Raw genomic sequence first — 144,179 nt, 5'->3', positions numbered from 1 at the left:
ACTATGAATGTTTCTGGCAGAATGAAACTATTAGTATTCTTTGTTTTTTCTTCTATATTTGTACTTACTATTTTCATAAATTAAAAACAAAAATCATTTTCAAAAATAAAAGTGAATTTCAAAATTGGTACGGTTAAATTATGGCTTACTTGATACTAAAAGAAGAACAAAATCATCCCTTAGTATCAGAAACCTAGTTTCTTTGAAAATTCAGCTTCAGTAGCAATACCGTATTCTTTCAGACAAGAAGTCATGATATTTACATTCACCAGAGCCTATTTTGTGACTCAGGGAAAAAAAGAGGAATAAAAAACAGAAAAAAATGGGCGTGCAAGCACCAAAACCAGAAACTTCTTAACAAATGTAAGCTTTTATTTAGGTTAGTTTTATGAAAGGCATCTATCTACTGGGGTCTTTCTGAATTCATTACATTATTTCATAAGTAAGTAAGAATAGCTCTTTACAATCTATCACAAAAGGCACATTTTCGAGTGAGCTCCTTTAACTCAAAATGGCAAGGGTTCTCTAAGTCTCCTGTCAACTACAGTCACTTCTATCTACCCATTCCAAGACACAATCATAAAGGATTCCTGACATGGATCTCCATCAACTTTGCCACTTATTCAGTAAATATTTATTAAGCTCCTACTATGTACCAAGACCCAGTTCTAGGCCCTGGAAACTCAACAGTAATTAAAATATCCAAAGTCCCAACTCCTGAAACCTACATTCCAGGAGCTGCTTGAGCAAATTTCCTAATGTAGCTGTGATAGATAAGAGGCCCTGAAGGAGTAAGGAAGAATAATGAAGACTAGAACTGAGGAAAAAATGTGGAACTTCCAAATGTGGCCTTGTAGTTTTCTTAGGAAAACAGAATGTTTCTACCTATACACTTAGGAATTTCTAATTTGGAGGTGAGGCAGTTCTAAACTGAACTGCCTTCTCTACACACCTGAGGATTTCTATTAATAAGTCTTCAATGGATCCAACAAATTTTTATTGTCTCACCTCAGGAGTGGCTCTAAGATAAATGATTCCATCTAGTTCAAGGCTTTGGCCAAACTGGTTATTCATCCAGTCATGCCAGTCTTGATAAATGGTCCACTCTGTTTCATTCATGCAGTCAGATTCATACAAATTAGATGCAAAAATATACCTGAAAGAGAATCTGTATTAACACAAATTCTTTCCAAAAAGCACAAAGAGAAAATTGATCTACTAAATGGACATGAAACATTCTCCAAAATCCTACAGCAGATAATGCCTTGGTTAGCAAAAAAAAAAAAAACAAAAACAGGAGTATTTTGAACTATAGAAAGTATGTTCTTGCCAGTGGTTCCCAAAAGTGTGGTATGAGAACCCCTGGTAGTCCCCAAGACCCTTCCAGGGGTTCTGTGAGAGGCCAGATTACTTTATATACTGTACTTCAAGCAAAAGCTTAAATAGCTTAAAAACAGAAGCACAAATGAGACTCTATCTGACTCTTCAAGTTAGATACTAAAGAGATTTGCATGCTGCTCTTCTCAATTTTAAAAAAAAAATCTAATTTCACAATTATCTTTTTCATGTTCATATGTAATGGATTTACTATTACTAATTTAAAATAAATTAATAAATGTTTCTATATTTCTCAATCTTAATTTCTAATAACATAAATATCAATAGGACACTAAGCTTTTTGGGCTCCTTAATAATTATTAAGAACGGGAAGGGGTCCTAAAGTTTGAGAACCTCAGTTCTGAGCTAACTCTAGTAAAAGAATCCTTACATAATAAGCAGGGTAATTCTGATGCTGTTAAGTCGCTTCAGTCATATCCGACTCTGTGCGACCCCAGAGACGGCAGCCCACCAGGCTCCCCCATCCCTGGGGTTCTCCAGGCAAGAACACTGGAGTGGGTTGCCATTTCCTTCTCCAATGCGTGAAAGTGAAGTTGCTCAGTCGTGTCTGATTCCTAGTGACCCCATGGACTGCAGCCTACCAGGCTCCTCCGTCCATGGGATTTGCCAGGCAAGAGTACTGGAGTGGGTTAATTCTAAGCCCCCCTCAGAGATATATGACCTCCTAGTTCCAGGTGCAAGTCTAGAATAGGGATCCAGATTTAACCAGAGCTGGTAAGAATTTTAAGAGGATTGGAAGAAATAAAAACTGCAAATTTGAAAGAGATGAGATGGCCAGCACACCCCACCAGTTTCCATGGCAGCTAGAAATTACTCTGTTGTTGTTGCTGTTTAGTCAATAAGTCATTTCCAACTCTTTGCAACGCCACGGACCACAGTCTGCCAGATTCCTCAATCCATGGGATTTCCTAGGCAAGAATACTGGAGTGGGTTGCCATTCCCTTCTCCAGGGGATCGTCCCAACCCAAAGATCGAACTCACGTTTCCTGCACTGGCAGGCAGATTCTTTACCACTAAGTTACCAGGGAAGCCCAGAAATTATTCTAGAACTTCCTAAATGCCATTAGTATCAAACTGCTGAAGGTATTAAATGTCATTTTCCATCTCAAATCTCTATTACTCTGAGTCTGTTGCTCCTTTGATCCCCAGGAAACAGGGGAAAAAGTCCAGTTCTAAACCAAGATTCCAAATTGACAAGTAAGGTAATTTTTATATACCTGTCACTATACACAGATCGTTCAAAAAATAATACTGGTTTCTCTGCATCTTTGAGTTTTCCATTGAGAGCAGCAAGCTGAGCTCGTATTCGACTGAGGCAGGCATATGACTGGAAGGTAAAAGACCATCGTTCAGGTTTCTCATACATCATCTGAAGAACATTCCCGCCACTTTTCTGAGATGTTGTCAGTTCCTATTTTGAATTTGAAAAAAGAGACAAAAAGCAAAGTAATGATCAATAGGGCTATTTTATTATTTCTAAGTTAAAAAAATAGTTGGGAAAAAAAAAAAAACACAACCCAATCAAAAAATGGGTAGAAGACCTGAATCTACATTCTTACAAAGAAGATATACAGATGGGTAATAGTCACATGAAAATATGCTCAAAGTGGCTAATTTGGAAAAATGCAAATCAAAACAATGATATTAACATCTACCTCTGGAAACAGTGAAATCATTTATTGTTCTTACAAAACATCACAAAAGTTTACTAGTAACATGTTTCACAGATTTGTTCAGATTTCTAGCCTAGCACCTCCTCTGGACAGAGTACTATGTGTTTAAGTAACTAAATAGGAGAGGTCATCTTAGGTCCCTTCCAGTATTTCTTTCACATTGAAAAACTCCTGTGATACCTACGCAGTATCTATTTGCTAATCTCTCTTCAACCACAGCATCCACTTGACTACTCTATATGGCTAATTTCTTGTATTAGATTTTTATATAGTCTGAATTAAAGTAGTTTATGCTAGGGAACATCTGATTTAATCCATTATTTATTTTTTTTAAAAGAGGCTTAGCACCCTAGTTCAGTTCAGTTGCTCAGTCATGTCCGACTCTTTGCAACCCCATGAACCGCAGCACACCAGGCCTCCCTGTCCATCACCATCTCCTGAAGTCCACCCAAATCCATGCCCACTGAGTTGGTGATGCCATCCAACCATCTCATCCTCTGTCGTCCCCTTCTCCTCTGCCTTCAATCTTTCCCAGCATCAGGGTCTTTTCCAGTGAATCAGCTCTTCACATCAGCTGGCCAGAGTACTGGAGTTTCAGCTTCAACATCAGCCCTTCCAATGAACACCCAGGACTGATCTCCTTTAGGATGGACTGGTTGGATCTCCTTGCAGTCCAAGGGACTCTCAAGAGTCTTCTCCAACACCATAGTTCAAAAGCATCAATTCTTTGGCACTCAGCTTTCTTTATAGTCCAACTCTCACATCCATACATGACCACTGGAAAAACCACAGCCTTGACTAGATGGACCTTTGTTGACAAAGTGATTTCTCTGCTTTTTAATATGCTGTCTAGGTTGGTCATAACTTTCCTTCCAAGGAGTAAGCGTCTTTTCATTTCATGGCTGCAATCATCATCTGCAGTGATTTTGGAGCCCAGAAAAATAAAGTCAGCCACTGTTTCTACTGTTTCCCCATCTATTCCCCATGAAGTGATGGGACCAGATGCCATGATCTTCGTTTTCTGAATGTTGAGCTTTAAGCCAACTTTTTCACTTTCCTCTTTCACTTCCATCAAGAGGCCCTTTAGTTCTTCACTTTCTGCCATAAGGGTGGTGTCATCTGCATATCTGAGGTTATTGATATTTCTCTCAGCAATCTTGATTCCAGCTTGTGCTTCCTCCAGCCCAGCACTTCTCATGATGTACTCTGCATATAAGTCAAATAAGCAGGGTGACAATATACACCCTAAACGGTACACTAAACGAATCTCTAATTTGCAAAAGATACAGAAAGTAATTTTGACCATCTATCCACTGCCATTTTACTACTACAGGTCAAAGTCAGCAAATGCTAACATTTCAGGCTTACAAATCAAAACAAAGGGGGGTAAACAGAAAAAAGCCACTGAAATTTCTTCCTCAGAGTGACAGATCTATTAAACAAATTAAATTTATTAAAGTAGATTAAAATCGATCAAAATAGATTGCATGGTAACAATATATTAGAAAACTTTTGATATTAGAGTTGTCAGACTAAGAAAGAAAAAACAAAACTGAGGACCCAGGGTTAAAGGTTCTCCCCAAAGCTGTACAGCCTTAAACTTGTTTACTAACTTTTAAGGAATAAAATATGACTGCTTAATCCCTATTCTCAATCCTAGGTCAAATAAATGCCCCTGAACACTTTCTGAAAGTTCATGCTCAAAGTAGGTGTTTTTCCTCTGAGGGAGGAAAAAAAAAAAATTTAGAAGTGTAAATACTACAACGGATCTCAAAGTTTCAGTTAAGAACTAAAAACCACACAAACACATGGCACTCTGAGGCAGAATTTACATTTCATACCACAAACCACATAATTAAGTGAAACTTCTTCTCAAAATTGGAAGGAAAAGAAAAACATAAAATGGCAAGAGGCCAACCGTCAACAATAGGTCTGTTTAGAAACACTGAGCAGATGATGAACTGAAATAAGGGTGTAACAGTTGCCTTCTCAAGCTGCTTAAAGAATAAATGTAATTTTATTAGAGTTTCAAGGACTTATGTTAATTTAGTTATGAATGGATTGTCTACTAATTCACCATCCTCCAGGGAGAAAATGTTTCATACAAGCGAATGTTTCCAGCTAAATGAAGTTTATCAACTCAACCAAAACATTTCTTTAGTTGGTTTTATAAAAAGGACACTAGTGTATATTTTATTTTCCTTCCTTGGTAAACATGGTATTTTGAAAACAACTCTCAGTAACAGAGACAACTTTATGAACACTGCTGGTGGATTTATGAGAGAAGTTAGCTAAACACAAGCTGCCATTAACACACATGAAAATATCCAGAACAATAAATAAATAAGTATCAGGCACAAGAACACCAATATGAAATAGTTGTTATGGGGAGGGAGGTGGGAGGGGGGTTCATGTTTGGGAATGCATGTAAGAATTAAAGATTTTAAAATTTAAAAAATAAAAAACTAAAATTAAAATTAAAAAAGAAAAAAGAGAAGAAAAAAAAAAAAAAAAGAAAAGATACATGTACTCTATGCTCATTGCAGCATTATTTACAATAGCCAAAATATGCAACAACCTAAGTGTCTGTCCATGGAAGAATGGATAAAGATACAGTATATCCATACAATGGACTACAACTTGGCCATGACAGAAAACAAAATCTTGCCATTTGTAACATTAATGGACCTTGAGGGTATTATGCTAAGTGAAACCAGTCAGACAAAAACAAATACCATATGATTTCATTTACGGGAGGAATCAAACAAAGCAAAACAAAAACCCAGACTCACAGATACAGAGGACAAATAGGTGAAAGGGAGGTAGTGGGTAGCAGTTGAAATGGGAAAAAGGATCAACAGGTGCACACTTTCAGTTATAAAATAAATAAGTCATGGGGACGAAAGGAATGGAGAAAGGAGAATAAAGGCAATGACAGGGTATTAACTTTGTACGGTAACAGGTAACTAGACTTAACCGTGATCATCTCACCATGTATACAAATGTTGAATCACTATATATTGAACATATGAAACTAACACAATATTATGTGAATTACATCTGAAAAATATACTTAAATATTAAATACACAAATGTTAAATTATTAATTTTCAAATAATAAAAAATATAGGTTCAACAGGTTTTTCACTTCGTTAAAGGATTAGATGTATTTGATACTAAAAAAGAGGGACAGAATAGTAGTGGTATTCATGTATTATGAAATTCTCTGCAGTACAAATGTTCATTCAAAACATAAAATTTAAGTCTTTATTTAGTCTGCTCTGTTCCTGGTTGCATTATCTTGGCTTTCATGGCATATTTTTTAGAAAGAATATGCTTAGAAATGTGAACACAAAGGGCATATCTAAGTTTTCCTAAAAGTTTATTTTTTTATTGTGTTAAATTAGAAAATAGACACTATCTATTGAAGAACTAATAAGTTCATTACTCAAAATATCCCCTCATAAGAAAATACACTTCAATTTTAATGATAATTACAATAATAACTACCATTTATTATCTATTTTATACCAGAGACTATATAAAAAGATTATATACATTATCTCAACTCTATGAAATAGTCATTACTGACACTATTTTATAGGTTTAAGAAATGGGGTTCAAAAAGGTTGAATAACTGATTAATATCAATAAATCTAGTAAGCAGCAAAAATAGGATTCAAGCCTAAGACTGATTCTAAAGCCATATTTTTTCCAAAACGTTGCTCTGCTGTTACATACTGAAGTTACATCTATAAACACAGTGTTCGATGCTCAGTCGTGTCCTACTCTTTGCAACCGCATGGGCTGTAGCCTGCCAGGCTCCTCTATCCATGGAATTTTCCAAGCAAGAATACTAGAGTGTATTGCCATTACCTTCTCCAGGGGATTTTCCAGACCCAGGGATCAAACCCAGGTCTCCCGCACTGCGGGCAGAATCTTTACCTCTAAGCCACCAGGAAAGCCTATATCCTTATCTATAAACAATACTTACATTTGATTTCTTGAAGGGAGATATTCAGATACTATATGGGTAATTTAACTGGTGCTGGTGTTCTGTATTTTAATAATTTTATCTCAGACATGGATAGCTTTACATAGTTAAACAAGAGAGAATTCACCAAAGACAAAAACACAAAGTTATCAGTGAAAATACATGTGAGTTATTTTTATAAATAAAACTAACCATGAAAGACAATTTTTTGTCTTTATCACTGTCTAGGCTATTTCAAGTTATCTTCGGTGCACAAATACCTATTACCAAAATAACCATTAACTTTATTCTGTTTTTTCACCAGATCACATGGCTTGTGGGATCTTAGTTCCCTGACCGGGATTTCCCTGCAATGGAAGCCTAGTCCTAACACTTCACCACCAGGGAATTTCCTAAAATAACCATTAACTTTAAAGTAAACTTCAACAACTTCCACATAATTTAACTAAACACGGCACATTTGAGTTTAAGTTACATTAACAAATAAATTTAAGGTATTTCTATTTAGAAACTATGGTGGCAGAGACTACTACGTGTTCCATAAAACCAGGCTGTTTTCCTCCTGGACACACAGCTAGGCTTTATTCCCCAGTCTTCCTTGTAACTAACTGTAGCCTTGAGACTCAGCTCCAGTCAGTACAAATAGGGCAGAAGCAATGTATATCATGTCCAGGCAAGGCCCATAAAAACCTCTCAAAGGCGATGATTCTTTGTTTATTCTTTGTTCATCAACTGGAAGCAAAGGACATCAAGGCTCTAGAGCAGAGGTTTTCAACTTCAACTCCAGGGCAGGGGTATCAAAGCATGGTCCCTACTACATCAGCATCAACATCACTTCTGAACTTTCAAGAAATGCAAATTTTCAGCACCCCTGCCAGACCTATTAAACCAGAAACTGGGGATGAAGCCCAAATCTTCGCTTTACCAAGTCCTCCAGGTGACTCTAATGAACACTAAGGTGGAAGCACTGTCTGAGGGGTTAGATGAGCCACACTCACGGGTCTCTGAGTCACAGCATGGTATGCCATTCACTCAATATCATCTTTCTAGTAGTCATGCATGGATGTAGGAGTTGGACCATAAAGAAGGCTGAGTGCTGAAGAACCGATGCTTTCAAATTGTGACGCTGGAGAAGACTCTGCAAAGTCCCTTGGACAGCAAGGAGATCAAACCAGTTAGTCCTAAAGAAAATCAACCCTGAATACTCACTGGAAAGACTGATGCTGAAGCTGAAGCACCAGTACTTTGGCCTGCTGATGCAAAGAGCCAACTCATTGGAAAAGACCCTGATGCTGGGAAAGACTGAAGGCAGGAGGAAAAGCAGGCCACAGAGGATGAGATGGTTGGAAGGTATCACTGACTCAATGGACATGAGTCTGAGAAAACTTCAGGAGACAATGAAGGACAGGAAGCCTGATGCTTCACTTCATGGGGTTGCAAAGAGTCGGACACAACTTCGCAACTGAATAACAATAACACAGCAGCAAGTGTTACCTTAAATTTATCTGATATATTTAATAAAATCTATCAGAAGTGAGCTTGGTTCATTTGAAAAACAGGATCAATTTGCTAGGCACTGTGAATAATAGTGAGATAAAATAGGGTATAGATGCAAAATTAAGTAGGTTTGTTACAAAACAGATAGTGAACAGAAGTTTGAAGACTTTTCTGAAGAGACTTGAGGACAATATGCTGGGTGAAATAAGCCAGTCACAAAATGGCAAATACTGCATGATTCACTTACATGAGGTCTCTAAAGTAATCAGATTCACAGACACAGAAAGTAGAATGGTGGTTACCAGGAGCTGGGGGAAGGGCGCAAAGAGTTGTTTAATGAGTATAGAGTTTCAGTTCTGCAAGATGAAAATTTCTAGAGACCTGTTCCATAGCAATGTAAATATTCTTACTACTACTACTACTGAGCTGTATGTTTAAAAATCGTTAAGATGGTAAAATTTATATGTATTTTTTACCACAAAAAAACAAAAATCACACAAAGACTACAGGTCTTCTTTTATTTGGATTTCCTAATAAATGTCATCTCTCTTGCCCAAAGCAAGTCCAAAATCTGCTACATGAAAATAATTTAGAGGATCAATCTTTACTCATCACCTAATCAAAAAATAATAATCAGCTGGTTGTTCTAAAAATGCACATGCTTAAATTAAAAATAAATAAAAAACCTGTAACACAATTTTACAGCTTTGAAGATGCTACTTTTTGGCTTAGTTTAACATTGCACCGAATTAGAAGATTAACAGTAAGCCAGGATACCATTTTCTAGTTCTTCTGATCTTACGCATGAAAGTTTTGAAACTGCTGGTTTTCTGAATGCAATTAAGAATAAAATATTAGAAATTCTATCAAAAAATACTGTGTATCATCTTTGCCAAACAGTGTAATTTTAGTGTTTTTTCTCTCCAAAAAGTATTTAGATAAGAAAATATGAATGCCTCAGGGTCAAACTACATTAAATAGAAACTAATAGAACATCTCTAGAAAGCAGTTTAGCTACATTCACTTTAAAAATTCTGTATCCGCCGGCCAACTTAATTACTTTTGAAAATTTGTCTTAAAGAAATAATCCAAAACACAGATTTAACCACAAAGATGGTTATCACAGTGCTAAGGAAATAGGCTATCATTCTACTATTTATTAGGCACTTAATTAAGTAAGTAATGGTACATGCACACAATAAATTAGGCTGACTTTATAAATCATTTATAGTAAACTTTTAATAACTTTTTTGTTATGCTATAACATTTTCAATTTCCTTTGACATAAACATTATAAGGAAGAAAAGCAAAGTAAAAAATTATGTATTGTTGGTTCAAGTAAGATCTAAGTTAAGTTTTACTTCCCTCCTTGGTAGTCCATGATATCATCTTAATTTTGAACAATAAGTACATACTACTTCATATTCTTTAAAATTATGTATCTCCACTCACCTGCCAAAGTTGGATATAATAAATTATCATCTCAACTATATAAAAGTTACATATGGGGTGGTGGTATTACGGGTAACTTTAATCTGTTTTTGTATTTATATCTATAATTCACTTCATGACAGAATACTCCATGACTTTACAGAAAGCACAGATTATTGCCAAGATGAGTAAAAATGATAGTTATCAAGTAGAGATACAAAGTCATTTATCTTTTACTTCTAGTCTAACCTTTGAGACATTGCAAGTTCAAATCAAGTTAAGTTTGGAAAAGAACCAGAGTCTACTAAACAAGATAATCATAAAAGGATTGACAAAAGTTAGGTGATTTCAAAGGGTATGAGTGGTATTTTATCAAGCATTCTTAATTAATTTTCAAGAATGATTTATCAAAAAATATTCTATTATTTCACAGATAAGTATATTTTATCCTTTCTTTCTCAGAGTTACTAATTTTTCAGTGACTTCTCAGTGGTAAGAAGTGTTAGATGACAGTAAAATAGCATTTCACAATAAATAACAAAGATCTCTCAAAAGAATTCAGCTCACTAAGAAAAACAGTAAAAACATCTTTCTAACCATCTGTGTATCTCAAAAATAAGCTAAAAGAAAGCAACTCAATCAAAGTTTTTGGGCCTAAATAGTGACATAAATCACCAAATAAACCACACTGCTATTTGAAATAAACCTTTAACACAAAGACTGATAGTCATCTGGGTCATATGATTTAAAGATAATTTACCATAGGAGGGGGAAGGTGGGGAAGTTACATAATCTTTTTAGGTACTTTTTGACTCTCTATTTTCCTAAAATTGGTGGCAGCACATCGGTAGTACAGCAACACTTCAGCCACTAGGTGGCAGGTGAAAAAACAAAACCAGCTAAACATGCAGGTGCAAATTAAAACTACTGACTAGGGGAAGAGATGAGAGGCACTGATAACCCAACATTTCCCATGCTACAGCTACTGCCAAGAAGTGTGATTAAAAGGAGAACATCCAAAGTGGGACTGGCCTTACCAGAGTCATGTCTGAAGACAGACTACTTCTCACCACTGGCAGCATGCTAAGGAAGCTGCAATGTGGACAGTGGTTCATATCAAAATCCCAAGGAAGAGGTCAGGGATAGGTCTCGGAAAAAAGGGCCCCAGGATGAAGGAAGAAACTCCATTTCTTGAGGTGCAGGAAAAAATAAGATACTGGGAACACATCCACCCATTACTACCCTCATATTCCACCACCTTATCCCCAAAATACTACCCTCCAGTCTGAAACTTCATCTAGAAATACACAGGATTAACAATATAATAGCCTTAAGTACACACACACACACACACACACACACACACACACACACACAAATAACATTATCCTCCAAGAATGTACACCAAAATCCAATGTAGATAATCAAATCGTAACATAGTAGACACATGACTGGATTACAGGAAACTAATGAATGTATTTAAAAAGGCCTATGTTAACATTAACTGTGTTGGATCGTCTATATGGTAGTTAAAAAGAAAGTTTGAAATTTTGACTGTGCTACACAAGAAGAAAATGCTCCGGCCCATAAACATGAATATTAGATCCATGAAACCAATGTGAATGGAGACAGATGCATCAATGCACCATAGTCTGATGATGTCAGTCACTAAGATAAATATAACTAATTCCCCTGAGCACTGATTCTAAGCTTAAGAGACAACCTTATTATAAATTGTCTCCCCATGTACATTAATGCAAAATTTTCAACCTCTCCTCTCCAACACAACTAAAGGGTTCAATACACTCCTAACACTAACAGTGATTTACTAGGGTTCTCACTATTAACCAGGAGGCATCTCACATATTAAAATTCTCAAAGGATTGTTTGCTGTTTGAAAAAGAACCCCAAGTCTTCGAGATCCAGAGTTCATTCTACTGGGCGTATATAGAAAATGAACTGACCTACTTCAATGAATCTAATAATTACATTTCTCTCTGCAAATCAAAATTTTTGACATTTTGGTTTTTGTATATGCTCCTATGTGCTTGGTTAACATTCGGTATACTGGGAATTCACTGGTGCTCAGGACTCTGTACTTCCATTGCAGTGGGCATGGGTTCAATTCTTGGTAATTGGTTGGGGAACTAAGATCCTGCAAGCTGCGAGGCACAGCCCCCACCCTCCCCCAAAAAGTAAGGTACGCTGAAAGGCAGAAACATTTAGTATGCCAACAAACCAGTTACATGTATTTAGTATGAGTTAGAAGCTATGATATTAAAATTAGAAGTGGAAGTGTTAGTCACTCAGTCATGTCCACCTCTTTGTGACCTCATGGACTGTAGCCCACCAGGCTCCTCTGTCCATGGAATTCTCCAGGCAAGAACACTGGAGTGGGTTGCCTTTCCCTTCTCCAGGGGATGTTCCCAACCCAGGGATCAAACCCGGGTCCAGCACTGCAGGCGGATTCTTTACTGTCTGAGCCACCAGGGAACGGAACTTCAATGAAGGTCACCTAATCCAATCTAGTCTAACATTCTCCCAATAAAAGAATGCTTTCTGTATTTCTTACACTGGTTTAATTTGGCTACTTTCTACCTAACCCCTGAGAATTAACTGCACTGATAGTTGACCCCAGAAATGAGGAGGAGAAAGAGTATTTTTAGAACACAGGTCTCTCACTCCTGAATAAAAGCACATTTGAGTAGGGCACTATCAAAGAGGCAACAAGACATACTTTAGGAGGTAAAAATGTAGAGTGAGCGAAGACCAAATATCCAAAACAAAACGGGCAAAAGGATCTGAAAAGGGACTTCACAAAAGAAATCCAAGTGCAAATAAATTAATTACAGGAGCACAATTTCATTAGCAATCAGGGAAATACAAATTAAAACATAAAAGATATTAAATGTTCATCAGAATGACAAAATTTAGGAAGCTGGACAACACTAAATATTGGCAAAGGAATGGACTAATGACATCTTGTGTACACTGTGGGGAATGTAAAGCAGTAAAACCACTTCAGAAAATAGGCATCATACACATACCCCACCACAGAGTAATTTAACTTCTTATTCCAACAGAAACTCTTGCATGTGTAGGCCAGGATTCATATTCATAACATGGCTGTTTTCACAGCAACTAAACTAGGAATCACTTAAAAACCAATCAAAGGTATAGAATGGACAAAAAATAATAATATATGAATACAACTGAATACCATACGGCAATGCAAATGAACAAGCTATAGCTGCATGCAACAATACAGACAAATTTCACAAACTTATTAAGCAAAAGAAGCAAGAAGAAAAGGAATGCAAATGGATGTCTTTATATAAAATTAAAAAACAAAACTAATTGTATTTCTTAGAGATATGTTCATGTACTTTAAATTCTTTTTAGAAAGCAGAAAAATTATCACAAGAATAACAAGTTATTTTATGTGAATGATTACCCCTAGGAGTTATTATCCTTGGGAAGGAGATAATGGGACCTGAGAAGAACAGGGACTTTTTGAACAAGAAGGTAATGGTCTATTTCTTGACCTGAATGACGGTTACAAAGATGTTAGCCTTCAAACTGTTCTTCAAACTGTACATAGGTTTCATATACTTTTCTATTAGTTGTATCGTATGTCAAAAAAAAATGCTGAAAGAAGCAAATAAATTTACCCATTTAAAACTCTGCTACTGCTGCTGCTAAGTTGCTTCAGTCGTGTCCGACTCTGCGACCCCACAGACGGCAGCCCACCAGGCTCCCCTGTCCCTGGGATTCTCCAGGCAAATACACTGGAGTGGGTTGCCATTTCCTTCTCCAATGCATGAAAGTGAAAAGTGAAAGTGAAGTCGCTCAGTCGTGAAGTGAAAGTGAAGTCGCTCAGTCGTGTCCGACTTAAAACTCTACTTAAGGCTAATTCTGCCTTTCCTGAAAGACCAGACTGAAAGATCATTTCTTAAGAACATGAAGTCCATATAGAAAGGAAATCCTTTCAGGATTTAGTCCTGGATTATTCAATGAATTACAATGTAGTGAGCTGCTAACCACGCTTAGTAAACATGTGAGAAAACACTTTCAGTTATACAAAATCAGTATCCTCAAAGTCTGCACAGTTATCTTGGTTAGTGATTCCTCCCTATATATATGATTTACATTTTAAACATTCAATTATTATTCCTAGAGTTCTCATAACAGCAGCTACACTTTTAAACTAAACTTTTTTTCCCAATACCTCTGTCCTCCTCAGACTAACAAAGTAAGTTTCTAGCACACATTTCCATTTTTCCATTTCTCCATTTCTGCTATGCTGCTTTCAATTCTCATTTCTGCAGAAATGAAAATCTTAATAATCAGATCTCATTGCTTCTTCATATATATATATATACACATGTATGTGTACACACACACACATATATGTATACAATAATAAAAAGTTTTCTGTAAAAAATGGAATGTAACTATTATTTCCTCTTCCTCATTTGCAATGTAGGATGGCTAGTGCTGGGAAACTGAAACTTGTGTCCAGGTAAAAGTCTGACAAGAATGAAAGTACAAAAATAAATGGCTGTCTAAGATAAAAGTCTTAATATAAACTAACAAAATTCAGCTATGGAGTAGCTGCTTTTGCTTTTCTTGTTTATAAACAAAATGTAAAAAGACACTCAAGCAATTTACATTTTTTTAAACATTTTAATTAATTTTTAAACTTTAAAAATTCTACTCAGCTGCAATGCAGTGCATAATCTTAAGCACATAGTTCAATGAATGTCTAGACATATATATATGAAAGTGAAAGTCGCTTAGTCATGTACGGCTCTTTGGGACCCCACAGACTACATAGTCCATTGAATTCTCTAGGCCAGAATACTGGAGTGGGTAGCCTTTCCCTTCTCCAGGGGATCTTCCCAATCCAGGGATTGAAACCAGGTCTCCCGCACTGCAGGTGGATTCTTTACCAGCTGAGCCACAAGGGAAGCCCTTGTGTCTTGAAGATACAGACTTAAAGCTATATTTATAAGCTTTATTGGAAAAGGAAAAACCAAATAACAAAAAAACCCCCAAGGTTATAATTGTCTGAACCAAAATTCTTTATTAACTAAAGTTTATTTTCATACCTCAAATTCATTCTGAGTACTCTGAACATTGCACCACCTGGCAACAGGTTCAGGCACCACTTCCCAGTCCTCACAGACTTGTTTCAGAATATTCACAAACGTTGACTTCCCAGCAGCTGTTGTGAGAGGAAAAGTGAAATTGAGGAAGGAAACAAAAATGCCAAGATAGTCATCAGCTTTTACAAAATTTATAATAGCAAACAATACAAAAAAGAAAAACATTCAATTTTCTAAACTCACTCAGATTTTTTTTTAATGAAAAGTTAGAGTCCCTGACCACCTGTATTAATAAGCACATCTGTTTGTTAATGTTTTAAGTTTACCAAAGCCATGGAACAGAATTTTAGAAATCCAAGACCTAGATTTACTTTCCTTAAAAAAAAAACAATTAGAAATAACTTTGTGGGAAGTAATTAAGGGTATTCTCCCACTTAATCAAGTTTGCAATTTGGGACCAAGTCATTGAATCTCTAAGAGCCTGTTTCCTCGTAATATAATGGAGACTATAATAACAACACCCTCCTCATAGAAACTGTTGTGATAAATAAACTATCACTACAGTGACAGTCATTCCAGTCTCCAGCATTTTCAAAATTCTCCTCTTTATTGGCTCTATTCATTCAACTTACAAACAAACTTGGGTCTTTCTGATCTAAAACTAATCTAGAAACAACCAAGTAAACCAAAAAATTAATATAAAGATGCATCTAATCCATAGAGTTTCAGGATGGGAAATAATATGATTACTATTATATGATACTAATTATCATATGACACTCTGGCTAACAGAAATTATAAAAATATTTTTGCAAAGTACTTCCTACAAGCAACAGCCATGTTTCTGCTGTTTCCCTTTCACAGTCCTGTGCACTCTATCCAACTCCTTAAAAAAAAAAAGTTGTTATGTAGTTTATTTCTCCCTGATCATTCACTAGTTTCTGAAATATCTAGGAGGAAAAAAAGAAAACAGTTCAGATGTAACCAAGACATATATTCTCTATTTTAAAATTATCTGGGAATTCATTCAGTTTAACAGTAAGGAGATTCTTGACCAAGAATTTGACAGAGTGTAGCAATACTCTTAATGACACCACACCCTTCCTATCTGAAGTCACCAAATATGATTATATTAGTCATCTTAGTCAGCATGTTTTCTCTCTTTCCATATATATGACAAAGGCACACACACATAGATAAATCTATTTTTAAAAAAGCAACAGCAGCAAAGCTTCCTCTTCCTTATAAACTGGATGCAAAAAGGCAAGAACTTACTTTTGAATTGGAGAACTATAATCAAACTTAAAATATTACACAGGTCAATAAAAAAAAACAAACAGCTGAAAGAATTTTAAAGGATCACTCAGAGAAAAAAAAAGGGGATGGTCAATCAGAAACTAACACTGAGAATAGTTGAGATGCAAAACATGAAAGTCATATTATCACCACAGAATAGACAGAAAATCTTTAAAGGATAAACTAGATGATCATCAGGTTTAATCATAGGAAAAATAATGGGGACCACAGATTTCACGTGAAGAGGGTAAACACAGAAACTCTTAAGGCATTTAGAAGAATGGTGAATGGAAGCATGTAAAACGCTCACCATTCATTCATTGAGTTAGATGGAGGAAAGGAAGAAAATTTGAGTGGGTAGCCATTTCCTCCTCCAGGGGATCTTTCCAACCCACAAACTGAATTAAGTCTCCTGCATTGGCAGGCAGATTCTTTACCACTTACTTACAGCTTACTTGGGTCTAGCAAATAAGGCAGAGAGGCACATGAACAACAGTACAAGAGCATTAATAAATAGGAACTGACAAAGCCACAGTATCAGGGAAAACTGTTAAGTGGTGAGGGACATATACCATCCAAATAGCAAAATAGCAAACGGTTGTTTTACAGAAATGCAGTGTTACCAGATCTTCAGATTTTTCAAGAGAAGCCAAAAATCTAGATGTTAATGGGAAATCTCAACATTTGTAAATGCCAGTAACTAATTAAAAAATTATTTTTTCAAATTTGGGCAGGCTGATATTGTGTAAATGCAGGCCATGAGTTTGCAACTCCTTCCAGTGTTAAGTATCAGGGAGGTGAGAGATTCAAGCGGGGGTTAACACAATCATATTTGTATATAGAAGGGAAACTCTGGGAGAGTTTAAAGAAACTAGAGATGGGGTGACAAATTAGGAAATTATTTCAGGTGCTGAGAAGATTAAAAGATGCTCGGAAGGAAGTAAATTTCTAGGTATGATACATTGCTTAACTGGATTTAGGAAAGGGAAAGAATTGTGGTATAGATGTGAGAGGCTGTTCATTCAAATTTACTTTTGAAATGGTTTTGTTCAACTACTTCCTCCTTTTTTAATATATGGTATTCTATACCAATAAGTAGCTGTGTAAAATCACACTAGTAAACATTTATCTTCAAAGAATGTATCCTTCCTAGCTAAGAAGAAATGAGAGTCTGTTACATGGATTTTTCCAACTGTGGTCTCAACAATGGAGCAAAGAAACAAAATGCCCTCCTTGAGGCTGTATTCGGCTTTTTTTTATTACTTGCAATGCTGCTAAAGCACCTGTCTCCCTTGCCTTTTTAAAGTACAAGTTCTTTGAACATGGTAAGAATTTTTAAAACTTGCTGTATGCATGAATGGCCAGTACCTAACTTGGAACCAAAAAAAAAAAAAAATCCTATCAAAACAGGAAGCATCAGGCATAGGTTTCCGGAGGTAAGAAACAGAGAAAAATCGGAAGTTCTCTTGTAAAATGACATCTGGATTAAGAACAGAAATAGCTGTGGTCTTTGAATCATAACCCAATGTTCACTTGGATGTTGGCTGGGGAGTGAGTGATCCATGTTGCCAAGATCATTTAAAAACTCTTTCCTTGTACTTGAATGTTTACAGCAACTTTATTCATAACCTAAACACTGGAAAAAAATCCAAATGTCCACAAGTGGGAGAGATAAACTGTGGTATACCCATGCAATGGAATATTAGCAATAAACAAACAAAAACACAAACGCACAGATACAAGCAGCATGAATAAATCTAAAAGCATTTGCTAAATTACAGAAGCAAGACACAAAAGGCTACACATTATGATTTCATTTACATGACATTCTGAAAAAGGCAAAACTGTCAGAAATCACATCAGTGCTTGTCAGGTGATAGAAATGGAGAGAGGGATGACCACAAAGAAGTACCAGGAAACTTCTTGCAGCGATGGAGATGTTCTGAATTGTGATTCTGGTGGAGGTAAATTATTATTGTGTTTGTCAAACCTCATAGAGCTCTAGACCTAAAAAAAGGATCATTTAGCCTATGTAAATTGCACCTCAAGCACTGACATACAGACACATCATTAAAAACAAACAGAACAAAACCATTCCCTTTGCACTATCCCAACGAAGAGGCTGAAAAGGACTCCAAGCGCGTCTCACAAGGCCCGGAGGCCTAGGCCCGCGGCCAGACGCCCAGGGGCTGAGACCACCCTCGGGGCATGGGAGGGAAGCTGGGGAGGGCAGAGAGGGCTGCTTCCGGCGTCAATTTAGGAATTCGGGGTCGCGTCCACAAGCGCAGGAGCAGACTGGGAAAAATCCACCCAGATGAGTAGCAGGGATGTGGCAACGGGGCGCTTCAGCCCCCGCAGCAGCGACTACCCCTGCTTTGGGTCCAACATCTCCCGAGGCCCCTTACCGATGTTCCCTTCGATGGAAATTTTCTTGATGCGGGTCCCCTCAGAGCTGGCTGCGGGAGACGGGCAGCTCCTCTTGGGTGGGGTGGCCATGCCTTGTCCCGTTGGCAGCCCCGAGCGCTTCAGTCAGGGAGGGCTTGGAAGTGGTCGCAGGTGCGCGCGCCGGGGTTCACGCCACCGCGGAACTCGCCTAGACTGCAGGCTGAACTCTCTCCCGTCCCAGACTCTCCGGCCGGCGGATCGGCGGGTTTGATTTTGGCGCGCGGAGGCAGCACCCGATGGGGGAGGGACCGCGGGTGGCCGCCCGCCCAGTGGGGAAGCCACGCCCCCGCCCTCCCCTAAATCCGCGATTCCACCAAGGGCCCCTCGGCCTGCACCCGCCATAGGAGGGACTCTTGCGAGCGCACCCGGGACGTCGGGTCAAGGGGAAACGGGGCGGGGCCGCGCGCGCGCAGGCGCGTCTCTTCCTAGACGGCGGGCGGGGGTGGGGGGGGGGGGGGGGGGGGGGGGGCGTTCCCTGAATGTTCCGAGAACTTAGGGCGGGTGCCCAGGGTGGAAGGGCTCTCCAGGTTGAAGGGCTGCGCTTTCCCTCGTTATCGAGGGCGGCCGGACTTTGGGGAACTCGCTTTTCCCGTGGGGCTTGTGGTTTATGAACCTCTGGACCGAACTGGTTGAGCTTGAATCTTTGAACACTTCAGGGGCGAGGTGGAGCATAGTGCAAAAATCTAACGTATTATCCTTGTTCTCAGCCTTCGAGCGGGAAGACTGTCATCAGGCCAGGTGGCGCTGGGTGATCCAGTCCTCAGGGAATGTATTGCAGTCTTATTGCATGCGAGACGTTATTTCGAAGGTTTTTCGTGGATTAACTTACATCAAGTGCCAGAGGTCCTACTATTTATCAGCGGGTAAACAGTGTTCTTGCCTGGAGAATTCCAAGGACGGGGGAGGCTGGTGGGCTGCCGTCTATGGGGTCACACACAGTCGGACACGACTGACGTGACTTATAAGCAGCAGCAGCAAACAGGCACTGAGGGGCTACTTGTTGAAAATCTCAAGAGTCAGTGAGTGGAACTGGGATGGGAATTTAGGTATTTAGATGCCACACCAGAAGCAGCCTTTCTTTAGCTCTCATATCTTGGTTTGGATGCCCCGTTTATGCTGAAGAGGAGCAGATATGCCACCCCCAAGTTGGCCACATTGGCATATTATTTTGAATTAAGGACACTCTGACTGTCCTTTGTTCCTCCTGGAAGCAGGAGCTAAACCCCTGGTGTACAGTACCCTCCGTATACCAGGAGGGTAGAAAGCACACTTTTCCCCAGAGATTGGGAATTTAGGGCAGAGAAGGCTGGATAAATAAAACTTCTTACTGCTTCATCAACTTATTACACAAGGCCAACACCCCTTCATCTTGAGAATTCATCACAAATTTATTGTTTGAAGATTCTGAAAGAGATGGGAATACAGACCACCTGACCTGCCTCTTGAGAAACCTATATGCAGGTCAGGAAGCAACAGTTAGAACTGGACATGGAACAACAGACTGGTTCCAAATAGGAAAAAGAGTACATCAAGGCTGTATATTGTCACCCTGCTTATTTAACTTATATGAAAAGTACATCATGGGCTGGATGAAGCACAAGCTTGAATCAAGAATGCCAGGAGAAATATCAATAACCTCAGATATGCAGATGACACCACCTTATGGCAGAAAGTGAAGAGGACTAAAAAGCCTCTTGATGAAAGTGAAAGAGAGTGAAAAAGCTGGCCTAACGCTCAACATTCAGAAAACGAAGATCATGGCATCCGGTCCCATCACTTCATGGCAAATAGATGGGGAAACAGTGGAAACAGTGTCAGACTTTCTTTTTCTGGGCTCCAAAATCACTCCAGATGGTGATTACAGCCATAAAATTAAAAGACGCTTACTCCTTGGAAGAAAAGTTATGACCAACCTAGATAGCATATTCAAAAGCAGAGACGTTACTTTGCCAACAAAGGTCTGATGTATGGATGTGAGAGTTGGACTGTGAAGAAAGCTGAGCAACAAAGAATTGATGCTTTTGAACTGTGGTGTTGGAGAAGACTCTTGAGAGTCCCTTGGACTGCAAGGAGATCACTCCTTGGTATTCATTAGAAGGACTGATGCTAAAGCTGAAACTCTAATACTTTGGCCACTTCATGCGAAGAGTTGACTCATTGGAGAAGACTCTGATGCTGGGAGGGATTGGGGGCAGGAGGAGAAGGGGACGACAGAGGATGAGATGGCTGGATGGCATCACCGACTCAATGGACCTGAGTTTGAGTGAACTCAGGGAGTTGGTGATGGACAGGGAGGCCTGGCAGGCTGCGATTCATGGGGCTGCAAAGAGTAGGACACGACTGAGCAACTGAACTGAACAAGGTATTAAAGCTTCTTGCTTTAGTTATTTCATTTACTGATGTTTTTATGGGGCATGCATGCATACATGCTAAGTCGCTTCAGTCATGTCTGACTCTGCAACCCGTTAGACGGCAGCCCACCAGGCTCCTCTGTCCACAGGATTCTCTAGGCAAGAATACTGGAGTGGATTGCCAGTTCCTTCTCTGCTTATGGGCTCCCCTACATAATTGTTTTTCTCCTGTTAATCTGTCTAATGTCAATTTATTAGGCTAATCACAGAAAACTAGCCAATCTGATCACACAGACCACAGCCTTGTCTAACTCAATGAATCTAAGCCATGCTGTGTGGGGTCACCCAAGACGGACGGGTCATGGTAGAGAGGTCTGACAGAATGTGGTCCACTGGAGAAGGGAATGGCAAATCACTTCAGTATTCTTGCCTTGAGAACCCCATGAACAGTATGAAAAGACAAAATGATAGGATACTGAAAGAGGAACTCCCCAGGTCGGTAGGTGCCCAAATTGCTACTGGAGATCAGTGGAGAAATAACTCCAGAAAGAATGAAGGCATGGAGCCAAAGCAAAAGCAATCCCCAGTTGTGGATGTGACTGGTGACAGAAGCAAGGTCCGAAGCTGTAAAGAGCAATATTGCATAGGAACCTGGAATGTTAGGTCCATGAATCAAGGCAATTTGGAAGTCATCAAACAGGAGATGGCAAGAGTGAACATCGACATTCTACGAGTCAGCAAACTAAAATGGACTGGAATGGGTGAATTTAACTCAGATGACCATTATATCTACTACTGTGGGCAAGAATCCCTTAGAAGAAATGGAGTAGCCATCATGGTTAACAAGAGTCCGAAATGCAGTACTTGGATGCAACCTCAAATATGACAGAATGATCTCTTTTCGTTTCCAAGGCAAACCATTCAATATCATGGTAATCCAAGCCTATGCCCCAACCAGTAACGTGGAAGAAGCTGAAGTGAAACAGTTCTATGACGACCTATAAGACTTTTTAGTACTAACACCCAAAGAAGATGTCCTCTTCATTATAGGGGACTGGAATGCAAAAGTAGAAAGTCAAGAAACAACTAGAATAACAGGCAAATTTGGCCTTGGAGTATGGAATGAAGCAGGGCAAAGGCTAAGAGAGTTTTGCCAAGAGAACGCACTGGTCACAGCAAACACCCTCTTCGAACAACACAAGAGAAGGCTCTACACATGGACATCACCAGATGGTCAACACTGAAATCAGACTGATTATATTCTTTGCAGCCAAAGATGGAGAAGCTCTATAAAGTCAGCAAAAACAAGACCGGGAGCTGACTGTGGCTCAGATCATGAACTCCTTATTGCCAAATTTAGACTTAAATTGAAGAAAGTAGGGAAAACCACTAGACCATTCAGGTATGACCTAAATCAAATCCCTTATGATTATACAGTGGAATGACAAATAGATTTAAGGGACTAGATCTGATGGGACAGAATGCCTTATGAACTATGGACGGAGGTTGGTGACATTGTACAGGAGACAGGAATCAAGACCATCCCCAAGAAAAAGAAATGCAAAAAAAACAAAATCGCTGTCTGAGGAGGCCTTACAAATAGCTGTGAAAAGAAGAGAAGTGAAAAGCAAAGGAGAAAAGGAAAGATATAAGCATCTGAATGCAGAGTTTGAAAGAATAGCAAGAAGAGATAAGAAAGCCTTCCTCAGTGATCAATGCAAAGAAATAGAGGAAAACAATAGAATGGGAAAGACTAGAATCTCTTCAAGAAAATTAGAGATACCAAGGGAATATTTCATGCAAAGATGAGCTCGAGAAAGGACAGAAATGGTATGGACCTAAGAGAAGCAGAAGATATTAAGAAGAGGTGGCAAGAATACACAGAAGAACTGTACAAAAAAGATCTTCACGACCCAGATAATCACAATGGTGTGATCACTCACCTAGAGCCAGACTTCCTGAAATGTGAAGTCAAGTGGGCCTTAGAAAGGATCACTATGAACAAAGCTAATGGAGGTGATGGCATTCCAGTTGAGCTATTTCAAATCCTGAAAGATGATGCTGTGAAAGTGCTGTGCTCAATATGCCAGCAAATTTGGAAAACTCAACAGAGGCCACAGGACTGGAAAAGGTCAGTTTTCATTCCAATCCCAAAGAAAGGCAATGCCAAAGAGTGCTCAAACTACCGCACAATTGCACTCATCTCACATGCTAGTAAAGTAATGCTCAATGTTCTCCAAGGCAGGCTTCAGCAATACGTGAACCGTGAACTCCCTGATGTTCAAGCTGGTTTTAGAAAAGGCAGAGGAACCAGAGATCAAATTGCCAACATCCGCTGGATCATGGAAAAAGCAAGAGAGTTCCCGAAAAACATCTATTTCTGCTTTATTGACTATGCCAAAGCCTTTGACTGTGTGGATCACAATCAACTATGGAAAATTCCGAAAGAGATGGAAATACCAGACCACCTGACCTGCCTCTTGAGAAATCTGTATGCAAGTCAGGAAGCAACAGTTAGAACTGGATGTGGAACAACAGACTGGTTCCAAATAGGAAAAGGAGTATGTCAAGGCTGCATATTGTCACTCTGCTTATTTAACTTATATGAAAAGTACATCATGAGAAGTGCTGGGCTGGTTGAAGCACAAGCTGGAATCAAGATTGCTGGGAGAAATATCAATAACCTCAGATATGCAGATGACACCACCCTTATGGCAGAAAGTGAAGAGAAACTCAAAAGCCTCTTCATGAAAGTGAAAGAGGAGAGTGAAAAAGTTGGCCTAAAGCTCAACATTCAGAAAACGAAGATCATGGCATCTGGTCCCATCACTTCATGGGAAATAGATGGGGAAACAGTGGAAACAGTGTCAGACTTTATTTTTTGGGGCTCCAAAATCACTGCAGATGATTACAGCCATGAAATTAAAAGACGCTTACTCTTTGGAAGGAAAGTTATGACCAACCTAGACTGCATTTTAAAAAGCAGATACATTACTTTGCCAACAAAGGTCCGTCTAGTCAAGACTATGGATTTTCCAGTGGTCATGTATAGATGTGAGAGTTGGACTGTGAAGAATGCTGAACAGCGAAGAATTGATGCTTTTGATCTGTGATGTTGGAGAAGACTCTTGAGAACCCCTTGAACTGCAAGGAGATCCAACCAGTCCATCCTAAAGGAGATCAGTCCTGGGTGTTCATTAGAAGTACTGATTCTGCTGCTGAAACTCCAGTACTTTGGCCACCTCATGCGAAGAGTTGACTCATTGGAAAAGGCTGATACTGGGAGGGATTGTGGGCAAGAGGAGTAAGGGATGACAGAGGATGTGATGGCTGGATGGCATCACCGACTTGATGTACATGAGTTTGAGTAAGCTCTGGGAGTTGGTGATGGACTGGGTGGCCTGGTGTGCTGCGATTCATGGGGTCGCAAAGAGTGGGACACGAATGAGTGACTGAACTGACTGACTAAGAGGGAAAATTTCTCCACCCCACAGTGCTATGAAGTTACCATACCTGTTAGGTTTCTATTCAGCATAACAATAAGCTTAATTAACCTTGCTTGCCTATACCCTGGGGGTTCAGCAGTAAAGAACCCTCCTGCCAATGCAGGAGATGAGGTTCCATCCCTGGGTCAGGAAGATCAAGGGGAGAAGGAAATGGCAATCCACTCCAGTATTCTTGCCTGGAAAATCCTATGCACAGAAGGAACCTCATAGGCTAGTCCGTGGGGCTGCAAAAGAATGAAACATGACTTAGTGACTATACAACATAGCACAATTAACAAATGCATATTGAATTTTTGAATGTCTACATAGGTTCCATGTCCTCTTATAGATGACTCATCTCTGTTGTTGTTTAGTTAGTGACTAGCTGGGGACAAATGCATTGTAGAAACGCCCAGAATTTGTTTTTAACCATGATTAAGACCTAATAAACAGGCTACTCCCCAGTATCAAAGTTCCCAAGTTGAAACTGTTCACAGAAACCATAGATGGAATGGTGAATCCATTCTCAAGAAATAATGATGGGGGGGGGGGGAGAGGGGGTGGAGGGATGGACAGAATCAAAATGTGATTCCATAGTGAACTCTAGGATGGAAACAGAAATCATTTTTTGTAAATTCCCTATGTTATTTCATAATGGTAGTACTTTATGTATATTCCTTTTATTTATCCCCACAGTAATAAATAGGATTCTAGAAATGAGAAAGACCTGAATATTTGTCACTGGGATAGCAAGGAAGCCGGGGAGCTACTAGGTTTCTGTTCCGCTTTTGTTTTGCTTGCATCCTGCAGCTTGCAGGATCTTAGTTCCCTGACCAGAGACCAAGCCCAGGCCCCCAGCAGCAGAAGCCAGGGAATTCCCACTGCTAGGTATTATATATTCCACATCCAAACTTGAGGGAAAATCATGAAATGGTAAGGGTTTTGGCAGCTACTGGAGAGACTAAAGCAAGGTGAGTCTCTGAGACCTACCAGGAGGAGGAAAGTAGAGCTCAGTCCCATATGGATTGGATAAATATGTTTGGGGTTGAGTAGATGGAGAAGACTCTTGAGAGTCCCTTGGACTGCAAGGAGATCCAACCAGTTCATCCTAAAGGAAATCAGTCCTGAATGTTCACTGGAAGGACTGATGTTGAAGCTGAAACCAGTACTTTGGCCACCTGATGTGAAGAGCTGACTCATTTGAAAAGACCTTGATGCTGGGAAAGATTGAAGGCAGGAGGAGAAGGGGATGACTGAGGATGAGATGGTTGGATGGCATCACCAGCTCAATGGACACGAGTCTGAGTAAACTCTAGGAGCTGGCGATGGACAGGGAGGCCTGGCGTGCTGCAGTCCATGGGGTCACAGAGTCGGACACAACTGGGCGACTGAACTGAAGGAATCTTTAAATGTGTTTCTTCCTCCACCAAAACAAAATGAAACTAATATATATATATATATATATATAGTATATTATATATTATTAGTTTATATATATACAAACAAAAACCACTATAGTGCAGCAACTGAAATATTAAACACTAAACTTTGACATCAAGTTCATTATCTCCTCCATAACAAATGGCTAACATAAGAGACTAAAAAAAAAAAAATTCTTAAAAGTACTCCCTGATTTTTGTCCACAGTGTCTTATGTGAAAAGCTTGTTGTCAATTCAGTTTCAGAATTTTTAGTTTTGGAATTTAGAAAAGAAAGAGTCACATATTACGTATATTATGTAACCATTCCTCACCCTCCTGCGGAAGTGTTAAATACACTAACATTTTGCAGTGAAACATCAGTTTTCACAGTGAAATAAAGACTGTTAACCTCATACCAGGTACAGTTTGCAGTAAACTGCACAAATACTTTGTTTTTGAGCTTTTCAGATTTGGGAATTACAGATAAAATATAGGGTATTAGAGCACTCAACCAGGAACATCTTAACTCCTGCCAGAAATTTTTTTACTCCTTCAATTTAGGAATTTCTTTTCTCCTGCAGGAATGCTGGTATAACTAAAGAATGAGACAGGGTCTCCTGAAAGCATACAGGTTTATCAAGAAAACTCTAACCAACTGAGAAAATGAGAATAAATTTAGGCAGAAAATATTAAGTGGTTACACAACCCATGCATTTGTGTATACCCACCCAACAACTTCTGTAAAAGGATGTTTATCAACATAGTAAACTTGCTTATAAATTTCTCCTATCCACAACCCAAATCTCCCACATTGTAGGCAGATTCTTTACCATCTGAGCCACCAGGGAAGTCCAAGAACACGGGAGTGGGTAACCTAGCCCTTCTCCAGGGGATCTTCCCAATCCAGGAGTCGAACTAGAGTCTCCTGCATTGCAGGGGGATTCTTTACTAGCTGAGCTACCAGGGAAGCCCTTTAATGGTCTACAATGAAGACAAAATATTAAGATAAAATCTTGGCTTATTGGAAAAGTCAACAATTATTTTGCTAACTATTCTCATAGTAATAGTATACTTAAACAAAAGCAATGGCCCCAAGGTCAAGCATATTTAGGTTTTTTAACCCTAGTTCTCATCAGTGACTTTACAGTTTCTAAGCTTTAGCTTTCTAGTATAAAAAATATTGAGATACTAAGTTCCAGGGTTGTTGTGAACATTATAAAAAATAAGGCCTAAAAATGTTCAACATATTTCATGGACCTTCAATATTTCTCTGGGAATGTATACAATGTGGGAATACCTATAGCAAAAATGAACAGTAATGCAAAGTCAGGATTCATGGCCAAACATAACTATTTATTATTTTTTAAATAAACATTCAGTTTCTTCCTTAAAACAAACAAACAAAAACTAGAAATTAAATAGTTCCAATCCCATCACATATAAGTCTGTATACTTTATTTACATCTCTCAAAACATATTGCAGATTTTCTGACATTCAGTACCCTCTTATTTTTTTTGCCACATCATATGGCTTGCAGGATCTTAGTTCCCCAACCAGGGATCGAACCCAGGCCCAGGCCGTGAAAACCCCAAGCATTAACCACTTGACTGCCAGAGAATTCCCTCAGTATCCCCTCTTAAAACAAAAATTATGAAATAGTTTAAAGTTTGATCAACAGTAACTACAATTTGAGTAATCTTGGCACAGTTTACAATACAGCACCCATAATTGCATTTCATGTGTTAGACAGCTACTTTAATACAGAGAAACTGTCCATCTCCATGAGAGCAGGATCCTGCCTTACTCATTCTCTACCACACTTGCACAGTGTGTATGCTACCACACGCTTCCATTTATGGCACTGGTAGTATTCTTCTGGTTTTGCCCTGTTTGATAGCAATGATTTTATTAAAACTTTAAGTGTTCTTATATTTATTGTATTTCATGATGCTGTTCCTAGGTAATTATAAGTAATAATGTATACGAAACATTCAAATAAAACAAAAGTTTTTCCTTACAAGATTAGTGCCCTTACCACCCTAACAATGCATGTACAAAAATAACAAATACAATTTAGTGGCTGTAAAAAACTATTTTCCCTAAAAATAGTTATCTCTGCAGAACAATTCAGGGAGACAAGTGTTCTTAAAATGAAAATGTGCGAATCTATTTTACACCTTGCACAATTAAGTAAACAAAATAAAAATTAAAACGTGCAAACCTGTAAGAAATAACCACACATAAAAGAATTTATAACAGACATTAAATATTAATAAAATTTTAAATGTATATAACTAATAATATCAGTTTCAGTGACACAGTTTAAAGAAAGTTGTCAACCAATACAAACCAAAAATGCTTCTTTAAGTTTTATTGTCCAACACTTCAGCCGCAACCTATCTAGTGACAGCAATTACTTTAGAATCGCCAATAGTGAGGACCTATATAATCAATGTTTTGTTTTTTGCCCATGTGAGTGTGTGCTGCAAGATGGGGAGGGAAGAAGATAGGGAAAGTCAACAGCCATAAGGAAATAATTTACCTCCAAAGAGAAGGAGATGATAAGTAAACACACACTTTGGAAAGGCCAGTGATTTCACTATCTTTGAGGATTTAATCCAAATTTTTCCATTGTGTAGTATTATATGCAGAAAATGTGTCACACTTGCAAAACTGACAGTACTCAGTATTTTAATCTGTATTTTCTCTTTTGTCAAAATTTAAGTATGGCAGACACAGAAACACAGTTTTATAGCTTCAAAATGATTTTTTCTCTATGATTAGCCCATGAGGAGAGCCTCAAAAATTCAAATTGTCTGCAATCAGAATTGTTATTATAAAATCATTTTCCATTAAATCATGAAATAACTTTACTTCTAAACAGTTTTCTCATACACCATTACACTGATAGCTGAACAACAGTAATTCCTATGTGAAACTGAATACTATGACATTATGCTGATATTTAAATCATTTTAGGAGTGGTTCTTAAAGTATAGATCTAAAATAGTGTTTCTAGGAATTGGTATATTTTTTAATGTCCCAGATTTGTTTCAAAATAAGCTTTCCTCTTGGTATGCAGTGACATTTTCAAATATACTTGATTGTATCTTTTAAAAAGACAATAAAATGTTAAAGTTATAAATGACATGAAATGATTATACAGTTTGAAATTTTTTATGATATACACTTAAATTCAGCATAATTAATATATAAAATGTGTTCCAATTTCTCCAGCCTTGAAATTTAAATTGTTCATTTGCATGAAAATAAGTTTTTTTTTAAAAAGGATAGAGGTAAAGGTTGTTATTTTCTTAAGTTACTTCTATCTTAAATATTGGATCCTTCTTTTTTAAAGTTATTATATTTAACTGTAAGATAAACTAAATTTTAAAAAATAAAACATATACATCCAAATGATATTGCCTACCTCGAAATAGTGACATGAAGACATTATGTTTTTTATTAAATGATGCTACAAATCAATACTCAAAACATTCTCTTCTGCAATTCAGATCCTATGGCATATTCTTTTGAACTTCCTTAATAGTTTAGTTCTAAGAAAAGAGCCAAAGCAGAGTCGTTTGGTAAATGAGATAGGTCATATTAAGCTTCCAGAAAAGTTTTTGGTGCAACTAAAATGATGAAATGGATTTTCTTGTATAGTTACACACCAACTCTCAAGGCATCTCTGAAAGTGATTACACCTCTACAGTGTAGCTGGACTGTAGGTACAGGTGTACAGATGCTCCCAAAGAAACCACCCCAAAGATCAACTCTCACTTCACTGTTTAAGGTGTGGCATATTTATTTTAAAAGGAAATCCTACAGACTAACAATTGTATCTCCCATATCTTACCATTTCAGTGGTTATTGAAACCTCTCTCAGAGAGGGTGAAGACAAAGGTATAAAAGAAATCTGTTACTGTGCTATTTTCCCCTAAGCAAGGAAAATACTATACATAAAATGGAGTATGGTGATTACATGTAAAGTATAAATATGCACATTATCTGTAATTCCTGAATGTAAGAGATTGTAGTGCTTTCTTTCCTGATAAGCCAGGCGGTAACTCAGTCTGAGACATATTTATTATACTCTAAACATTTCTTCTCCCATCTAGTTTTATGCTGACCATTTAGCATTTACAAATAACAAGCAAAGGTAGGAAGAAACAGCTACCTAAAATCTTTCAATTTAAGGTAAACTGACCTCCAAAGCCTCTACCAGCTAACACATACTTACTGTTTTATTGCAGCCTAATGCCATGGTTTTTGTGGGAAACAGAATAATCAAGCCAGCAAATAAAAGCCAGTAGCACCACCTACAGCTAATGAAAAGATTTTCACTCTGTTACTAATTTCTTTCCACCATTACTCCATCATTTAAAAGAATTCCTAAAACTTGCTTTATATCAACATTTAACCAAAGCATTATGACAGTAACACTATGTAAACTTATTACTTTATATTTCATGCTTTCATCAGCATATGAAAAAACCAACTTCTGCTTTGTATCTCTGTAAAAAGGGTGGGACAGAGGGGGGGAATCATTATCCTGGTTATTTATAAATTAAGAGTCTTAAAGAATCCAATAGACATTTGTAAGCAAACTCTGTTACAAAATAAGATGCGATCCTTATTTTATAAAGGGCAACTTACTAATGCTCATGGGAACCAACTGAATCAAAGCAACTTTTAATAAAATCAGTTATTTTGCACATGCTCTGTTGTTTCCCTACATGCAACCATGTTAACGCCATGTACACTGCCAGGCCTCTCCCTGGGAGAATGTCTCTACTTTGTTACCATATATACACATACATATGTCCTTACTTCCCCATACCTCTTTTTCAAGGAATACTCAGAAGCAGGCACCTGAGATTCTGGCACAGTGACAAGAAACTCCTATCTACCTAGAGTGGAAAAGTCAGTCCTGCTACTAAACATTAATTTATAATAACATTTGTACAGTACTGTGTAAGGCTTAAATGAGCAAAATGAATGTTTCACTTTTCTCTCTACACTTGGCTACTGCAACCCCTTTATTATCAGGTTGATACGAAGTCAAATGCAGTATGGAAGACAATTTGAATAATCATGTGCTTCATTTTCCTAAATGGATAGGACCCAAATCACTGGATGTCAAATTTTACTTCTGAATCAACCCATAGTGGCTGATGTTGTATATCTGGATACTAAAATATTTGTTTTAAGGACATCAGAAGTTCTCACTGCAGTTTACAAATGGGTATTACCAATGAATGTCCAATATATTTGCCTCTGTCAGTTTCTCCTGTTAATTCCATGTTGGTACGTGGAGACTGATTGCTAGAAATGAAATGGGAGAAAAAGTTCCTAGTGATCATAACTGCAATGGCATTAAATTGTATCACTATTCGATTTGTTAATGGCAAAACCAAACTGATTTCATTTTACATTCTTTTCTATTAAGTGTTTTAAGTCTATACAATTTCAGAGCAAGATTTCTAGTCTACAAGGGAAAGGGTATATATTTCGAACTGAAGGAAACAGGTTTACCAGAAATGACAAAATTAAAACTGAAAGTCTAAGAGGATATTTTGCAAGAATAAAACTGAAGTGAAAAATGTTAATATTTAATTTAAAAACTAAGTTTCTGAATTTTTAATTTATGGGAATAGTTCACTAGAAAGTCATGGCAAAAAAAAAGGTAAAAGTTAGTAAGTACTCATTTAACACTTTCATTATCTGATATCACTGCAAAGAAAGACTTCCTTTCACAGTGGAAAAATCAGAAGTCAGAACACTTGGGCCTACAACAAGCAAAGAAGGTACTGTATCATTTTAAAATGATAAGACACCAGCTCCATTCACTGAATGGAAATGCTGTAAAGTGATCAATTTTCCCACAGAGTCCTTACATTCCATGTGCATGCCTGTATCTAAAATTAGTAATTTATTTTTAACTTCACATGGAAGTTGATTCCTAAAAGGAAGTCTCTAAGACTTTGTTTACAAGATATTGATTAAAATCTTCATGCCATTCTAGTCAAGGGTTCTGAGAAAGGACTTTCTTGAACTTGACTCCCCATACTTAATCCCATCTATAACGCCCCATTCAAACTAACCCCACCCTCGTCCCCCACAACCACACATTCCAATCCTCTTCAAAGCAGAAAGGGATTTTGCAGACTTATGGCTCATTTGGCAATTGCTAAGAAACCTCACAGTTCAGCATCACCTCTGAAGATCGCAAACCTATATATAACCTGAATTTTTACACCTACAGTGCAGTTAAAGTGTATAAAGAAGCCAAAATGTAACAGCTATTACATTTCAACATCTTCAAGTTTCAATATCACAGATATCAAGAGATGGAAAAGACTTGCTTGTAGAACTTTAAGCATCCGTTGAACAGAATTACTATCAATATCAAAAATAATTAAGAAATACTAATTTTGTATGCCCTACACATACACCTTTACAGATTGTGTTTCTCTAATGTAGTAAAAGTTGGAGATCATCAATTTAGGTAAACTATGGCTTTTATCAATATTTTAAAACATGCATCAGTAAGTGCCCTGGGTAGAAATCCTAATATTGTTTCAAGCCCTGTTCAATTCTATGTCTGTGCTTTGCACCTCAGAAGTGAGCCTGCCAAGGCACTTAAAAACGTCTTTTGGGGACTTCAAAAATCAGCCACAATTTACACAAGGAGAACACCCATCCATGAGCAGTCTAATCAGTAAGCATTTTCTTTCAACATATAATATTATTAAAAATTCTCCAAGTTTAAAAAAAATACTATATGCCACTAAGACAAAATTTACCCCTATCAAATGTATAGACAGTGGTTCTTGGCTTCCTCTAGCAATAGTATATGGTTTCATTTATTCAGATTAAAGAAAAAGGAACCCAAATAAGCCCTCCAAGCGTAAGATAAAAACAACCAAGATAAAAATAAAATACAACAAAATTCAAATACATGCCACACAGCTTCATTTGAGGAATAATTTGCATAGGTCCCCATCCTTTTATCTGTCCTTTGAGGTGAGTTTTTCAATCAGTTCCTGGAGTGGTGCAAGTTCTCTTCTATCAATTAGGTTGAATTCCTATGTGCCAACAAAGGCAGAAGAAAGAGCAAGAACATATTATTTACATCTCATTCCAAAATAGATTTCCATTAACATTTGTTGGGAATTAGCTTTTAAAGTAAATGCAAGTCTTTTTTCCTATTCTCTACCTCTTGCATCTTAGGCAAATCCCTTAACCACTTCTGGTATTTTACATTTCTACTAATATTAGGATAAATTATCTCTTAAGATTCTGGAGAAGAGAATGGCAATGCACTCCAGTATTCTTGCCTGGAGAATTTCATGGACAGGGAAGCCTGGCCGGCTACAGTTTGTGGAATTGCAAAGAGTTGGACACGACTGAGCGACTAACACACAGACACACACGCACACACACACACACAGAAGCCTGGCCAGCTACAGTTCGTGGAGTTGCAAACAGTTGGACACGACTGAGTAACTAACACACACACACACACACACACACACATACATCTCATAAGATTGCTGCAGGGACTAAATGTGATACTGTGTGTGAACCACTTCATGTAACCCCTGGCACAAAGTAAACAATAAATGAGACTTGCTGCTCTGTTAGGATGAATAATTGGGACACCATTTAGATATATCCAACAAGCAAGGACCAAAAAAATTCTCAGGCAAATTTCAGCATTATATGAAGAATAAAAGATTTAGTTTATGTTATTAACTAACATATCTGCAAGCTACGTAGGATACAGTATGAGAATGACATGAATAATGTGGAGTCCACAGATGATAAGCAATAAAATTCTATTAAGAACAAATAAGAAAGCCTGGATTTAATTTGTGCTTCTTTAGAAGTTCTATCACTGTCATTCTGAAATTCAATTCTGAATAGCTTTCCCCTATAAAAATAGTTTACAAATTATAAGGTTAAAACATAAAGGTTGTCAGTATTTCTGATCTTCTGCCACAATGGGGCATTCTGAGCTCTCAATTTCACTCATTTATTAGCACTCACCATGAGCCAACCACTACAGTAAGTACTGAGAAGAAACATTAAGGGGCATTTAATGGCAAGTCTACCACTAAGATTTGTGGGGTGTGAACCAAGAACACAAATGGATATTATATCACATGACTAAGTTATTATATTTTATATTAAGCTAATATATTTTTATATATGTTTGATTCTCCTGCCTTGACAAATACACCTTCATAGTAGCTAGGAAGGCAAATTCAAATTTAGAATTTTAAAAAGACTCCTCAAGAGTCTACACATGAGGAGAGCCAGTCCTTGGCCCTCAGCAAACCTCCCTGATCTATCAAACCCCAGCTCCATCCTGAACTTCAAAGGGTCTCACATGCAGGAATGTGGACACCCTGACTGGCTTATAAAGGCAATGTCCACACACTCTTGAACAGCTATAATATGGGTATTCAGGTTTAGAGATATACACCTAAGAGACACGACCTTTCCTTAAAACAATGGACCAACAGAAAAGATCCACGCAGATCCTGGAAATACACTTGGGACCATGTGGGCAGGGAATTCTGAATCTCAGGTACCCAAGCACATACCAGAAAGGACCTATGCAGGTATGTTCTTGGCCCTGTGGATTTCTCACTCTGTGGCGAGGAGTAAAGTGGAGAAGGGCCAGGGTAAAACTTCTAAATTGTGAGGCCCAGGGCAGGGGCCACTCTCACCCAAAGAGGTGATACTGTATAACCAACATACCCACCTTTAAAACCATCAGTGTCCTCAGATGTAATGAGGCTCAGATGTGGTAATTACCACATACCAGTTTCTTACTATTTGCTAGGCATTGGGAGATACAGGGTACTTTAACATTATATAGTAAGGTAAAACTAAACTTTCTGGTGAGAGAAATCCTCTCCCAAACTACTGAAACCTCAACTAATCATGTTCTGCCTAAACTAAGGCATGGAGGCAGACAGTATAACATTTTCTTTGTTTCTATTGGTGTCTATAGATAGGACACATAGTAAAATAATTGCTCAGAGCAATGGTTTTGGCAAGTTACTATCTCCTAAATTTTTTTTGTTTATATAGGTGAAATTAAGATACAAAATGTGTGCCCTCAGTGTGAGGAGTGTGAATAAAAGGAAAATAAATTTTTCTTTGTGGAGATGAGTGTGAGAAAGGCATTTATAAGTTTATATACCAAAACAGATTAAAAAAAAAACAACAGAGCTATAAGTCATGGACATCTCCTACCTACCATCTTCCTTCTCCAACCTCCACTGAAAAATATCTGCTCAGTTTATGCATTTCTACCTTTTTCACTCCTACCTGTTGGTTCTCTAATTACTATAGCAGGGCAAGAATAGCCTCATTTCTTTCAGTCTACATGTCTAGGCCAGTTGTCTGAGAACTAAACAGTGAAGGAAGAGGAGGTCAACCTAAGGAGTCAGATCAAAGATTAATGGACTTCTGGAATATCAACGCTCTTTGGAACATTTTTTCCCCCTTTGGAATAATGGACAGTTATCAAATTCAGAACTTACTCAGAATATGGTTTTAAAAGGAGGGAAAAGATATGCTATTTAAAGTTCATTTCTATGCCAGATCTTCGAAAAAAGATCTAGAGGAGACAGGAAAAAGGAGTAGCAGGAGTGCTCAGAGACAAGTTCAACTCCATGTCTACTAGCCAAGTTCCCTATTCAGCTGCTCCATTACAGACAGTTAGCTGAAGTTAGATCGCTCAGCTTCACTGTAGACTTGTGATGGAATTCAGAAACTGAAGGCAAGTCTTTATCATCTCAGCAAGTATTCAAGAGGACAAAGACTAAAGAAATAGAGCAAATTTTATTCTGACAGTATAGATGTAGTATTCACCTCATAACTCTATAGATAGCTGCTTTTACTGAGAAAAAAGTATCTCCTAATCCAACTTGAAAGTGAAAGTGGCTCAGTCATGTCTGACTCTTTGCGACCTGATGGACTGAACAGTCCATGGATTTCTCCAGGCCAGAATACTGGAGTGGGTAGCCTTTCCCTTCTCCAGGAGATCTTCCCAACCCATGGGTAGAACCCAGATCTCCCGCATCACAGGCAGATTCTTTACCAAATTCTGAGAATTTGAGAATTTACCAAATTCTTTACCAAATTATTGAGCTATCAGGGAAACCCCTAATCCAACTTACCTGGACAAAAAAAATAAAGTGCTTGAAAGATGTATTGAGATGTGCTTCCTCTTGAAGCTGGATCACAGGGTCAAAATGCTGATGATAAATGTGAGCATAAACCCTAAAGAGGCGTTTGAGTATAGTTTTTGCCACAGACATGAAATTCTTCGGAAATGGGACACCTAGTAAAGAGATAAACAACTCTCTCTATTAATAAGAAGAGAACACAGCAGTATGAGTTTGCCAGCAAGTGACAACATAACTTACCAAAACAAGGCTGAAAATAAGAAATATTTTTATTACTACTTAATATACCCATTGTACTTTTCAAATGTTCTCAATATATCATGAATGAAAACAAACTTCAATGTTTCTATGGAATAAGAATCTGTCTTCAGTATGGCCGCTTAGGCCTGTAATATAACACCACTTTACCAAAAATACCACAAATAAATGTCTGAGATGGTAATGGTGCTAAAATGCACACTTAGTCCCTCATATTTCTTATGCTGAACAGAAATAATGTATTGCCACATTTAGATACCAATATATTTTTATATTTTTTTCCTACGGAAGTTATCGCATTACCACACCAGGACTACATTTATCTTGAAATTAGCTGTGGTCTCTGCTCAATTAGAGAGCTTGGCTTTCTGAATTTGAACACTTTTATAGCATCAAACAAATATAAAGCTAGAAAAATAAAAAAATCCACATCCCTTGTTAAACTGGCTAAATGATCCAGACTGGCAAAACACAAGCCAAATACTTTTATGGTACTACTGGCTTCAATGTGATCACATTGCCTACTGCCCACTTAAAAATATTATAAGTCACAACAAGGTCTACTGTATGGCACAGTAGGGAACTCTGCTCAATGTTATCTGGCAGCCTGGATGGGAGGGGAGTTTGGGGGAGAAAGGATACATGAGGCTGAGTCCCTTTGCAGCCTACCAGAAACTATCACAACATTGTTAAACGGCTATACTTCAATATAAAATCAAAAGTAAAAGGAAAATGTTATAGGTCACAAGAAAACATAAGACAACATAAGACATTTGGGGGGATATAAGTATCTCCCAAATGAAGGGACACTATACAAAATAGTATGTTACACTCTTCAAAAATGTCAATGTCATGAAAGACCGAAAAAAGACTAAAAAATTGGAATAAGATCTGTAAATTAGACAATAATATTGTACTGGTATTAATTTCCTGATTTTGAAAGTTACTCTGTGACTGTCTAAAAAAATACACATTGAAGCACATGGAGATAAAGGTCATCATATATGCAACTTACTCTCAAATCTTCAGGAAAAGGAAAGAATGTGGGGTCAGGAGGGAAGAAAAAATAGGGGAGGAGTGAGGGAAGGAGCAAAGCAGGGAGGGAAGGAGGGAGAGGGAAGGCAAATAAGTTAAAATGCTGGCAACTAAAGAATCTGGAAGAAGGATATGTAAGGGTTCTTTGCATGATTCTTACAAATTTTCTATTAACAGAAGTCTGAAATTGGGTTAAAATAAAAAGTTTAAAAATATGGAAGATGAAAGATAAGGGCACTTATCCCATACCATACTACGTATATAAGGAATGCAGTTTTGAAAAACAGACCTTTCATTACAAAGGCTTTGAAGTAGTTAAAGCATTCAATGAATGTGTCATAACAGCAACTATTTACGTTGCTGTCTCCTCTACCACATCCTTCTCCCCCCAAAAGTAAAAAAGCATAAAATACAGTCAAGAAGTTGAAAAATCAATTTCTTATTTTTTTCAGAAAACACAGCTATAAGCAGTTTGACATAGTAAAGTCATATGAACTGTCTAAATGTAAATAATTTCTGCTTGGAAGTTTAGCCCTTTAAAAGGCCAGCAAATATAAAAAAAGGCAGAAGTCACTTAGTTGCTAACAGGCCAACCCATCAAATCTTGTTTTCTTCTCACCTAGTTTGATTTCACAGCCCAAGGTTCATGCTATGGGTCATGAATACAAATGCTCTGACAAAAATATAATGTAATACTGGGTTTATGCCATATAAAAGTGAAAGAAAGTGAAAGTCGCTCAGCCATGTCTGACTCTGCGACCCCATGGACTATACAGTCCATGGAATTCTACAGGCCAGAATCCTGGAGTGGGGAGCTGGTCCCTTCTCCAGGGGATCTTCTCAACTCAGGGACTGAACTCAGGTCTCCCACATTGCAGGCAGATTCTTTATCAGCTGAGCCACGAAAGAAGCCCCTTATGTCATACAAACTCCCTTTCTGAATATGAAATGAATAAGACAACAGCAGATGATTACCAGCTGTCTAGCCAACATCCAGTCTCTTTTTCTCCCTTAACACAGGCCAGATTTGTTACAATCTAAGATATACTGATCTTCTTATTGTTTAAAATTATAGGGAGGTTTACCTAATTAATGCATGATAAACTTGGTATGAAAGAGACACTTTTCAAGCATATAAGATTAGAAATATTAGAACTATTTTGAAGTGGCAATTAATCCAGCATGGTTCCTTGAATATACAGGCAATTCTACTGTAAGTCCTAGAAAAGTATGAAGGTAGATAAATCATGATGGATCCCAGTTAACCAAAACAATTATACCAATTTTTGATGGAAATAATGTCTCATCATCCAACTGGTCCTGAACCCAAGTCATCAGGTAATCAATATACTTTGGTGCAGAGCACTTAATAGGCTTCTTTATGTTTGTTCCATCTGCCCAATGATACTCATATCTGTATTGGAAAGATAAAAAGCACACAGAATATCAATATACTCTATACATAATGTCTGTATTTTTTGTATTACACATATGTTTATTTTGAATATATTCAGGACATATTTTAATCTCTTCCTCCAAATAAATATTTTTTTGTGTTTGGCATTTTAAAATTGCTATTAGATTATTTTGCATTTATCAGGATACAAACTAAGATTCCACCAAACTCATTTTTTGTGAACTTTCCTTCATATATAACTTTTATATTTTAGAATCACATACAGTATAAATTGCCATAGTAGAAACCCTAAGTTTATTTCCCACTTCTATGATGAGCATCTTTAATCTTTATAATTGTTGTCTTCTTCCTCAAAAAACATTTTTCCTTACACAGTACAATTCTCTTTAACTTGGGGCATTAAAATTTGGGTTAAGGATAGAGAATCAAACAGAAGTGCCAAAGTAAAATGAATGAAAAAGAGAATGATTCAATATTTGAGTATACTTGGTTGAGGAGCTAAACAAGCCTTTGAGGAAGACTGGAACTCCAAATAAAGATGCCTGTAGTATTTGGGTATTAACCAGACACTATCCTTTGGTACAATAAACTTTTAATGTGCGCCTATAATATCAGAAATGATGAGTCAAGGAATGCTGCTCTTGAACAAGGGACACTGAAATGAAAGACGTTTTCTCTATTCTCACAGAGAAAAGACTGGTAGAGAAGACAAACCTGTAAATGAGTATGTAAAAACAGTGCAACAGTATGCTCATGCAGTTAACTACAAAAACATACACTCACAACTGCAACCTGATTTTTAAGATAGTAAGCATGCAGCTGAAACTCCAAAGTACGAAAATGTCTAAACTGAACTAGCATTTAGTTTAGTTTCTGAAAGGTTACCTCTGCCTCTCCCTTTGAATCAGTTGTGTGTTTCTAACCTTGCCCCAGAGTTTGGACTGAGAGAACAACAGGTGAGTAAGGCTAGAAAAGGAGCTGAAAGAAAATATAATGGAAAAATACTACAGGGTATTTGAAACAATGAAAACCATCTTGAGGCAGGAAAAATAAGGATGCTTTCTATTTAATCGTAGCTACTCACACTTGAACAGTAAATGTTAAATAGGATACACTCAAATAAATATTGTGACACCATGTCTTATTGCCAACCCTGGGAAACAGGGATGAAATGTTAAGTTTACTTTGAAGGTCTCCAATAGGCAATTTCCCAACAATTCCTGGCATCCTGTTTCACTATTTAATCACTTTCACAGTCAAGAGATTCTTCCTAATATAAAACAAAGTCTCAAGTGTGACTTAAGCTTCTTCTTGTTTGATTCTATCTGGAGATAGAGAATATGAATGGTCGGACTTTAAACCATCATTACTTAGTCTTCCTGGAGAAGGAAATGGCAACCCACTCCAGTATTCTTTCCTGGGAAATTCCACGGACAGAGAAGCCTGGCGAGTTACAGTCCGTGGAGACATAAAGAGTCAGACAAGACTGAGTGACTAAACAACAGCAACAGCTTAGTCTTTGCTTGAAAACACAGGAATTTACCTACGTTTTCTCCCTTATGTTGGCTTCCCTGGTGGCTCAGAGGTTAAAGCGTCTGCCTCCAATGTGGGAGACCTGAGTTCGATCCCTGGGTCGGGAAGATCCCCTGAAGAAGGAAATGGCAACCCACTCCAGTATTCTTGCCTGGAGAATCCCCTGGACGGAGGAGCCTGGTAGGCTACAGTCCACGGGATCGCAAAGAGTCGGACACAACTGAGTGACTTCACCTTCACCTTCACCTCCCTTATGTTATGAATCCTTAATGTTTTTGCAGTTCTCTTATAATCATGTTTTTCATTCTGTTAATGATTCCCAGGTGTTCCATATTCATTTTTTTAAATTTGTATTTTATTTATTTATTTGGCTGCACTGAGTCTTAGTTGCAATATACAGGATTTAGTTGTGGCATGTGGGATCTAGTGCTTTGACCAGGAACAGAACCTGCACCCCCTACATTGGGAGCTTGGAATCTTAGCCAGTGGACCACCAGGGAAGTCCCCATATTCATTTTTAAATGCGAAAGTCAAAAGTAGACACAGTACACCAAAAATCATTTTCAATATCCTGAAGCTTTATTAAAAAAACCTAATTTTAAATGCCCTAAAGCTTTCTGAAAAACAAAACTGTATATTGCTTATACTTCTAGAGTTTATAACTATGATCCCCTGAATTTTTTTCTTTTGAAAAGTTTATGCTTAAGATGGGGAGTCCCTGATAGCTCAGTTGGTAAGAACTGGCCTGCAATGAAGGAGACCCCGGTTTAATTCCTGGGTCGGGAAGATCAGCTGGAGAAAGGATAGGCTATCCACTCCAGTATTCTTGGGCTTCCCTTGTGGCTCAGCTGGTAAAGAATCTACCTGCAATGCGGGAGACCTGGATTCGACCCCTGGGTTGGGAAGATCCTCTGGAGAAGGGTTTTGGCCTGGAGAATTCCATGGACTGTATAATCCATGGGGTTGCAAAGAGTCAGACACAACTGAGCAACTTTCACTTTCACTATACTTAAGATGACTTCATCTTCTAACTCTATTTTGTCCCCAATGATTTTTCTAAATTTCACCTTTGACAAATAGTTGTCTGAAATTTATTTCTGTCATCATGGTATGAACTTTTAAACTGTAAATTCCCAAATATTCATTTCTTGGTTAACAACAATAATAAATAATAACAGAGAAACCACTCCAAGAAAAAAACTGCAAAAACTATTAACAGGTGGAGTCTAAACAACACGGTACCCAAAAACCAATGGGTTACTGAAGAAATCAAAGAGGAAATAAAAAAATACCTAGAGACAAATGAAAACAAACACACAGTGATCCAAAATATATGGAAAGCAGCAAAAGCAGTTCTAAGAGGGAATTTTACAGTAATACAAGCCTACCTCAGGAAATAAAAAAAATCTCAAATAAACAATCTAAGCTTTAATTAAAACCCAAAGTTAGTGGAAAGAAAGAAATCACGAGGAACAGAGCATAATTAAATGAGATAGAAACTAAGAAAAAAATAGAAAAGATCAATGAAACTGAGAGCTAGCTCTCTGAAAAAATAAACAAAATTGATAAACCCAAAGAAATAAAATCAGAAATGAAAGAAGTTAAAAACAATGATCATTAAGAGATTACTACAAAAAATTACAGCCAATCAAATGGATAACTTAGAGGAAAGTGATAAACTCCTAGAAAAACATACAATCTCCCAAAACTGAATCTGAAAAAATAGGAAATATGAACAGATGGATTACCAGTAGTGAAACTGAATCAGTAATTTTAAAACACAAACAAAAAAACCTCCCAACAAACAAAAGTGAAAGACCAAATAGCTTCACAGGTGAATTCTACCAAAGAACTAATATAACTCAATATCAAAAAAAAGTAAACAACCCAATTAAAGACGGACAGAGGACCTGAATAGACATTTTTACAAAGACATACAGATGGCCAATAGACACATTAAAAGATGCTCAATTTCATCAATCATGAGGGAAATGCAAACTAAAACCATAATGAGATACTGTTTCACATCTGTTAAAATGGCTATTACTAAAAAGACAACAAATAGTAAGTATCGGCAAGCATGTAACAAAAAGGAAATTTTTATGCACTGTTGATGGAACTGTGAATGGGTGCAGCCACTGTGGAAAATGTATAGAGGTGCTTCAGAATATCTTCAGAATATTAAAAACAGCACTGCCGTAAGAGCCGGCAATTTCATTTCTGGGTATTTACACAAAGAAAACACAAACACTAATTTGAAAAGATATATACAAACTATTTTTCATTGCAACATTATTTTCAATATCTAAAATATGAAAGTAACTTAAGTGTCTATCAACAGATGAATAAATAAAGAATATGTGGTACGTGTATATATGTATATTTATTTAAAGATACAAACCTCCAGTTATAAGTCAGTTCATAAGGAGTATGGTCAATGACACTGTAATAACTTTGTATGGGAACAGATGACTACTAGACTTAACATGACGATCATTTCATAGTATATGGAAATGTCAAATCATTATGCATTACACCTGAAACTAACATAACATTGTATATCAACAATTACTTTTATTTTTTAAAATGTAATGGAAGCATTTTTAATAATCTAGTTTGGATAGAGAAGCAGAAGCAAACAGAAAAAAGGCAGGATGGAGGACAATACAATAGGGAGGACCATAAAGCTTAGGTGAAGGAACTCTCGACTCAAAATACTAGTCATTGGTGAATCACTGAAGGAGATGGTAAATATAGAAATTGTAAGGTCAGAAATTTTCTTCTTATCTAAGAACTGTATGATACAGTAAAATTGAGAACTGATCATAAATCATATCTTACTTTGGGCCAGCTGACATCACCGGACAACTTTCTTCTGTACAAAAATCTGTGATTGTTCCATAAAGCATGTTGATCTGATTGAAGAAATCTACAGCTACAAAGCAAATATCATTTATAGGTAAAGAGTTAAATTTTAATTTTACTCAAAGAGAATCTTTTATTTCAGCAAAGTATGAGCTCTAACCATATTCTTTCCTCAACAAAGAACAGATAATAAGTATACAAGAAACAATACTTAACTCACTGAATTTAGGAGCTTCTGGTTAAGTGACTCCCTTAAGAGAATAAAAAGGCAAGCACACCATATTGATGTATGGCAGAAAGCAACACAATATTATAATTACCCTTCAATTAAAAATAATAAATTTTAAACAAGGCAAGCACAGAGTGGGAAAAATTATTTGCAACACATATAATCAACAAAAATCCTGTATTCAGTATATATAAAGAAGTTCCATAGATCACTAACAGTGAGAGTTTCTGAGTCTCTTGGCTATCTCTACGGAAAAGAATAAAATACGACTTTTCACTTAGTTCAGTACAGTTCAGTCACTCAGTTGTGTCTGACCCTTTGTGACCCCGTGGACTGCAGCATGCCAGCCTTCTCTGTCCATCACCAACTCCTGGAGCTTGCTCAAATTCATGCCCATTGAGTCGGTGATGCCATCCAACCATCTCATCCTCTGTTGTCCCCATCTCCTCGTGCCTTCAATTGTTTAAAGCATCAGGGTCTTTTCTTATAAGTCAATTCTTCCTTTCAGGTGGTCAAAGTATTGGAGCTTTAGCTTCAGCATCAGTCCTTCCAATGAATATTCAGGACTTATTTCCTTTAGGATAGACTGGTTTGATCTTGCAGTCCAAAGGACTCTCAAGAGTCTTCTCCAACACCACAGTTCAAAAACATCAGTTCTTCAGTGCTCAGCTTTCTTGATGGTCCAACTCTCACATCCATGCACGACTACTGGAAAAACCATAGCTTTGACTAGATGCACCTCTGTCGCAAAGTAATGTCTCCACTTCTTAATATACTATCTAGCTTGGTCACAGCTTTTCTTTCAAGGAGCAAGTGTCTTAATTTCATAGCTGCAGTCACCATCTGCAGTGATTTTGGAGCCCAAGAAAATAAAATCTCTCACTGTTTCCATTGTTTCCCCATCTATTTTCCATGAAGTGATGGGACCGCATGCCATGATCCTAGTTTTCTGAATGTTGAGTTCTAAGCCAGCTTGTCCACTCTCCTCTTTCACTTTCATCAAGAGGGTCTTTAGTTCCTCTTTGCTTTCTGCCATAAGGGTGATGTCATCTGCGTATCTGAGGTTATTGATATTTCTCTTGGCAATCCTGATTCTAGCTTGTGCTTTATCCAGTCCGGCATTTCACATGATGTACTCTGCATATAAGTTAAATAAGCAGGGTGACAATACACAGCCTTGATGTACTCCTTTCCCAATTTGGAACCAGTCCATTGTTCCATGTCCAACTCAAACTGTTGCTTCTTGACATATATACAGATTTCTCAGAAGGCAGGTAAGGTGGTCCAGTATTTCCATCTCTAAGAATTTTTTTTTTTAAAGAATTTTCCACAGTTTGCTGTGATCCACAGAGTCAAAGGTTTTAGCACAGTCAGTGAAGCAGATGTTTTTCTGGAATTCTCTAGCTTCTACGATCGAAGAGACTGAGATTGCATTGAAAACTGACCTTTTCTAGTCCTGTGGCCACTGCTGACTTTTCCAAATTTGCTGGCATATTGAGCACAGCACTTTCACAGCATTATCTCTTAGGATTTGAAATAGTTCAGCTGGAATTCCATCACTTCCACTAGCTTTGTTCACTGTGATGCTTCCTAAAGCCCACTTGACTTCACACTCCAGGATGTCTGGCTCTAGGTGAGTGATCACACCATCGTGGTTATCTGGGTCATCAAGATCTTTTTTGCATAGTTCTTCTGTGTATTCTTGCCACCTCTTCTTAATATGTTTCTGTTAGATCCAGACCGATTCTGTCCTTTACTGTGCCCATCTTTGCATGAAATGTTCTCTTGGTATCTCTAATTTTTTGAAGAGATCTCTAGTCTTTCCTATTCTATTGTTTTCCTCTATTTATTTGCATCGATCACTTAGGAAGACTTTCTCATCTCTCCTTAGAAGTCTTTGGAACTCTACATTCAGATGGATATATTTTTCTTTTTCTCCTTTGCCTTTCGCTCCTCTTCTTTTCTCAGTTATTTGTAAGGCTCCTCAGACAACCATTTTGCCTTTGTGCATTTCTTTTTCTTCGGGAGGGTTTGATCACCACCTCCTACACAATATCAGGAACCTCCATCCATAGTTCTTCAGGCACTCTATCAGATCTACACCCTTGAATCTATTTGTCACTTCCACTGTATAATCATAAGGAATTTGATTTAGGTCATACCTGAATGGTCTAGTGGTTTTCCCTACTTTCTTCAATTTAAGTCTGAATTTGGCAATAAGGAGTTCATGATCTGAGCCACAGTCAGCTCCCGGTCTTGTTTTTGCTGACTGTAGAGCTTCTCCATCTTTGGCTGCAAAGAATATAATCAATCTGATTCTGGTACTGGCCATCTGGTGATGTCCATGGGTAGAGTAGTCTCTTGTGTTGTTGGAAGAGGGTGTTTGCTATGACCAGTGCGTTCTCTTGGCAAAACTCTGTTAGCCTTTGCCCTGCTTCATTTTGTATTCCAAGGCCAAACTTGCCTGTTACTCCATATATCTCTTGATTTCCTACTTTTCTATTCCAATCCCCTATAATGAAAAGGATATCTTTTTTGGGTGTTAGTTCTAGAAGGTCATGTAGATCTTCACAGAACTGTTCAACTTCAGTTTCTTCAGCATTCTTGGTTGGGTCATAGACTTGGATTACTGTGATATTGAATGGTTTGCCTTGGAAACGAACAGAGATCATTCTATCGTTTATGAGATTGCATCCAAGTACTTATTTTATTTGTATTTCTCGGATAATTAGTGATGCTGAGCATCTTTTCATGTGCTTATTAGCCATCTGTATGTTTTCTTTGGGAAAATGTCTATTTAGTTCTTTGGCCCATTTTTAATTGAGTTGTCCTCCATGTGAACAAACGGTAACCTGTGGCTTTGAATCCCAACTCTATACTTAACAGTTGTTACTTAATCTCCCTGGATCTCTGTTTCCTACCTCGAAAATTTGGTTTATCTCAGAGTGCTAAAAAAAAAAAAAGAAAAGAAAATACTTGTCTATCATAAAGGAGACATTTAGTCATTGTTAGTTTTCTTCCACAAAGACATGGCCTCAATATTCTATGCAACAAATATTAATTATAAGCTAACCATCTGCTTTTTCCAAAACTCTGAAATTTCTATCTTCTTTAAGCTAACACTCTTTCTAGCAGCAGAACGTTCAAAAACAGCCTCTGGTTTCTGGCTATGAGATTAGTTATTGAGTTTGCAAAATGTCCCATCTTCGACATTTATCTTCATCTGGCAAGTAAAACTGAAGCCAGTTCAATTCAGTTCAGTTGCTCAGTCATGTCTGACTCTTTGCGACCCCATGAATCGCAGCACGCCAGGCCTCCCTGTCCATCACCAACTCCCGGAGTTCACTCAGACTCACGTCCTTCGAGTCTGTGATGTCATCCAGCCATCTCATCCTCGGTCGTCCCCTTCTCCTCCTGCCCCCAATCCCTCCCAGCATCAGAGTCTTTTCCACTGAGTCAACTCTTCGCATGAGGTGGCCAAAGGATTGGAGCTTCAGCTTTAGCATCATTCCTTCCAAAGAAATCCCAGGGTTGATCTCCTTCACAATGGACTGGTTGGATCTCCTTGCAGTCCAAGGGACTCTCAAGAGTCTTCTCCAACACCACACTTCAAAAGCATCAATTCTTCGGTGCTCAGCCTTCTTCACAGTCCAACTCTCACATCCATACATGACCACAGGAAAAACCATAGCCTTGACTAGACAGACCTTAGTCGGCAAAGTAATGTCTCTGCTTTTGAATATACTATCTAGATTGGTCATAACTTTTCTTCCAAGGAGCAAGCATCTTTTAATTTCATGGCTGCAATCACCATCTGCAGTGATTTTGGAGCCCCCCAAAATAAAGTCTGATACTGTTTCTACTGTTTCCCCATCTATCTCCCATGAAGTGATGGGACCAGATGCCATGATCTTCATTTTCTGAATGTTGAGCTTTAGGCCAACTTTTTCACTCTCCTCTTTCACCTTCATCAACAGGCTTTTTAGCTCCTCTTCACTTTCTGCCATAAGGGTGGTGTCATCTGCTTATATGAGGTTATTGATATTTCTCCCAGCAATCTTGATCCAAGCTTGTGTTTCTTCCAACCCAGCGTTTCTCATGATGTATTCTGCATAGAAGTTAAATAAACAGGGTGACAATATACAGCCTTGACATACTCCTTTTCCTATTTGGAACCAGTCTGTTGTTCCATGTCCACTTCTAACTGTTGCTTCCTGACCTGCATACAGATTTCTCAAGAGGCAGGTCAGGTGGTCTGGTATTTCCATCTCTTTCAGAATTTTCCACAGTTTATTGTGATCCACACAGTCAAAGGCTTTGGCATAGTCAATAAAGCAGAAATAGACGTTTTTCTGGAACTCTCTTGCTTTTCCATGATCCAGTGGATGTTGGCAATTTGACCTCTGGTTCCTCTGCTTTTTCTAAAACCAGCTTGAACATCAGGGAGTTCACGGTTCATGTATTGCTGAAGCCTGGCTTGGAGAATTTTGAGCATTACTTTACTAGCATGTGAGATGAGTGCAACTGTGCGGTAGTTTGAGCATTCTTTGGCATTGCCTTTCTTTGGAACTGGAATGAAACCTGACCTTTTCCAGTCCTGTGGCCACTGCTGAGTTTTCCAAATTTGTTGGCCTATTGCGTGCAGCACTTTCACAGCATCATCTTTCAGGATTTGAAACAGCTCCATTGGAATTCCATCATCTCCACTAGCTTTGTTCATAGTGATGCTTTCTAAGACCCACTTGACCTCACATTCCAAGATGTCTGGCTCTAGATTAGTGATCACATCATCATGATTATCCGGGTCATGAAGATCTTTTTTGTACAGTTCTTCTGTGTATTCTTGCCACCTCTTCTTAATATCTTCTGCTTCTGTTAAGTCCAGACCATTTCTGTCCTTTATCGAGCACATCTTTGCATGAAATGTTCCCTTGGTATCTCTAATTTTCTTGAAGAGATCTCTAGTCTTTCCCATTCTATTGTTTTCCTCTATTTCTTTGCGTTGATCGCTGAAGAAGGCTTTCTTATCTCTTCCTGCTATTCTTTGGAACTCTGCATTCAGATGCTCATACCTTTCCTTTTCTCCTTTGCTTTTCACCTCTCTTCTTTTCACAGCTATTTGTAAGGCCTCCCCAGATAGCCATTTTGCTTTTTTGCATTTCTTTTCCATGGGGATGGTCTTGATCCCTGTCTCCTGTAGTGTCACGAACCTCATTCCATAGTTCATCAGGCACTCTATCTATCAGATCTAGACCCTTAAATCTATTTCTCACTTCCACTGTGTAATCATAAGGGATTTGATTTAGGTCATACCTGAATGGTCTAGCGGTTTTCCCTACTTTCTTCAATTTACGTCCGAGTTTGGCAATAAGGAATCCCTCAGAAGAAATGGAGTAGCCATCATGGTCAACAAAAGAGTCCAAAATGCAGTACTTGGATACAATCTCAAAACGACAGAATGATCTCTGTTCGTCTCCAAGGCAAACCATTCAATATCACAGTTATCCAAGTCTATGCCCCAGCCAGTAACACTGAAGAAACTGAAGTTGAAGGGTTTTATGAAGACCTACAAGATCTTTTAGAACTAACACCCAAAAAAGATGTCCTTTTCATTATAGGGGACTGGAATGCAAAAGTAGGAAGTCAAGAAACACCTGGAGTAACAGGCAATTTTGGCCTTGGAATACGGAATGAAGCAGGGCAAAGACTAATAGAGTTTTGCCAAGAAAATGCACTGGTCATAGCAAACACCCTCTTCCAACAACAAGAGAAGACTCTACACATGAATATCACCAGATGGTCAACACCGAAATCAGACTGATTATATTCTTTGCAGCCAAAGATGGAGAAGCTCTATACAGTCAACAAAAACAAGACTGGGAGCTGACTGTGGCTCAGATCATGAACTCCTTAAACTGAAGCCAAAAGGCCATTAAGATATCAATCTTATCAACAAATTCCCTTCAGCCTTTTATGTACCTGAAATGTTTACTTAATCACTGTCAGTGAATGGAAATTATCTGTTTAGTCTCAAATCCTATTCACTTTATCAAGTGTCATTTGGAAAGATTACTATATATACATATAAGAAAAAACTGTAATCCAAGATTTCAGTCAATTGCTATATTTTAAAAGCAGAATTCCATGTTCTATGGGGACGTTCTAACATGTCAGTTCAAAGTAATTTTCTTCTGGCTATAATTGCAAAATGTCTGTAAAATTTTAGAAGTTCCTGACGTTCTAGACATTTCAATAGTACAGACAGTTCTGGTTATGGAGGCAGAATACAGACAGATAACAATGATCTGCTTTTATACTTAAAAGTCAGAATCTCATGTAGGACAGAAGTTCTGTGTTACACTGCTGTGTTAGTTTCTGCTGTACAATGAAGTGATTCCAGCTATATGTATACGTATATCCCCTCCTTGGACATCCCTCTCACTCCCCCGTCCCAACATCTACAGTCATCACAGATCATCAAGCTGAGCTCCCTGTGCTACACCACAAGTTCCCATCAGCTACCTACTTCCTCAGGTTTTTCAAATTAGAAAATGAGCTCTCAAATGGTACAAAAAATAGCACAAAAAAGTATCAAAAAAAAAAAAAAAAAGAATATGCACGTATATTGGAAATTTATTCTGAATATTGTCCTTAAAGTATCACAGAACTATCTAATAAGTTAGATGAGTTTCAACAATAAAGCAAACAAATTACTTTTATCTCTTCAGTAAATAAACTCGCTGGGGTCAGGAGGATAACTGTAGTATAATAAATACTGCTCTTAAGGAACTGCTGTCACAGTGAGGTTTTAAGACATCTCAGTAAAATCCTTTAGGTTCCTAAAAGTTATCAGTAGGTGGCAGCTCAATTTATAAATCCCATGATATGTTTCAAACCACAATAAAATACCATCAAATATTATAATAAAAATATGGTTCTGCTTTTCCTTAATCAAAGCCTAGACATTTAGTATATATTTTCAATTAAATTTAATTTTATTTCTACTATAGTCATACAAATTTCCTCCAATTATAAAACTTTATTAATTTTCTCACCAAGGCTGATAAACTTTGAATACTAAAAGTACCACTTTTATTTCCCCACTTTCTCTGCTTAACTCCCAGGAATATATTTACCTTTTACTTATATTTTTTTCTTTCTAGAGGTTAAGAATATATCATAAATATATTTCACTAATTTCATAAGATCACTATTGAATTTAAAAAAACAATAATTAAGACAAATAACTGAGTATGCTACTCAAAGAGGCAATTTGAGTAGCATAGTGGTCAAACCAGTCTCTAAAATTTTATAACTATATTTGAGCCCAGCCTCTACCACTACTAGCTATATAACCTAGCTTAGTTACTACAATTTTCTGTCTCAGATTTCTTATCAATATACTCAGATAATAATAATACCTACATCATGAGGTTATAAAGATGAAATAAAGTAATCCATGTAGAAGAAAATAAAAACAATAATTTGAAAAGATACATGCACCCCAATGTCAAAGCAGCATATGGAAGTTAATAGTCAAGATACAGAAGCAACCTAAAACATCCATCAACAAATAAATGGATAATGGTGTGTGTGTATTTATATATATACGTATATATATATCTCCCTCACATACATACACACATACAATGGTACATTACTGAGCCATAAAAAAGAATGAAATTTACCATTTACAACAACATGGATGGACCTGGAAGGTATTTTGCTTAGTGACGTTAAGTCAAACACAGAAAAGCAAATTCTATATGATATCACTTAAATGTAGTATCTAAAAAATAAAATGAATGAATATAACAAAACAGAAACAGACTCACAGATATAGAGCACTATTGGTTATCAGTAGGGAGAGGAAAAGGAAGAAGGGCCAGACAGAGACAGGGGATTAAGAGGTACAAACCAGCAAGTATCAAATAAGTAAGCTACAAGGGTATACTGTACAGTGCAGGGAAATATAGCCATTATACTGCAATAACTTTAGATGGAGTATAATCTATAAAAATACTGAACCACTATATTATACATGTGAAAACAATATTATAAATCAATTAAACTTCAATAAAATAAATAAAAATAATTCATGTAGAAAGAATAGCAGAGTGCCAGACACCTAGTGTCCTATAGACATCAATTGCTGTATTATTATTTTTTTCAAGAAGATGGTAAATCTACACTTTGTATTACATGATAACAGGAGACAATTTAATATAATTCCATATTCAGGAATAAAGTATCATAAAGGTTAAAGTGGACTGAGGTACCATTATATTGTGGTATTAGGTTGCTAACTAAATGCTAGAAAACACAGCACCCAACACTCACCTACAATGAGTCTACTAACCTAATTGAGAGTCCATTGAGAAACAGAAAGGCTACTTACTGTTCACTGCAACCCACTCATTTAGATCTTCCCCCTCAGGAAGCATGACAGCCATCCGGAGGTTGCCACTGCCAAGAGTGGCCTCTGCATGCTTTAAGAGCTCATACTGGTGAGAACCCTCTGGAATGTTCTTCTTTGGTTTAAACGTTTTAGATGAGCGACTCCCACTATGAATAGCAAAGAAAAAAAAAAGCGTTTAAGGTTTGACCTTCCAGAGTCTACCATACTATACTACTAGATAAAATAACATAGACGTGATCCCCAAAGTCCACCAATACATAGCTTGAAATTGTACTGGCTACGTTAAATCTTGGAAATATCATTGCTGTAACTACTGTTTGATACCCCAAACTCCTACAAACCTTCTCTATATTCTCTACTGTAACTATAAAGGAGAAAAACGAATTTTTAGCTATAACTAATCCAGCTAACAAATCCAACCATAAATTGCTGATTCAGGATTATAGGTTGTAATATATAAAAATAAAAAGGAGTCTGTGATAATCTTTAGTCATTATATTCTTTTTTACCCCGATTCTAAGTTTCTCATTCTAAGATAAATAATTTCCTTTGTACAAGGGGCACTATAGCCCACCAGGCTCCTCTGTCCATGGGCATTCTCCAGGGAAGAATACTGGAATGGGTTGCCATGTACCCCCTCCAGAGGATCTTCCCAGCCCAGGCTCTACTCTTAACACTGACCCCTCTCCGTGTCAGGGGTGTGGTGTGTATGTCTGTCTGTCTGTCTCCCTGCCAGGTGTGGGTGTGTGTGTGTGTGCACACGTGCACGTGCTAAGTCACTTCAGTCTCTACTCAACAGTCAAGAATCTCTTTACAAACACTAATCAGGCGATGTTACTCCTCTGCTTAAAACCACATTCAGTGGCTTCCCAGTGTATTTCAGAGTAAACTCCAAAGTCAAATATTAGACATAGTAAGGCTCTGGACCCACATTAGAGTATGGAAACTCTTCTTCAGTTTAATCAGATAACGTATTAAAAGTCAAATTCTCTCCCACCATCTCTGAAATACGAAAACGTAGAAAAGATTATCATGCCTACCAAACTTGAGGCTTATTTCATTTTCCTCCTCCTCCCCCTCCTCCTTCTCCTTTATCAAAATTTAGTGTGAAAAATAAACTTGACCGATAAATTTTTTGACAAAAGACATTTTTACTAATTTTTGTATGATTAAGTACAAAAATAGCTCTCCTAACACCAATCTGGTGTATGTATTTAGACCAGGTATTTAAGCACTCTCCCTTTAATTAGCCCACTGATCAGACCGGTGCCGCAACTGATGATGTAACAAAGCTGCTCTGAAAAGGGCTGGCAGAGAACATGAGAACAACAAGCACATCAGCTGTGCCTGCACCCAGGAGGGTCCCCACAAATATCTATTTATTGAACCACTGTCCCTTTACGTGTTAGGCTTCCAAATGTTTTCTTGATTGATGACCCATTCAGAATTGGTCTTCCACAAAACTAAACACATTCTCCTCAAAGACCTTACACTTGGGTAAAAAGAAAAAAAAATCTGAGTTTGGTTTTATGAAGGTCAGTTCTGTCACTAATCAGCTATGTTATTTAAGGCAAATTACCCAACTTCCTTGAGCCTATTTTTTCTTTAATAGTGAAAGCCTAACGACAATAATAAAACATTACCCTTACCTGTATCATGCAAGAGCTGCAAAATGAGAAAAAAAGCTCTTAAAACCATAAAATGCTGTGCAAATGTTAGTATCCTTCCTTTTCCTGAACCAGAATGACTCACAGTGAAACATGAAATGGTAGTCCAATGTCCAAAGCTGGACTCAACCCCTACTCCCACTCTAATTTCCTAAGACTGGATGGGGAAATTTTTACTTTGGAAACAAATGCTCTTACACATTAAGTTACAAATAGAATTTTAAAAAAATTGTTTTGGTTTGGTTTTTTTTGGTGCTTTTCCTATATCAAGGTTCAAGTGATCTCAGAATAATGGTGGGGATAGACAGGAAATCAAGAAAACAAGGTGCCAGTCCTCATTTTGCTGTTTTCCTCTTATGTTACTTAGGAAACTATAAATTATCATCTGGGCTTCGATTTATTTTGCTTTTTTGAACCTCTGGAAAATAACTTTTTACAGAAGGGTGTAATTTAGAGATGGGATGATGTTTACAAAATGCTTTCAGTTCCCTGAGTTCTCTGCCTTCTCAGTTCCTCATATCCATGCACAGTCATACTTCCAAAATGCTTTGAAGTCCTCCACTGAATCCCCCTTCTTTGTGATCCTTCTGCTTTATTCAGGCAAAATAATTAATCATCTCAGTATTCTGATTTTTTAAATGTTCTTTTTTAAAATTATATTCAACTTTTTCGACTGCTACCTGAAACTTCAACCAGGATGCACTTTACTCTGGAAGGGGTGATCGGTACTGCTCCTTATTCCCATGTCAAAAGACCAACTGAAGAGTACTCAAGTTCAAAAGCACAAGTACCAAAATATGTACACAAAATTCCTCATCAGTGAGTGCAAGCTCTTACACTAATGAGTGCAACCTCTTACACTAATGGGGCCAAATATATAAGGTCTACGAAAAAACCCAAACGAACTTTTCTGCTAACCCAGTATCTCACATGGCATGTTAAGATATTTGATGCAAATATTAAAAAACATTTTCAATAACAGAAAGTATGTACCCCCCACCCACCCTTTCAGAGTCTGTCTATACAAGCATAAAAATGCCTGTGCTTGTTTTATACACCTGCTGTGTACTACAGTGTACTAAAGAATGTTTTCCACTTTAATATGTCCAGAAGATTGTTGTACTTTAAAGTAGAAGTAGATCTACTTTATTTTTAAAGACTGAATAATATTTCCTTATATAGATAGATAATATTTTCAACCAGTCACCTACTGATAAACATTGAGGTTGTTTCCAGCCATTTATCACTTTAAACAATGCTGCAGTAAGCCTCCTCATATTATAAAAGATAAATTCTTGGAAGTAAAATTGCCCTGCTAAAGGGCATATACATTTTTAATGTTTACATAAGGTCTATTTTTTTCCCCCAAATAAGCTGGATTCTTTTAAAACTCATTAACAATGTATGAGAGTAGCTGTATACATTTTTGGTCTTAGAGGACAAGAATTCAGCTAGTTTCTCTTGTATAGCTCCCAACAGAACATCATAACTATATGACAACTTAGAGCTTTCTGATTAGAACATAAATGTGATTTAAAAGTCACAGCATTACCCTGAGGTCTTTTCTTTTAAAATAAATACCCAGCAGTCAGGTTTGTTTATCCCAGTCCTTTTACTCACATTTGAAGGTCAATCAATTTCTAGAGGAAGACAGAATGGCTTGACAAGTAAATAACTGAGCCTTAAGGGAAAACTCTGACCACAAATCCCTTATAATTAGTCATTCAATTTGATCTACTTTTAGTAAATTTCAAAAGCATTGTGTACTTCCTCTTTAAGACCCTAAAGAATAGACTGGTCCCCATTGTGACATCTACATTTATTCTCATAAACCATTTGTTACCATCTCAACACAGTTACACCCATCATTACCCTCAATTTTAACTATTTACTGTTCAATCCAACTATCAACAAAATTGATATTTTCTAAATTGGGTTGGAGAATCTTAAGGCTGAAGGAATTGGGGAGGAGGTTCTTACAAAGAACACAAAACAGGGGTACTAGGAAGAACTGAAAAGTAAAAGTGTTAGTCACTCAGTGGTGTCTGACTCTCTGTGACTCTTTGCAACTCTTTGTAGCCCTCCAGGCTCCTATGTCCATAGGATCTCCCAGGCAAGAACTGAACTGGATAGCCATTCCCTTCTCCAGGGTATCTTCCCCTATCCAAGTACCAAATCAAGGTCTCCTGCATTGCAGGCAGCTTCTTTACCATCGGAGCCACTGGGGAAACTCCACTAGGAAGGGTTAGAAGAATATATATCTGTATATAATTTAGACAGTGAAAAACACGTGAGTATACTCAAAATTAGAAACAAAATTATATCAACTTATTTGTGTCAGTAACTCCATATCTTCAAAGTTAAGTGACTTACTCTGATCACCTAGCTAATTAAATGGCAGAAGCGGGATTCAACAAAAAGACAACTCATAGACTGGGAGAAAATATTTGCAACTGAAGCGACCAACAGATTAGTCTCCAAAACCTGTAAGCAGCTAATGAGGCTTAACATCATCCAAGCAAATAACCTAATCAAAAAATGGGCATAAGACCTAAACAAACATTTCTCCATAAAGGACATACAAATGGCCAAGAGGCACATGAAAGATGCTCAACACTGCTAATTATTAAAGAAATGCAAATCAAAACTACAATGAGATATCATCTTACACCAGTGAAAACAACTATCATCATAAAGTCCATAAACAGTAAATGCTGGAGAGGGTGTGGAGAGAAGGGAACCCTCCTACACTGTTTGGAACATAAACTGGTACAGCCACTAGGAAGAAGAGTATGGAGGCTCCTTAAAAAACTAAAAATAGAGCTATCATATGACCCTGCAATCCCATTCTTGGGCATGCATCCAGAGAAAAACATGGTCCGAAAGGATAAATGCATGGATGTTCACTTCACTGCGGCACTATGTACAATAGCCAAGACATGCAAGCAACCTAATGCCCATCAACAGAGAAATGGATAAAGAAAATGTGGTGCATATATACAATAGAATATTACTTGGCCACTAAAAAGAATGAAACAAAGCCATCTGCAAAGCCATCTGCAGTAACAGGAGTGGACCTAGAGATTGTCATACTGAGTAAAGTCAGACAGAGGAGAAATAGCATATGACATCCTTTTAAATGCAGAATCTAAAAAGAAATGATACAAATGAACTTATTTACAAAACAGACTTAAAGAATGAACTTATGGTTGCCAGGAGGAAGGCTGGGAGTAAGGGATAGCTAAAGTTTGGGACTGACATGTATATAAGGCTATATTCAAAACAGATGATCAACAAGGACCTATTGTATAGAACAAAGAACTCAGCTCAATGTTATGTGGCAGACTGGATGCCAGAGGAGTATGGGGGAGAATGGATACATGTATATGTATGACTGCGTTCCTTTGCTGTCCACCTGCAACTACCGCAACTTGTTAATCACCTGTAACTCCAATACAAAATAAAAAGTTAAAAAAACAACAGTCCATTATCTTCAAGTCATTTTACATTACCAAGCCTCAGTTTGTAGTAATGATACCTACCTTACTATTGAACCCTGTAGTAAGGGTTCCATTGGTATTAGCTCTCTTTGATCCACAATTGGTACCAACCTGTCATTCACATCAGTAGCTCCTTCTATAGGTCTAAGTCCAACACTAGAGATCAGGGACTTGATAAACACTTTTCAGTCCACTTCAGACTGGAAACTCCTGGATTACAATAGTAATGATGATGATTAATATTAACTAACATTTACTGCAGACCTTGTACTCTTTAAGTATTTTACATACAATATCTCATTTAATCTTTGTAACTCTATGATGTCTATCAGTTCAGTTCAGTTGCTCAGTCGTGTCCAAAAAACGATACAGTACTGGTTGGTGCTCAGTGCTATGGTGAAAATAGAGAATGAAGTGACAAATAATGCAATGTGACAAGGCACTTTACTAGATTAGGTGGTTAGGGCAGGCCTCCATGAGGCCAGAAAGACACGAAGGGGGAATCAGCCATGTGACAGCTACCAACTCTTTGCAACCCCATAGAATGAAGCATGCCAGGCCTCCCTGTCCATCACCAACTCCTGGAGCTTGCTCCAACTCATGCCTATCGAGTTGGTGATGCCATCCAACCATCTCAACCTCTGTTGTCCCTTTCTCCTCATGCCTTCAATCTTTCCCAGCATCAAGGTCTTTCTTAATGAGTCAGTTCTTCACATCAGGTGGCCAAAGAATTGGAGCTTCAGCATTAGACCTTCCAATGAACATTCAGGACTGATTTCCTTTAGGATGGACTGGTTTGATCTCCTTGCAGTTCAAGGGACTCTAAGGGCTGTCTCCAACACCATAGTTCAAAAGCATCAATTCTTCGGCACTCAGCTTTCTTTTTCCAACTCTCACATCCATACATGACTACTGAAAAAACCACAGCTTTGTACAGACCTTTGTCGGCAAAGTAATGTCTCTGCTTTTGAATATGCTGTCTAGGTTAGTCACAGCTTTTCTTCCAAGGAGCAAGTGTCTTGTAATTTCATGGCTGCAGTCACCATCTGCAGAGATTTTGGAACCCAAGAAAATAAAGTTTCCACTGTTTCCCCATCTATTTGCCATGAAGTGATGAGACTGGATGCCATGATCTTTGTTTTATGAATGCTGAGTTTTAAACCAGCTTTTTCACTCTCTTTCACTTTCATCAAGAGGCTCTTCAGTTCCTCTTCATTTTCTGCCATAAGGGTGCTATCATTTGCATATCTGAGGTTACTGATATTTTTCCTGGCAATCTTAATTCCAGCTTGTGCTTCATCCAGCCCAGCATTTCGTATGATGTACTCTGCATGTAAGTTAAAATTAGCTGGATGACAATATACAGCCTTGACGTACTCCTTTCCCAATTTAGAACCAGTCTGTTGTTTCATGTATGGTTCTAACTTGTTTCTTGACCTGCATACAGATATCTCAGGGGGTAGGTATGCTATGCTTTATTTTATGAGTAACAAAACTGAGGCTTAAAGTTCTTAATTTGCTCAAGCTTTTAGAATTAGTAAAGTAAGGAACCAAAATTTAAGCCTAAGATTTAAATATTCAAAGTCCATTCTTTTATCCACTACCCAATACGACATGATACTTATCTTTATCTCTTACAGCTGTGATGGTTGTACAATTTTGTGAATATACTAAATCCACTGAACACTTTAAAAGATGAATTTTATACTGTGTTAATTTTAGCATATTTTTTTTGATGTTTAAAGAAAAATCTTTATTAAAAAACTAAGTAGCCTCAGAATAATGTTCCTCACCACCTCAATGTCAGTTTCTTCCATTTATTTCACTCTTGCATTCCTTCATCCAACTAGAATATTCTGACCACCCACCTACTATATTCTAAGTAGCACTGTGCTAACCCTGGGACACAGCACTGAACAAGAGAATCTCTATTATCATGGTAGGGAGAGGAGGCAGAAAAAAAAAAAAAAAAGATACAGTACTGGTTGGTGCTCAGTGCTATGGTGAAAATAGAGAATGAAGTGACAAATAATGCAATGTGACAAGGCACTTTACTAGATTAGGTGGTTAGGGCAGGCCTCCATGAGGCCAGAAAGACACGAAGGGGGAATCAGCCATGTGACAGCTACCAAAGAGGGAAGAGCATTCCAGGCTTACAGGACAAACTAGGTGTTTGCACAAAGGTGACTTTTTAAAAAGTTCAGTTCAGTTCAGTTCAGTCGCTCAGTCGTGTCCGACTCTGTGACCCCATAAATCACAGCACACCAGCCTCCCTGTCCATCACCATCTCCGGGAGTTCACTCAGACTCACGTCCATCAAGTCAGTGATGTCATCCAGCCATCTCATCCTCGGTCGTCCCCTTCTCCTCCTGCCCCCAATCCCTCCCAGCATCAGAGTTTTTTCCAATGAGTCAACTCTTCTCATGAGGTGGTCAAAGGACTGGAGCTTCAGCTTTAGCATCATTCCTTCCAAAGAAATCCCAGGGCTGATCTCCTTCAGAATGGACTGGTTGGATCTCCTTGCAGTCCAAGGGACTCTCAAGAGTCTTCTCCAGCACCACAGTTCAAAAGCATCAATTCTTTGGCGCTCAGCCTTCCTCACAGTCCAACTCTCACATCCATACATGACCACAGGAAAAACCATAGCCTTGACTAGATGGACCTTAGTCGACAAAGTAATGTCTCTGCTTTTGAATATACTATCTAGGTTGGTCATAACTTTTCTTCCAAGGAGTAAGCATCTTTTAATTTCATGGCTGCAATCACCATCTGCAGTGATTCTGGAGCCCCCAAAAATAAAGTCTGACACTGTTTCTACTGTTTCCCATCTATTTCCCATGAAGTGATGGGACCAGATGCCATGATCTTCGTTTTCTGAATGTTGAGCTTTAGGCCAACTTTTTCACTCTCCTCTTTCACTTTCATCAAGAGGCTTTTTAGCTCCTCTTCGCTTTCTGCCATAAGGGTGGTGTCATCTGCATATCTGAGGTTATTGATCTCTCTCCCGGCAATCTTGATTCCAGCTTGTGTTTCTTCCAGTCCAGCGTTTCTCATGATGTACTCTGCATAGAAGTTAAATAAACAGGGTGACAATATACAGCCTTGACGTACTCCTTTTCCTGTTTGGAACCAGTCTGTTGTTCCATGTCCAGTTCTAACTGTTGCTTCCTGACCTGCATACAGATTTCTCAAGAGGCAGGTCAGGTGGTCTGGTATTCCCATCTCGTTTAGAATTTTCCACAGTTCATTGTGATCCACACAGTCAAAGGTTTTGGCATAGTCAATAAAGCAGAAATCGATGTTTTTCTGGAACTCTCTTGCTTTTTCCATGATCCAGCGGATGTTGGCAATTTGATCTCTGGTTCCTCTGCCTCTTCTAAAACCAGCTTGAACATCAGGGAGTTCACGGTTCACGTATTACTGAAGCCTGGCTTGGAGAATTTTGAGCATTACTTTACTAGCATGTAGGGCATCATGAATGACAGTATATGAAATCAGAAAAAGCTTGTAGACCCACACTAGCTAAGTTTTTAGAGTCCAAAGTATGGAATTTAAATTACTATTTTAAGTATAAATGGGAAGCTATGGCAGAATCTTTTTTTTTTTTTAAGGAAGTATAATATGACTTAATGTAATGATCTAAAAAAGACTATTTAGTTTCCATGTAGAGAATGGACTGGCAGGAGGGTAAGAGTGAAAATACAGAAACCAGTTAAGCAACTGGTATAAAGCAGAAAGATGGTCTGGTCTAACGCAGACAGAAAGATGAAGCCAGGTTCTAATATTTGTAGGTAGAATCAATAGGATTCACTTTGGATTTCAGAATTTGTCGAGTGGTAAAGATGAGACAATCAAAGAAGACTGCTAGGTTTTTAGGCTCAAGTAGGTAGGTAACAGGTCATTTATTAAGATAGGTTTGGGGAGATGGCCTTTGCCCGTATTAACTTAAGATACCTATTAAACACCCAAAGGGTAAGTTAGTATGCAGTTGTACCTATACATCTCATGCTAAGATGAATGATCAGACTGAAGGTAACTAATTTCTTGACATCTTCACTGGTTAGCACACTGCCAAAAGATGCACTAGTATGTTATTAAAATGAGTATTTTAAAAGCTATCAGAAGTCCTATAGTAAAGAAGATTTATTTTTAAAAATCATTTATGGTTTATCTCAAGGTTTCCCAAAGATCTTTAGTCATGGAAATTTTACTTCCACACTTAAAATCTTGCTCTTTAACATACATTCCCTGGAGGAAGGCACAGCAACCCACTCATTATTCTGGCCTAGAGAATACCTCGGACAGAGGAGCCTGGCAGGCTACAATTTATAGGGTTGCAAAGAATCAGACATAACTGCAGCAACTTAGCACACACGCACACACCTTAAGAAGCATCACTATGAACAAAGCCAGCAGGGGTGATGGAATTCCAGTTGAGCTGTTTCAAATCCTAAAAGATCATGTTGTGAAAGTGCTGCACTCAATAAGCCAGCAAATTTGGAAAACTCAGCAGTGGCCACAGGACTGGAAAAGGTCAGTCTTCATTCTAATCCCTAAAAAAGGCAATGCTAAGGAATGCTCAACTACCACAAAATTGCACTCATCTCACACACTAGTAAAATAATGCTCAAAATTCTCCAAGCCAGGCTTCAACAGTATGTGAGCCATGAACTTCCAGATATTCAAGCTGGTTTCAGAAAAGGCAGAGGAACCAGAGATGAAATTGCCAACATCTGCTGGATCATCAAAAAAGCAAGAGAATTCCAGAAAAATATCGATTTCTGCTTTATTGACTATGCCAAAGCCTTTGACTGTGTGAATCACAATAAACTGTGGAAAATTCGGAAACAGATGGGAATACCAGACCACCTGACCTGTCTCTTGAGAAATCAGTATGCAGGTCAGGAAGCAACAGTTAGAAATGGACAAACTGGTTCCAAATAGGAAAAGGAGTATGTCAAGGCTGTATATTGTCACCCTGTTTATTTAACTTCTGTGCAGAGTACATCATGAGAAACGCTGGGCTGGATGAAACACAAGCTGGAATCAAGATTGCCAGGAGAAATATCAATAACCTCAGATGTGCAGATGACACCACCCTTATGGCAAAAAGTGAAGAAGAACTAAAAAGCCTCTTGATGAAAGTGAAAGAGGAGAGTGAAAAAGTTGGCTTAAAGCTCAACTTTCAGAAAACTAAGTTCATGGCATCCAGTCCTGTCACTTCATGGCAAATAGATGGGGAAACAGTGGCAGATTTTATTTTTTGGGCTCCAAAATCACTGCAAATGGTGACTGCAGCTATGAAATTAAAAGACACTTACTCCTTGGCAGGAAACTTAAGACTAACCTAGACAGTATATTAAAAAGCAGAGACATTACTTTGCCAACAAAGGTCCATCTAGTCGAAGCTATGGTATTTCCATTAGTCATGTGTGGACGTGAGAGTTGGAGTATAAAGAAAGCTGAGTGCCAAAGAATGATGCTTTTGAACTGTGGTGCTGGAGAAGACTCTTGAGAGTCCTTTGGACTGCAAGGAGATCCAACCAGAGATCAGTCCTGAGTGTTCATTGGAAGGACTGACGTTGAAGCTGAAACTCCAATACTCTGGCTACCTGATGCAAAGAGCGGACTCATTGGAAAAGACTCTGATGCTGGGAAAGACTGAAGGCAGGAGGAGAAGGAGACGACAGAGGATGAGATCGTTGGATGGTATCACCAACTCAATGGACATGAGTTTGGGTAAACTCCGGGAGTTGGTGAGGGACAGGGAGGCCTGGCATGCTGCAGTTCATGGGGTTGCAAAGAGTTGAACACGATTGTGCAACTGAACTGAACTGACACACTATTATATTAAACTGCTAACTAGGTTACTTCTCAGTTTTCAGCATATCCGTAACACTTCAATTTTATAAAGTATAACTCCATGATCTCATACAAGAACAGGTAGAGGGTTGGTCAAGTCACTATTTATTTATATCCCATAAATTTTTATAATCTAATCCTTAGAAAATAAAAAGCACTTCACTACCAAAGGCCAGTTAGTTTCTACAATTGTGAAGTTACTGAGGTGTAAGCTCCGCTGTAGATGAAGACACTAAAGTTTAATCACTCATCTCCGATCACCCTCTGAGCTCTGAGTTTTATAAAGACTGCAGTTTCCTTTGCCCAGCACTAAATCCATTGCAATCAGTAAACAGGTACTAAAATCACAGGAGATTTTAGGAAATGACTATTGTCAAAAGTCTAGATGATTTCTATGCAACAGCAGTAACAGAATTCCCTACAATGTGTTGGACTACAAGAAGGAAGAAAACAAAACCTGCAGATACAGAGTTCAGAATGAGCATCAAATTGCAACAGAGCAGGCAGTAATTCCAAATATACTGACATTTCATCCAAGAAACACCTAGGGAGCCTGAACATCACTTCTTTTATAAAAAAAACCTTTCCTAACCTTCCATGAAAATCTCTCCATCCTCTTGGTGTCTCACTGCAGCTTAAAGCACCTATAACATATTTATGTGTTTGTTCTCCTTCAAAGCTCTTTAAAATGAGAGGTTGTGTCCTCTTCATTTTTGTAATGTGATATCTGGCATACAGAAGATCAAAGGGCAAAGGATTTGAAGTAAACACCCAGTTTCAGATCCTGTCTTTGTAACTTTGATAACTTTGTGATCTCAGATAAATCATATAACTTCTCTAAGCTTACAACTAAAACACTGGAAATGATATTACCAGTTTTGCTGAATCATTATGACAATTAAATGAATATATTTAAAACAGCTTAGTTTTGAGGTAGCTGTCACACAGCAAATGGGCAGTATAGGAAATGACAGCTTAAAAATACTGAGTGACAATATGTATATGCATATACACATATGTACATACACACACATACATACAGATAGTCATCACCTTATTCAGTTTGCTATAACAAAATACTACAGACTAGGTGCTTATGAAAATTTCTTCTCAGAGTTTTGGTGGTCAAAAGTACCAAGATCAAGGTACCAGCATTGTCAGGCCCTCTTCCAGGTTTCTGATTGCCCACTTCCCCCTGCATCTTCATATGGTAAAAGGGGTTAGGGAGCTCTGTGGGATGTTTTTCATAAGAGCACTAACCCCAATAATGAGGGTGGAGACCTGATGACCTAATCATCTCTCAAAGGCTCAAAGCTCTCACCTCCTAAGGCCATCACACTGGGCATTAAGATTTCAACTCATGAATCTGGGCAGATGTATTCAGACCAAACCAATCTTTCTGTCACACTTCTACTAATCCAGTTTTAAAACATGACCTCTGTATACTTACTCGTTTACATTTTTCTTTCTCTTTCTCACTAGACTGCGAGTTAAGAATATGGATCATGTCTTGGTCATCCGTGAATCTCTAGAATCTAAAACAGGAACTGGGACATAATGGGTTTACTAATAGAAGTTTATTAACTTAAATAATGATATTGAAAGTAGAGAAAAGTCCTGTTATTACTGCAAGGAACAGCTGTCCCCAGTTTTAGAGAAAGGGACTGACCCATCATCTTTATTTGTGCAACAAATCTAAAAGATTTTAACTGCAGCAATGTACTACTGGTGAGGTTTGCTCATCCTGACACCAAAATTTCATTTTCAGTCTTAGGCCCTTTGGAGTCCTTCCCTACTTAAACCTTGGCTAAAAAAAAAATGGGTCAATCAATCAAAGCAAGACATCTCAGTCTAACAAGTCTACTCCTTGCATTGGGGGAGGGGAAAGGGAAGAAGGAGGTAGCTCTTATTTTTCATTTTATTTAGTTATTTTAAATAACTAATAGGTTACAGCTACTTCCCACAGTTTAGTAATTTAGCTATATTCTAAAAACTAGTATGCAATTTCTTGTTGTAATAGCATTTTTTTCCCCACCAAAGTAGAAAAGCACAATTTCTGCTGGCATCCAATTCAAAACCACAGTTCATTATAAAGGGTGCCACAAAAGATCAAGTCTGCAGTTTCAGCAGTAATGGAACAATCTTTATATCAGATACAGCTCTCAAGTTAACACCACAGCAAAGATTCACCTACAATTCCTACAATTCATCATCGGCCTGCAAATAAGCAGCAGTAACATAACAGGAATACATTTAATCAGTGACACAGAAGTTTTAATGGTTTACTACTGCTCAAATGCTCAGTTGTGTCCTACTCTTTGCGACCCTAGTGGACTCTACCTCCACCAGGCTCCTCTATCCATGAGAATCTCTAGGCAAGAATACTGGAGTAGGTTGCTATTCCCTTCTCTAGGGAATCTTCCTGATCCAAGGATGGAACCCACTCTCTTACCTCCTGCATTGACAAGCAGATTCTTCTCCACTAGTGCCACCTGGGAATGCTTTGAAATTTAAATTCTTACAATAAAGCCAGCCTGACAAGGAAAAAAAACCTCACAAAGTTAAAATCAGCTGGTGTCTACTCCTCATCTCATATACTGGTAAATGAACTTTCTTTTTCCATGGGATGTCTAGTCATCCCTAGAAAATTAATTCAGGGGTTCATTTTTCCTCAGGAAGCGTCGCTGATGTCCTAAACCACATTAAAGATGACTTCTCTCTGTTCACACAGAACACTAAAATGTCTCTACTTTACAATGCACCATGAGCTTCTCAAAGGCAAGGAGTTCTTCAAGTCATCTGCTTCTCCAGAGCCTAGGAGAAGGCCTAGGTCAGAACAGCTCCTCAAGAGAAGTCTGTTGAGCTAAACCAATAAAGGACATCAGGTCAAGAATGGTTAACATAAAAGTAAACATTCTGACAGCATTTGCTAAATTTATATTCCCAGCTTATACAAACAGGCTCAGTCATAACAGCTATACAAGCACAGTATGTATATGGAATTATCTCCTGTAATCTTAAAATTTTATACAATTTTTTCTTACCTTTCACCATCAGTTCTTATCTGTTTTAAGCCTCTGGTAATCTGAAAGACACTATGAACCTTCTCTCTAGAGATATATTTTGCATAAAGGAATTCAGGGACACGTAAAACCTGTTCATAAACCTGGAAAAAGAACTCCTGCCCTAGTCTGTCTCCTTTCTCTCAGGCTATCTATTGTGAGAACATTTATTCTCTCCTAAAATCTAACAGCGCCACATTTATTTTCTAATCCTTTAGAGATATGCTTTTGTATAAAGCCACACTGACGTTCAGGATGGTAAGTATAGGTCTTTTATTGGATAAAAAAAATCTAGTTTATAGTCTATGGTTTATTCTTTGTCTATAAAATAGTAACTCTAACAGAAAGCTCTCATCATATTTGTATACTGAAGTTCAAAACTATGGCATTTATAAGAAAGTCACTGCATTAAACTAATATTCTTAAGAAAATAAAAAGCCCACATTCTGGGGGGCTCCAAAATCACTGCAGATGGTGACTGCAGCCATGAAATTAAAAAGATACTTACTCCTTGGAAGGAAAGTTATGACCAACCTAGAGAGCATATTAAAAAGCAGAGACATTACTTTGTCAACAAAGGTCCATCTAGTCAAGGCTATGGTTTTTCCAGTGGTCATGTATGGATGTGAGAGCTGGACTGTGAAGAAAGTTGAGTGCCGAAGAATTGATGCTTTTGAACTGTGGTGTTGGAGAAGACTCTTGAGAGCCCCTTGGACTGCAAGGAGATCCAACCAGTCCATTCCAAAAGAGATCAGTCCTGGGTGTTCTTTGGAAGGACTGATGTTGAAGCTGTAGCTCCAGTATTTTGGCCACCTGATGAGACGAGCTGGCTCATTTGAAAAGACCCTGATGTTGGGAAAGATTGAAGGCAGGAGGAAAAGGGGACGACAGAGGATGAGATGGTTAGATGGCATCACCAACTCAATGGACGTGAGTTTCAGTAAATTCTGGGAGTTGGCGATAGACAGGGAGGCCTGGAGTGCTGCGGTTCACGGAGTGGCAAAGAGTCAGACACAACTAAGCTACTGAACTGAACTGAACTGATGCCTATAAAACTGATCAAGTGTAATGGGAAATGGGAAAAACCTTTGTTTCTTTTATTATTGGAAGGAAGATACTGGTAACGTTAAGACAAAAGATATCATTTTTCTCCTATAAATCTAATTTCAAGTGTAGCTGTTTTTTAAAAATGTAAAACAGAGATAATTCCTAGTTTGGAGGTAAATTTTAACCAATGAATAATTAAGGTCAAAGACATTAAAGTTTAAATGAGATTTGTCAAAGCATATTTTAGAAGCATAACCTGAATAATCTAGAAATAAGTGAGGAATAATAATAAATAATAAAGAAATAAAATAGTTCCTTGCAGCTCAAATTTAGATTAATCTGTATTTTTATAAAAATTAGTTATTGAACTGTGTCCAGTAGAAAAAGGACTCTTAGAGTCACTACTTACTAATACATTACAGTTATGAAGAACTCAAAAAATATTAAGTAGTTTAACTCAGTGACATATCTCTTCCAATTTCCTTCTACTTAGTGACATTGCAAAACTATGGATGCTTAACAGAACACAGCAATACAATAAATCAGTACCTGTAAGAAACCGTTTTGAAGAGTGACAGTCAAAGATTTGTGGGCTAAAAACAGACATTACCTTCCACTCCTTACTCAAAGCAATAATAATGTGAATTAAAAAAAAAATCAATCCCATAAGGAAAAGGAGAATAAAAGATGAGGAAACAATAATTTTAGGAATTAGCAAGTAGATGAATAAATAACTGAATTAATATACCTAAGGAAACCTAACCCTGAACTTAGAAGCCACCCAATTTACACCACAGATTCCACAGAATGTTCAGGAATTACTATCAGTAGGATACTCTGGAAATAGAAGTAGAGATGGAACGAGACTTCCCCAGTCTGTTTAAGAAAAGGTACACACCCAGATCCTCTCTGCAGTCTACACAGTAGGCTTTTGTATTACCCCCTCATCCTGAGACAAAACTAGAAACTAAAGGTATATTCTATAAAAACAGGGCAAAAGAGAGAGGGTGTCTGGCTTCAGAGATATGATTACAGGCACAGTTGTAGGCAGATGTACCATATGTAACACTAGGTGATCAGATGAGTTTGAAAAAAATCAATGTAGAGACCCTTTGCCTTTTCCCACAGTTCAGATAATAATCTCCAAGCAAAAACCAACTGTGCTTTTTTTTTTTTTTTTTGGTAAATCTGAGCATACCATATGAAGATATAGAAAGAAATTTACACCAGGGATTCTTCAAGGTAACAGCCTAGCCATATCACCCTTCAGCAAATCCCACAGTTGACATGCCCCCCACACACAGAGATTCCAATTTGGTTTTCAGTTGTCCTACTTGTAAATAAAAAAGGCTTTCCAGGTGGCTCAGTGGTAAAGAATCCACCTGCAATGCAAGAGACACAGGTTTGATCCCTGGGTCAGAAAAGGCAACCCACTCCACTATTCTTGCCTAGGAAACCCTATGGACAGAGGAGTCTGGCAGGCTACAGTCCATGGGGTCACAAAAGAGTCGGACACAACTTACCAACTAAACAACAACTTATAAATAAAAACAGAAAGCAAAAGAGTTATCAGGACTTGAGGGAAGCCTCTAATATGCAAGAAGACATCAAAATACCAAAAAAAAAAAAAAAGCAACTTAAAGGATAAACAAAGGAGAATAAAAATGCCCCCCCAAAACTATATATATCTTCAGTGATAGAAAAAAAATTACTGCTTAATGAAATAAGAAAGGAATACTATATAAAAAAAGAGAAAGAAAAAGGACTTTTAGATTTTTTAAAAATGTTAGCAGAAATTAAAACCACAATAAAAAAAACACCAGAAAATAAAACCAAAGCAATCTCTTAGAACACAAAGCCTAAAAAAGCAAAGAAAGATATGGAAAAGGAGAACAATATCAAGGATCTGTTCAAGAGGCCCAAGTTCTAAGTAACAAGAATTCTAGAAACACATAACAGAAAAACAAGGAAATATTCTGTCAAGAAAATACTTTATTAAGGAAATAAACCAATAAATTTTCCCAGAATTGAAAATGCCTCTTTAGACTGAGAGACTACCAACTTGGTGGATAAACCCACAATAGAAGAATAAACTAAGAAATTTCTGAACAAAGAGGAGACCTTACAACAGTCCAGAGGGGAAAAAAACAAGATACAAAGCATCAGAAGTCAGAAAGGCATTTGGACCTCTCAGTAACAAGTGGAGCACCTCATCCATAAAAATTAAAATTCTGTGAGAAAATTTACAACCTAGAACTTGATACTCTGACATGATATCAATCAAGTACAAAGGTATATTTCTAAACATATAAGGTCTCAAAATATTAACAGTCCACTTACTGTTTTTAGTGAGCTTTTAGACAATCCGCACCAAAAGTGAAGTGAAAGTCGCTTAGTCGTGTCCAACTCTTTGCGACTCCATGGACTATATAGTCCATGGAATTTTCCCAGCCAGAACACTGGAGTGGGTAGCCTTTTCCTTCTCCAGGAGTAAATCAACAGAGAGGACATGAGATCCAAGAAAGAGGAAGTCCAACCCAAAAGCTATGCAAGGGGAATCCCAAGAATGAAGGCAAAGGGAGATCCCAAATAACAGCTGTACAGCAAGACTTGTGTAACATCAGCCAATGGACTGGAGCAGATAAGAAAACTCCAACAGACAGTATTCAAGAAGATAAAGTGACAGAGTCTGAAATGTATTTCAAGGTTAACTAGGGTAGTGTTTGGGGGTTAAAAAAAAAGTACTGAGTATACAGAAAACAACAAAAAATTTCCAGATACAGCAAGAAGCTGTTCAGGAAAGAAAACAAAATTACAGTATACACATGGCTCAACTATCAACAGTATTTATTTATATAGGGTTAACTATACTGAGACAGAGAAGGCAATGGCACCCCACTCCAGTACTCTTGCCTGGAAAATCCCATGGACAGAGGAGCCTGGTAGGCTGCAGTCCATGGGGTTGCTAAGAGTCGGACATGACTGAGCGACTTCACTTTCACTGTTCACTTTCATGCATTGGAGAAGGAAATGACAACCCACTCCAGTGTTCTTGCCTGGAGAATCCTACGGACAGATGAGCCTGGTGGGCTGCCATCTATGGGGTCGCACAGAGTCGGACATGACTGAAGTGACTTAGCAGCAGCAGCAGCAGCAACTATACTGAGAAGCTGGCAGGATGGAAGGATGTATATATAAGATGGGATGTATACAGATATAAATATAGATATACATGGGGATACCATGGGAGTGATGCCCTCTTCCTCCATAATAAGAATAGTTAATACCTAAAATGAAAAAAAAATCAGTATGTAACAATATAAGCTAGTTTGAGACAAGAAGTTAAAAATTAAGACAATCAGGTAAAAGAGTTAAAATGGGTGTATCCAGAAACAGGAAAAGAGGGATGGTTTTTCTGACAAGTCTTATAGAACTATTTGATTCTACTGAATTAAATTGTCATGCACATGCATAATACTGACAAAAATAAAAACTAAATTTTAAGAAGTTTAAAAGCCTAATAAAAAATTAGTTTGAATGCTTGCTAAAACATGGCAATAAAATGAGTCACGTATAGAAAAGTTAATAACCTATCTTTAAAATCTATGTTTCATGTGCAATATATTTCTGACTCCAGCACTATTCACAGTACACTATAGACAAGGAACCCCAAAGAGATGGGAACACCAGACCACCTTACTTGTCTCTTGAGAAGTTTGTTTGAGGGTCAAGAAGCAAAAGTTAGAACCAGACATGGGACAACAGGCTGGTTCCAAATGGGGAAAGGAATATGACAAGGCTGTATATTGTCACCCTGCTTATTTAACTTATATGTAGAGTATATCATGTGAAATGCCAAGCTGGAAGAATCACAAGCTGGAACAAGACTGCCAGGAGAAATGCCAACAATCTCAGATATGCAGATGATACAACTCTAACAAAAGTAAAAAGGTACTGGGGTCACAAAGAGTCAGACATGACTGAACGACCGAACTAAACTGAAGAGGAACCAAAAAGCCTCTTGATGATGGTGAAAAAAGAGAGCAAAAAAACTGACTTAAAATTCAACATTCAAAACACTAAGATCATGGCATCTGGTCCTATCACTTTGTGGCAATTAGAAGGAGAAAAAATGGAAACAATGGCAGATTTTAATTTCTTGGGCTCCAAAATCATTGCAGACAGTGACCACAGCCATGAAATTAAAAGATGCTTGCTCCTTGGAAGGAAAGCTATCACAAACTTAGACAGCGTATTAAAAAGCAGACATCACTTGGCTGACAAAGGTCCAGACAGTCAAAGCTACAGTTTTTCTGGTAGCCATGTACAGATGTGAGAGTAGAACCATAAAGAAGACTGAGCACCAAAGGAACTGATGCTTCCAAATTTATGGTGCTGGATGACTCTAAGGAGTCCCTTGAATTGCAAGGAAATCAAATCAGTCAATCCTAAAGGAAATCAACCCTGAATATTTACTGGAAGGACTGATGCTGAAGCTGAAGCTCCAATACTTTGGCCACCTGACGCAAAGAGGCGACTCAATGGAAAAGACCCTGATGCTAAGGAAGACTGAGGGGAGGAAGAGTAGGGGATGACAGAAGATAAGATGGTTGGATGGCATCACTGGCTCAAAGGACATGAATTTGAGCAAATTCCAGGATATAGTAGAAGACAGAGGAGCCTGGTGTGCTGCAGTCCATGGGGTCACAAAGAGTTGGAAACGACTTTGCAACTGACAACAGACAGACAAGGAAACCAAAATCATCTATATATATATGCAGACTTCTACCCCTAATGCTTTTTTACCTGGTGGCTGCTACTGCTACCATCTTTAGCTCTATTACCAAAATCGTTTCAAAACATTCACCTTAGAAACTCTGTCAGACTCAATCAGTTTGATATGCTAATGGCCCCTGAGGAAACCCAAAGTCATCAGTTAAATATGTATCAAGATGAGATTTGTAAAAGCAGCATGCAGCACAGGACAGTATGAAAATACTGCCAGCTGACTGACCTACGGCCCTGGAATCAAAGTACCTGTACTACTTAGTGAGAGACCTTGACTTAGTTACTTATTACTGAGCCTCTCAGGAGCCTTCTCTGCCTCATCTGAGAATGATGGAAGCATTATGTTGCAGAGCTGTTTTGAGGATTAGAAATCAGTAAACAAATAGTAATGCAATGCCAGGCACAAGCATCAATAAAAGCCATCAAGGGACTTCCCTGGTGGTCCAGCGGTTAAAAGTTCTCCTTTTAATGCACGGGTGCAGCTTGATCCCAGCTTGATCCTTGGCTGGGGAGCTAGGATCCCACATTCCTCACAGCCAAAAAAACAAAACACAGAACAGATGCAATGTTGTAACAAATTCAAAGACATCAAAAATATATATATTTAAAAATATTTTTTAAGGCCATTTACCATTAATATTTACCTTGGGCATTATCTATTTCATATGGCATAGGAGAAACCTTGATTTTGCAGCTGGGGCCTCTGGGCTGTAATGCCTAATTTGCCTTGTATTGGTTAGGTGACTTTGATAAAGTTACTTAATCATTCTGACTGCAAAAAAGAAGAAATAATATCACCTACCATGAGGGATGGTTCATCTGAAAACCAAACTATATGCACAGAAATACAGAGCATAGAAGAGTCAAGAGGAAGGGGACATATGTATACCTATGGCTGATTCATGTTGATATACAGCAGAAATCAGCATAATATTTAAAGCAATTATCTTTCAATTATAAATAGATTAATTAAAAAAAAGAAATACAGAGCATAAGCTGGTGTATAGTCAGTGCTCAACAACTGATGGCAGTTAAATATATGTGTACCATCTCTTTAACTTTTGCAGTGAAGGTCCATCATAGACATAAGCTGAGTTATGGCTACATATTATCCTTTTATAATAAGCAAATGCAAAAAATGGGAAATCTGTAATATCAAAAAATACCAGTGAAACAGTAAGACACTTGGATCTTGGTATCATTGAGAATTTGTTTATATAATTGACTAAGTGTAGCCTTGGAAATCATAAGATCTTAGTCTCAACTGATTTTTCTAAAATAAGATGTAGGAATAAAATCTTTCCCATTTCTAAAAATCACTAAATGTAAATTACTTCTCCAGAGATTTGATCTCATTCTTACCAATTTCACAAGTCATCATAAATCTCTTCAAAAACCATTAAGAAGAAACACTGACTGCTGTCAAATATAAAACTGTTCTTTTAGAACTAAGGAAACAGGCACAAAAGTAGTTATTTTGCCCAACTTACATACTCCAGATCACAAGCATAACTGAATTCTTCCATAAAGGAACTTGGATAAAATATTTCTTATATTCAAGACTGTTTCATTCTCCCCTGCTGCTCAAAAGCAAGGATTTCCATCTTTCAGATCCCCAATGGTTTAAGCATAAGCTTATGGTACCCAAACACAGAACAATCACAATTCCTCTAAATGAAGACTAAAAACAAAAGAAGGCCGGGCGCCGAAGAATTGATGCTTTTGAACTGCAGTGTTGGAGAAGACTCTTGAGAGTCCCTTAGACTGCAAGGAGATCAAACCAGTCAATCCTAAAGGAAATCAACCCTGAATATTCATCAGAAGGACTGAAGCTGAAGCTCCAACACTTTGGCCATCTGATGCAAAGAGCTGACTCATTAGATAAGACCCTGATGCTGGGAAAGATTGAAGGCAGGAGAAGGGGATGACAGAGGATGAGATGGTTGGATGGCATCACCAACTCAATGAATGTGAGTTTGAGCAAGCTCCAGGAGATGCAGGACAGGGAAGCCTGGCGTGCTGCAGTCCATGAGGACTGAGAGACTGAACATCAAACATGACTGAGAGACTGAACAACAACAAAAAACAAGAAAGGACTCATGGATGGTAGTATGTCAGTAAAGTCCCTATGGAAAATAATACATAGATGCAGGCAAACCTGGGAACCAAAGGCAGAACAACAACTGTATTGCACAAGAAAGGCACAATTAAAAAAAAAAAGCCCCTTTAATCCTAATATTGTCAACTATAAAAGTTACATTTCATATTATCTGAGAGTCAGGTATACTCCCCAGTACCTGGAAAGGGCTTCAATTATGGCCATTTAAAGCTAAGAGCACACGTGCATGCTAAGTCATTTCAGCTGTATATGACTCTTTGCAACCCTATGGACGGCAGCCTGCCAGACTCCTCTGTCCATGGGATTCTCCAAGGAAGAATACTGGAAGGGGTTGCCATGCCCTCCTCCAGGCAATCTTCCCAACCCAGGGATTGAACCTGTGTTTCCTGAACTCCAGTCAGATTCTTCACCAGTGAGCTACCAGCGAAGCCCAAAACGGAGAAAGAGTAACACAAATGAGTGAAAACCATCAAAGAAGATAAAAAACACATAAAACTAAATGCAAGATTCTTTTCCTTTCTCCCCAGTTTCTTATGAACTAAGTGAAATGTGAATATTAGAAGTGCCATCAAAAAAAAAGAACAAATTAATCAAAACTAGCATGGTTTCTCACACAGAAAATTATGCAAAGTATTTATTGATAAAATGAAAGTGTTCTGAATTTTCATAACATATAACTTACTTTTGCTTACCACAGTTTGACTAGTAAGTACTCAAAAACAATAAGCATACCAGAAAGACATATTCTTCAGAGTCACTAGCAATTAGACACAACTACTTCTTCATCGTTTGGGGAAAAGACTCTCCACTTTGAAATAATCCAGAAAGAAAAACCCTGGCAGAGCTCTCTATCAGATTTCATAAGAAAGGCAATAAATGCACTGAGAGTAATAAGTGAAAAGCAGTTTTACATCTACCTCCAGAATCTATAGGTCATTTTTACAGTATGTCACCTGTTTCCCGAACATGTTGATTACTTGCATTAAATTATCAGTTGCTTATCTGCATTAAAATATCATAAAGATAACTAAGAAACAGGAAATTCAATTGGAGTTAAATATCTCATTCTGTAATAAAATCCACCTCTATGGATAATTCGTGCTTATCTTGGAGAAAAGTAGTATTTTCCTGTGTGCAACATGCTCAGGCATGAACGATTCCTTACCACTCCAAGACTGTAACCCTCCAGGCTCCTTGGTCTATGAGATTTTCCTGGCAAGCATACTAGAATGGGTTGCCATTTCCTCTTCTAGAGGATCTTCCTGACCCAGGGATTGAAACTGCGTCTCCTGTGTTGGCAGGCGGGTTCTTTACCACTGAGCCATATGGGAATAATTACATTCTACTGTTACTTTTCACATGACTATTAATTTTTAAATTTCACTTATTAAAAAACTGCATTCTAAATTTCAACATAAAAGATGTTACTTTCACCTTTAAGACGAAGAGTAAAAAGGTTGATGACAATAAAAGCAAGCAGCCTAAGTATGCCATTAGAAATAAAGAAGACAAGCAAATCAATAACAAAAAAAATAACCCAGTCAAAAATGGGCAAAGACCTAAAGACAGTTCCCCAAAGAATACATACAGATGGCTGATTAAGCACATGAAAATATACCCAAGATCACTAATTATTCAGTTCAGTTCAGTTCAGTTGTTCAGTTGTATCCAACTCTTTGCGACCCCGTGGACTGCAGCATGCCAGACTTCCCTGTCCATCATCAACTCTCAGAGCTTGCTCAAACTTAGTTCCATTGAGTCACTGATGCCATCCAACCATCTCATCCTCTTTTGTCATCTTCTCCTCCTGCCTTCAACCTTTCCCAGCATCAGGGTCTTTTCCAATGAGTCGGTTCTTCACATCAGATGGCGAAAGTATTGCAGCTCCAGCTTCAGCACCAGCCCTTCCAATGAATGTTCAGGGTTGATTTCCTTTAGGATTGACTGGTTTGATCTCCTTGCTGTCCAAAGGACTCTCAAGAGTCTTCCCTAGCACCACAATTCGAAAGCATCAATTCTTCTGCCTTCTTTATGGCCCAACTCATATACGTACATGACTACTGGATGTATACATATATGAAGGCCAAGAAGTTATGATTAGGATTCTCAGTGGTGTGATGGTGGTAGGGGATGCAGGGATTCGAGCACTTGTATTCACTGCTATTGGAACACAGTTTACAGTGGAATGTGCCTGGCATATATAAGTCTTTGAAAGGATAAGACAACCACGTCTCTATACAAAATTATAAAATAAAGATTCAATAATGAGTGTTTCAGATCTTTCTGTATATAACAGTCACCTACTTCCATTTCTCCAAAAGTCTCTGTTCAGTTCAGTCGCTCAGTCGTTTCGGACTCTTTGCAACCCCGTGAACTGCAGCACGCCAGGCCTGCCTGTCCATCACCAATTCCTGGAGTCCACCCAAACCCACGTCCATTGAGTCAGTGATGCCATCCAATCATCTCATCCTCTGTCATCCCCTTCTCCTCCTGCCCTCAATCTTTCCCAGCAGCAGAGTCTTTTCCAATGAGTAAAAGTCTCTGGAAGGGGAAAATAAGAGCACAATAAAGGAGAAATCACTCATACCTCCACCTAGTACCATGAAAACACTTGAAAAATTTTTTTACTTCTAATTTATCTTTCCTTCTGCCTCCCCATCCCATTCCCTTTGGTAATCATAAGTTTGTTTTCTAAGTCTGTGAGTCTGTTTTGTACATAAGTTTACTGGAATCATTCTTTAGATTCCACATGTAATTGGTAACATATGTAAAAAATCGTGACCAAGTATCAAATATGTAACAGGTACTATGCTAAATGATAAGAGATTTAAAAATGACTTTTGACATTGCTGTATCCTCAAAGAGGTCACATACTCTGATGAGGAAGAGAAGCCTGAAAACTGACAAGTATAACATCTTTTTGATACGAGCTATAATAAGGACTATGGAGGAGGACACTGACATGACAGCTAACAAATTGGGAAGGAAGCATAAGTCAGAGAAAATGAGTTGGCTCCAGAAAGAATCAGCCTGCCAATGCAGCAGACAGGAGACACAGCTCGATCCCTGGCTGGGTAAGATCTCCTGGAGGAGGAGATGGCAGCCCACTGCAGCATTTTTGCCTAGTAAGTACAGTCCGTGGAGTAGCAAAGAGTTGGACATGCCTGAGCACGCATGCATGCCTGAACTAAAGAAATGCGGGAGGGTCGGAGAAGGGCAGTCTAGCCAGAACAACAGGAACGACATTTTACAAAGGTAGGCTGGCTTGGGAGAAATGTCTGTTGAAAGAAGTGGGAATAAAGGGGTAAATGGGTTGGAGGGTAGGGAGATGGGGAGGGAATGGAGTGGGGAGGGGGTGGAGGGGTAGACAAGGAAGGAAGGAGCAGAGGAGGCTGAAGTGTTAAGCAAACATCATTATCATGAGGGCCCTCTATGCCTTGGCATTTGCCAACCCCTTCCAATCTCTACTTGAGATACCCAAGTGAACTGCAGAAAAAAACTGGGTCAAAGGATTCCAGCCACCTCCTTTCGGTATTAAAAAAATACAATGTGGGACTTCCCTGGAAGTCCAGTGGTTAAGATAACGTGCTTCAAAGGCGGTGAGGTATGGGTTCAATCCCTGGCGGGGAACTAAGATCCCACACGTTGCAAAGCCAAAAAAACAGAAAAGAACACACAGACACACACACCCCCATCCTCCCTACCATGCCACGGAATTCTCTGGAGGTCCAGTGGTTTGGCTCGCTTTCCTTACCGTGGCCTGGCTCAATCCTTGCAGTACAGCCAAAACAAAAACAAAAAATGTGATGCTAGAATGGAACAACAGAAGCAGCAGTACCTAAACTAAGCAAAATGGTCCGTCAAACCCATCCTCATAGAAACAGCCTCTGCTTAAAAATACAGAAGCCCACATCTGCAAAACTTCTACAGCACATACATACCAGACCCATCTAAAAAAAAAAAAATTCTTTTTTTAGCCACCATGCAGCATGCAGGATCTTAGTCCCCCAACCAGGGACGGAACCCTCACTCCCTTCACTGGAAGTGCCGAGTCTTAACCACGGGACCGCCAGAAAGTCCCATCTTACAACTGTTATAAATGCTTCTCTATTTCACACAAAGATGTCTATACACTCAATAGGACATTAATAATAATCTCAATAATCTTTAGCCTTCATTAACCAATGGACTTCAAACCAATGAATTACAAAAAATTATTGAAGAGCATATCCATGTTAACATTCCAGTCTCCAATTTTAAGATTCTTGAGAACAGAGACCACATTTTATTTCTGAACCCCCACCTTTCTTCTCCTGCCACTGGTAGCTAATAACACTCTGCTTATACACAGGTGATGCCAATAAATATTTATTGTAATATTCAGCAATACCATGCTAAGATAGCTAAAAAAAATTTGAATTCAGAAAGAGTTTACATACTGGCTTGGGAATTTCATGTACAGGATTCTCTGGTTGTTGAAAACCTCCATATACATTCTCTCATTTAATTCTCACATCTACTCAATGGCACAGGCATTTATTTTGCCCCAGTAAACAGAGAAAATAAAAGAAATTAAGTGATGTGCCCAAAGTCACATGGTCAGTGACAAACCAAAGACTCTTAAAACCCAGGTCTCCTCACTCACAAGCCACTGTTCTATGACAGTTAATCAAAAATATTTATACACTGAGGACATACTTGCCAAGCAAGTACGTGCCAAGCATGTACTAACATGCTGGGAAATAAAACAGTGAACAAACCTTATGAAACTTACAGTCTAGGAAGGAGGAAAAGACCTTACATAATAATTATAAATAATTATAAGTGTGTAAAGACAACCAGAGAATTTAACCTTGAGGACTGTTAAGGAAAAAATAATATTCACTGACATCTGTTAAAAATGGTGAAAGTGAAAGTGAAGTCGCTCAGTTGTGTCCGACTCTTTACGACCCGTGGATTGTAGCCCACCAAGCTCCTCCGTCCATGGAATACTGGAGTGGGTTGCCATTTCCTTCTCCAAGGGATCTTCCCGACCCAGGGATCGAACCCAGTTCTCTCATATTGCAGGCAGACGCTTTAACCTCTGCACCACCAGGTTAAAAATGGTATACAGACTTTATTCAGGAACAATCCGACAGCTATTGGGGCTACTGCAGTGGGATTTTACAGTAGGATAGACAGATTGAGTTAACTCCAAATACAGCATTGGTAAGGCAAGTGGGAATTTATAACCAAGGAGCAGGGTGCAGGGGGGAACAAAAAAATTACCAAGACAATATATCAGGGGAACGGGGCTGGGTGCAAGACAACATATCAGGGGAACAGGGCTGGGTCGGGGGGCAGTCCTGGTTAAATTGACCTAACAGGATTCTTAATAGCCCATGGGATCGCAAAGAGTCAGACACAACTAAGTGACTGAACTGAACTGAACAGGATTCTTGTTGAACACAGGCCGAGGTGATCAGATATCACCTGAGGGATGGTTGTGGATGAGGAAGCAGATCAGATCCTGAGGGTGGCAGGGGATTCTAGTTAAACCGACCAGCAGGGTTCTTACTAAAGCTAGACTTTTTATAAGGAAGTGCGCAGATAGGCCTAGGAGAAGGTTCAAGACCTGACCAAAGTGTGGTCAAGTAAAGAATCTTTGTCAGGGCCTCGCAGAGTCTCTCAAGAACAGAGGTAGTGTTATGCTGAACACCAAAGAATTTTCTTTTTTATTTTGAATCATTTAACTCAATATCCAGACAAACTCCACTTACTATTGTCTAAAACTTCTCAAACTTGAAGGTACTTTTAAAAATCACTCCTAAGTGATACCAAAGCTACACACTTTGTCTAAAGTAGACTTCTCAAGAGTTATATATAGATATTGATCTCCTCAGCCCAGGAGATGACCTTCTGTCACCAGAGGGTCAAGAGTAACCTTTTGTCCCAATGGTGCTGAAAGGACAAGAAAGCTGTGGTACATATACACAATGGAGTATTACTCAGCTGTTAAAAAGAATACATTTGAATCAGTTCTGTTGAGATGGATGAAACTGGAGCCGATTATATAGAGTGAAGTAAGCCAGAAAGAAAAACATCAATACAGTATACTAACACATATATATGGAATTTAGAAAGATGGCAATGATGACCCTGTATGCAAGACAGCAAAAGAGACACAGATGTGTATAGCGGACTTTTGGACTCAGAGGGCGAGGGAGAGGGTGGGATGATTTGGGAGAATGGCATTGAAACATGTATACTATCATGTAAGAATCGAATCACCAGTCTATGTCTGATGCAGGATACAGCATGCTTGGGGCTGGTGCATGGGGATGACCCAGAGGGATGTTGTGGGGAGGGAGGTGGGAGGGGGGTTCATGTTGGGATCGCATGTACACCCGTGGTGGATTCAGGTCAATGTATGTCGAAACCAATACAGTATTGTAAAGTAAAATAAAGTAAAAATAAAAATAATAATAATAATTAATAAATAAATAAAATGACAGCGAGACTTTCTTTTAAATATTCAATGACAAAAAAGGGTAAATGCATCTCTAGAACCTAGTTATCATTTGACAATACAGTCCCAACACCTTATAAAGATGCTCCTACTTCAGCAAAAACTAAAATTAGTACAGTTCAACTGAGGGACACTTTCCCAATGTCTAGCCACTTAGAATTGTATTTTTTGGTATAGTTTGGCTCTCATTATAATCGGAAAAGAAAAACTTTTTAAAAAATTTCAGTTCTTGATAAATTGCCATTTATCAAATTAAAAGCTTGAAAAGTTTAAGAGAGGATTGACTTACAGGTTGAACAGTCTGATGATAAAGACTCCTTTGGGAGTCCTTAACAAATAGGGTGGAGACACAAGCATCAGTACTCCAAACAATGCTGTGCTCCAGGTGAGAGACTTCAGTTTTGACAAATCAGATTGTTGTTCACTGGCTCAAAAGTGCAGGTTTCTAAGAGTTGGAACTAAGAGAACCAGCTGAACATTTGGCAGGGTTTGAGGAAGGGCTAGGGAGAATGGAGCCAGGCATATGTGAGTAAAACCTATAACCAACGGGGAGTTTTTAAACAAAGAGCTACTTCAGTAGTTAAACCTAATGACACAGGCCACCAGCAAACTGATTCTCTAAAGAGGGGACCATGCTGCTGCCCACCTGTCTGGAACATGATCTGGGCATCGAGACTCCAGAAAAGTTGTCATAAAAGACTTTGACTCCTACTGCTTCCATTTTATTCTATGTTTGTACTGAATAATAAGAAAGTATTTAAGTTAAACCATTAACTATCCCTACAAAGAAACACACAAAAATTAATACCCAATAGTACAACTACTGAAGTATTTTCATCAAATTTCAGTTTGAGAACAGGAGAACTTAGGCAAAAAGATAAAAACAATAGTAGCAATAAAGTAAGACCCAGTCTTTCCACTGCAAATAGTAACAATAAGGCCACCTGGCTATGAGGTTCTTAGACTATTAACCAAATATGTTTATTTACCTTCAAACTCCTGCTTTTAAGTTCTAATTTCAGAAAATCAAAGTAGCACTAATACATATGATAATAAACCTACAGAAATTGGCTCTGATTTAGTAATCAGAAATGCTGACTATGTTTATAAAAAATAAGAACAGCTACAAGCAACCATCACACTGCTGAGATGTTGACAACAAACTAGATATCACTGCTACATGGAACTACAATTTACTGAGCTAGAACTTTTACATTCAGGATGAAGTATCCTCCCAACATGTCTGAGGTATCAGTTTTAAAGACAGGATCCATGGGGAAATAAATTAGATTACTATCACACTCATACCATACACAACGGAGTATCAAACTTCTTTCACCCTTATTACGGAGGAAGTGAGGGTCCACACGTGCTCAGGGAGTAATGGTGGCTGGATGACAGCCGGAGGACAAGCCACAAGAGAGGTGGTCAGGCAGAGTTAGGAGAATCGCTTTAGACAGAGAGGTCTGAACAACTAAGTATACTGAGTATTAGAGCCAGGTTTCTCACTGACAAAAGAGGAAGTGAAAAACATGTAAAGGGATGAGACTCAGATGAACAGACATAGAAAAAGTATTTCGATTTAAATTCGTGTGGGTATGGATTTTTCTAGCATCGGCCAATGAGATGGTTGGGAGCAGCAAAACATCTGCAGTAATGAGGACACCTATCACCTAAATTCTGGTTCCCAAATACTATCTCCTCTGCTGGCTAGAACCAAGGCCCTCAGGGAAGTGGTCAGCCCCAGGGTTGAGGCATGGAAAGTATCAGATAAACCGGGAATGTCTGATGGTGCTGAAAGGAATGGAGTGCTCAAGACAGGAACGAATCAAATGGACCCAGAAGACAGCCTCAAGAGGACTCCCACTAGCCATAACTGAGAAAATCTGAGCACCAAAATAAGCTGTGATGGTCAAAATTAACTCATTAAATAAAACAGAAACCCATGAGCCCATGCTGATATTAAAAAATAAATTAATTAATGGAAAGGATAAAGGCTCCCTTAAAGTAAAAATGTCAAATAATAAGTATAAAAGCAGTGATAGAATGAGAACATTGTCAAGCATCATAATAATAATACAGAAAAGAAATTTTAACAGACATTAGAACTCGTAGGTGAAAATGGAATGAGGAAGGGGATAGGTATATAGCCCCAAAACAGTTCCTAAAAAATATTAAATATTAATTATAACCCTTTCGATTATAGCCTGTCAGGCTCCTCTGTCCATGGGATTTTTCAGGCAAGAATTCTGCAGGGGTTTGCCATTTCCTCCTCCAGGGGATCTTCCCAACCTGGGGATCAAACCAGAGTCTCTTGTATCTCTTGAATTGCAGGCAGATTCTTTACGCATAGAGCCATCAGGAAAGCCCTGCTTTAATACCTCCTAACCAAATATACAACTAAAGAGAAGTATTACATATGTTTTCATATATCCAAAACTCTAAAGGTTCAAGAACTCTTTACATCAAGAAAAAAAAAATCATTAATGGTAAAAGTAATCAAACTAATTATTTTGCAGTCAGTAATGTAAAACAACTGCAACTCTATAAAAGATGGTAAAAGTATACCAAGGCCAGCCAAGTAGTCACAATTCCCAAAACTACAGTTCTGAAAACACGACCAAACTGACTTCAATTCCCTCTGCAAAACAAGCATACCATACTTAATTGGGTTGACAAACAACAAAACTGTTAATACTTGGTCAACAGACACTCAAAGTGATTCTGCAGTAGTATACTGACATAAAAAATTTACAAGTGAAAAACTTGATCTATGCACAGTAGAGATCTATTTGTATATTTTTAAATATATACAAACAAAACATGATGGAAAAGATTAGGAAGTAATATCACAAAATACAATAGCTATCTCTGAAGGTGCAATTATGAGAGATTTTTATTTTCTTCTTTTTCTGATCAGTATTTTGTGATTTCATCAAAATGTGCATTAATACTACACTAAAAGTAAAAAATAATGTTAAAGTATTATTTAAATGTAAAGGTTTTTATTTTTTCTTCCACCTTAGAAAACAGTCCTAACAGTATGAGATATTAATATCTGGTAATGGAAGACTTCTCTGAAAAACAAGGCCCGTCTGAATACTACCTTTTTATATAATTTTACAATTATAGATAAGGTAATATGAGGCAGGTTCTCTGGATTGAGACTGCCAGGATTCAAATTCCAGCTACTCCACGGACTGGCCACTTAATTTTGAGCAAGTTATTTAAACTCTCTTTGTCAGTTTCTTCATCTGTAAAAATGGGGTTCCTATTTGTTATTAAACTATTTAAAGCATTTAGTGCCTGGTACATAGTACTTAGGTTATTTTACTACGAATTTCTTTTATAGGTGAGGATGTTCAGGTACTAAAATCAGTTAAATCATCTGAATGAAAACAAAGATGCTGGGATGGGTGGGGCAGAGGGGTCTTTGAAAGAAAGGAGAGAAGAGAGAAAAGCAGAAGAGACAGACAGAGAGACAGCTATTAACACAGCTGAAAACCTGGGTCCCCTTTCCTAAACTGCCTCTTTTTTTTTTGAAAACACAAATGGCAGTTGTCCACCATTATGCTTAATAAATATTTCTTTCCTTTTTTCCTTCCTTGCCCAACCTCTTTGTTTCTTCCTATACAGAAATAATTCACATTCCTAAACCACCTTTCCTACGAATTTCCATTTTAAAGTTAACTATATTTATTTTAACTCTGTTCCAACTGAGTAGTCTTACATTAGGAAATTACACCGTGGGGGGCTTTCCTGGTGGCTCAATCTGTAAAGAAACTGCCTGCTATGCAGGAGACCCGAGTTCCATCCCTGGGTCTGAAAGATCCCCTGGAGAAGGAAATGGCAACCCACTCCAGTATTCTTGCCTGAAGAACTCCATGGACAGAGGAGTCTGGTGGGTTACAATCCAAGGGGTCACAAAGAGTCAGATACAACTGAGTGACTTTCACTTCATTTTTCCTAATCAAATGTTTCTGTGGAATTACATGTCAAAAGAGACCTGCAATCTAAAAATGCTAGAAACAAAGAGAACACACTATATATTAATATTTGTTGAATGATACTGTTAAGAACTCACTCTGATCCTACATCTCCCTGAATTTTATACTCATAAAACATCAGGATAGGAAAAGCCCTAAATCAAGAAAACTGTGTTCCGATTCTACCCAGGCTAATAATTAGGTAAGTAACCTGAAGTTGGGATTTTGCCACTTGAGCAAGATGAGGGGAGTAGGCTGTGTTACTGAAAGATCCCGTCCAAATCTCCAGTTCTACAGCCTCTTGAATAAACCTGAACAAAATGGAGAATTCACAGGCAATTTCATGCCTCCTGATGCTTCCTCTGACTGAAATCTCCCATTTCCCCTTTTAGAGAACTCCCGTTATACCTTCCATTCATCATTTCTTCCATGAAAGGACAGGACAAAATGCTCTGTATTCTCTGGATCCCTGGGGTTGCACAGCATCTCTTACAGATGACTATTTATACACTGTCTACCATTTCTGCAGTCTCACATCTTGCACAATGCCTAACATACAGCAGGTGCTAAGGATGTGTTTAAAGATTTGAGTCTACAAAGTTAAATTAGGTTCCTGTAAAGTTTTTGCATGCACCATCTGGGAGTTTAGCTAAATTTGAAGACACACACAGGCCAATATAGAGCACAACCAAAGCTTTGTCCCAGTCAGATTCATATATGAAGTGCAAATTTACTCTGAGCCATTTGTATAAAAGCTACACAAAGGTATCTGCTGCAGCTTAACTAAACACCTCCCCCGAAGATTACCTAAAATTACTTCCCTTCCTATCTAAAACATCTTTCTCAGGGACTCTGGGCCACTGACAACCTCCTACCATACTATAAAAGGTACTGATGTTCAGTGTTTATGATGGACTGTAGCCTACCAGGCTCCCCTGTTCATGGGATTTTCCAGGCAATAGTACTGGAGTGGATTGCCATTTCCTTCTCCAGCGGATCTTCCCAACCCAGGGATCGAACCCGGGTCTCCCGCATTGTAGACAGACACTTTACCATCTGAGCCACCAGGGAAGTCCCTTACCAGAAAATAAGCTCCACTAAAGCAGGAATTTTCATCTGTTTTGTTCAGAAATGATTCCCAGTGCCTATACCAGTGCCTGCATATGAATGATTTTTTTTTAATCAATAATTCTTTCCTTCTATCTTACAGCCTGCAAAAGTTACGAGTCATCACCTTCATATGCGTATCTCACATTGCCCTATTTCCTCACCTCCATCCACTTATGGCAGCCTTACAAGTAAGCTTCCAAGAACTGGGGAAAATATTTGTATTTAACTCCTGAAGTGCAGCTTTTACGTTACACTCTCTGCTTATCTGTTTAAACAGAAATAATATCCAGGAAACTATACCAAATAATGAATAGATAATAACCAAAACTTTGTTCTTATACTTCTGATAATTATCAATATTTCTCTACTTCATATTTTAAAACTACTAGTGGACGAAAATCAAAACCAAAAATATTAGATTAACTTTTTTGGACAGTCAAGCACGTGGACAAAATACCTTGAGAATTAATTAACGGCTACATGTGACTTGACTGAAAAACTGTGTTCCAAATTGTTGTTGTTTAGAAGCTAAAGTTGTGTCAGACTCTTTGTGACCACATGGACTGTAGCCTGTCAGTCTCCTATGTCCATGGGATTTCCCAGGCAAGAATACTGGAGTGGGTGGCCATTTCCTTCTCCAGGGGATCTTCTAGACCCAGGGATCAAACCCATGTTTCCTGCTTGGCAGGTGGATTCTTCACCACTGTGCCCCCTAAAAAGCCCATGTACTATATACAATAACTATGGCAAGATTCTTTTTTATGATTGAGGTAGCTAATATGCTTCAAGAAAATGAACTCATCCACAGCATTTCTGTAATTATCAAATACTGAGCCACAGAAGAGTAGGATACTATTGTATTTATACTCAGAAAATACCACCTAAACTTTCTTTATCCCCTGGTTTCAGCCAAATATGGTTCTTCCCTGCTTCAGCCATGAGTTAGCCATGAGTTAGCTATGAGTTCTCAGAGACAAGGCCCATCAGAAGCAGTCAAGGACATCTATACTGCTTTCTTAAAGATGGCTTTTAAATTCTTGAAGAAATCAAACATCAGCAATGTAAAAAAAATACTCAAGATGAAAAATTTCAAGCTGAGATGTTTGCATTTGTTGACTGAAACTAAAATGGGAAATGAAGATTTTTATGTCACTCAGGCCTCTCATCTAGTACTATCTAGCTGACAACTCAGAATCAACTTCCAGGATGAGCGTAAGAAAGACGTTTAACAAGCTCAAACGTGTTAAGGCAGGTTGACACAAGCCAGGCCCCTCACTACCCTGTGCATATCAGAAATACTAGCAAGCCTAACCTGCCTGTTAGGCCTCTGTGATATCTCAGTTTTGCTTAAACATCCTAAAAAGGATTAATATTCTAGATACAAGCTTGTGAAAATAAGGGTGAATTAAATTCTCAGGATTCAGGTGCCAGTGTGATGATGAAAAATCATGGGAGGCAGGAAAAGAAAATTGGGACAAAAAAATAAATCTTTAAATGCTAATTTTCTCCACAACAGTAAACGAGCATAGGGGGTGGGTTTCAATCTCCGAATTTTTACTAGCTTTCTAACCACGGATTAAACAGAGGTAAATCACTACCAAGCCTTCAAAAGAGCAGTCCCCCAAAGCATAAGGTCTATTTTCAGAGGACCTGAGGCTTGTTTGCTGCCACCATACTCCCATCCAGCCACCCCATCTTTCTGCCCATCCCCCTCAATTTGTCTGCAATAAACGGTAAGTAAGGGAAATAATGACCAGCACTAAATGTGAGGCGGAGTTGGCATTTACAAATGATTTGCAAAACAACTCCCCAGCGGACCTAATCAACTCAGGGCACACGACAAGACCCTATATGGTGGTTGTCTAGAAAGATAAAAGCCCGTGCTCTTCAGGGGAGCACGCGGGGAGGAGGGGCACCTCGGGAAAGCCAGGAGCTCCATCCCCAAGACCCCTGGCTGTCACCAAGGGATCCCGACCCGTCAGCTGCCGCGTTAAGTGTTACAGCCACGAGACTTGTCGCCCCAACTACCCACTCCTAAAACCTACGAGGGGAGTGAAAAGGATCCTAGGGGGACGGGTTAAAGCTCTGCTTTCTGTGCTTGGGATCCACGAAAAAGCAATGGCCAGGGGAGAGGGAAACAGGCGACCCTGCACGCCTCGGGTACGGGTCACGCGGAAGAGTGGGAGGTATCCCTGTAGAGCGTGCAAACAAACAAACGCAGAAGAGCGAGAGGAGAGGATGGGGTGGTGGAGAAACACGGCCGCAGGCATCCATCGAGGTTGTCGGGACTAGGGGTCCGGGGATAAAGAACTTCCCTGGGGGCTGGAGATTCCCCGCGTACTCGAACCCGGCCCGGGAGGCGGCAGCGGTCAGGCAGCGCGAGCACTCAGGATAGGTTCCCAGAGACCTGCCCGGCGCGGGGCCGGGCGGGCGGGCGGGCGGGCGGGGGCCGCGGCCCAGGTCGCCTGAACAAAGCCGGCGCGCGCGGGGCCTGGCTACTCACAACAAGAAGCTCATGTTGGCCGCGGCTTGGGCTGCGGGCTCGGCGGTCGCGGGGCCTCGGGACGGCAGCGGCCAGGCCTGGAGAGCAAAGAGGAGGAGAAGATGAGGAGGCGGGGAGCTCCAGCTGCTCGGCGGCCGCAACTTGTTTGGCTTCGCTAGTTCCAATGGCTCGCAGAGGGGGCGGAAGTGGGAAGCTCACGGCTTGAATCACTCAATGGGAGGGGAAGGAAAAGAAGGCGGGGAAAGAGCTGTTCGCCTGCTCCCCGAAGGGCCGCCGCGCGCTCCCGCACCTCCCGGTCCCCAGACCCTCGCTGCCCCAACCTCGTGAGCTCTCGCGAGAGCGGTGGGCGCCCACCCTGCCCCTCCCGCTGCGATCCCCTAGTCCCCAACGTTCTGGACACCTAGGCAGCCGCAGACCACGCCCGCCGGTGCGCGGTGGCTGCCCGGCCGGTCGAGGCCAGTCCACCCCGTTGGAAGTTGTGGGCGGTGGCAAAGCGCTCCAAGCTGCTTAGCTGGGTGTCAGCGATCTGGAAGGAAGTTGGCTTCAACTCTGGGATGTCAGGGTCCTGAACTGAGGGATGGAATTGCCAGCAGAGTTCTGCCCACTCTGAGTGCCTAGATGAAAGGCTGTGGAGTCTCTCTGCTAAGTATGTAAAAAGAGGAGGGAATTTCATCTGGTAGGAATGGTTTGGGTGTGGTTTCACCCGAAGAGAGGAAGGGATCTAAGTGGGTTGTTTTATGGGCATGTTTAAAAGCCAGAACTAGGAGATAGCCAGGGTCCAACACTGCCTCTGCAGGAGAGTGAGGCTGTCATCAGCAGCTGGGAAAACTGCTGTGGTGACATACTCAAGGTATGTTGAGCAAATACTGTAGATTATAAAGCTTTGACCTGGGTCCCTTAACTATATGAAATGCAAGTTCCTCTGTAAGGGGGACTGAATTCCTTCTAGCTTCTAGAATGTTTTGTGCATCAGACTGCTTAATGGCAATAATACGCTTGAGCCAAATAAATGCTTAACAGAGGTTGTGGACTGATAACCAGCCTTCCACAGCATTATGAATTTAGGTATCGATTTATTTTACTGAAATATGTCCATCTTCTTTGCTTACAAGATCCATCAAATCTACAAGTAACTTTTCAAAGAATTTGAACAAAACTTAAATTTTATATAGCTTGTAACCCACCTTGGGCTCTTAGGAGGACTTGAAGGAGATGCCAGTATGAAATGTGTTCTGTTGACTTTATGTACTATAAGTTTGGCATGTCGATAAAGCAAACCATTTTTAAAAACAAGAAAATATTTGTCTCAGTACTATCTGAGGAACAGCAGAGGTCACTGGAATAATTTTAAAAGACTTAAAGGAAAAATGCTGGAAAAGAGGGAAAAGGAGACATTATCTTACTACAACGAAAATAATGGATTTATGACATAAAAGCCCTGTGTTCTAGATTTTGATATGATACAGACTTACTATTCAATTCCTTAAGTGTCTTCTGAAAATAAGACTTGCATTACCAGATTAGGATATTATAATTTACTTTGGTAAGAGTAAGTTTGTCAACCTATTAGAACAACAGTTTCACCCCCTTTAAAATGAGGAGGTTTTGGATTGTTACATAATCTCTAAGGTATCTTCCAGTTCTAAAATTCTGTCATGCCAGGAACAGCCTTTAGATGACTGGTTTGTCATCTTTAGATGACTGGTTTGTGTCTGCTCCTTGGTTTGGTACACTGGCTTATGTCGCCTGTTTTTGGTGTAACTAAATATAAATGAATCCTATGACTCTGAATCAGTACAATTAGCAAAGGACAGAACCTGCAACAATACCTGCTGAGTTTTTCTTTATCATCCCACTAGGGGAGTTGCCTGAACTGAACAGTTGATAAAACTTACATGATGTCTTGGTGGTAAAAATGAGAGAGGTGTCATGTTAGTTATACAAAATATAATTTGAGGTTGGGCATATAAATTAAACAGTGACTGTGACTTAAAAGTATTCAGCACTTTAAAATATTGGGCAATTTAGAACCAAAGAGAGGGTATATTCAGACAGAGATTTCTAATTCTGCTTTCTCCTTCACCAATCCATACTGCATACTACTATCTTCCTAAAATTTCAGTTTCAAGAAGTTATTCTCCTGATCAGAATCTTACTTTGCTTATAAATCCGTGTTTATGAAGCAAGATGATTAAAATTTGAATTCTATCCACCAGTTTCTCAAAAATTGGAGTTTTAATATGAGTAGAATAGAATGTGAGTAGGTATATGCCTTAAAATATCTTTTTTAAAAGGTATTTATTTGCTTAGCTGCACCAAGTCTTAGTTGCAGCACTTGGGATCTTCGATTTTTGTTGTGGCATGTGAACTCTTGGTTGTGGCATGTGGGACCTAGTTCCCTGACTAGGAATTCAACCCTGGCCCCCTGTGTTGGGAGTACAGAGTCTTAGCCACTGGACCACTAGGGAAGTCCCATACCTTGAAATATCTTTAACTATTCATTTAAGTTAATTTCTTATTGTAATAAACAAGTACGTGTCCAATGTGTATGTTAGTGGCTCAGTTCAGTTCAGTTCAGTTGCTCAGTCGTGTCTGACTCTTTGCGACCCCATGAAATGCAGCATGCCAGGCCTCCCTGTCCATCACCAACTCCCAGAGATTACCCAAACTCTTGTCCATCGAGTCGGTGATGCCACCCAGCCATCTCATCCTCTGTCGACCTCTTCTCCTCCTGCCCCCAATACCTCCCAGCATCAGAGTCTTTTCCAATGAGTCAACTCTACTCATCAGGTGGCCAAAATATTGGAGTTTCAGCTTTAGCATCAGTCCTTCCAATGAACACCCAGGACCGATCTCCGTTAGAATGGACTGGTTGGATCTCCTTGCAGTCCAAGGGACTCTCTAAGAGTCTTCTCCAACACCACAGATCAAAAGCATCAATTCTTCAGTGCTCAGCTTTCTTCACAGTCCAACTTTCACATCCATACATGACCACTGGAAAATCCATAGCCTTGACTAGACGGACCTTTGTTGGCAAAGTAATGTATCTGCTTTTGAATATGCTATCTAGGTTGGGCATAACTTTCCTTCCAAAGAGTAAGCGTCTTTTAATTTCATGGCTGCAATCACCATCTGCAGTGATTTTGGAGCCCCCCCCAAAATAAAGTCTGACGCTGTTTCCACTGTTTCCCCATCTGTTTCCTATGAAGTGATGGGACCAGATGCCATGATCTTAGTTTTCTGAATGTTGAGCTTTAAGCCAACTTTTTCACTCTCCTCTTTCACTTTCATCTAGAGGCTTTTTAGTTCCTCTTCACTTTCTGCCATAAGGGTGGTATCATCTGCATCAGGCTCAGTCATGTCTAACTCTTAGCAACCCCATGAACTGAAGCCTGCCAGGCTCCTCTGTCCGTGGAATTCTCCAGGCAAGAATACTGGAGTGGGTAGCCATTCACTTTATATATAAACAAACAAGATACTTATAAACTGTGGTAAGGTATAAAATAAACAGAATAATGTGATAGAGATTAATGGTAAAGGAGGACGATCTAATTTAGATTGAGCAGTTTTGTTGAAACCTGAAGGAAGAGAAGCAGCCAACCTTGCAAAAAGCTAGGGAATGATCATTTTCTAGTAGAGGGAATAACAAGCACACATGCTCTAAGATAAGAAAGAGCTTAAAGGTTTCTCAGAAGTGACTGGTTATGGCCTGGGCACCCTGAGCAGGAAGAGTAGCATCAGATAAAGCTGGACATGTAAACAGAGGGCTGGCTGGGGCTGACAGGCTTAGGTAAGACATTTCAGTTTTATTCCAAGAACGTAGAAGAGTCATCTAAGAAGTACAATAATAAGAAGGTAAATAAACTGAGTAACATTTTGTTTTATTTTTTAATTGATTATTTTTGGCTGTAAAGCACGTCTTATGGGATTTTAGTTCTCTGACCTGGCCCTCAGCAGTGAGAGCACCAAGTCCTAATTACTGGACTGCCAGAGAATGCCCATCATTTTATTTTTTTTAATTTGGAAAAGTTCAAACATATAAACAAGGCAATAAATTGGTGTAATGAATCCATCACACAGCTTCAACAGTTATCAGCTCATGATCCTTGATTGACATTTTTAGAAAGGTCACGCTCTCTTCTTGTGGAGAATGTTCCAGAGAAGGCCAGCATGTCAGCATGGATGCCAGAAGACTATTGTAATAGTCCAGTTGTTTCTCAGCAGTTGTGACATGGGTTAGGGTAGCAACATTGATAAGAGAAAGAAGAAGTTAATAATCTGAAAATGAACAGCACTTGGTGATTGATTGACTCTAGGGATTAGAGGAAAGAAGGAGTCAGAGACTACTCCTATTTTTTTGTCTTTAGTAACTGGCAGGTGGTGCTGCCATTTATTGAAATAGGGAAGATCTGAATCACAATTCTGAGATGAAACTAAAAGTTCCATGTTAGATATGTTAGCTCTGAAATGTCTTTAAGACATCAGAGTAGCCATGTCAGGTAGAGCTTTGAGTGCTGTGCAGAACCTGGGGAGAGATCTGAACAGGAGGTAGGAATATAGGACTCCTCAATAAGCAAATAGTATTCAAAACCTTAAGGTAAGCTTCCAAATAGGAATTTATATGCCAGATAAGAATAGACTTAGCAAAGCACTACCTGTAAGCACTAAAATTTCTTCTTTCATCTCTTCCCAAATATCTCAGGTTTGTTTGTTTTTTTATCTCAGGTTTTTATCAACATTTACTTCCTCTCTCAGTTGTAGTTATATTCTCCTTTTTTCTCAAGGTGAGGGTTTCTACAGTCTTAAAGAAAATGATTCATTATACCTTTTTATAGGATAAGTTGGTCACTGCCAGTGTGTCAATATGTTACCTTTCCCAAAGGAAATAACACCAAGTTATTTTAAAGCCAAGTTTCCAAACAGTAGATCCGGGGAAATTTCTCCTTATAGAAGTATTTCAGTTTTAAAAAATGAAATAGGAATGGTTGACTTATTATTAGAATGTCACCATTTTGCATCCCCAAATGGATCTAGAAATTGATTACCAATGGCTTGCTGGTATTACAAGAGAGAAAACCACACTTCTGGAAGCTGAACCTAGTCAAGCCTCTACAATGAGATATACTGAACTATGGGAAATACAGGGAACAGAAGAATATGGTAAAGAACATGTTAAATTACACAACATAGAGGCAAGCAGCAAGTCCAGACTGTGGGGAAAATATGCAGGACCAAATTTCTTCAACAAATGAATCACAAGGAAAAAACAGCTGAAGAAACTTAGAGGTTGAAAGAAACATAAAAGGCATATCAACTAGTAGTAAGGTATACGTTCATTTACATCTCGATTCAAACATGCAGTCTCAAAAAGAACAGTAGCAAATGTCTATGTCATTCATAGAGAATCAAAAAATTTAAATATTGGATATTTGATGTTACTAATAACTGACAATTAATTGTAGTGATGATGTTGTGTCTATATTTTTAAGAGCCTTTTTTTTTTAGAAATGTGTACTGAAATAATTGCAGATGAAATAATATGCCTGGAATGTGCTTCGGAATAGCATGGGAAGCGGAACGGAAGTAGGAGTACAGATGAATTGTTAAAGCCAGGTGACAAGTATATGAGGAGCATTATACTGTGGTGTCTTTTTATTTAGTTTTGGAATTTTCCATAATTAAAAGAAAATGAACAAATAGCAGTTCTCATTTAGAAAAAGCATTACTATTAACGGGGATTTCAAATTGTAAATGTTGATATAGAAGATGAATTTTTGGATTAGAGAGTTCTTTCCTTGCCCTCACATTAGCCAGCTTCTTCTACTCATATATATATATGTAAATATATATATATATATATATATATATATATATAAATATTTTTACCTGTAAAACTAAAAGCAAATGTTCCTAATGCCAGAGAGGAGAAACACAAAATCCAAACCCTATGGCTAACTCTGAGCCTCAGTATTTCTTGAGTACCTTTTCTCTTCTGATTCAGAAATATGACCTGCTTCTGAAAGAATAGATACCTGACAAACAAACCTGAGATAAAATATACCAGGGCAACAAATTCTTAGTAACCTGACCAAATGCATTCATTTGTGCAGGAGTGTTTTGGTTACGTAATATCTAGGTTGAAATAGTAATTATTCCATCTAATTACTTTATTACATAATATTATTTTTGCTTTTATATTAACATGTGCTAAGTCGCTCAGTCATGTCCGACTCTTTGCGACCCTATGGACTGTAGCCCTCCAGGCTCCTCTGTCTTTGGGGATTCCCCAGGCAAGAACACTAGAGTGGGTTGCCATGCCATTTACTGAGTGTTTCTGAAAGTGAAAGTTGCTCAGTTGTGTCCTCCTCTTTCTAGGCCAGAATACTGGAGTGGTTAACCTTTCCCTTCTCCAGGGGATCTTCCCAACCCAGGGATAGAACCCAGGTCTCCCACATTGCAGGTGGATTCTTTATCAGCTGAGCCACAGGGGAAGCCCAAGTATTTCTGATAGGCCAATTATTCTGCTACGCTTTTCATATATTTTATCTCTATGTTTCTTGTTTCCCCATCAGGTTTATATTAGGTGTTATATTCCCTCTTTTATAAATAAGGAAACTAATGTTGAGAGGTTATGTATGTAATTTTCTCAAAGTCACATATCTTGAGGAGAAGGCAATGGCAACCCACTCCAGTACTCTTGCCTGGAAACTCCCATGGATGGAGGAGCCTGGTAGGCTGCAGTCCATGGGGTTGCACAGAGTCGGACATGACTGAATCGGCTTAGCAGCAGCAGCACGCAGTTATAAGCATAATGTAGATGGATCCTAAACTACATATCATGTGTAATTCATAAATGAGATTGTGCTTACATAAAGAAATGATCCTCATAAGTGTAGAATTAATGGAGTTTTAGATATGCCAATGACACCACCCTTATGGCAGAAAGTGAAGAGGAACTAGAAAGCCTCTTGATGAAAGTGAAAGAGGAGAGTGAAAAAGTTGGCTTAAAGCTCAACATTCAGAAAACGAAGATCATGGCATCTGGTCCCATCACTTCATGGGAAATAGATGGGGAAACAGTGTCAGACTTTATTTTTGGGGGGCTCCAAAATCACTGCAGATTGTGATTGCACCCATGAAATTAAAAGATGCTTACTCCTTGGAAGGAAAGTTATGACCAAGCTAGATAGCGTATTAAAAAGCAGAGACATTATGTTGCAATAAAGGTCCATTTAGTCAAGGATATGGTTTTTCCAGTTGTCATGTATGGATATGAAAGTTGGACTGTGAAGAAAGCTGAGCGGCAAAGAATTGATGCTTTTGAACTGTGGTGTTGGAGAAGACTCTTGAGAGTGAGTCCCTTGGACTGCAAGGAGATGCAACCAGTCCATTCTAAAGGAGATTAGTCCTGGGTGTTCATTTGAAGGACTGATGCTAAAGCTGAAACTCCAGTACTTTGGCCACCTCAAGTGAAGAGTGGACTCATTGGAAAAGACTCTGATGCTGGGAGGTATTGGGGGCAGGAGAAGGGGATGACAGAGGATGAGATGGCTGGATGGCATCACCGACTTGATGGACATGAGTTTGGGTGAACTCCAAGAGTTGGTGATGGACAGGAAGGCCTGGCGTGCTGCGATTCATGGAGTTGCAAAGAGTCAGACATGACTGAGCGACTGAACTGAGCTGAACTGATACAATATCCTTTCTGTGTTGGTGCTTGTATTTAAGACTGTAAATCTCATCAGCTTTTGCACGGTGAATGTCTCTATTAGACTCATTAAAAAGTTATCTTCTATAGTTAATAAAATGTAAAGACTGCACCTGCTATTATGTTGGCTTTCATTCTTACATATTTTCACAGGGAACTTGCTTTAATGAATTTATTTTGGGAAGTTTTAAATCAAATTCTATGTCAGGATTTTACATTAATGTCCAATAGGTGGTTAGATTTGATCAATGTTAAAATAGGTATTATGGTAACTTCCTCATCAGTTAAATTATTAATTTAAAGTATAATATGTTTTTTATTAACAGAAACTAACTCACAGAGAAATTTGGCTGAAAATAGACAACTGTTAAGGCCCTTTGTTGTACAGAATGCTGTGCTTTAATAAATCATGATGTTGTAATAGAACTGTATCTTCCTGAGTAATAATTTCTTGTGTTTCTCTAGTAAATCTTGAATAGCTTATTTAACTGCTGTGGTCAAAAAAAATGTTCTGTTTCCAGTCACATGTTCTCTAAATCTTCATGTCACTTACATGTTTGCCATCATTTTTGCTTTCCTGTATTTGCCTATACTGATGCTTGAAATTTTAGCTTCAAAGTCGCAATAAATCTGGTTTCTCTTCATTTCTTTGAAAAAAAAAAAAGTCACATAGCTTCTAAGTACAATCTGAATTCAGTAAAGTTCATTTCTTTTCCCCTTTCCCACAATGCCCTCAGTTAAAATGAATGAATAAATTCTAAGTGAATTTTGGCAAGCTACATGATCTCATTTAACATAACTAACAATTCAACCTGTTCCTTATCAATGGCCTTTAGATTTTAATTCTACATCTTCATTAAAGACAGACTTGAGAATGGTTATAAATGCTTCTCAAGGACATATTATTTGAATGTAATAGGAAAGAATGGAAGTATTAGAGGTTGATTGGTGAAGCTTGGTGTTCCTCAATGCCTTCACTTATCACTCAAAACTGTAAAGCATCAAAACACATTATAAGGTATTACAATAGAAGAAAGATCTAACTTACAATAGAAGGAAGATCTTCCATTGATCCCAAACCTCATCCAGTACCTTCCTCTTCAAGCTGTTCATTCCTTTGAAGGTGAATTTTGTGCAATAAAATGTCAGGTTTAGGGGGATGATGAGGTGCAAATCATTCATCTATCAACTTGACAAGTATTTCTTGTCTATAATGGGCCTCTATGAGTAAAAAACAAGGATTTAGTCACTGCCTTCATCATGAATCTTATAGACCATTGGTAAATACAGGCAGTCAAATAAAAATTAGAAGTCAGTGTAAGTGTCAGGAAGGAAAGGTCCATTTTGTATGTGAGTCTGTTACAGGGACCTCACCTATTTTGGTGGTCAGAGAATTGGATCCTGCGCATTCAGAAGTAAATAATATGTATTTACTCCTTGCATTGAGAGTCTCTTGGACTACAAGGAGATCCAACTAGTCAATCCTAAAGGAAATCAGTCCTGAATATTCATTGGAAGGACTGATGCTGAAGCTGAAACGCCAATACTTTGGCCACCTGATGGGAAGAACTGACTCACTGAAAAAGACCCTTTTGCTGGGAAAGATTGAAGGCAGGAGAAGAAAGAAAGGGATGACAGAGGATGAGATGATTGGATGGCATCACCAACTTGATGGACATGAGTTTGGGTAGGCTCCAGGAGCTGGTGATGGACAGGGAGGCCTGGCGTGCTGCAGTCCATGGGGTTACAAAGAGTCAGGCACGATTGAGCGACTGAACTGAACTGACTCTTTGCATTTAAATTCTTGATATATTTTACATAAACAGCATAATTTAATAAAACTTCTACCTCCACTCTCATTATTGCCAAACCATTTTGATGTCTTAAAGCACCATGATAGAGAAATTTATCTTTGTTTTTGAGTAGCCAGTCTTTAAGGAAGTTGCTCAGTCATGTCCAACTCTTTACAAGCCATGGACTATACAGTCCATGGAATTCTCCAGGCCAGAATACTATAGTGGATAGCCTTCCCCTTCTCCAGGGGATCTTCCTTACGCAGGAATCGAACCCAGGTCTTCCACAGTGCAGGTGGATTCTTTACCATCTGAGCCACCAGGGATGCCTAAGAATACTGAAGTGGGAAGCCTATCATATTTTCAGTGGATTTTCCCAACCCAGGAATTGAACCAGGGTCTCCCGCATTGCAGGTGAATTCTTTATCAACTAAGCTACCAAGGAAGCCCAATCTTTAGTCTGAAAGTGCTACTTTGAGTGTTATATTGAGGATCTTAGTCATAGGACAGACATCTTAAAAGATTTCTTGCATGGGCCTTGGACTTGCTTAATAAATACTGAATTTCTTAATCTGTCCAATTTACTATGGTTTATAATTAATTGTTTTTCCTATAAAACTTAAACCACACAGCCTCTTTTCTAGTCAGCTGCATGGGGAGAAGGCAGAGGAAGGCTCCTTTTGAACCTATTCAGAGCTGCTTTTCCCCAGTTGATAGAACATTGCCAAGGTCGGTAAGCCTAAAATTAACTCCACCAGCTGTGTTTTGGTTTGCTTCATATAGCACACGGGCTCAGGGGGCTCAATCTGCTGGGCTTGCTTGCTGCTTCAATCTGCTGTGCTCTTCAAGTTTGTTTGCCTGGCGTGCATGTTGTGCACAAGAGGTGGTAACTGAACAGCTTGAAAATATATGGAGACTGACAAATAAGTCTCTCCTTTAATCTTAAAAAAAAACACTAGCAACAACGATGGAGGGTGGGGTGGGGTATGGAGGAGTCCCTGCTGAGTATGTCAGATGAGAGGCTTAACTTTAACCTCACTGAAGTTTCCCAGAGAGCAGCCTGCTGACATGCTGTTAAAGACCGAGATGATGCTGTAGTTTCAAGGAGTCTGTGTTTTTAGCCCACTCATCTCCATGAAGTCCTGTAGCATGAAGGACCATATATAGACATAAAGAGTATCCCAACTAGCTGCAACTTAAAATATCCTAAGGATCAGCAGCTGTTATTTCACCCACACAAATTCACAGTTGGCGTAATTAAATTGTGCCTGTTGTCAGGTTCTGCAACCCTTCGGGTTTTGTCCTAAGGATTCGTGTTGCCTCTCCATTCCCTTCCTCAGGGTAACTTGAAGCAGAATGGATGAATGAAAGGAATCAACCATAAGGAGTTTGGGGTTTGCATCAATACAAATAAATAATGAAATGTGGAAGTCAGATCTTGAATTCCTACATAGACAACCACTGGACTCCAGGGACCCTGGACAGTCCCTAGTCTTGGCTGTTTGTTCTCTCCTGCTCTTGGTTGCTACCACACTATCTTCTTGGCATCTCTCTCGTATTTTCCATAGTTGTCATAGTTACAACCACAGCAACCTAAGCAGGCCACAATCCTCTTATAGCTGAAGACATGAGCTACTACTTTACAACAAGATATAATTCCCCTGTCCTGCACCAACAATAATTATGTCCCAGATAATCAACGCATTTTTTCCTTGGCAGAAGTATTTCAACCCTCCCAGAATATTACTGTCCTTAAGGTCTGTATGGCATCAAGGCAACCAGGAAGCATCTATAGAGAAAACAACCAAGATAATCAGTCCTACCTTGAAATTTGAACAAGTATATCCAAATCCCTTATTTATAGGCTGTCTCTGTGTTTCCACACCAATCATTCTACTTGAGTACAGGACAAAGAGACTTAGTAAAATAAAGCCCATAGTGGGCAGGAAGATTTCCTCTCCAAAATAGAGCTTTTAAAGGAAGTAATCTGATAATGCACTCCTTAAAAGGGATCTGAGATCTTCCTGGAGTTCTGAAGGATAAAGGACCACTTACAAGATTCAGTCAGTCAATAATATTTTTTGAAGATCAGTTACCCATGTTAAGGGTAAACCAGTTACCACTGTTAAGGGCGAGGATACAAAAGAAATGTACCACATTACAACTCTCAAGGGGCTCATTTCTAGTGGCAGAGACTAACTTGTAAATAAGTAATTACAGCGCAAAGCTATCCCTCATAGCAGGATTAGATACCAAGGACTACAGGAGCCCAGCTAGTGAAAGAGTGTTAATGTGAGGAAAAAGATGGGGTCAAAGAGAGTTTTACCCAAAAATCAAGTCTTAAAGGGTTGGTAGACTTTCTCCCAGTAAGGAAGAGGGGCAGGTGATAGAGGAGTAAAAGGCAGACAAAAGCACTGCAGAAAGATGAGGCAACACATGTAAAGCCAAGAGGCATGAAAAAATACATGTGCAGCAAAAGCAATGTTGCCTGCTATAACCATTCACATCTTAGTATGAACTCTTGTTCATTTGACAAATATTTATTATGCACTAATATATGGTAGTTACTTATGTAGGGTTTGGGGATTTAGTAGGGTACAAATCTTAAGTCCCTACCCCCAAGAAGTTTACATTCTAGTGGGCAGGAGATACTCTGAATTTGTCAGTGTTTTTACTCTCTAGTTGTATTTGAATTTTAATTATCCATGATTATGGCATGAAATCTCAAGCCTTATTAAAGGAATATTTTAAGGTATCCATAATCAAGTAAGGAAGAGATTCTAGAATCAAAATTCTAAAGACAAAAGCAAACAATATTACCTAATGTATAGCACATGGAACTCTCCTCAATGTTATGTGGCAGCCTGGCTAGGAAGGGAGGTTGGGGGAGAATGGATACATGTGTATGTATGGCTGAGTCCCTTTTCTGTTCACCTGAAACTATCACAACATTGTTAACTGGCTACACCACAATCCAAAATAAAAAGTTTTTTAAAAGCTGACAATATTTCCAATGCTTATACCACAGAATCACTAATACAATCCTCTAGGAGGTGCTATGAATATTTAAAGTACAACCTTTTGCCATAAACTCAATGATTGTGTGGCCATATGGCAGACCTAAAATTGGAGCCAATGTGTGTGTGTTTAGAAATTAAGATGGACCCACTACTCTGTTCCTAAGATCAAAACCTCCCCTTTCTCTCCTTCCTCTTTCCTCCCTCTGGTAACCTCCAGGGACCTGTGGCCATCTATCAGAGTCACTGTCTCAGGACTGTTATGCTTGCAAATCCCATAAATTGTCCCTGGACAATCAACAACCCTCACAGGATGTATTGGGGAGAAGGGAGGTGGTACACAGCACGGCTCAAAAGGCCACCAGGAGGCCTCAGTGGTTACCCTGGATAAAGCAGTTCTTTGTTCCCTGTGGCACTCTGGAGCCAACTGTGGCTGCCTGTCCTTCCTTGGCTCTTAGAGAGCTTGCATATGGAAGATCCCATGGAGGAGGAAATGGCAACCCACTCCATTATTCTTGCCAGGAAAATCCCATGGACAGAGGAGCCCACAGTCCATGGGGTTGGAAAAGAGTTGGACACAACTGAGCAACTGAATAACAAATCATGGAAGTATATAAGAATCTAAGTTGGTGCTGGAAAAAGACCACAGAATCTTCAGGAAATGACATTTACACAAATTCTGTTGTGTAATTTTCTGCCAGTTTCTTGCAAGGTTTTTTTTTATAACTCATTTAATTAAATGGCAACCCACTCCAGTATTCTTGCCTGGAGAATCCCATGGACAAAGGAGCCTGGAAAGCTAGTCCATAGGATCACACAGAGTCAGACACAACTGAAATGACTTAGCACAGCACATATAACCCTATGAGGCAGATGTTATTGTCCCAGCTCTCTGGATGAGGATATAAAATCATATCTAGTATATGTATCAAATATATCTATGTGTCTAATACCAGTAATAAGTAGCAGATCCAGAATTTGAATCTGTCCAACTCATGTGTGCATGCTAAATCCACTTCAGTTGTGTCTGACTCTTTGTGACCCCATGGGGTGTAGCCCACTAGGCTCCTCTGCCCATGGGATTCTCCAGGCAAGAATACTGGAGTGGGTTGCTGTGCCCTCCTCCAGGGGACTGTCCCACCTCAGAGACTGAACCTGCGTCTCTTAAGTCTCCTGCATTGGCAGGTGGATTCTTTACCACTAGCACCACCTGGGAAGTATAGGTCTAACTCATGGGAAACCAAAATATTCTACAGTTGTATATTTTTAAAAGTTGGGACTTTGAGTGATATACAAACAGTGTTGTGTAATACTGAATTACATAATAGGAAAACTGTCCCCTTTAAATTCATTTTCATTTCTTCTGATTATGTCAAGAAGGAAATCTTGGTTTGATTTCTGTTGTTTGTTGTTCAGTCACTAAGTCATGTCTGACTCTGCAACCCCATGGACTGCAGCACACTAGGCTCCTCTGTCCTCCACTATCTCCTGGAGTTTGCTCGAATTCATGTCCATTGTGTCCAAGATGCTATCTAATCATCTCATCCTCTGCCATCCCTTTTCCTTTTGCCTTCAGTCTTTCCCAGCATCACAGTCTTTTCCAATGAGTTGGCTCTTTGCATCAGGTGGCCAAAGTATTGGAGCAGTCTGCTGAATTTGATGCTAGCATGGTTTGCTGCTGCTGCTGCTGCTGCTAAGTCACTTCAGTCGTGTCCGGCTCTGTGCGACCCCACAGATGGCAGCCCATCAGGGTCCCCCGTCCCTGAGATTCTTCAGGCAAGAACACTGGAGTGGGTTGCCATTTCCGTCTCCAATGCATGAAAGTGAAAAGTGAAAGTGAAGTTGCTCAGTCGTGTCCAACTCTTAGCAACCCCATGGACTGCAGCCCAGCAGGCTCCTCCATCTATGGGATTTTCCAGGCAAGAGTACTGGAGTGGAGTGCCATTGCCTTCTCTGATGGTTTGATAGTAGCATGTCTTTAACACTTCTCTAACACTTAAGTCTCCCTTTCCATGAGAAGGTCCCACTCAGAGGCTTCAGCAGGCAACAATATCTAGCTAGAGCTTAATAATATTTTGCTCTAATTATTTATATGTTCTTCTAGTACATGACATGTGATACTGGTTTTCATTTATAGTAGTAATATAAAATAGGGCGTATTGGTTAAGCTGAGGATCCCTAGTGTCATGCCATCCAGATTCAGCTACTTTCTGGCTGTTTGACTTTGGACAAGTTAATTAGCCCTCAGTTTCCTTAATTGTAAAAATAAGTTTAATGGTGTCATCTACCACATAAGATTGTGAATTCAAAGAAGTATTGGATGTCATTCACTTGAACAATATTTAAAATATCCTACTGTATAGCACAGGGAATAATACTCAGTATTTCATAATAACCTATAAGGGAAAAGAGCCTGAAAAAAATAGATGTATTTACGTATAACTGAATCACTTTGCTGTATCCTTGGAACTAGCACAACATTGTAAATCAACTGTACTTCCACACAAAATCTATACTGTTGCTCAATAAATGTTAGTTGTGATGGAGTTTAAACAAAAATGAGCTGATTTAAATCAGAATTTCTCATCGTTGGTACTGCTGACCTTGTGAGAGGCTGTGCTGTTTTGTGAAGTGTTTAGTAGTACCCCTGCCCTCTAGCCACTAGGGGCCAGTAGCACCCAGTTCTGACAAACAAAAATGTCTCCAGACATTGCCAAATGTTCCCCGGGGGGCAAAATCACCCCTGGTTGAGAACCACTGATTTAAGATAAAATATTAGGTGAAAACCAGATTTAGATATAACAAATATCTAAGTATGGAGTGGGAAAAAATGAATTGAAAAACATTGATCTAAGAGTGCTATTTGAATTTAATTCTAAAAATCAGAAATTACTATTCCTATTTGCAAGTTTATGACTATGTTCTAAGTTTTCTATCAAAGCTAAAAGTATTCAAACAACTTAGAAGGGGCTGAACTAGTAAGTACATGAAATTCATCTTTATTTTTCTTTGACCTCCTTTTCTTCTACTTTCTTTTCCACAGTGTCACCCAAACCCCCCCTCTACAGACATACCCAGGAACTACCTGGACAACATCCTTCATCCAGAATTCTTGTACCCCTCCCTCCCAATCAGGGATACCCTTGCCTTCCCCCACGGCCCTATTCCCTGCTTTTTTAAAAAAATATTTTTGTTGATGTGGAGTTTTTAAAGTTTTTATTGATTTTTTTTTTACAGTATTGCTTCTGTTTTATGTTTTGGTTTTTTGGCTGAGAAGCATGTGGGATCGTAGTTCCTCAACCAGGGATCGAACTTGCATCCTCAGCAGTGGAAACACAGAGTCTTAACCACCCGACTGCCACGAAAGTCCCAGCAGACGTATTTTAACTGTTTTCATTACCCTCCTACTTATATCTCTTTTAAGAATAAAATTATATCGTGCAATACTAGAGTAACTTATCTTCTGGGAAGAAAATAAAGAACATAATAATCTTGTTTGTTAGAATGTGGTATAGTGTAAAGAGAATTAGCTTTGGGGTGAGAAATCCACCCCAGACCTTTGGACTTAAGATCTTGCTCTATGCTACTAGCTTTGGGACTGGGTCATGTCACGCAATTTCACTATATCTTAGTTTCCCAGTTTAATAAATGAGATTACTATTTTTCTTATAGATTGTGAGGATAAATGCACAGTAGAAATGTAACTGTCATTATAAATACATAGAAGTGCTTGCTTTTTTTTCTCCTTTATGGCTGAGGTTCCCAGTGTAGTGCTTTAAAGAAAATGATCTCCATTTTTTTTTTTCATTTTCCTTCTGGTCTTGATGTGTTCACATCTAAAAAGTTGTCTATATCAACATTAGGAAGAAAAAGTCCATCTGTAAAAGCATTATCTGTTGGGCAGTAAAATAAGGGTTAGGGAGAGCCTGTGGAAGACAGATGAATTTGGGAGCATAACCATGAATTCTTATGAACTGAATCAGATCATGATTCCTATTACAGCTGCTGTATGTGTGTGGTTCTGTTGCTGGAGCCAAATTGAAACCGAGCCATTTTTAGAGAGCCATTCCCTGAGCAGGACCTGTCAGCCACCAGGTGCAGGGTTCTTTTGTTGGATCACTTCCATTATGGGAAGAGTAGCACTTTGTTCTCAATGGGATAGGCCCTCTATATAGTATGTAGATTGTCCTTCTCTGCACATAAAGTTTATGCCCAAACCACCATGCATGGATTTCTGGAGGGGCTTATCCACTTTCACGGTATTCCATACACCATCACTTCTGATGAAGAAGGTCTTTGTGTAGAAATGAAGTGTGGCACTGGGACTATACTCATCAAATTCACCTGTCTTACCCTGCCCCCCTCCCTTCCTAAAGCCACTGGTTTGACAGAATGGTGTACTGTCAAGTGGCATATGGCATAGCTTGCGCAGCTGAGGCAGTGTCTGTCCTCCAGGGTGCAGTATATGCCCTAAATTAGATAATAATGTAGGTGGTGTACTTTCTCCTATAGCCAGGATTTACAGGTCTGGGGATTTAGGAGGTGAAAATGGGAGTTGCTTTTTTCATTATTATCCCTCATGATTTACTAGCAAACTTTTCTTTCTGTCCGTGTGACTTTTGGTTTAGTATAGAGGCCTTGGAGTAGGAAATACTCCAGTATCCTTACCTGGAGAATCCCTTGGACAGAGAAGCCTGGCAGACCACAGTCCATAGGGTTGCACAGTCGGACACAACTGAAGCATCTTAGCACATAGAGATCTTAGTTCCAAAGGAAGGAATGCTTGCTTCCACTAGAGGTCACAACCATGGTTCCGTGAAGCTGGAAATTGGGACTGCCATCTGACCACTTTGGGCTCCTCATACCAATGAATCAACAGGCAAAACAGGTGATTACTGTACCTATTGTGGTGATCGATCCTGACTACCAAGGGGAAATCAGGTTTCCACTGCATAATGGGGATAAGGGAGAATATGTCTGAATTGTGGGAGGTCTCCCAAAGTGCTCTTGTTACTCCCATATCCTGAGATTTCTGGCAAGGAAAAAACTACCACCCAGAGTGGGCAGCAGAAATGAAGGTTTGGGTCACCCTACCAGACAAGAAACCAGGGCAGCAGGACTCTGGAATTAATACTAATAATAAATATCAGCTACAACCATGTGACTAGGAGTAAAAGTGAGGTGTATAACAGTTATAAGCATGAAACTGAGAAAATTGCTCTAGCCACATCAGTGATTACATAAACCTCCCCAATGCTTCAGAGTATTCACCTTCTATTTGAGTCTATTCTGGAAGTTCTATTTCAGAATGAAAAGAACTTTTTAAAGTTACCCCTAAGCACATTCAGTTCAGTTCAGTTCAGCTCAGTTCAGTCGCTCAGTCGTGTCCGACTCTTTGCGACCCCATGAATTGCAGCACTCCAGGCCTTCCTGTCCATCACCAACTCCCGGAGTTCACCCAAACTCATGTCCATCGAGTCGATGATGCCATCCAGCCATCTCATCCTCTGTCGTCCTCTTCTCCTCCTGCCCCCAATCCCTCCCCACATCAAAGTCTTTTCCAATGAGTCAACTCTTCGCATGAGGTGGCCAAAGTATTGGAGTTTCAGCTTCAGCATCAGTCCTTCCAATGAACACCCAGAACTGATCTCCTTTAAGATGGACTGGTTGGATCTCCTTGCAGTCCAAGGGACTCTCAAGAGTCTTCTCCAACACCGCAGTTCAAAAGCATCAATTCTTCGGTGCTCAGCTTTCTTTAATCCAACTCTCACATCCATACATGACCACTGGAAAACCATAGCCTTGACTAGATGGACCTTTGTTGGCAAAGTAATGTCTCTGCTTTTTAATATGCTACCTAGGTTGTGTCATAACTTTCCTTCCAAGGAATAAGCGTCTTTTAATTTCATGGCTGTAATCACCATCTGCAGTGACTTTGGAGCCCAGAAAAATAAAGTCTGACACTGTTTCCACTGTTTCCCCATCTATTTCCCATGAAGTGATGGGACCAGATGCCATGATCTTAGTTTTCTGAAAGTTGAGTTTTAAGCCAACTTTTTCACTCTCTTTCACTTTCATCAAGAGGGTCTTTAGTTCTTCTCTTTATGTCATATGGGTCGTATCATCTGCATATCTGAGGTTATTGATATTTCTCCGGGCAATCTTGATTCCAGCTTGTGCTTCATCCAGCCCAGTGTTTCTCATGATGTACTCTGCATATAGGTTAAATAAGCAGGGTGGCAACATACAGCCTTGACGTACTCCTTTTCCTATTTGGAACCAGTCTGTTGTTCCATGTCCAGTTCTAACTGTTGCTTCCTGACCTGCATATAGATTTCTCAAGAGATAGGTCAGGTGGTCTGGTATTCCCATCTCTTTCAGAATTTTCCACAGTTTATTGTGATCCACACAGTCAAAGGCTTTGGCATAGTCAATAAAGCAGAAATAGATGTTTTTCTGGAACTCTCTTGCTATTTCCATGATCCAGAGGATGCTGGCAATTTGATATCTAGTTCCTCTGCCTTTTCTAAAACCAGCTTAAACATCTGGAAGTTCATGGTTCACATATTGCTGAAGCCTGGCTTAGAGAATTTTGAGCATTACTTTACTAGCGTGTGAGATGAGTGCAATTGTGCGGTGGTTTGAGCATTTTTGGCATTGCTTTTCTTTGGGATTGGAATGAAAACTGACCTTTTCCAGTCCTGTGGCCACTGCTGAGTTTTCCAAATTTGTTGGCATATTGAGTGCAGTACTTTCACAGCATTATCTTTCAGGATTTGAAATAGCTCAACTGGAATTCTATCACCTCCACTAGCTTTGTTCATAGTGATGCTTTCCAAGGCCTACTTGACTTCACATTCCAGGAAGTCTGGACCTAGGTGACTGATCACACCATAATATTAAATAAACCAACTAAATGTTTTCCACTGAAGGTTTGATTCAATAGTTTAACATCTTCAAAATTAGCACACTAAATCACAACTGAGGCAGTGTCAGCTTACTAAGGTGCCTTGTGGATATACCTAAGCGGTATTTATACTTTAGTTATTTATTCACTGATATAGTTCTCAGGCTAGCCTACACTTTCTATATAAGCATTTTATTTTTTCTTTGTACATCCAGTGCCCAGCTAATGTCCAGGTCCTAGAAATACTTGACCTGGGAAAATATGTATATGTGGCTGTTCGAATGAGAGTGAACGTGGCATGTGTGGAAATTAGTAATTCTTAAGTGACTAAAAATTAATGACTTAATAAACATCCTTATAATCATTTAAGAAAGATGTAATGAAAAGAAGTTTGGGATCAGAAAGATGGGAGTTTGCCAGCTTTGCAACATGTTAATTATTAAGCACCTCATTTAACCTGAGTCTCAGTTTCCTCTTTTGCAAAATGAGATAACATCTTAACATCTTGCAGCATCGTCATAATGAGAATGCTAATTCTTAGGTAGGAGTCCAGGACCCTCAAGGAGGAGAAAAGGACAAACTTTTTTTACCTGCATGGCTTTGTCTTAGTCAATATAACAATGTATCTTGCTCCAGGACAGAGGACATGTTTCTCCTTAAGGAGAACCTTTTGACTAATCTTGTTAAGATGTATCTTGTAGGAGTGTGTCTGGTAAGACCTTTCTATTGTTCTATTCTTGTTAATTTCAGATGTCTGTTGCGGCACTGGTAAAAGTATATAAGGCCTTGATAAGACTAGTAAGGGGGGCACGCTCCATCCCCCTTCTGATGTCTGTATCAGAAGCTTTCCCTGTCCCTTTTTTGCTACACAAAATCTCTTGAGTGATCGAGCCTGGTCCCTGGTCCTGAAGCTAAATCTTCGGAGATCACAAATCCGGCATTGTTCACCGTAAATTATCATCTTGGGGGCTTGTCCGGGATCTTCAGGACAAGGTAAGAACACTCAGAGCTGTAGCCTCTCTGCTTTCTCAGTATACATGTTTTCTGCTTTATTTTACTAACTCTACGGTGTACCTGTGTGTGTGAGTGATTGAAAGCCTACGGGCCGAAATGTGTGGACTGAACTTTGGTTTCTTGGTCAGCTTTTCCCGGTCTCTTTGATCATTCTGTAACTGCCTGGGGAAGTAGAACTGCTAACCTAATCTGTCAGATTATAGACTTTCGAGGGACTTGTAATCCATGCCGTTACTGTGTACTTTTACCTAGACCCCAAGCTTGGTAGTCATGGGGAACCTAGACTTGCTAGGAGCACATTTGGGAATGAGCTGGAACTCTAGCTCCAGCAGCATCTCTATTGGCTTCTTCCATACAAGGCCAGAGTCCCAAAAGGGAGTGCTTGTCGTAGCTGTGCCCCAAACTTTATGGATGGAAGTGCTGCCAGCAACCTAAGCACACAGGTTCATTCAGAATCCCAGATTGGAAGTACAGGGTGCTTCTTCCTTTGGTAGTGCTAGCTCTTATCAGACTAGATAAAGCTCTCCAGTGGCTTAACTGATGTGTCAATGATGGCTTCTGCTGCAGTCAGGACTGTGCTCAGGAATGTAGCTTATTCTTATCAATAAGAAGTAGAGATAATTTACACACCTGACACAGCGTTTAGCTCAGAGTAGGTTCCCAATAAAAGGTAGTTCTATTATTATTTACTGTATATATCCAGGAGTAATTAAACAAGTCTTTGTGTAAATCATTAAAATTTCTGAATTAACATATTGAGTTTACTAGAATTATTTAGAAAACAGAAAACAACTTATGACATTCTCCCTATACAGGGTCTTTACCACTTTCTCTAGTTGTGTGAGCTCAAAGATCCAGCACAGCCAAAAAACAAATAAGATAAAATTGGTACCCCAATACCTATCCTACTCATGTTACAGAATTCTTAGATGAATCAAATATACAAATGAATGTTGTAAACTGTAAATGTTAAACAAATTGCTGATTTTTATATCTTCCATCTGAGTGCTTCGGCTATCATTTGACTTTTTTGTCATTGTACGATTTAAAGATGGATTTTTATGTCCTTGGAATAATTTCTATTCCTTGTCTATTATCGTAAGAAAAATCAAAGCTAAAACTTGCCGCTTACTTAAAAAGATATCATGAGCCCAGTGACCTAGTATTTGCTACAGATTCATAAAATTCTCATCCTAATAGATATTGAAATAGCCAAAAGAAGTTTTAAAGGCAAAGTGTTATGAATTGTTCTGTTCTCATCACCATAGTTCTGGTCACTGAAAGCAGAAACTGAAGAAAACTTAGAAACTTCAAAACAGTGGCATATTTCATCAGGCACCGAATATGCCATTGACTCTCCTTAGAAATTTAGGACATGAGCTTTATAGGAACATTGACTTTGTGTGTTTATGAGGTGAGTCTGTTATTTGGGGTTTTAAATGTGGGTTCACAGCTAATAGTTCCTAAATTTAGCTGCGTATCAGAATCACCCAGAAATCCACCCCAGGTCTATTGTGACAAAATTATGAGTCCTAGAAACAGTATTTTGAACAAACTCTCCACTTTTAGTGCTCTTCCCTTTGCTAGTGGTTCTGTACTTCTCAGGGTTCTCAATGTCAGGATGAAATCTATCTGATATGTCATAAACATCCTAGTGTGACTTAATTTAATGTGCCATTTCTTCAGAAATGCTAATGGTGGAATTTGGGCCTCTATTATCGCTTGGGGTGGGGGTGGTTGATGGAGGAGAAACTTTGCTTCCTGGCTCCCCCAAATGACATTACCTAGGGAAAGCTTCCTTTTATTACCTTCCCATAAAAATCAGCCCTACATATAAATTATGCATCACTAAACAGAGTTAAATTTCAGGAAGAGAAAATGTAAAGTCAATGGAAAATCTGGAGAGCACCTGGAATATTGACTAGGAAGTCCCTACAAAGCTTGCTGGCTTTTTTTTTTTTTTTTAATGAAAGCAAATGTATATGACCTTTCTTAGGAACTAATGAATTGTTCTCATGGTAACTTAACATGGGCTGGATCCATACTTAGCAAGGATGTTGTAAGGGATTCAAACATTAGGTTAGAATCTCTCAATAACAACATAGCAAAAATTACTCTTTTGGTTTGGTATTTCCCCAATTAGTGACAAGTAGGATTAAAGCCTTTACTGTTTTTTTTTGGGGGGGGAGGCGCTGGTCTGCTATATGCAGAATCTTAGTTTCCCTTACCACCAGGGATTGAACCTGAGCCCTCTGCACTGGAAGCTCAGAGTCTTAACCACTGAATCCCCAGGGAAGTCTCTAAAGCTTTTTTTTTTTTTAGTTTTGGTTGCACTAGGTCTTCATGGCTGCACACAGGCTTTCTCTAGTTGCAGCAAGTGAGGGCCACTCTTTGTTGCATTGCATTGGCTTCTTATTGTGGTGGCTTCTCTTGTCGTGGAGCACAGGCTCTAGGTGTGGGCTCAGTAGTGACTCGAAAGTACATTAATAAATATCTCTGAAATTAATGACTGTCAGAACAGATCACTCACTCCTTACTAAGATATGAGGTCAGATTCATGGTCAAACTTCAAGATAACTGTCACCAATAGAAATTGTAATGAGTAGAAAAGATTGTGGGGGGTGCTATTGAAATATGGTTCAGGCAGGGAAGGGAGGCTCAAGAGGAAAGGGACATACATATATATGTATGACTGACTGAATTATGACTGATTCGCATTGTTGTATGGCAAAAACCAATATAAAATCATAAATAAATTTTCCACCAACTAAAAAAAAAGAAGAAAATACAGTCCAATGTACAAATTCTGAATGGAGAGCAGGCCTAGGAGTTCACAAAGATGTCTGGAAGTTGTAAGAACAGAACAAGAATGGAGTTGGTGGAAGTACAACTACTTTATTGAATTTTTCCAGGGATAGTTATTGTGATAGCTTAGACTTCCATCCCAAGTTTTATTTGAAGAAAAATACCTGGAAAGCAGGTACCATGGATTAGTTAATCCTTTTTTCTCCTTAAAATCTTGAGATTAACTTGTGATTATAATGTTAAATGGAATAATTTTATGTAAATGAAATATAATAAGTGATCATTATAAAATTATATACTAGGTGAATTATTTCACATGCAACCTTGCAAATGATAATAGTATTGTATTTGCTCAAATGACTTCAATATAAATTAGTACTATGTTTGTACTTAGGGCAGACTCTAGTGTTTGTTATAAATGGAGCCTACAAATAGAATCAAATTTGAAATATATATGAAGATTATTTTATTTTTTAGATTTTGGAATATTTTATTTGAAATAGTAAATAATGCTTCAGATAAAGATATACAACTTCTAAAAATATCCTTTCAGTATTTTGTTTGGCTTTTAAATGGAAAAATATATACATATGGTAAACAAATTAATCACATATATACAATAAAAAACTTCTTCCTCTCATCCTATACCCACAATTTCTCTCCAGATGTTACTATTGTTAACAATTTCCAGAAATGCACTCAACATTTTCTTTACAAGAACAAGCTTAGACATGTGTGTGTATTTGTGTACAAACAGATGTGAGTGCATATAAATACACATATTCTAAATAGAAATGGTAATATACTCTTCTGAACATGGTTTTTATTCTTCAGTATACATAGAGATCATGCCATATCAGCACATATAGATCCACTTCATTCTTTTTAATGGTTGTATAGTATTTCATTTTAATGACTAGACCTAATTTCTTAAATCATTTGTTTAAGTTGATGGTTAACTTTTATTCTTCCATTTTTATGATAGACAATGTTTCAGTGGATATTTCTGCACATATCTTGGCTTAAAGATTATTTTAAAATACAGGTTTATATTTTTACTAGAAAAATATCCTATCAAATGTCCAATTTACTATTAACTTTTTCATTTTTGTTACCTTTTTGTCAAATATAAATGTTACTTATAAAACCAGCATTATATCTCTTAACCCACACACGTGTACACACATACACATACACACACACATATATTATACAGATACAGATGGACATGTAGGTAGACAGATTATCAGGATTTTATAACATAGACTTTTGTTTTAAGTGTAGAGGGGAAAGCAGACTAAATGTAACGTATAAGAAACACATAATTCTGGAATTCTCTGGCGGTCCAGTGGTTAGGACTCTGCACTTTCACTGCCAAGGGCCTGTGTTTGATCCCTGGTCAAGGAACTCAGATTCCATAATCTCCGGTGTAGCCAATAGGTACTTCCAAGTCCCCTGGACTGGAGGAGATCAAACCAGTCAATCCTAAAGAAAGTCAATCCTAAATATTCATTGGAAAGACTGATGCTGAAGCTCCAATACTTTAGCCACCTGATGCGAAGAGCTGACTTACTGGAAAAGACCTCGATCCTGGGAAAGATAGAAGGCAGGAGGAGAAGGGATGACAGAGGATGAGATGGTTGGATGGCATCACCAACTCAACGGACATGAGTTTGAACAAACATTGGGAGAGGGTGAAAGACAGTGAAGCTGGTGTCCTGCAGTCCATCAGGTCACAGAATTGGACACGACTGAGCGATGGACAAAAACAAAAGATCTTTTTACAGTAATGAGTCTCAATCCTCTGATGTCCTTCAGACCATCAGGGTATATATATCTGCCATAGACCCTAGAATATGCTTGAGCAGTTATCTTAGAGCTTAGCCTTCAGCTTGGTATTTTCTAATTTGATAGAATTTATCTAGAAGAAAATTTTATTTTCCTGGGAAGGAAGCTGTTTTAAATCCTTAGATACATTATTAACAAATATTGAGGTGACTATAGGCCAGTTACAGAGAAAGCAATGACACCCCACTCTAGTACTCTTGCCTAGAAAATCCCATGGATGGAGGAGCCTGGTAGGCTGCAGTCCATGGGGTCCCTAAGGGTCAGACACGACTGAGCGACTTCACTTTCACTTTTCACTTTCATGCATTGGAGAAGGAAATGGCAACCCACTCCAGTGTTCTTGCCTTGAGAATCCCAGGGATGGGGGAGCCTGGTGGGCTGCCATCTATGGGGTCGCAAAGAGTCGGACATGACTGAAGTGACTTAGCAGTAGCAGCATATGCCAGTTATATGTCAGTTAACCTATAAATAAATACTGAGGTGGGATCAGAGGAAAGAAGCAGAATTAAAATACATTTCCTTTAAATAATGCCTAAGAAAATAATAGCAGAGACATTACTTTGCCGACCAAGGTCCGTCCAGTCAAGGCTATGGTTTTTCCTGTGGTCATGTATGGATGTGAGAGTTGGACTGTGAAGAAGGCTGAGCACTGAAGAATTGATGCTTTCGAACTGTGGTGTTAGAGAAGACTCTTGAGAGTCCCTTGGACTGCAAGGAGATCCAACCAGTCCATTCTGAAGGAGATCAGCCCTGGGATTTCTTTGGAAGGAATGATGTTAAAGCTGAAACTCCAGTACTTTGGCCACCTCATGTGAAGAGTTGACTCATTGGAAAAGACTGATGCTGGGAAGGATTGGGGGCAGGAGGAGAAGGGGACGACAGAGGATGAGATGGCTGGATGGCATCACTGACTCAATGGACGTGAGTCTGAGTGAACTCCGGGAGTTGGTGATGGACAGGGAGGCCTGGTGTGCTGTGATTCATGGGGTCGCAAAGAGTCAGACACGACTGAGCGACTGAACTGAACTGAAGAAAATAATAATAGTTGCCACTTATTTTTTTCTAAGTGCCAGGTAACTCACAACTCTGTACAGGAGTTAGTTAACATTATCTGTATCTTTTAATTCAGGAAAACAAAGCTCAGAGAGATTAATGACCAATGTTACACTGCTAGACAGTGATATAGCCAGAACTTTATCAGACTCTCTGACCCTGAAGTCTTGTTTTTCCTAATTAAATTATTGTTAAAGAGGGGAAAAAATTATTCTTCCAAATAGCATAGTAGAGTCACCTTTCTTTCAAATGCCTCTTTTCCCCAGTGTCCTTTGATCCTTGTGACACTAGAGCTCATTTATCTATTGTGCTTCCTTTTCCTTTTGCTCTCAGTTTAGAAACACAGTCTTCAGACATTTCACAGCAGGTGGAAAACTTGTCAAAAATCCCATGTATAGCAGAATTACCAAATTTAAAAGTGATGAAACACTGCACAGACCATCACAGCAAGGGTACACAAGAAATTGCGAACACATCTGAGGAGAACTGGATGACTGGAGGACAGTGGTTAGAGGCAAACCTTACTTTCTATGCGTTTGTGGGTGTGTGAGAGGGGTCTATACACGTTTGTATATGTGTGTATATATCATCTTGTATGGCTTGAATTTTATTTAAACACTAAGTTCCTTTATTACCTATTTTAAAGAGATGATTATTCAGAATGAGAGCTATTAACAAAGGCTTCTCAGATATTCTGCATCCTGTGGTTGATGCTCAGAGCTTTGGCTCTGTTTGCACCCTAGCTTTGGCCCTTCTAGGAAAAGCTGGTTGACGTAACTACTACGCAGTTCCTGACCAATCCAAAGCACTACCACCTGATCTTTGTAAATATGGCCAGCAGATGCCATAGCCCATCATTCCACTTTCTAAATATCCTCGGTTCAGTTCAGTTCAGTCACTCAGTCTTGTCTGACTCTTTGCAACCCCATGGACCGCAGCATGCTAGGCCTCCCTGTCCATCACCAACTCCCAGAGTTTATCCAAACTCATGTCCATTGAGTCAGTGATGCCATCCAACCATCTCATCCTCTGTCATCCCCTTCTCCTCCTGCCTTCAATCTTTCCCAACATCAGGGTCTTGTCAAATGAGTCAGCTCTTCACATTACGTGGCCAAAGTATTGGAGTTTCAGCTTCAACATCAGTTCTTCCAATGAACACTCAGGACTGATCTCCTTTAGGATGGGCTGGTTGGCTCTCCTTGCAGTCCAAGGGACTCTCAAGAGTCTTCTCCAACACCACAGTTCAAAAGCATCAATTCTTCAGTGCTCAGCTTTCTTTATAGTCCAACTCTCACATCCATACATGACTACTGGAAGAACCATAGCCTTGACTAGATGGACCTTTGTTGGCAAAGTAATGTCTCTGCTTTTTAAAATGCTGTCTAGGTTGGAGAAGGAAATGGCAACCCACTCCAGTGTTCTTACCTGGAGAATCCCAGGGACTCCCATCTGTGGGGTCGCACAGAGTCGGACACGACTGAAGCAACTTAGCAGCAGCAACAGCTAGGTTGGTCAGTGTGAGTTTTACCCAGTAGCACCAACTCAGCATCCATAGAGAATTCAGCTTTTTGACATCCTTATATATGTTGGAGTAAATCAGTTCTTTGTGATAACTGTGTAGATATTATATTTTAACTCTGCTGTATGTCCTGACTTTTAAAAAAATAATTATTTTAATTGGAGGATAATTACTGTATAATATTGTGATGGTTTTTGCCATACATCAACATGAATCAGCCACAGTTATACATGTGTCCACCCATCCTGAAACCCTTCCCACCTCCCTCCTCACCCTATCCCTCTGAATTGTCTCAGAGCACCAATGTCCTGACTCTTTACCAAACTACATCCTAACTCTCTTCCTCTCTAGAGCCTGACTCTGGTCCTCACTACATCCTGATTCGTTACTTCTCTATGGCCTGACTCTTTACCTCACTTCATCCTGTCTCTTTTCCTCTCTGTGGCCTGACTCTGATCCTCACTACATCTTGACTCTGGCTTCCAGTCTTGTTAACTTAAAAATATTTGCCATGGGAAAAAATGGACTACTAATATAAAATAATCCTTTTTAAAAAAAATTACTATTTCATGACTGTATTTCATTTAAACAATGAATCAGTTATTCTCTTTCCCAGATACTTACATTTTAACAGGCTAATTTTAATAAGTGAAGAACCTGCAGTATTTGGAGGTTTATTGGTCTGTCATATGTCAATCATTATTATTATTTTTACTCTGTCACAGAATGATTATGCAAATGCAACTTATGGAAAAGATAAAAATCGGTTACCATGGTCTTATTGGTGACGGACAGGGAAGTCCTGGCATGCTGCAGTCCACGGGGTCACAAAGAGTCGGACATAACTGAGCGACCGAACTGAACTGATGGTCTTATTAATGTGAATATAAACCAAATGACAAAGCTAACCTAAGAAACATATCATTGCATCAAAAACAAATCTTTGAACTTGTGGATCCAGTGGATCAATTTTTCCTGTCAGATAAAAGAATGAAGCAGTGATAGTGGTGATAAAGTGCACCTTTGTCTTTCCTTGGAAATAACTGGTAGCTTCAATTCCCGAAGTTCTTTTGTATCTACTCAATGTAATAAACTTCCTTTAATCTTGGATGATGAATAGCACCTTAATCACAGGTTACACAAATGGGCACTGTTTCTTTATGGTACTTGACTTCAATTCCTTTTCCTTTTGCCACCCTAGGCTTATTGACATCCATGGTTCATGATTTTTTGTTTCTTTCAAATGCAAAGGCAGCTGTGGAGTGGGATCCTTTGAGATTAACTCAACTTCATTGCATATCAGAAGAAAAGTATGTTCACCTTTTGGAACTGAAGGGCACAGACAATAAAATGAGTCCCTTCATTTATTTGTTAGTAATCAAGAACAATTGTCCCCTTCTAGCTCCTTTCCCAGCTCCTAATAATGTGCTCTTTAGAGCCAAGAGGGCTTCTTTTGAAGACATTCCTACTGATGGGAGGCGGTTGTTTTTCTCATTCCTTTTCCTTACTTTTCCCCAAATTCAGAGTGTATCTTTCTACCAATTTAGACTAGTTCTACCTCTGAAATTCTTGAGAATTCAGAGAAGCAGGCTGACACCCTGTCAGTGCTGTGCTGTGCCGTGCTTAGTCACTCAGTTGTGTCCAACTCTTTGCAACCCCATGGACTATAGCCCACCAGGCTCCTTTGTCCTTGGGATTCTCCAGGCAAGAATAATGGAGTGGGTGGCCATTCACTTCTCCAGGGCATCTTCCTGACCCAAGGATCAAACCTGGGTTTCCTGCATTGCAGGCAGATTCTTTACCATCTAAGCCACCAGGGAAGCCCATTTGGTACCGTGAAAGTGAAAAGCGAAAGTGAAAGTCGCTCAGTGTCTGACTCTTTATGACCCCACGGACTACATAGTCCATGGAATTCTCCAGGCCAGAATACTGGAGTGGGTAACCTTTCCCTTCTTCAAGGGATCTTCCCAACCCAGGGACTGAACCCAGGTCTCCCGCATTGCAGACAGATTCTTTACCAGCTGAGCCACAAGGGAAGCCCATTTAGTACTGTAGTAAGTGCTAAATAACCATACTAGAAGAATATGTTCATATGCTTTATGATTAAATTATCATAGACAAGGTGCTGGTGCTCTCTCCTATTTAATCTCTGCATCTGAGCTTGGATGCCTCTCCTCCTTCACCTTTCTAGGACCCCACACACCAATTATGCCTACCTTCTTCTAGTTATGCAACTAAATTTTTATCACCAGACTCCCTTCCCATCATTATTTCAACATTACTCTCACTCAACTTAATCCAAACAAAGCAAAACATAGCCCACTTTTGACCTATATTTCCTTTGCTGCCTTGGGCCTCCCTAGTGGTTCAAACAATAAAGAATCTGCCTGCCAGTGCAGCGGACACAGGTTCGATCCCTGAACCAGGAAGATCCCACATGCTACAGAGTAACTAAGCCTATGCACCACAACTATGGAGCCTGTGCTCTAGAGCCTGGGAGCCACAACTACTGAGGCCACGTGCCACAACTGCTGAAGCCCGCGTGCCCTAGAGCCTGGGCTGAGCAACAAGAGAAGCCATGGCAGTGAGAAGCCAGCACACTGCAACTAGAGAGTGCCCTTGCTTGCTGTGAGATAAAGCCATGCAGCAATGAAGACTCAGCACAGCCAAAAATAAATAAAAAGAAGAAGGCAAGACTAAATATGAGCAGAATCCCTAACATGTCCACATACTGTGATTTGTAGTAGTGATAATCTGTCAAGAAGGGCTAACCCATTTTCTTTCTTGAATGAGAGATCTAAGAAAAAACAATCTCTAGGATTCCTAATACTCCAGGTCCATAAAGCCAAGCCAGACTTTTTTCTGTTCACTTTTGCTTTTGGTGAGGAAAGGGTTTTCTAGGAAATACTGAACTTCCCCCTAAAAGTAGGCCAGAGTAAACAACTCAAACTTTAAATGCAATAATCTGGAAACTTTACATCTACTATTAAAAACAAGACAAAACAAAAACAAAAACAAAAAAACAAGATATCAGGGCCAAAATGGAGTCACTTATGCTAAGCCTCACATTTTCTGTTTTCCCAGAAATAGAATCTTAAATGAGTCAGTCAGGAATTACCTTGTCCCCACTAGGGATATAATCTTCCTGATAGACCCCAACTACTGGCTAAAAGAAAGAGACCTTGGCACAACCAATCCACTTTTTTGCAAGTATAATTTCTCTGTCCTGCCCTCTTCTGCCTAGAAAAGTCTTTCATTTTATACAGCTCCTGTACAAAAGGGAGCTCCTTTTTACCATCCAACCTGCTAGGTGGGATGCTGCCCAATTCATGAATTGTTAAATAAAGCCTGGAAGATCTTTAAATTATACTCTGTTGAATTTTGTTTTTTAATGCAACTAATCTGAATGTCATTTTTTCCTAAGAGCTAAGTTTAAGATGAATACTGAAAGGGTAATTGACATGATCTTTGGAGTTTGCTTTAAAATACTCCAGTTAAGGATAAAAAAAAAGGTTGGGAGTGGTGGTGAATTTCTGAAAGTCTAGAAATGTATCACCCTTTTGAGATTTTCCACAACAAAGTTTAAAATTTTTAGCTTTTTCTATTTTTCACTCTCTGATTTTTTTTTTTTTTTCCCTGCTAAAACCTGAGACACTTGCCTGGGAAATTACATGGATAGAGGAGCCTGGTGGTCCATGGCATGTCAAGAGTCGGATAGGCCTTAGCAACTAAACATCATGGATTTGTCAGTTTCTGTTATGTGAGTACTGTAAGAGGCTAAATAATTAGAAGCATTATTTTTTATTAAAAAAAAAAAACTTGAGGGGGTTCTGGCCACAGGAAAACAGCACAAGCAGTCCTTCGCAAACCTCTTGCTTGTCTATTCGTGAATACACTGAATCCTCGGGGGACCCTCTGATCTGTTACACACACTTCACTGGAAAGCAGAGCGTTCCTATGAAACCTGTTGGAAGCCAAAATGGCATAAAGGGAGCAAGCAATTACCCCAGCACATGTCTTGCTAAGGCGATAAAGCACAGACGCTCAAAGACGCAGTTCAAAGCTATGGCAGGGAGATGTTGAGTAGTTTCCCAAGAGAAAGCGTGGTGATGCAACCTCAGCCTCTTATCAAGGCTGCTGCAAAACAAACGCTGTTATTTTCAATTTTTCTCTTTTCACATAAAAGTTAAAAAAAAAAAAAATCACAGCTTTCTGCTAACAAAAATAGGTACCGTGGGTCTTCCATAAAAGCTAAGTGGCCTGGAGTGAATTTTCCAACACCGGAAGAATATCTATATGTTATTAGCATATAACTATCTACAGATTTCATTATAACTAATAAAGTTGGCTTTCCGCACATAACCTATGCTGGGCGGGGGGTAGGGGGAGCGTTATTAAATGTCCGCCGGCATCATCAATTATAACCAGAGAATCACAATTTCCTCCAGAAGCGGCGCTTTGGCACCTCACCTCACAAGGCGGGAGAAAGCGCCCGATTTCGGGCGTCTCCAGGGGGCAGCCCTCTCAGAACCGGAAGTCCTCTTCACGCCTCAGTTTCCACAAAGTGAGACAACCGCCGGCGGGTCTGACCGGTCCCCGGCCCCTCCCTACCCGCGTGCAGCCACGCCCCGAGGGCGGAGACCGGGCGGAGCCGCGAGCTCTCCTCCGCCTCCTCCCGACTCGCCGCTGCCCCCGGTGCCGGCGGCGCATGTGCCTGGCCACCCCTCCCCGGCCCTGGATTCCACTTCCTCTCCGCTGGCGCTGCCGCCGCAGCCGCCTTCAGGCCCCGCGCCGCCTCCCGAGTCCATGGCCGGGACGCGCTGGGTGCTCGGGGCGCTGCTCCGGGGCTGCGGCTGCAACTGCAGCAGCTGCCGGCGCACCGGCGCCGCCTGCCTGCCCTTCTACTCGACCGCCGGCTCCTTTCCCTCGGGAGTCTCGGGCCGCCGCCGCCTGCTGCTGCTGCTCGGGGCCGCCGCGGCCGCCGCCTCTCAGACGCGGGGCTTCCAGAGCGGGCCTGTGACCGCCGGGAGGCTGGCGGGCCCTCCCACCGCGGCCGCGTCCGCCGCCGCCGCGGCCGCCGCCTCGTACCCAGCCCTGCGCTCCCCTTTGCTGCCGCAGTCACTGGCGGCGGCTGCGGCGGGCCCGGCCCGGGGCTACAGCCAGGTACGTGGGTGCCGAGAAGGGCCGCGCGCCGGACCCTCCCCCGGCCGCGCGCCCGCGCCCCTCGGCGTGCGTCTCGCCGGCGCGCGCGGGGTTCCGCGGCACGCGCCGCACCCCCCTTCCGCTCCCACCCCCGCCCGCCCAGTCCTCCTATTGGGCCCCAGAACAAGGGACGCTTTCCCAGGCCTCGGGTTTTCTTCTTGTTTTTGTTCTCCTCTCGAGTCTGTGGTCGGTTGGGCAGTGTAAGTGTGACTGGGGGTGAATGTTGAGGCCTTGTTTCCCGCCGGCCTATGGTAGGTTTTGTGAGGCGGTCTCCGTCCCCGCCGCGCATCCCTGTCGCTCCCCGCCCCCCGGTCGTGAAGTTGGGAGGCTGGACCCCCGGAGGGTCGAGACTTTGTGTGTCGCCCGAGCACTAGGCCTGGGCGGTCCTCGGCGCCCCTCGCGGTCCGCTGCTGCGAAGCTTCCCGCACTCGCGTGGGCTGGGTTGGTGGGGGGTGGGGGGCAGAAGCAGGCTGGTCCCCGGCGCTGTCCTAGCTCTCGAGTCCCGGGGGAAAGGCGGGTTGCCCTAGTTACTGAAGGTCACCTCCGCCTGTTCTGACGGAAGGTCCTTTAGGACCGTGGGTCACCGCTGGTGGGAAGGACAGCTTGGAGACCGATATGGGGGGAGGGGGGCCGAGGAGAGGAGGCGTCTGGGGCTGATGATGACTTGGGGACCCAGCAGTGAGTCTACAGTAATTTACTTTTTTTTTTTAGTGAGTGTGTACGGATTGCAAATATTTTGTGCCTCATAGGATGCTTTCCTTCTGCTTGTTAACGTGGCGTCTGGGAAATGTCAGCACACTTTTTTTGACTAACATGTTCCTGATGCCTTGGGTCATATTTATCTTAATTTGTGCTTCTCCTTGAACTTAGGGAAACTGGGAAGCTGATCAGCATGGCTGCTGTCTGCCAGTGGCTGAGCTAATGGATTTGAATCCGGGCCCAATAGTTTTTGCTGCCCTTTTTTGTAAAAGCTTGTGATGCTTATGGAATTCTGGGAAAATGGGGAATGTTGTTTTGATTAAAAGAAAATAGTATGTCTTTGTGACCTGGCTGCTCTCTTTTTCTGATTTTTTTTCTGTGAATTTGGCTAATATAATGATATGTGTTGAGCCTTTACAGTATTATACTGTGCTTACATTATTGATTTCTTAAAATTATGTGTAAATCTTCGTGAAAATGACGGGAACATAAAAAAGCGTGAAGTATCTCTCTTCAGTAGAATGCAAGTCACTTGACTTAAAGCCTGTCTTCCCTTGTTGATACTCGTAGTGCTTGTTGCATTCTTATTGAATACGTATTAGGCCTCAGCTACACGTTTACATTTATCATTGACTTCTTAAAATTAGACAAGTTGTCATGTAAATGGTAGGATGGTACAAAGGAATCTGTTTCCTTAGCCTAGTAGAGTGCAAGTCTTAAAACCTGAGTTGTCTTCCCTGGTTATGGTTGTGGTGCTTGTTAGAACCTTGTTATGTTCCGCTCTTTGTTTAGTCTGGTAAAATAGTTTGTTGGATGTGTCTCAAGCTCCAGTTACCTCACACTACTGCTTTTGCGATTAATGATCTTTTCCTTATTCAGTTGACCTGACATACCAGTTGACAGGTTAATCTTTCCAAGCATCCTGCTGACTTGTTGATTTATACGCTCCTAAATGTCTTTTATTAGCTCCCCTTTGCCTACCAGTTTAAGGACACACACTGAGCTTCACACTCAAGTCCCTCTGCTGTGTGGTACCCAGTTCCTTTTGCCAGCTCATCTTCTTTGGCTCCTAATTGCACCCTGCAGTTTAGCCAAATGCAATTATTGCTGTTTTGCAAATGGGCTTCTGTTCCTACTGTTTGTTCGCCTTACTTCTCAGACAGGACTGTCTGGCCTTTATATGTTGCTCTCAGAATTCTAGCCTGCCTTCAGTGCTCATCTCATATCTTGTCTTGATTCTTTTGTTTGTGCTCTGTTTTCAGTTTCTATAATATCTTTTATCGTTAGCTATAACACTTAAAACATCTTGTCTGTGTCCTTGTCCTATGCTACATGGTAAGCTTTTTGAGATGGAGGCCTGTTTATGGCCTACGGTGGTTAGGAGATGTTTATACATTTGTCAAATTAAAGGGACCTCTCTTGTCCTGCCTTAACTAAAGCAGTATTAGGTGTAATTTAAGATTGATACATTTAAAAACAAGCCTGGAATAAAATTTATGTTCTGCCAAGCCATTAGGCTGTGTATGCTTCTTGCTTTAGGATGTGCAGTGTAAGCCAGAACAGGATGAGTTAGATTTGTGAATTTTCCTGGCCTCTGAAATAACTAATTGTCCCTAAAGAATAACATTCAGAGTGTTTTTGTAGAAATAAACATTTGCTAAGTACGTTTTCAAGAAATATTTCTGCAATTCTTCATTTCTCTTGGAAGGAATCCAAAACTACCTACCTGGAGGATCTTCCACCTCTCCCTGAGTATGAATTGCCTCCGTCCAAGTTGGGAGAGGAAGTGGATGATGTTTATCTCATTCGAGCTCAAGGATTGCCATGGTCTTGCACTGTAGAAGATGTGCTTAGCTTTTTCTCAGGTATATTTTATGTGTGTTTTAAATATGTAACTTTGGGACTCCACTGCAATCCAGTGGTTTAGACTCTGCTTCCACTGCAGGGGCATAGGTTCGATCTTTGATGGGGGGCCCTAAGATCCCACATGCCACATGGTGTGGCCAGAAAAAAAGTTGTAATTTCATCTGCGTAAAAGGCAGTCGCATAAAATCCAAGTTAGACTATGCTGTAGACATCTTATTTGATGGATGGAAATTGTCACATTCTGAGGACATCATATGTATTATTTGTCATATATACCAGATTAAAGACCTTAAATATAGCAAAAATTTTAATGTTAAAACCGTATGGTGTGAAACCAGTTTTCTCAGAAGTTTTAATGTGTGCATAACCTGTTAGTGGAAATATGTTAGTGAGAATATACTTGAGTAGCTCTTTGTGTAACACATATATTTGTTGGTTGTTGTTCCCTTAATAACATGTTTGAAGGTTTATGTATTTATGGTTGATTTTAAGCTTTTGTATCTTCCTGCAATTTTTAATTTTCCTGCTTCTTAAGAGGCTTCTAGAAGATGCTGACTTAAATGTTACGTGTTAAATGAACATGTAATACTATACTAAGTACCTGATGTGCATTGTATTTACATCTTCAACTTGCTCCCAATATAAGGAGTGTGCAGTTTGGGGATGTCTTTTCTTTAGTAATGAAAAAGAGGAAAAGTTAAATTATGTTGCAAAATTATTCTGATAGATATTTTAGAGTTCTTACGGATATGGTCATAACAAAGAAGACACTTATGCATAAACCTAACCATATTTTAATTCCTTGAATGATGTCAAACCAGTTGTAGGAACATTTGGAAGAACATATTAATTTTGTGTCGAGCCTAGCCTGATTTGTCATTTACTGATCATGGGGTCATAAACTTATGTGCTAAGGTTTGCTTATCTTTTCCACACGGAACATTTAAGAGACTACCACCATCATTAGCATTTGGATGCCTTTGGTGCTGATTGTTTGTGTAAGGAAAATGGCGGGCAGTTTGGATCCTGCTTCATTTTGTTGTTGGAAGATTGCAAATCTGATTACTTGTATTGATATGATTGAGCTAAAACATTGATTTCTGGTTTTGATTGATTTTACTCACAAACTTTCAGACTGCAGAATTCGCAATGGTGAGAATGGAATTCACTTCCTCTTAAATAGAGATGGGAAACGAAGGGGTGATGCCTTAATTGAAATGGAGTCAGAGCAGGATGTGCAAAAAGCCTTAGAAAAACACCGCATGTACATGGGACAGCGGTATGTGGAAGGTATGTGAAGTCATATTTTTGCTTCTTGGAATCATTACATTAAACTGTACTTTTCAAGGCAGTTTCATTTGATCCTATGTTAAATATTATGAATAGTGAAGTAGTTAGATACTATGAATAACCCTTTTCCAAGGTGGGAAAATGAAGCCAAAAATAATCTCTGTTTCTTGTCTATAAAATGAGGATGTTGTCGAAGTTTACCTCTGATGTTGTGATGTTACAGCTGGCTCATGGTAAACATCTGAAAATGTCATATATTATTTTCACCAGAGAAGTACTCAGACATAGGTTTTTAGGTTCTTATATAATCTACCCAATGTGATTGTTTTTTTAATGGATTCTTTGTTCTGTAAAATTCGCATACCTTTTGTGTTCTTTTGCTTAGTTTATGAGATAAACAATGAAGATGTGGATGCCTTAATGAAGAGCCTGCATGTCAAATCTGCACCTGTGGTAAATGATGGCGTGGTTCGCTTGAGAGGACTTCCTTATAGTTGCAACGAGAAAGACATCGTAGATTTCTTTGCAGGTGCTTTTCAGTTATATAATGTTTGGGACCTCATATCATCTTCCTCCGGGCTTCCCTAGTGGCTTAGTGGTAAAGAATCTGCTTGCCAGTGCAGGAGACTTGAGTTCAGTCGCTGGGTTAGGAAGATCCCTTGGAGAAGGAAGTGACAGTCCACTTCACTATTCTTGCCTGGGAAATCCCGTAATTAGGAGCCTGGCGGGCTAGAGCCCATGGAGTCACAAAGAGTTGGAAACGACTGAGTGAGTAAACAACAGCAACAGTCTTCTCCCTCCGTTGTTCCCTTTTATCTTAGGTGAACATTTTCCCAGTCAGTCAGTTCAGTTGTGTTCAGTTGCTAAATCGTGTGTGACTCTTTGCAACGCCGTGGACTGCAGTACGCCAGGCCTCTCTGACCATCGCCAACTCCCAGAGTTTATGCAAAATCATGTCCATTGAGTCGGTGATGCCATCCAACCATCTCATCCTCTGTCTTCCCCTTCTCCCGCCTTCAGTCTATCAGCATCACAGTCTTTTCAAATGAGTCAGTCCTTCACATCAGGTGGCCAAAGTATTGGAATTTCAGCTTCAGCATCAGTCCCTCCAAAGAATATTCAGGGTTGATTTCCTTTAGGATGGACTAGTCGGATCTCCTTGCAGTCCAAGGTATTCTCAAGAGTCTTCTCCAACACTACAGTTCGAAAGCATCAGTTCTTCGGTGCTCAGCTTCAACTTTCACATTCTTACATGACTACTGGAAAAACGAGTGCTTTGACTAGATGGACCTTTGTTGGCAAAGTAATGTCTCTGCTTTTGAATATGCTGTTTAGGTTGGTCATAGCTTTTCTTCCAAGGAGTAAGCGTCTTAATTTCTTGGCTGCAGTCACAATCTGCAGTGATTTTGGAGCCTGAAAAAATAAGTCTGCCACTGTTTTCACTGTTTCCCCATCTATTTGCCATGAAGTGATGGGACCAGATGCTGTGATCTCAGTTTTCTGAACGTTGAGTTTTAAGCTGCTAACTTTTTCACTCTCCTTTTTCACTTTCATCAAGAGGCGTTTTAGTTCCTCTTCACTTTCTGCCATAAGGTTGGTGTCATCTGCATATCTGAGGTTATTGATATTTCTCCCAGCAGTCTTGATTCTAGCTTGTGCTTCTTCCAGCCCAGCGTTTCTCATGATGTACTCTGCATATAAGTTAAATAAGCAAGGTGACAATATACAGCCCTGACCTACTCCTTTTCCTATTTGGAACCAGTCTGTTGTTCCATGTCCAGTTCTAACCCTTGCCTCCTGACCTGCATACATATTTCTCAAGAGACAGGTCAGGTGGTCTGGCATTCCCACCTCTCAGAATTTTCCACAGTTTATTGTGATCCACACAGTCAAAGGCTTTGGCATAGTCAATAAAGCAGAAATAGATGTTTTTCTAGAACTCTTGCTTTTTCGATAATCCAGTGGATACTGGCAATTTGATCTCTGCTTCCTCTGCCTTCTCTAAAACTAGCTTGAACATCTGGAAGTTCATAGTTCATGTACTGTTGAAACCTGGCTTGGAGAATTTTGAGCATTACTTTACTAGCGTGTGAGATGAGTGCAATTGTGTGGTAGTTTGAGCATTCTTTGGTATTGCCTTTTTTGGGGATTGGAATGAAAACTGACCTTTTCCAGTCCTGTGGCCACTGCTGACTTTTCCAAATTTGCTGGCATATTGAGTCCAACACTTTTACAACATCATCTTTTAGAATTTGAAATAGCTTAATTGGAATTCCGTCACCTCCACCAGCTTTGTTCACAGTGATGCTTCCTAAGGCCCACTTGTTTAGGGGAGAAGTCTTCATTTGGAGTTCCAAAATTTATAGATTATATATAAGTATTTTGACCATTCGTGCTGATCTTTGAGGGTGTCATATTTAAAAGTGATTTCACGTGAAGTTGTTATTTTTTTCTATGAGGAAAACATTCTTTGGTAAAAGTGGCTGTATTTGTCTAAGACGGCAGTTTATATGATTTAAAAGCATTATTATCTAATTCTTAGCAATAAGATATGCATCAGCAGTGATGTTAGTCTAAATTTCTAGTTCACCTAATGTGTAGTTAATGGCAAAAAAAAAGAGTTGTGTGTTTTAAGGACTCCTTGGACCCTAAACATTCTTGGAATAGGTCGGTGTTATTGGCTTTTGACTGCATAATAATTTTCTTCCCTTTAGGCGGGTATAGGCTTTGAGACTGGCAAACTAGCTGCACAATTTTTACTAGTAAAATTATAAAAGAAGTTTTTAGTATGTGATTGAATGTATTAAGTCGTAAGACTAAAAAAGCTCCTGTTAGCAGCACTAATTTGTAATACTTTTTTGGACACCTAGGACTGAATATAGTAGACATTACTTTTGTCATGGATTATAGAGGGAGAAGAAAAACAGGAGAAGCCTATGTGCAGTTTGAAGAACCAGAAATGGCCAGCCAAGCCCTTTTGAAACACAGGGAAGAAATTGGCAACCGGTGAGTGAAACAGATAGTAATGATGTAGAAAGATCAAACATTGGGTCATTTTGATAAACGCAGTGTAACATGATTATAAAATTATTTCAATACAGACATGAGCTGTCAAATGTCCATCACTTAGATGAATAAATTGTTAACATTTGTTATATTTGCTGCATCTGTTTTTTCAGTTTATGTTTTTTGTTTTTTTTTAACATGATCTCAGTATCTATTATCTAATGCCGGTCTGTAATCACATTTTCTTATATATACCCAAAGTGTCCTTTTCTAGTTGCCTTCTTTTTCCCCACCAAAATCTAGACATGGTCCACATGTTGTATTTGATTATTATGCTTCCAGTTCTATTAAGTTTGAGCAAATCCTCTTTTCCTTTTTATTCCCTACTCCTTTTTATTATTTTTTTTCCCCATTAGGCCATGCCACGTAGCTTGTGGGATCTACGTTTCCCAATTAGGGATTGAACCCACGTCCACGGCAATAAAACACTGAGTCTTAGCCACTTGATCACCAGAGAATTCACCCACCCACCCCTTTTAAAATCCAGGTGGCTTTTGAAGAAATTGAGTCAGTGGTCCTATATAGTGTCTCACATTCTGTATTTATATTTTTGCTTCCTCATGGTGTCCTCATGGTGATAACTAGATGTTAAAATCTTAGATTTATTCAGGTTAACATTTTGATATGAATACTCTATAGTGGCTTCCCAGGTGCTCAGTGGTAAAGAATCTGCCTGCCAATGCAAGAGATGCGGGTTTGATCCCTGGGTTGGGAAGATCCGTCCATGCTAGAGGAGGAAATGACAACCCACTCCAGTATTCTTGCCTGGAAAATTCCATGGACAGGAACCTGATGGGCTAGAGTCCATGTGATCACAAAGAGATGGACACAACTAAGCATGAGCACAGTAAATCTTAGTAAATATAAAAATGTTGCCCATCTAGGTCTGTAAATGCAGATGACTCCTATAATTTGAGCTTGATAACCTAATTTGGAAAAGCATTGTTCAGAAAAAGGGAACTGGTTCCAGAAGCCTGAATTTAATAGTTCCACAGCCATACAGAAAGCAAGTTAGAACTAACATTTAGTTCATGCATTCTCCTTAGCCTCTAGTTAAGTCCTGAAGCAAGTTAGCTCCTCATATACAGTGACTTTTAATGTCTTGGCAGATACGATGAATTTTCACAGAAATGATTTGTAAGATCTCAAGAGATTATTAATTAACTGTATTATAAAAATAACAAAACCTTTCTTAACAGATTCTTTTTATATATACAGTTGACCTTTGCATATTTGTCCTTGTGGAGTGAAATGGGGTAGAAAACATTGGTAAAAGAAAACTGTTATCTTGCGGAGGATTAAATCATTGACCTAGTCTGTTGAGAGTACTTTTTCATGGGCTAATGTCTATGTCCATTCTTACTTTTCTCACCACTTGTTATCTTTGGACACCCATGTTTGTTGAGCTTTGGAAATATATATGCATATTTTATTTTAAAAGAGTTCACTATGAAGTTAATTGGTACCATTTGCACATATTCACTTTTGTTTTGTCATAGATACATAGAGATATTTCCAAGCAGAAGGAATGAAGTTCGAACACATGTTGGTTCTCATAAGGGAAAGAAAATAGCATCTTCTCCCACTGCTAAATATATAACTGAGCCAGAAGTGGTCTTTGAAGAGCATGAAGTAAATGAGGATATTCGACCCATGACAGCTTTTGAAAGTGAGAAGGAAATAGGTAAGGCTTGCCTCTTATTGAAATTCATTGGGCCTGCCTTGTATGTTTTGATATTTGTTAAAAAAAAACTTTCATGACCATGTTGTATGACACTAATAATATAGGATAAAGGGTATTGAGTTAAATATTTAATAGTCTTTGAGTGTAGTGTGTACTGTGAATGCACAGTTTTCCCTCAGTATTCACAGGGGATTGGGTCCAGGACTCATCATGGATACCAGAATCCATGAATGCTCAAGTCTGATAGTCAGCCCTCTGTATCCAGAGGTTCCACATACAGGGTATGAAGGGTTGACTGTACAGGCCGAAGATACAGGTTTTTAAAAACTTTACTTATTTTTTGTAGATTCTGTGTCAAAAGCCAGGTTTCACATATATAACAAAAAGAAGTAGGTTTGTCAGCATTTTAAACTTAAGTTGGGAAAAGATGTGTGTAACAGAGCAGGATTGTTGACAAAGGAAGAAATGTTGTCTACCTCTTTGTTTAATTATTCCTTTGATTCTTAATCCCAAAACAGTGTTTAGAATCTTGAAAGTTTGATATACGTTCTAAGTTTGTGCCCTAGAAATATCCCATTACCATATTAATTTTTTAAAAGTGATTATAACCCAGGAAATTTCTCTCCTTTATTTTTCATTCATATTGTTTTTCCTTCTCTTTGTTGTTAGAAAAAGATAACGTTCTTTATAATCTGGTAATGGTTTGAGACACTAAATCCTTCTAAGTGTTCAGGTGATATCTGTTAGGTGGGGGAAATTTCAGATGATTGGCTTTTAAAATGGAAGCCCTCTTCCTTACTATTTGAAGAGGAATTGAGGATTTTGAAATTCAAATCATTCATAATTGCAGTCTGCTAAGAACTCTGAAGCTTTGATATTCCTGACAGTGCTTTTTGTTCCACTTCTCAGAATCGCCTAAGGAGATGTCAGAAAAGCTTCCAGAGGCTGTTGATTTTGGAACTACGTCTTCACTACATTTTGTCCACATGAGAGGATTGCCTTTCCAAGCCAATGCCCAAGACATTATAAATGTGTGTGGCAGTAAGATATCCAATCTTAATAGCTTTGAATAACAGTTCTGAAGTTTTGAACTTCTGTTTGGGCTCAGAGGTTATATATTCTGCCTGCAATGCAGGAGACCCGGGTTCGATCCCTGGGTTGGGAAGATCCCCTGGAGAAGGAAATGGCAACCCACTCCAGTATTCTTGCCTGGAGAATCCCATGGACAGAGGAGCCTGGTGGGCTATAGTCCATGGGATCGCAAAAAGTCAGACAGGACTGAGCGACTTAACTAACTTTAACTTGGGAAAGGTAGAGCAAGACGGCATCTCCATGACTCTGGAAGCTTGTTTTATTTTCATTGGCTGAGAAGTGTGGGTTTTATTACATTTTAAAGTCATTATCTATAATGCATAAAACGATTTTACAGATATAGAATAATATGGTTTAGGTTTAGTATTCAAAGTAAAAAGGCTTGGTTTTCTCTAAATTAGTTCAATCAGTTAATTTTTGAGTTTAAAAAAAGACCCAGAGCTTTTCTCACATTGTAATTATCTACTAGACATGAATCTACTTCTCTTAAATGCCTGGAGCTTTCAGTAGACCATATAACCTTCTTGCATCCAGCTTCCCTGATTTTTGAGAAAAGAAATTTTTAAAGTATTTTTATTTTATGATAGATATTATATGAAATGAAAAGATACGAAACAACTAAGTACTTACTGATTTTCGGAACTTGAGGATGTATACTTAAGGTAGATCCAAAGCTGGAGCCTTCAGTTAGCAGTGCATCATCAGAATTGTCATTATTTCAAAAAGCCTGATACAAATCATATCTTTACTCAAATGAAGGTTGCAGTCTCATTAAAGAATTGCTTTCTGTTGCTTTGGTTTGGAATATTAACCACTCAGTGTGGTAGCTCTGTTTAGGTGGTGCTGGTAAGAAAATGATTATTACCTGCATATCTGATTAAAACATGGTAAAAATGAATGATTATTAAAAAATGAAGTATTTTTGATGGGTGATTTTTTAGAAACAGAAGGATGTCTGTGGGAGGAATAATAAAAGTAGTCTTTGTTGGTATAAAGGAAAGTTTGAAAACTATTCATATATTATTGTATTTATAGTGTAAGTTCTCTGTGAACAGATATTTGAAATATAACCTTGAGTTCTAAGAAGATCAGAAGAGCCAAATGAAGTGGTAGATGTATAATTACATAGTTGCTTAAAGAGATTTCCTAAAAATAAATTTATTAGATGTATGAATTAGAGTCTGAAAGAAAAGTGCAGGGCCAGCAGACTTGTAGAAATTGGACCTAATAACATTATGTTCCTTTTGGCTCTCTTTGTTTGTTTAGTTTTTTGCTCCATTGAAGCCTGTTAGAATCACCATGGAATACAGTTCCAGTGGGAAGGCCACTGGAGAAGCTGATGTGCACTTCGATACCCATGAGGATGCTGTTGCAGCTATGCTCAAGGATCGGTCCCATGTTCGTAAGTGCCGCCCATGATTTTTGTTATCAGTTTTGACAACAAATCCCTTTTTCTCTTGTAGAGTTTACCCAGAAGTCTTTCATGGGGGAACTGTATTCTGCTAATACTATTAAATAAATGTAAAGAAGACAAAACTCCACCTTACAATGAGACGCTTTATTTGTCTATTTACTATTCTGAATATTTCTATCCACAGTTAGGTTTTGTTTTGTTTTCGTTTTTAACTAAGGAAAGGATGGGACAGAGGGTTTGAATTGCTGGCTAAACTCAAAAAAATGGCTACAGTATTACTTCTGCCTTTGTGACTTTTTAAAATGGGCCCTTTTATGTTATTCTCAGACCATAGGTATATTGAATTGTTCCTGAATTCATGTCCGAAAGGAAAATAAAACTTCAAAGGATTCCAGATAATAAGGTAAATTTAACAGGTAGAATTGTGGAAATTATTTTCAGTTGATAATCATTAACTCACTACTTTGTAATATATAAAACCATTCTCTTTTTAATAAAGATCAAACTAATCATGATTGAAGCTTCACTATAAGAAATGAAATTTTCCTGGGAAATAGAATTCATTATGATCGTATAGTGGCTTGATTTTCCCATTAGAATCTCTTTGCATTATTCCCAGCATTCATCATGCTGTGTGCCTAAAAAGAACTTTTCACCTTTAGTAGCTGTATATTATATTATAATACACTGAAAATGTGCCTCATATTAGCTTGTCTTCGTAAAAAATTGACTCACATTTCTTAGTTCTAAGGTACAGCCTTGTCTAACTCAGTGAAACTAGGAGCCATGCCAAATGGACGGGTCATGGTGGAGAGTTCTGACAAAATGTGGTCTGCTGGAGAAGGAAATGGCACACCACTTCAGTATTGCCCTGAGAACCCCATGAACAGTATGAAAAGGCGAAAAGATATAATACTGAAAGATGAATTCCCCGGGTCAGTAGGTGCCTGTATGCTGCTGGAGAAGAGTGAAGAAATAACTTGAGAAAGAATGAAGAGACCAGACCCAAAACAAAAACAACACCCGGTGGTTGATGTGACTGGTGGTGGAAATAAAGTCAAATGCTGTAAAGAACTATATAGCATAAGAACCTGGAATGTTAGGTCAATGAATTGAGGTAAATTGGAAGTAGTCAAACAGGAGATGGCGAGAGTGAACATTGACATTTTAGGAATCAGTTAGCTAAAAATGGACTGGGATGGGTGAGTTTAACTCCAGTAGTCATGTATGGATGTGAGACATGGACTATAAAGAAAGCTAAGTGCCCAAGAATTGATGCTTTTGAACTGTGGTGTTGGAGAACTCTTGAGGGTCCCTTGGACTGCAAGGAGATTCAACCAGACCTTCCTAAAGGAGATCAGTCCTGAGTGTTTGTTGGAAGGACTGATGTTTAAGCTGAAACTCCAATACTTTGGCCACCTGATCCGAAGAGCTGACTCATTTGAAAAGACCCTGATGCTGGGAAAGATTCAAGGCAGGAGGAGAAGGGGAGGACAGAGGATGAGACGGTTGGATGGCATCACCGACTCAATGGACATGAGTCTGGGTAAACTCCAGGAGTTGATGATGGACAGGGAGGCCTGGCGTGCTGTGTCCATGGGGTTACAAAGAGTCGGTTGCAACTGAGCAACTGAACGGAACTGAACCATTATATCTACTACTGTGGGCAAGAGTCCCTTGGAAGAAATGGAATAGCCCTCATAGTCAACAAAAGAGTCTGAAATGCAATTCTGGGGTGCAGTCTCAAAAATGACAGAATGATCTCTTGTTTGTTTCCAAGGCAAGCCATTCAATATCACAGTAATCCAAGTCTGTGCCCCAACCAGTAATACTGAAGAAGCTGAAGTTGAATGGTTCTATGAAGACCTACAAGACCTTCTAGAACTAACACCCAAAAAAGATGTTCTTTTCATCATAGGGGAATGGAATACAAAAGTAGGAAGTCAAGAGATAGCTGGAGTAACAGGCAAATTTGGCCTTGGAGTACAAAATGAAGCAGGACAAAGGCTAACAGAGTTTTGCCAAGAGAACACACTGGTCATAGCAAACACCCTCTTCCAAAAACACACGAGAAAACTCTACACATGGATATCACCAGATGGTCAATACTGAAATCAGGTTGATCCTTTGCAGCCAAGATGGAAAAGCTCTATACAGTCAGTGAAAACAAGATCAGAAGCTGACTGTGGCTCAGATTATGAACTCCTTATTGCCAAATTCAGACTTAAATTGAAGAAAGTAGGGAAAACTACTAGACCATTCAGGGATGACTTAAATCCCTTATGATGATACAGGGGAAGAGACCAGTAGATTCAAGGGTTTAGATCTGATAAGACAGAGTGCCTGAAGAACTATGGACAGAGGTTCATAACATTGTACAGGAGGCGATGATCAAGACCATCCCCAAGAAAAATGCCAAAAGACGAAATGGTTGTCTGAGGAGGTCTTACGAATAGCTAAGAAGAGAAGTGAAAGGCAAAGGAGAAAAGGAAAGATAAACCCATTTGAATGCAGAGTTCCACAGAATAGCAAGGAGAGATAAAAAAGCCTTCCTAAGTGATCAATGCAAAGAAATAGAGGAAGACAATAGAATGGGAAAGACTAGAGATCTCTTCAAGAAAATTAGAGATACCAAGGGAACATTTCATGCAAAGATGGGCACAGTAAAGGACAGAAACAAACTGGACCTAACAGCAGAAGATATTAAGAAGAGGTGGCAAGAATACATGGAAGAACTATACAAAAAATACCTTCATGACCCAGATAACCACAATGGTGTGATCACTCACGTAGAGCCAGACATCCTAGAATGCAAATTCAGGTGGGTCTTAGGAAGTGTCACTACAAACAAAGCTAGTGGAGGTGATAGAATTTCAGTTGAGCTATTTCACATCCTGAAAGGTGATGCTGTTAAAGTGCTGCACTCTAAGGGGATATGTCAGCATATCCATGTCACATGTGGAAGCAAATGTGGAAAACTCAGCAGTGGCCACAGGACTGGACAAGGTCAGTTTCTGTTCCAATCCCTAAGAAAGGCGATCCCAAAGAATGTTCTCATTACCACACAGTTGCACTCACCCCATATGCTAGTAAAGTAATGCTCAAAGTTCTCTAAGCAAGGCTTCAACAGTATGTGAACCATGAACGTCAGATGTCCAAGCTGGATTTAGAAAAGGCAGAGGAACCAAAGATCAAATAGCCAACATCCGTTGGATCATCAAGAAAGTAAGAGAGTTCCAGAAAAAATCTACTTCCACTTTATTGACTACACCAAAGCCTTTTACTGTGTGGATCACAACAAACTATGGAAAATTCTTAGAGATGGGAATACCAGACCACCTTAACTGCCTCTTGAGAAATCTGTATGCAGGTCAGGAAGCAACAGTTAGAACTGGACATGAAACGACAGACTGTTTCAAAATTGAGAAAGGAGTACCTCAAGGCTGTATATTGTCACCCTGCTTGTTTAACTTACATACAGAGTACATCGTGTGAAATGCTGGACTGGAAGAAGCACAAGCTGGAATCAAGATTGCCGGGAGAAATATCAATAACCTCAGATATGCAGATGACACCACCCTTATGGCAGAAAGTGAAGAACTAAAGAGCCTTTTGATGAAAGTGAAAGAGGAGAGTGAAAAAAGCTGGCTTAAAACTCAACATTCAGAAAACAGATCATGGCATCTGGTCCTATCACTTTATGGCAAATAGATGGGGAAACAATGGAAACAGTGACAGACTTTATTTTGGGGGGCTCCAAAATCACTGCAGATGGTGACTGCAGCTATGAAATTATAAGACGCTTGCTGCTTGCAAGAAAAGCTATGACCAACCTAGATAGCATATTCAAAAGCAGAGACGTTACTTTGCCAATAAAGGTCCCTACAGTCAAAGCTGTGGTTTTTCCAGTAGTCATGTATGGATGTGAGAGTTGGACCATAAAGAAAGCTGAGCACTGAAGAATTGTGCTTTCGAGCTGTGGTGTTGGAGAAGACTTGAAAGTTGCTTGGACTGCAAGGAGATCCAACCAGTCAATCCTAAAGGAAATCAGTCCTGAATATTCATTGGAAGGACTGATGTTGAAGCTGAAACCCCAGTACTTTGGGCACCTGATATGAAGAACTGACTCATTGGGATAGACCCTGATGTTGGGAAAGATTGAAGGCAAGAGGAGAAAGGGACGACAGAGGATGAGATGATTGGATGTTTTTAGCGACTTGATGGGAATCTGTTTGAGCAAGCTTTGGGAATTGTTGAAGGACAGGGAAGCCTGGTGTGCTGCAGTCCTTGGGATCACAAAGAGTTGGACATGACTGAGCAACTGAACTGAACTGAAGGTATTTTTAAGGTGTTTAAAACAATACGTTTGAAACCAGGGTGTATCATGGATTTATGTACGTTTAATAGTACTGTTGTACATTGGACACAACTGAGCGTCTGAACTGAATTGAACTGAACTGAATGTACTACTGCATCTTTTCCGAAAATGGTGTCATGAAAATTGTTTTCCTAGAAAGTACATAGATTTCATAGAGGTTTATCTATGACAGATCAAGTAAATATGTTTTGATGTTGCTTCCCTGACTCAGTGCTATGTGATATCTTTTCCCCCATAATTAATGTATTGTGATCATTTTTCTACATGTAGTGGTGCATTCCTTTAAAACATGTAACTGTAATGATTTCTTGAAAACACGTGGGGCATTTCTTTACTATAGTCATAGGCCACTTTTGGATATAAAATCCCACAGTTGTGGGCCTTAAATATATTTACATTAGCTAAAATCTGTGTAAAATATATTTCGTGTTCAGCCTTGAAAATCTGCTATCTTACTACCAGGCTGCAAACACTCATGCCTAACTAATTTTCTTTACCTTAGTTGTTTATTAGATAACTTGCAGTTAATCAGAAAGGAAAAAAGTTTTGAATTTGTAGTTTTAAATGATATGGGAATGTGTACAGCACTTTTTTAGTTTGAGTAAAAATGTGCAACTTTTTTGTTTCCTTTTCAGGATGAAGCAAGAAGCATTTCATTTGCACGTCTTTCTTGGACTTGGGATCTAAAGTTCCAGTTTTTTAGCATCAACTGCTAGAGAAGTGATTTCAAGATTTTGGATTAATTGCTTAAAAGAAAAATTCCATAGTGGACTGTTCAGAGAAAAAGATTCAGTTTAGGATTATGATACAAATCTCAAATTTAGTTTTTTTGTTAAAATTGTCCAGGATCTGTTTTAAAAATCTGATCTTTATTTTATATAATTGAAGTTTGTTTTCATAAATGATTTGTGACCCATAAGGCTACATATTTTTATTCAGCACTGTCCTTCAAAATCTTTCTCCCATTTTAAAAATTATCCGTTTGAGGTTTTGGTTTTTGCCTATGAATTAAGAGATACAGTGTAAAACTTTTCATGGAATAAAATACTGATTTATTTTAGCCAAATGCTCACCAAAGGAAGGAAAGGATTCAGGCCCTTGAACCATTATAGTTTTACAGAGTTATTTTAATTTTAGATGTATTTGATTACTTAGATGGGGTAGGAATTAAAAAAATAAATACCACATGTTAGTGTAATTGACAATAATTTGGCAGTTTTATGTCTTTAGAAATGTTTTGCCTTTTTCAGCCTTGTGCTAAAGGCATTTAATATTGGTGCCTGTATGATTAAGGAGGGAATTACAGTCTCAACTTAAAAGTTGTCTAACCCATCCCCTCCTCATCCCAGTGCCCACCCCACCCCCCACCCCCCCACCACCAATCATCTTGTTTTGATTTTTGGGTAAACCTTAAGGTGTGTGTTAGTCTGAGAACTGTGAAGTGACATGTCATAACAGTCCTGACTTGTAAGGACATTAATGGCTTCACTTGAATTTAAACCAGCTCTAGGTAGGAAAAAATCTTGTCTCCTCATTTGCTTTTTCAGTGGGGTAGCACATCCCATATTTTAGAACAAGTAGGGGTGCCTTGCTTAAATAAAAATAGCATTTAATGTATAATTATGTGAAAGGTTTATGGGTAAAGCTGTATTTCTGTCACATTGTGGCAGTACCTTCTGCTTTAATATTAAACAGCTTGTTATTTAAATACTGGATCAAATTGGCTGGCTTCAAACTGTAGTCATTAATAAACTAACTTTATGTGCACCTGTGTAGGAGAATCAAAGTTCTGTATAGTTTCTTTGCCTTGTTCCTCTTCTCAGGGTGACAACTGTCATGTGGTTACCAGGAGATGCAGTTCTAGTTCTTAAAGTTGAATTAGCCCAGATTTCTGAGAGGTGGTATCTGAAAGAGAGATTATGCCTTCTCTCACTTAAAACATAACCATCTTCGAATACCAGCTAAGATGAAATCGCTGTACTGTAAGTAGTCAATAAATGAAGACTTGTTTCAGGCTGAAGATTACCTAAGAGTATTTATTTTGGAGTGTGTGAATCAACCTAATATATTTTTGTTACAAGTCCTGGTCTCTTAATATAAGAAGAAATGGTTAATTTTTAGTTATGTTTGTTTTTATCATCCTATAAGAATGTGATTCAATCAACCAGCTTAACATCTTCCATGTTACTACCTAGATAGAAATGTATTTTCATATGTGGTTGAGTGTACTGAGCTATGTGAACTGGTGTCTATAGCCGTATGAGCTATTAGAATATGATCTTTTCTCTCTCTCTCTGTACAACTCTTAGAAAAGAATGAGAGCAAAAGCATTAAGATGTTCTGTTGTGGGTAAGCTTGAAGGGGTATATCTTCTTACTGTATTAGTGGCCAAGTTCTCAAAAAAAAACTGGTGTGCATTCTTGGGAAGTCATCTCATGAATTCATGTAATACTTTTCAATACTCCCTTTAATAGGTTATTGCTCATAATTTATGTTAGTAAGTAATAGCTGACAAGGCAAATGTAGTGCAGGAAAGAGAAGAAAAGCACATAATAGAGTAAAAGACATACTCCCCCTGCCCCCCTCAAAATGTGGCAACACTGGTTTGTGCATCATCATTTTCTATTGAAAGAATAGTGGCAGTGAATTTGCTCTTGGCTTTGGGTCCTTTGTGTCTTTATAATCTCCTCTGTGGTAAAGCTGTCAAAAATAGTGGGATTGGATGTGTTGAGGTTTACCTGTATCCTCCTTTGGCCTGCTCAAAAGAATTACAAGGGGGAGGGGGTGGATACTTATAAGGAGCATATAGATACCAAGGGGAAAACTGCTGAAGACTGTGTTCTGATAGCAGAGAGTGAAGCAGAACCGTTTTGTTTGTCCCTCTATGTCTGGTTGAGAGGCTTCTGCCAGGTGCAGAGGGAGACTGAATCCACTACGGAACGAAAGGCTCTGAATCCTCCTCAGTATTTCTTCAGTGTGGCCAAGAAGAACCAGAAGAAAGCCACTGCTATTACGTGACATTTTGAGGAAGTGACCCTGCTAATTATTAGTTAACATGCTGTACTGGCATCCTCTGCCCTACAGTCCCTTAGCACAGTGGTCTGCAACTTTTTTGGCACCAGGGACCGGTTTTGTGGAACAATTTTTCCACAGATGGTTTCATAATGATTCAGGGGCATTGCATTTATTATGCTGCAGCTGATCTTATAGGAGGGGGAGCTCAGGTGGTACTGTGAGCAATGAGGAATGGCTGTAAATGCAGATGAAGCTTTTCTTGTTTGCTTGCCCGCCTTCTGTTCACCTCCTGCTCTGTGGCTCAGTTCCTAACCGGAGTGCTCTGTGGCCCAGGGGTTGGAGACCCCCTGCCTTAGCAGATTCTCATTTGGGAGATTTTTCTCTGGGTTACATCCTATTTATCATAATTTAAAACATACTGTTACTTTGAGAATTTTCCCTAAATTAAGTGAAAGGGTTGACATTCAGTTGCTAGGACCTGAATTAGTAGAATGTCGTATCTCAGCAGTAAAGTGGCTAAGTTTCAGCAGTTTAGGGAAAAAAAATTGCTCTAATGTAGTAGGAATACATTTTCCTTGCTTGAATTCAGCAGATTAGAAAATAAATCTCTGAAGTTTGTACTAAGGGAATAAAGCTGCTATAAACATTTGTGTGTAGGTTTTTTGTGTATGCATAAGATTTCAGCTCATTTGGGTAAATACCAAGGAGTGTGATTGCTGGATCATATGGTAACACTATGTTTAGTTTTGTGAAAACCTGCCAAAATGTCTTCCAAGATGGTTGTACCATTTTGCATTTCCACCAGGAATGAATAAGAATTCCTGTAGCAACTCATCCTTGCCAGCATTTGGTGTTGTCAGTGTTTTGAATTTTAGCTATTCTAATAGGTGTGTAGTGATATTTAGTTTTAATTTGAAGGTCCATAAATTGCATAAGATATTGACATCCTTATATATATTTGCATGGGCATGTTGTCTTTGGTGAATTGTCTGTTCAGATCTTTTGCCCAGTTTTTTAGTTGGGTAGTTTCCTTACTGAATTTTAGGAAGGAGGACTATAGGAAGATTTAATTTGGTTCTAAAGCCTTGATAATACAAGAATAAATAGGATAATTTAAAAATTTTGTCTTTTTACTTTTTGAAGGAAATAAAATTCAAGAGATATGAAAGGGTATACAGTGAACAATCTGCTTCCATCCTGTACTTCAGCCCCCTCGTTCCTCTTCTCAGGCAACCATGGCATCATGGTTATATTTTCTAATGTAAACTTCCAGTGATTTTACTGTATAATAGGTAAATATTGGCATTTTCATTTATTTTAAAAATATAGTATACTACTATTTACCTTTTTTTCCCATTTAATACATCCTAAATATTTTATATTGGTACATAAAATATTTTCTCATTTTTTAAAATGGTTATACAGTATGGATGTAATTTATAATTTAACTTGTCATTACTGATGAACATATAAATTGTTTATAGTCGTTGGCTATTTTAGTGCTGGCATGAATTACCTTGTATAAATTTAGATCATTTTGTACATGCATAAATTTCTCTATAGGATAGATGGTCAGGGCATGTGCACTTGTAAACTTATATCTAAAATTCAATTTCTATCTATAGCTTGTTTTTTCTTAGTTTGCACCAGCAATACAAGTTCCCATTTCTCCACAACCCCCTCAAACAGTGTATTAGCAATCTACTCTTTGCCAATCTGCCAAGGTTAAAAATCCACAATGGTATTCTCTTACAATGTAGAATTTCTTCATGTTTAAAGGCTTTTGGATTTTCTTTTGTATGAACTTGTCTTCATAGCCTCTCCCCATATTTCTTTTTCTCTTATAAGCCCCATCTACTTATCCTCATTAATTTTAAACAGATTCAAGACACCATCATTTTTTCTGAATATATGTATATCCTGTATTTCTTTTTAAAAAGAGGACTTTAGGGACTTTCTTGGCTTAAGACTTGTGCTTCCAATTCAGGGGGGGTGGGTTCAAGCTCTGGTCAGGGAACTAAGATCCCACATGCTGCTCAACCCCCCCCCCCATTAAAAAATAACCATTACTGCAGAAATACTAATTTCTTATCAAATAATTTCTTAAAAAGTACATTTGAATCAGGATCTAAGCAACAGTCCATACTCTGCAGTGGTTATGTCTCTTTTTCCTCTGCAACATGTTTTGCTGCTAAGTCTCTTCAGTCGTGTCCAACTCTGTGGGACCCCATACATGGCAGCCCACCAGGCTCCCCCATCTCTGGGATTCTCCAGGCGAGAACATTGGAGTAGGTTGCCATTTCCTTCTCCAGTGCATGAAAGTGAAAAGTGAAAGTGAAGTCGCTCAGTCATGTCTGACTCTTAGCGACCCCATGGACTGCAGCCCACTAGGCTCCTCCATCCATGGGATTTTCCAGGCAAGAGTGCTGGAGTGGGGTGCCATTACCTTCTCCGGCAACATATTTTAATAACAAATTTTAATAACAACTTCAAATATTTGGAAAAATTGAATGCCTGTACATACTACCACCTAGATTTTGGAAGTAACATTTTGCCATATTTTCTTCATGTATTTATGCATCCATCAATGCATTTTGTTTATGTGTGTCCAAGTTGTAGACATCTGTACTTGAATCTTAAGCTTTGTAGCATCCATATTATTAAGTAGACTTCTTATTCTTGGGGTAAAATATACAGTGAAGTGAACAAATGTGACTTTGATGAGTGTTGATACATAACTCTAACCCAAACCCCTTACAAGCTATGGAGCATTTCCATCACTTCAGAACATTTCTGCAGTCAGTTCCTGTTCCTCCTCCGTCCTTTCTGGTTAGGATTTTGTTTTCACTATAGTTTCGCCTGTAAATGGAATCATTATGTATTCTTATGTAAATTTCTCCCACTCTGCGTTTGTTGAGGTTCATCTTTGTGTGTGAGCTCTTTGTTCCTTTTCATTGCTGAGTAGTATTTCACTGTATGAATATGCTATAGTTTAATTTTTCACTGGTCTGGTGAAGGGCTGTTTATTTTTTGGCTATCATGAATAAAGTTGCTATGAACATCTTGTGCAAGGCTTCTTGTGGACCTACATTTTAATTTCTTTTGGGTAAGTACTTAGTGGAATATCCTGAATTACAAAGATAGATATGTGTGTATATATATATATATATTTTTTTTTTTTTTTTCTTCTTCTTCTTCTTTTCCTAGCCATGCCACACAGCATATGGAATCTTAGTTCCTCAGTAAGGGATTCAACCTGTGCCTCCTATAGTGGAAGTGTGGAATCCTAACCACTGGACTGCTGAGGAAGTCCCAAGGTTGATATATATTTAATTTTATTAGAAATTGACATACCCTTTTCCAAAGTGATCATTCTATTTTAGATATCCCAGACAATATGACAGTTCCAGTGGGTCCACATCCTCACCATTTGATATTTCCAGCCTGTAATTTTAGCCATTCTCTGTGTAAAATTAGACACAAAAGGTTTTAATTTACTGTCCCGGTCAGTGATGTTAAGCATATTTTTGTAAGCTTATTGATCAAATATCTTAAGTGAAACTGAAGTTTCTGTTTTTTGTTTCTTTTATGTTTCCCCTTCCATTTTATTTATTGGAGAAATGCTGTGAACCTTTAGAGGTTTCCACAGGCTGAGTTTGAGTTTCACTGATCGCCTTTCAGTGATGTCAAATGACCTCTTTGCTATTGTGTGTGGTCTTTTTCTTAATTAAGTGGCAAGAGCCTTTCTCACGATGACCTGGCTTTAAACACACCCTCCCCCGCCCCCCAGTTTGTCACTTTATTTGCTTTTCATGGCAGAAATTACATGGTAGGTTTTTAAATCTCCCTTTTTTATGGCCTCTCGGTTCTGTGTCAGAACTAGGAGGTTCCAGTGAAATGATTTTGAAAGCACCTGGTGATAAAACATGAAGGTGTGTAGCCAAATTGACTCTAGGATATGGACTACTCTGAGAAACTCAAACATCACTAATACATTTAAGAATAAGCTTTTCAAGTGTTCCAGACTAAATCTGAAGCCTGTGAAATTTCACAAATATATTTAAAGACTTGTGATTTGAAAACTCAATTCTTTCTAACGGAAATAAAGAGGCTCTCAATCTTTCTATCACTTAATGATGTTTGGAAATATAGACCAGAAGTAATAAGCTGAGTTGCTTGGAATTTCTAGTAGGCTGGCTATAATTCCATTTCTTGCCCCCTCAAGAGAATAGGGGAATACAGGTGGTAATGTTGGGTTAATTTTTAACCTCTAATTTACAAGAACAAACTATTGGTGACAGACCTTATAATTGAATATGAATGATACTGTTGTGCTGAGATGGAGAAGGAAATGGCAACCCGCTCTAGTAGTCTTGCCTAGACAATTTTGTGGACAGAGGAGTCTGGTGGGCTGCTGTCCATAGGGTTGCACAGTCGGAGACGACTGAAGTGACTTAGCACAGCAGCATTGTGCTGAGAAGTAGCATCCCAGGATGGCATGGTACTATGGCAGTCTGGAGACTTGAGCAGGTTTTTCCACCCTACCTGCCCATTGGAGGCCTGAGTTATCTTTACCAAGCTTACTTATATC

The 144,179-nt window shown here is 39.0% G+C and overlaps 3 protein-coding genes across 17 annotated transcripts in view; 1 reads left to right on the top strand and 2 right to left on the bottom strand.

Moving 5' to 3' along the window:
- Nucleotides 1–19,051, bottom strand: part of DCK (deoxycytidine kinase) — a 26,107-nt gene extending 7,056 nt beyond the window's left edge. For 2 of the 4 annotated variants that reach the window (XM_004009895.6, XM_012180116.5), the window contains exons 1-4: nucleotides 18,803–19,051; nucleotides 15,105–15,220; nucleotides 2,616–2,809; nucleotides 1,009–1,156 (exon numbers count right to left, since the gene is read on the bottom strand). In XM_004009895.6, the coding sequence (XP_004009944.2) occupies nucleotides 1,009–1,156; nucleotides 2,616–2,809; nucleotides 15,105–15,220; nucleotides 18,803–18,893 (549 nt within the window). In that variant the 5' untranslated portion in view covers nucleotides 18,894–19,051. The remainder of the gene's footprint in view (nucleotides 1–1,008; nucleotides 1,157–2,615; nucleotides 2,810–15,104; nucleotides 15,221–18,802) is intronic. The other 2 variants (XM_042251500.2, XM_012180117.5) reach the window with 1 other exon arrangement.
- An 8,379-nt stretch (nucleotides 19,052–27,430) lies between these two features.
- Nucleotides 27,431–120,501, bottom strand: MOB1B (MOB kinase activator 1B). Of its 11 annotated transcripts, none has more exons than XM_060417180.1 (9): nucleotides 120,353–120,501; nucleotides 88,219–88,295; nucleotides 64,546–76,652; nucleotides 57,276–57,443; nucleotides 52,046–52,212; nucleotides 43,395–43,488; nucleotides 38,884–39,017; nucleotides 36,302–36,465; nucleotides 27,431–33,190 (listed from the first exon to the last, which is right to left on the bottom strand). In XM_060417180.1, the coding sequence occupies exons 4-9, from the start codon at nucleotides 57,305–57,307 to the stop codon at nucleotides 33,113–33,115; spliced, it is 669 nt and encodes a 222-aa protein (XP_060273163.1). In that variant the 5' UTR covers nucleotides 57,308–57,443; nucleotides 64,546–76,652; nucleotides 88,219–88,295; nucleotides 120,353–120,501; the 3' UTR covers nucleotides 27,431–33,112. The 11 variants fall into 11 exon arrangements, with proteins under 11 accessions (XP_060273163.1, XP_060273162.1, XP_042107429.1 ...); XM_060417179.1 differs by lacking the exon at nucleotides 120,353–120,501 and adding an exon at nucleotides 88,619–88,862; XM_042251495.2 differs by lacking the exons at nucleotides 64,546–76,652; nucleotides 120,353–120,501 and adding an exon at nucleotides 88,619–88,862.
- Nucleotides 120,502–120,618: 117 nt separating this feature from the next.
- GRSF1 (G-rich RNA sequence binding factor 1) lies at nucleotides 120,619–142,659 on the top strand. 2 transcript variants are annotated; one of them, XM_027971059.3, is made up of 10 exons: nucleotides 120,619–121,045; nucleotides 123,492–123,648; nucleotides 124,784–124,939; nucleotides 125,325–125,468; nucleotides 127,810–127,945; nucleotides 129,505–129,689; nucleotides 130,599–130,720; nucleotides 132,048–132,183; nucleotides 132,523–132,598; nucleotides 137,209–142,659. In XM_027971059.3, the coding sequence occupies exons 1-9, from the start codon at nucleotides 120,689–120,691 to the stop codon at nucleotides 132,570–132,572; spliced, it is 1,443 nt and encodes a 480-aa protein (XP_027826860.1). In that variant the 5' UTR covers nucleotides 120,619–120,688; the 3' UTR covers nucleotides 132,573–132,598; nucleotides 137,209–142,659. The 2 variants fall into 2 exon arrangements, with proteins under 2 accessions (XP_027826860.1, XP_004009942.1); XM_004009893.5 differs by lacking the exon at nucleotides 120,619–121,045 and adding an exon at nucleotides 121,186–121,335.
- Nucleotides 142,660–144,179: the final 1,520 nt, after the last annotated feature.

This window comes from Ovis aries, chromosome 6, assembly GCF_016772045.2.
Source record: "Ovis aries strain OAR_USU_Benz2616 breed Rambouillet chromosome 6, ARS-UI_Ramb_v3.0, whole genome shotgun sequence".
Lineage (NCBI taxonomy): Eukaryota > Metazoa > Chordata > Mammalia > Artiodactyla > Bovidae > Ovis > Ovis aries.
The sequence above is the reverse complement of the archived record's forward strand: the minus strand, read 5'-3'. Positions and strand labels throughout refer to the sequence as shown.

Coding starts and splice junctions, on each gene's coding strand:
- MOB1B (XM_060417180.1), bottom strand. CDS start 57,307: ATGGAACCCTTACTACAGGGTTCAATAGTAAG. Junction 52,213..57,275: donor CTACAGGGTTCAATAGTAAG/GTAGGTATCATT, acceptor TGCTATTCATAG/TGGGAGTCGCTCATCTAAAA. Junction 33,191..36,301: donor ACTTTATTTTTTTTGTCCAG/GTAAGTTGGATT, acceptor GTTGGCACATAG/GAATTCAACCTAATTGATAG.
- GRSF1 (XM_027971059.3), top strand. CDS start 120,689: ATGGCCGGGACGCGCTGGGTGCTCGGGGCGCTGCTCCGGGGCTGCGGC. Junction 125,469..127,809: donor CATCGTAGATTTCTTTGCAG/GTGCTTTTCAGT, acceptor TTGGACACCTAG/GACTGAATATAGTAGACATT. Junction 127,946..129,504: donor AGGGAAGAAATTGGCAACCG/GTGAGTGAAACA, acceptor GTTTTGTCATAG/ATACATAGAGATATTTCCAA.